The sequence below is a fragment of the Danio rerio genome, chromosome 22, assembly GCF_052040795.2.
Source record: "Danio rerio strain M-AB ecotype USA chromosome 22, GRCz13ab, whole genome shotgun sequence".
Taxonomy (NCBI): domain Eukaryota; kingdom Metazoa; phylum Chordata; class Actinopteri; order Cypriniformes; family Danionidae; genus Danio; species Danio rerio.
Genome location: NC_141042.1, coordinates 27,649,142 through 27,775,086, shown reverse-complemented (window position 1 = coordinate 27,775,086; position 125,945 = coordinate 27,649,142). Strand labels below are relative to the sequence as shown.

Here is a 125,945-nt window from a genome sequence, read left to right as displayed (position 1 = left end):
TGATATTTTTTATAGAATTGTATATAATAATGTGGTAGAGACAACAGATAGATTTAAAAAAAAGTATGCATCAGATATAAAAATAACTGCATGTAAATGGAATAAACTGTGATTTGTTAAAAATAAATGCCAGAAATTAATGCCTGCTATATTTGAGGACTACATATTACAAGTATACACCACTACCTCTATGCCAGAGATGCCCAAAGTAGGGCCCGTAGGCCAAAGTTAGCCCATTGTAACCTTGCATTTGGCCCACCATCCCATCTGAGAGGAAAGTGAAAACGATGGAGACGGCTGGGGCAAATTTCTTTAAAAGAGATCATCATTTCTAATTTGACGTTACATTTTTTTGTTTGTTTGCTTTATTGCTGAGCTACAAAAGAAAAAAAGAAAAGAAAAAAAGCAAACTGAAATGAAATGTTTTAATTAAATGTCACTTAAATGTAATTCATTCTGATTTCTAAAAATATAAATACTGTCACTTGTGTGAGAGTGTAATTTAAACTAGTGTAATTTTGTTATAAAATAAATTGTTTTGTTTTTACTGTAATAAATTCATTATAAAATTTAAAAACAATACTGCATTAGTTAATATAAAGCAATGTTTTCTAGTCATTTTTTAATTTATATTATTAAATAAATTAGGAAATCACCCATGGCACCCATGTTTTTACCTTTGACCCACTAGCCTCAATCAAGTTTGGTTTTTGGCCCTTTATAAGAAAAAGTTTGGGCACCCCTGATCCATGGAGTTCTGCTCCAACCCTAATTAAACACACGTGATCCAGCTAATCAAGGTTAAAACCTTGTTCACTAGACACTTCCAAGCTGGTGTCAGTTGGAGCTATACTGTGGGAAGCTGTGGCAGGCCTCCAGGAACTGAGTTTGAGACTGTCATGTATTATGAATGGCTCTATTATGTATTACTGTGTGACTTCATCAGCAATTGTATTCAGTAAAGGTATTAAACCTTGTGACTACACCTATGTGATTCACCGACAGTACAAAACAAACAAAGACATAACACTGATAAAAACTGACCAGAAAAACAGCAAAAACTTTATGATGTACAGTGTACTCATATTAAGCATGAAAAACACGTCTTCAGGTGTCCCGGAATTTCAAAAGTAATCTAGTGGGATTTTGGATCATGGATTGGATCAAGTCTTGGAAATGGGTTTTTCAAAAGTGACAGAGAGATATTGAATAACGATCAGACCATGTGATCCAATCTTACAGTTGATTCAGATCAGTCCTGCCTTTTGGGTCATGCAAATCTTTGAGCTCAGATTGGGATCTATTTGATCCAAAAAAACAGGATTATCCTGATCCCATCAGAAGGGTGAAATCAGTTGTGACTTTTTTAACCAAATAAAATATTTTAAATTTTTATTTTTTGGGTGAATGATCACAAATTAATGGTTACTAATGATATATATATATATATATATATATATATATATATATATATATATATATATATATATATATATATATATATATATATATATATATATATATATATATCACCAATTAATGGTTACTAATGATATATATATCAGGACAATTCTGTTTTTTTGCATCAAATAGATCCCAATCTGAGCTCAAAGATTTGTATGACCCAAAAGGCAGAACTGATATAAATCAACTGTAAGATTGGATCACATGGTCTGATCGTTTTTCAATATCTCTCTGTATATATTTATATTCTTTCATATTTGAAGCCTATATGAAGCATGTCACATACTGTATAATGAGATCTGGTAAACAACAACTACAACAACAAAACAATATCAAAGCAGTATTGTATCAGAACAAACTAAAAATGTCAAAGAGTTTCTCAGTAGTAGAAGTTGTTATAGTTGGGAAAACTTAATGCTCGAATAATTAATAATAACTAAATTGTTTTTTTTACAATCCTATTTGCTCAAATATTAAACGAAAAACTCCACATTAGTGTTATAAAGACTTTAGAAAAAGAAAAAAAATTGTGCGAGAAGGCAGCTAGAGGAGAGAATATTATCAAATTTACTGTCCTGCCCCCCATATACACTACATTAGAAACGCCTCGCACAAGCAGTAAGAAGTTGTTTTTAATTTGAAGCAAAGATGATATAATACATTCATAAATGCATTTTAATGTTCATATGTTTTGTTTTTATTAAATCTAAAAATTCTAAACTTCAAAAGATTTAAGATTCTGATGACCATTAAATGTCATAACAGGTTTGTGAAAAAGGTCCATTACCATTCAAAACAAACAATGGCTGTTTGTGGCCACTGGTATCTTGCCTACCTGTTGTTTGTTGCTAAGCCAGTAGGCTACACTGTTGGTTAATCCTGGGCCCAGTTTGAAAAAAAATAAAAATAATTTGAATTAAACTGGACCAGATTTGGAAATCACATGTTATGCTATCCAGGATTAACTGATCTATTATAGGAACATTGAGTTGGATCCCTGTGATCCAAATACTAAATTTCATGATTATCAAATCATGTTTACCAGAACCTTAAATGCAACCAACAGTGTAGTACTGGCTTAGCAAAGAACAACAGGTAGGCAAAATACCAGCGGCCAGAAACAGCCATTGCTTGTTTTAATAGTAATAACCAGAAATATGGCAATCAACAAACATTTTACATTTTTTAGTTTGTTCTAATTCAGTACTTACTTCTTCCCATCAAAGTACTACTAGAACTACTAGAACTAGAACTTCTGGAGGAGGTGACAGAGGGGACTGCATTATTCCTCTCAAAAAAAGTAAATTCAGTCAATCTGTATTTTCAGAGAGAGCTGCTAGGGAATGGAACTCCATCCCACCAATAATTAGAAGATCATGCACTTTTCGTTCTTTTCAGTCTCATGTTAAAAATTGGTTATTGACAAATCAGCATTGTCAGCATTAATACTGTATTCTTGACACATTTGTACTGTTGTCTTTTGCTTTTTGTCCTCTGCTGCCATCAGTCTGTTCTTTTTTTTCTTCTTCTTTTCTTTTCTTTACTTTTTTAACTGTATTTTTTATATAAAAGTGCTTTTAATGTTTAATGTTGTGCTTCTATTTTAGCTGTGACTTTTTTAACATTCTGTAAGGGGTCTATGGATAAAAAATAGCCATTCTTGGCTAATTCTGGCACATTTTACAGTAATGTTTATTAATGTGCATTGACCCTGTAAACAAATAAACTAAACTTAACTAAAAATCAAAGTTGATATTTAGCCGCAACAATCTTGGTGTTTCATAAAATAAATTTTTTTTACGAGGTGGGTCGTCAGCCCAACGCTCAACCCCCAACCTGGAGGACGAGGATATACACACATGCCCTACTGACAATTTAGTTTACCCAATTCAACAATAGGCATGGGACGATAACCGTTTTCAAGGTATACAGCGGTTTGAAAAAGTATTCTAATGCAATACTGATATATATATATTTTCAGGATCATATTATAAGTAACCATTAAGTTTGTGATCATTCACTTAAAAAATACAACTTTTTTATTTTGTTTGGTTCAAAAAATCACAACTGAATCCACCTTTCTGGTGGGACCACGATAATCCAGTTTTTTTTTTTTTATTAATTTATTTTTTTTATCAAATAGACACCAATCTGTTCTCAAAGTTTTGAATAACCCAAAGGGCAGGACTGATCTGAATCAAATGTAAGATTGGATTACATGGTCTGATCTTAATTCAATATCTCTCTTTCTAAGATTTGATCCAGTGATCCAAAATCCCACTGGATTACTTCTGAACAACTGGGCCCTGGATAGCAAAACATAGGATTTCCAAATCTAGACCAATTTAATCCAGATTATTTATTTATTTATTTATTTATTTATTTATTTATTTATTTATTTATTTATTTATTTATTTATTTATTTATTTATTTATTTTAAAAACTGGGCCCTGGAGACGCTAGACGGCAGCAAAGCACTGCTAAACAAACAAAGACTAATCACTCACGCACTTGCTGATAACCTTATCGAAAGAACATATTTACAGATGCAAGTCAATATATATTATATATTATTTTGTTTACCGATGTTTGTCTTCTGTCTGACAACACATCCAGACTATTGTTCAGCCAGATTAGTCTGAAACTATTCTATGTGGTTATAATATTGTTTCAATCTCTAATCTTTTCATTAACATATAAAACACAGCCCAGCTAAGCAAATAAAGTTAATTAAAAGTTTAAACCCAACTTTTAGGTAGGTTCATATTCAACAAATTGGGTTGAATTAACTCTCTTTGTTGTAAATTGATAATTATTCATCAAGGTTACAAATACAATTTGTTCTGTTTTACTCTTAAATTAAAGATTTTAGATGGCAAGAGAAGGGTGTCTCATATTACAGTCATTATGTACAGACTAGAAGTGTCCTGCTTAAAAACAATAGTAAAATAAACAGTATTCAGGTGTATGTGGGTGTGGCTGAGGGCGGAGGAGACACCTGTTGTTTTACAGATGGAGGGTCCTGTTTGTTGTCAAAAACATCGACTGGAGAACTTTCTTGGACGTTTCTTGAACGTTTGTGTTGCTGGACTTGGCTGTGGAAACGGCAGGATCGTGAAACACACTCATACAGACAACAAACACACCGCTGATCGCCAGGAGAGCTGCTGCTGTTACCCCGTGTAAGCGGATGTGTTTTTTTATCTTCTCATTTCGCGAGTTGAGTGGCGATTTTTTAAGTACAGTTTTGTATTACTTGACAATTTATGTGTGAAAAAAATAAGCCGACGGTTTGAGGTTGTCGGGTCGCCAATTAGGCTACTCGTGGGAATGGTAATTTAATAGGAAATGGCGCCTTATTTATTTATTGACAATTGTACTTAAGGTTTTTTTTTGTTGTTGTTGTTGAAGGAAATCTGCTTTAAAAAATATCCTAACATCACAAAAAAGGTAGTTCTTGTTAGTCTGTTTGATGAGGCTCATATAGCCAATTGTAAATTTGATCTCACCCTTTGTAATTTGGAAATATAATAGGCTAACACTCGTTCAAGCTATTCACTAAATTGTATGGCTTCCAGCTATTTTATTAGAACAACAAACAACTCTTTACACTGATTGATAGCGTACTGTGAATTGTGTTATAATTCGTGTTTAGGAGCATTATTTCATCCAAAGATGAAAATGTTTACTATTTACTCACAAGTGGTTTCAAACATTGAGTGAGAGTTTATGTCTTCTGTAATCACTAAAGAAGATATTCTGAGGAAAACTGAACGCATGCAATTATATGAAAAACAAATACAACTTTCAACATTGAGGAAGGAAACAATCAAGGAACAAGGTTTAGAACAGGTAAAGGGCGAGTAAATGATGACAGCTTTCATTTTTGGGTGAATCTTTTTAAGTTTCACGTTTAAAATCATTGAGGTAAAGCTGGTTTTATATTCGCCCATTCTTTCATTGACAACTTCTGACACTATCCCTGCATTGTTTACCATGGTATTTTGAATAATCTGTCTGAAATCACATGTAAATATGGCTGAAAACAACATTACCACTATTTGTGGTAATGAACAATGTTGACGTTTAATAGTTATTGGCATTTAGATTTAGCTTGCTTTGCTGAAAATATTGTTATTAAAGATAAAGTCTAAATGTGTGAATGTAAAACCAACTTTACCTTATTTTTCATTGTTAGCACTTAAAAAAGTCTAAAATTCACTCTATTGCATCTTGGTTGCTTTTAAACCAGTTTTGAACAGGTCTTAATTTTTATTTTAATGTAACACTACCTCTAAAGTTTATTCGCATTGTATCACACCACTGTTTGTGTCTTGTTTTGATTCTGTGAGAGCAACATACAGATCTTGCACAGTAAAAATGCTGGGTTCCACACAATCTATTTGTGTTGGGACAACATGAATAAATCAAGCCTGTTGCCAGGGGGGGTTTGGGTGGTTCGAAAGACCCACCCCTCAGTGACAAGGGTCCAGAATTCATCCCATACATGAGCTCATTTGTTTGACTGCTACACCATCATAAATTGTGAAAATAGTCCATTAAAAAAAGCTTGGAAGACCAATCCAAATTCTTTGTTGACCATCACATTGATGTGACTTCAGCTAATCAGTTTTGGCCAATGCAAACTTTTATTTTTCATAAGTCCAACATCCAGCTGTGCAAGGAAACATACAATCCTATGTAAGGGAAGTCGTCTTTCGCTACTGTATTGCTTTTACATAGAGAAAACATTTTACAAGCAACTTTTATTCTAAATCTTGGACCTTATTCTTCAAAACTGGTTGATTAAAATTATGTGAAGCACCAAAACTGGCTCCTATTAAAATACATTTGTATAGTAATTTGGCTATTATCCAAATAGCGAAAATCTGACTGAGGAAAGTTGAATGTGCTAGCCAGTTTGTTATTTGTCTGATAAATGAAAATATGACTCCGTTTTTAATTTAAAACTTTAACAGATTCCTATTTCTTCTAATGAAATATGGTGTAATACATTTGTATTTGAAAAAAAACAAATATATTTTTCATATTTCTTTTATTTTAAACCTTTAGACTAAAGTATTTTGTGATTCTAAATCTTTAGAAATATGTTGGTACATTAAAAAGTGTGGTTACATCGGTGCATTAGCCTAGTGGTTAGTGTGCTGACAAATGGTGTAGTAGCACTTCAGAGCATCCCAGCTCGAGGGCATTTCCCGTCCATACCCTTTCTCTCTCTCTCCCTCTTCGCTTCCTGTTTCATTACTGTCCTATTCACTTTAGCAAAAAGGCCAAAAATAAATAAAAAAAAAGGGTGGTTATGATGACCATCCAACAAGCTAATTCAGCTAAAAATAGTGTTTAAATGCAGTATTTAAATATCATAATTAAACAGAAATTGAGGCGAATAACTGCTGTTAATTTATTAGTTTTTACAAATTTAAGTATGTTGAACATAAAACAATTAAACTGTCCACCAAAAAACTCAAGATGTGTGGTTTCAGCTTGTTTTAAATAAGTAGTTTGAACAAACAGCATGCATAATTTTTAAGTGTAATTTAATTTGTAATGGTTTAAAAAAAGTAATATTTGACTGTGAAATCAGCAGAAACACTTCTATTATCATACAAGTAAATGCACAAGCTGTTTTACAAATTGCCATAATTAATTATTCATTTAGCTGGTTACCTGTAGCTCATGTGCATATTTTCGTAATTCAAAATAAAGCAGATGCTACCGCTAACATGGATGTTACTCATAACAATACATAATCAGGCCCATAACCAGCCTGGTGTAAGGAGTGGTTCTTTTTTCTCAAGTAGTTGACCTTTTAAAGCTCTTCATTTAATTTAATTAAAAAATACTGCATTTAGTGACATTTTAAACACTGTTTTCAGCTGGATTAGCTTGTCACATGGTCATCATAACCACACTTTTTGATGTATTAAAAATATTTCCTAAAGATATGATGATTAACTGCAATATGATAAGAATTAAGAAGTCCACTTTCATACAAGGTTGTTTTCCATGCAGAAATTGTGCCACATGTCAGAATTTGGTAAAGTGTAAAGATGTTTTGAATCCAGCAATAGGTAAAAATAAAAACCTCTATTACCTGCTCTACTCCAAATATGGTCTACATGTTTAAATGTCCGTGCCAAAAGATAAACATAGGGAAGTCATCATGTCAGGTAAAGTTGCGAATTAGTGAACATAAATCAAGTATACGATGACAAGATATAACTTCGGCAGTAGCAAGAAATTTTATAGATTTTGGACATGATGTTAAACAACTATGCATAGGAATTAAGGAGGTATTTGTCACATAGAGAAGGGAATTCTGAGTAAAAGATTATTATAAAGAGAAGTGATTTGTATTCATAAATAAAAATTAATTACACCAAGAGGAATGAATGAGGTGTTGGACTTTTCTGTGTTTCTTTATCTGTTTGTTGTTTTGAATTAAACTATAACCCATTGTGTCATTTATGAGCTGCACATTGAACTTTCATTCAGTTTGGTCATTTGGAAATTGAACAATTAAAACGTACAACTGCTAATACTACTACTACTACTAATAATAATAATAATGTAGAGCTTAAGGATTTTCATAGCTTGTCTTGTAAAATGTACATTTGAAAATTCATGAATGGCAACAATATTACTATTCAAATTTGGTCATTTTCTTTCAAGAATATGGTCCAAGATTTATAATAAAAGTTGCTTGTAAAAAGTTTTCTCTATTTAGCAACAATATAGTAGGTCAGTAGGGAAAGATGACTTAACTATTGTCAGATTCTGCTTGGTCTTAAAGCATTTAATGGGTTATTTTCACTATTTATAATGGCTAAGCAGTCAAAAAAGGACAAATCATCTCATGTATGAGACACATTCTGGTCTTTTGAACCACTCAAACTCCCTCTGGTTACGTACGGACATGATCATGTCAAAACCCAGAAAATAGGTCAGGACCAGGAAATAGGCAAGACTGTAAATCAGTGAAATAACACTGTATATTAAGATCTGCATTAAAATTAAAATCAGTAATCCCTCTAGTTGTGATCACATTTTATTATAATCAATCATTTGTTTTCTTAGAGTCATTCACTTTCAGCCATTATCTCAATACAGTAGTAAATTTGCTGGTTGACACCAGGCAGGTGTCAACATGTTGAGTTTCGTGGAACATGCGGTAACATGACGAGGGTCTGAGTCTCATGTTAAACGTCAGCATTTTACCAGCTAAACCAGATGTAACAGACACCCAAAAGTCGTTCTTTATAGTGGTGTCTCTTTGCACCTATTGTTGCTTTTGACACACTGCCACGTTAACCATGACGGAACACATCCTGCATCGACCGCCATCTTTTAGAGCTTGCCTAGAGAAGAGTTCAGATGAATTGTCAGTTTGAAAGTACAAAACAAATGCCTTTAAAGGGACAGTCACCTACTAAATGATGATTTACTCACAATTCAGTCACCTTTAGGGGTTCCAAAAACCTTTGAGTTTCTTCTGTTGAACACCAAAGGATACATTTCGAAGAAAGCTGAAAACCTGTAACCATTGACTTTCATATTAGGAAAAATAAATACTATGGAAGATAGGGCTACACAATACATCATTTCAGGATCGATTATGCAATGTGCACATCTGCAGAATATGCATAAGTTAGGATTATAGTTGATTATAACCAATGCAGTTTAATCATAATGGAGGAAAAGTTGATCATCTGTATGCATGTTTAAAGTGACAGTTCATTTGAATTATTGAACTTTACTTACCATTTTCATTTCACCCTTCACTTGTTTCAAACATTTATGAGTTTCTTTTTGTGTTCAACATAAAAAAAGAATATAATTTAACAACATTTGAAACAAGTGAATGGGGACTAAATAGTGAGTAAATTCTCATTTTTGGGTGAATCTACCCATTTAAGGCTAACCAAATTTTGTTTTTATTTTTTATTTATTTATTTTTTTAACAGCAAAACAGAAGGTCAGTAGTGAAAGATGACTTCACTTATGTCAGATTCTGCTTGGTCTTAAAGCATTTAATGGGTTATTTTTACTATTTATAATGGCTAAGCATTTCCCAGAGATGGGTTGCAGCCGAAAGGGCATCCGCTGCGTGAAAACGTGCTGGATAAGTTGGCGGTTCATTCCGCTGTGGCAACCATGGATTAATAAAAGGACTAATTAGTGAAATAAATAAAAACAGTCAAAATAGGACAAATGAGCTTATGTATGGGACAAATTCTTGTCTTTTAAACCACCCGAACTCCTGTCCACCTGTCCAACTGCTCATTAACCAGAATTGTGACTGTATGAACATTTCAGAGTTTGAAACATCCGGTTACAAGGAATTATAATGTTTGTAACTTCAATAAAGATTGCATTATATGTAATGAAGACTTTGCAGTGTGCATTGTTCAATATCTGGATAGGAATTGAGGAGGTATTCAAGTCACATAGAGATGGAATTCTGAGTAAAAGATTATTACAAAGAGAAGCGTTCTGGATTCATAAATTAAAATCACTTACACCAAGAGGAATGAATGAGGAGTTGGACTTTTCTGTGTTTCTACATCTGTTTGTTGTTTAGCTATAATTTTGTGAATCATGGATTTTGAACATGTAATGATACAAATAATGAAAATGACAACGTTTTTTTTATGATTTGGACTGTCGGAATTTCATTGTATTGATGTAGACATGATTAAGTGAAGGATAGTAATTGCTATGCTATTTTCCTGTGAATGTTTTTGAAGGTGACATGTCATAAAGCACGAGTCATGTCATACTGTATCCTGAACATGATTATGAGTTCACTGCACTCAAATGGCCTCCACAGTCATCAGACCCTAATCCAATAGAGCACCATTGGGGTTGTGGCTGAACGGGAAATTCATGGATGTGCAGCAAACAAATCTGAAGCAACTCCGTGAACGTATCATGTCAGACCATGTAGATTTTTATGTCTTTCCCTTTAGGGTAAATGTCTGCTAATCAAATACACATTATAGGACTTGAGTCTGTCATTAGGCGTTATAGCGGCTCTTGTTTCAGGTAGAACAGGTTGCTCTGGTGTTTCACCAAGTAATCCAGCCTTAGTTTGTTGGAGGAACTAGAGGCTTCAATATAATAGACAAAGGTATGGCTGGAATGACTGACATTTCTGTAAACAGAGTCCTTAAAGTCCACATGAATCGGAAGCTGCATACATTTATTTATTTATTTTTTGTATTGTGACGCAGTTCCTAGAGAAACGAAAATTTAAATGTGAAAACCATGGGCATGACTTGTTTTTTTTTACTGCAAGCTGATTGGATGTAGTAAAGTGTGCATTTCATTCAGAAAGATGGGGAAAGAGTTTAGTAATTACAACCTAACAGACATCTCCTCCTCCTCACCATATCGGTTTGTTGTCAAAACTGACAGCTGGAGGGGCGTGGTTAAGTATGTTAGCCATACTCAATACCTCAGACAGACGTAATCTGAGAATTTAACTGAAAACAAACAGGAAGTGCATGTTTAGATTTTAATTTTAGATTAGAAGGACAAACTTTTTCTTAATGACATACACATGAATTGTTCACCATAAAAATAGCAGTGTAACTGTGAGCTAACAAAATTATATAGTAAGTTTTGATATCATTTGTAGTTAAGGGATGGTTCCCTTAAAACTTCAACCTGTTCCAAACCTGTTTCTTTCTTCTATTAAACATAAAGGAAGATGTATGGAAATATGTTGGGGGGAAAAACAGCTTTTGACTTTCATAGTATATTTTGTTCTTAGTATGGATGTCAACTGCTGCTTTTTTCCCAACATTCTTCACAATATCTTGTTTTGTGGTCAACAGAACACTGCAAAAACAAATCATATATTTTAGTTTCTAGTCCAGACATCTGAAGATTCTTAAATCAATTTTCTAAATTATTAGAAATTCTTTTTCAAGAAAGAATTAGCTGTTTTCGGTTTGCAATAAGATGATTTTACTTGCCCAACTTTCTTTAAAAGGGAGTTTATTGCAAAATCCAAGCAATTATGTCTGGTTACAAAAATATTTGAAACATTTGTGTAATAAATGACACTTTTTCTCTCTCCTTATTTTTATGCCAAGTACAGATTTTTACAGAGATAGATTTCCAGCAGAATCCACTTCAACAAACCCTAAATACACTTATATAAATATTATAAATAATATTAATATTACACTAAATAATATAAATATTAACAGTAATAATAATAATAAAAAATAGCAAGGATACAAAAAAAATTAAATAAAAACCTGCAAAATAAGAAAGTGAATATAATAAATAGACAATAATAATGGGTGTTACAATCAAGGATAATGCTGTGCTATCTTACGACGATAGGGTAGCATAGACTAAGTATACTGTAAGAGTCTGGAAATAAGAGTCAGTGAAATTACAGTTACATACAAGATAAGTCACATTATTCCCCTGGAGATGCATTTATAGCAGAGAAATATGATAAATATGATAATTGATAAGTGTTGCCAAACAAAGGAGAATTTGCTAGAACGTCTAATTGAATATTGAATTTTTTTCCAAGTGTACATACAACATCAGATCAGCCAATGTGATGCTTTAGGAAGATTTAAAAATTTCCAATGCAATAAAATGTATCCACAAGCCAGTAAGGTAGATTGTTTTATTTGGCTGTTAGTAATAATAATAATCATGACCTGAATTTTGAGAAATTGTTTCTTTTGTTATAGTACAAGACTGAAGCGTTCAGTGTGGAATCAGACTTTATTTACTTTAGACCATTTATACATGTAAAAATTCAGTTTGTTTAACTCGGAAATGTGAATTTAAATGTTGTTTATCCAACAGAGAATTGAGACGTCATGGTCTGACCTCTGAGAATGAACACAGCGTTTCATGTGCTCAAATTTTAATGTGACTGCAGCGTTACTCCCAAGACCAGTCGCGACACGCGCACACACACGCACACAAACAAACAAAAACAAAACAAAAAAACCTTTCTTTTTATATTTACAACCTAATGTTGCATTTATTTACTTATTCTTTGTATTTAATTTTATGCTCAGTAACATTGTTTTAAACAACATATGCAAAAAAAGATATGAAATAAGACTGGGCGATATGACAAAATTCTCATTTTCATAAGTCATTTCATATTCTGATAACTATGTTTATCTCAACATAGCACCATTTCAGTAAATTCAATAAATGAATACTTATATACAATATGCACTCATCTGATCATATTCCTCACTTTTATTTAGAACTTTAGGCCAAATGTTTTAGTAAAACAGTAAATATTAATAAAATATAAAACTTTTTTAATTGCAATATTAACATAAAATAAAATGTGAAAATTAAAAAAAAAAAAAAAAGCAAAATGTCAACAGTTTCAAGATTGCAGCTTTCTCACGATGCTGTTATGCATGTGTTTGTCTGCATCCCATAATGCCGTTGATTTTGAATGCATGAAATCTGAGAAGATATTGTGTGATTGACTGCACCAAACGATTCAGTCCAAACAATTAGCCCTTGTTATACTGGCAAGCGTCTCATATTCTGTGTTATGGTGAAGTTTTGTCAGTTAGCCTTTGTAAAACAATATTTATTATTATCCATTATATGCGGGGCGGATAGTCTTAAGTTACACCTGTTTTATCACCAGAAGTGCTTCACAAAACATAGATAAAAGATTAGATTGACAAGCTGTTTAAAAACTCCACTGATAAATACACAGCATGGAGAGTAGATTGTTTAAATCCTGAAGTCTACATCACTAATAACTGTAAACGGACATATTGAAACTTTGCTGTTAAAACATTGAGTCACTAAACATTCATATGCACAAAACGGTCATGCTAAATCTAAATCTGTATTCTAGATGTGCTAAAAAATAAATTCATTAACAATTAATACTATATAAATGCAATAATCACATACGCCTGGGGCTTTGTATAAAGAAGCGTACATATATGAGCAGTATCACACTTCTAGCAGTGTAATATGGCTGTATATTGGTACTGGTGGGAGGCTTGTGTTAGCCGGGTGCCTTATTGTCCCACCAGTGCTGATATAAAGCCATATTGCACTGCTATGGGTGTGACATTTCTTTTATACAACAGTTCGACGGCATATATGAAATGTATATATGTTTATAGTGTATATAAAAAAGAAAATCAAACACGGAGAGTTTAAAAATTGTTTTTTAAGAGGAACTGCTTTTTTTCACTACTTTCTTTTTGTGGTAGAATTTCAACCGTCACTTTCCTTGGTTTGCTCAGACAGGTTAATGGCCACCGATGCACTGAATCTGATGTTCCGAAATTATAAATGTTTTAAAATATGTAAAATGTTTTAAAATAATAAAATATCTTTATTAATAATTTGCATAGTTGCAATCAAAACAACTACATTCTCGAATAAAAAAAAGCCTTAAAAGTACATTATGTTGTCCAACAGCAGCAATATTTGTCAAACTGTAGAGTGTCTTCTAATTGTCGCTGTATGTGGGCAGAGTAACATTTGCAGTAAAAACTTAAAGTATAAATTTGCAAAGAAAGTACTGTATATGTTAACATTATATTGAATCATCTTTATATTTTCCAAAATGATTAACCACAGAGTTATGGGATCAGAAGAATTATCAATCTGTAAAGATATTTTAAATGAGGAATATAAGCATGTTTTGGATGGTATTAAAAAAAGTATGAAAGTTTGCTGTGTTCAACATATTTTGTAGAAATTCTGTGAATTAAACTGCACAATAATTCTAATAAAAAGGATAAGAGTTGGCTCACTATAGAACTGTACTTGGCTTCATTATAGATGTGATATTGCCACTTGTGTGACTTTGGTAAATTAAATATAATTGTTTGAAAACATTTACAGACATTTTTGGAGTATTTTTGCAGTACTTTAAAATACAAACCTACACAAAACAAAATTTAGAAATGGTTTCACTTTCACTATTATTTATTCATTTGCATGGAAATTCTCCAACTAAATGCTGATTTATACTTCTACGTCAAGCAAATGCGTATGCTACGGCACAGCCTACACACGGCTTAGATGTACACATCGCAAGCTCTGTGATTGGTTGGCTTGGTAGCACTAAAGAGTGTGGGTGGAGGTGAGTGTTCACAAGTGTGGAGTCCCATGAAGGAGATCTGGATTGAAACTGTTGTTTTGTGTTTACCTTATGATTAAAGTTGTTGCACGTCTGCCAGTTCCTGCCTCAAAATGAACGAGTTTGACCGACTTCGTCACCTTCCAATTATTGGAGGGTTCTATCTGTGTTCTGAATGACTTTGAGATACTGAGCTTCAAAGTTTTTGCACTTCATAGCAAGCTGTATGTGTGTAACATTTATTTATTTTTTAAATAAAAAGTCTTCAAATGTAAATGCAATAAAGTTAACTTGTGTAACTTATAAAAAAACTAAATAAGTTGTCATTTAATAAGAATATGTCAATAACTTTAATTTTGGCAAAAATGTCAAATAGAACCTTATAATTCTAAGGTGACGACTTGTACATTTAGGTAGTGTTCAGAAAAAACAAAACACCAGCAAAGAAACTCGACACAGAGGAACATAAACACCTCACTGCCAGCTAGCATTTCGGAAGTGTTATTGCAGAGCAACAGAAACAGCGCGCAGAAGTATATACACGGCAATGCACAAGGCATGCGCCGTGGGTCATGCCGATAACTCAACATAGAAGAAATTTAACCCGGCTTTAGGCTTATTCTGAAAACATATCTCTATATACATTTCTGGAGAGTGCCAAATACTTCCCAGGAGGTATGTTTTTTTTTCACAGTTTTTGTTGTCATGTAAATCCACCAGAAGCTACTGTCGACTGACTGATTGACTGACCCACCCTCCTCCTTCCCTAAACTCTACCCGTAGTGTTTTCTAAAGCACCGATTGACCAGTGCCCACCTCCTTCACTAACCCAACCGACAGTGTTTTCAAAAGCAATCCAGAAAAAGAAAAGCCCCTTGATTTTTACCACGTTTTCAGATTTTACCCCATCCTCACCCTGTTATTGACTTGTTTATTTTATTTTTTGCCTTTCTGTTTTATGTCTTACCTGTTTCCTTGATCTGTTTTTCACCAGACTTGAATCCTGTCATCGGGGTCAACTTCTCTGTGCATCTCATGTCCGCCAAAGTACATGGCGAGCTACCGGACAAACTGGTAACAGCGGGAAAGCCATTCTTACAGAGGTAAGTGGACACCTGGTGAGCGCAAAAAGGAACAGCATCATACTGCCTCGTAGCATTTGTTTTAAAGATGAAATGCAGCCATACGTACTTCTGGCTGTATAATTCGCGATCTCCAGATATTTATATAGGGCTACATTTTCCAAATGAGCCTATGGGCCCTATCATACACCCAGCGCAGTGTGGCGCAAGGCGCGGCGCAATAGTCTTTTGGTAGTTTCAGCTTGGCGCAAGAGTCATTTTGAGGCGTTGCGCTATGCTGTTTAAATAGCAAATGCATTAGCGCTCATTTGTGCACCCATAGGCATTCTGGTCTAAACAGGAAGGCGTTCTGAGGCGGACTGCTGGCGAGTCGCTATTTTTAGAAACTAATAATAGATTTTTCATTAGACCAAAACTAACCCGGTCTAAACTCCGGCGCAGAGTTGCGCCTCGCTTACGCACAAGAGAGCAATAGGCAAATATCTTTAAATATGAAAAAAAATAAATATTAAGGATATATATAGGATATAATAAGAATAGATATAGGATATAAATATAAAGGATTAAAATATTACAAAACATATTATTTTCTAGCCTATAAATATGAAAAATCACTGCTTTTATCTCTTCTTCATCTCGGGAGGCTTTTTCAGTTCATTCATAACAATTTGCTTTTGTATAATATTATTATTATTAGCAGTATTATTTATATTTGTTTTATTAAAAACAAGCTTAGATTTGCCCACCTGTCAGGTTTAAGACCATATGGGGCATGGCAGGTTTATTTGGAAATAACTCAGTATTTTGACCACACTTGGTCATTATTGTTCATTTATTCGTTTGCTAGAAATTAGAACTGAATTTAGAAATAGTTTTGAAACAAATCTTTGCGCTTAACAAACGAAATTAATTTTTTATAGGCTAATTGATGTTTGTGCGTAAAGGTTTCCCTATCCAAGAGCGAAAGTGAAAGTAGAGAATTTACCTCTCATTCTCACGCAGTAGATGCTCTGTTTAACAGTTTTCTGTTAAAAAACTGTCATCTGTTAACTGTTTGCTTGTGAAATGCTCATTTTTTCCACTAAGACTTACTTTGCGTCCTGTAAATAGCGAATGCGCTCTTGGCGCGACGCAGCTGGGTCTTAAAGGGAATGGGAGATGAGACTCTCTAATTGGTTTATTCTCAAAACACACCTATAACTCCTTAAGAAAATAAACTCAACCCTTTTAGACCATGCGCCTTGGCGCAAGGCAGATTTCCCACCCGTAAATTAGCAAAAACGCGTCCTGACACGCCCTGAAAGCGTTTGCGCCCTGCGTTTTGCGCTCTGTGCATGGACCGTCAAAATAGAGCCCTATGTTGTAACCGCTCATGTTATTTACAGGTGAAAAGCAACTAAATATTAACAATTGAAAATATAGTATTTTATTCAAGCTCAGTATTAAATGCCATTACGCGGATGCAGACAGAATCGTGAATAAAAGCATCGTAAGAAAGTTGCAGAATCGAATGAATTTGATTTAGCAATTTTAAAAAAAAAATTTAACAGTTTTTAAAAGTGTTTTATTTTTATTAATGCTGATTTTGTTTATTTATTTATTTTTACATTTTAAGTCAGTGATTCACATCCAGTTGCATTTTTAATGTGACATACAAATGAATGTACAAACAACTAACAACCTTTTGTAAGTGTCATTATGGGTTACTCAGGTGTTCAAGTTTTATTTAAGCTGATAATTGGCAGTCATTTTCCGCAGTAGTTTCTATTACATCCAGCCTCTTCTTGGAATGTTTTGCCACTCTTGCTGTGCGAAAGCGATGTCAGTGCATGCCCTCTATTGTCTCCTGATTTTCTCCCTGTGGAGCTCCTCCCTGCGACTTGAGACTGGTGTCGCTCATAAACATTCTGCTTCTATAGCACATTTACCCCCAATGCTCTTTACAGGACTGAATTTGGGGGCAATTTTGGGGGTAAGCACTTTGGGTGTACTGGTATTCAAACATAACCGCAATAAAAACAAGGCAGACCACCCACTTTTTCATTCCGTGGTACTCTCATGGGGTATTGAGCCCCAGCAGGTGACATTGTTAAACAACACCTGATGATGAAAACATGTATCTCAAGGAAAGCAAGTGAGAGGCAACGAGCAAATAGGGGCTGAGCGAAATGAGGATGTACTGTAGGTCAAAGGAGATTTTTCTTGGTATCTGTGAATCAATCTGTAATCGTGTAAAAGCACATTCACACCAAGCATGTTAACTATCAAGATAATGAGAACAAAACAGCATACTTAACGTTGTTCTGAATGTAAGACAGCAGCAGAGCTTAGACCACAGCTGTATAAACCAGGGTGTCTGAGTTGTAAATGAAATTAGTCAAAATTAAGGGCATTAAAAAGTATTAAAGTAATAAACGGCATCTGACGAGGTATTACATTTTTTTAGATACATTTTTTTAAAATTGGAGTGGATTTATTTGCATGTTTAGAGTAGGACCTGGGCGATATCATGTGAGGTGGTGTGGTAGCCTCGCAACTGAGCCCGACGTCAACACACCAATGATCAAAATTGTGACTCTTTTGGTAGCATATGCACCCGAAATTGAATCTATGTGACCTCATAATATATTTGGGAGCATATGTGCGACTTTATATAATGGTTGTAGTGCGACCTGTATAAATTTTTTTTTCTAAAAACCTGCTGAATCTGTCTTTCGATTCCAGTCTGGTAATGAAGCAGCATTTCAATCCAACGAGTCAAAGCAAACAAAATCGTCACTTGCTGATTTACTGACAGCAAATGTTAACAGTAAAAAAGGAATTTGCTGCGGTTGTCACGGTTTGTTGTAGAAACGGGAGCAAAAAGGTGTTTGATCCAAGTGCAGTTTATTTAAGAGATCGTGCAGTAAACGGAAAAACAAGACATCTATGGCAGGAATCAGAATCATGAACAGGAACAACAAACTCACTCTCACAAGACTTACTTTGGCAATGAAGACAAACAACGCAGTGACAAACAATGGGTGAATGGGTGTATAAATTGTCCAGTAAATCAACAGGAAACGGAGACAGCTGTGAATGGCAAATCAGTGTAAGTGATACCGGGTGTATGCACATGGGATGTATAGACTTGTAGTTCTTTCACCACTGTAGTTCGCCAGCAACTCGCAGTGAACTACAGGGGTGAAAAAACTACAAGTCCATACATCCCACGTGGATACACCTGGTGTATGCACCACGTGCTCTACATCTGGTGGACACAGACAGTCATGACAGCGGTAGGAGAAGCTGCGTGAATCTTTTCTTTATTTAATAAGTGACTTCCATCCCAGAAGGCAATCCTGAAACACAGTGAATGTGTGGTGGCATTTAAAGACACAGACACTCTTGATTCTGGAAGTTATTAATAATATAATAACATTTAATACTGAAATTGTTACAGCATTTAGAATTTCCAAAATGTAAGATTCCACCCACCGGTCCAATGACGGAGTCCAGTGTTGTGGTCGAAGGAATTCTGCGTGTATGCCTTTTCGGACGCTTCTGGAAAGAGAGTTATTTTATTTCATCAAAATTTATTGACCAATTTTTGACTTAATGCGTGTTTTAATCTGACTCCAATTTAAATTTTATAAATTCATCATTTACGTTTTTAGCTGATCATGTTATTGGTTGTGATTTTAAATTTAGAATTTGATATTTTCTGAGGTCCGATATTCTAAATTGTACGTTCATTAGGGACTAACGTCGCTCAGAGTTCCACGCCCCAGCTTTGCGCTTCTTCTCACGGACAATATGTCGGCACTCTGAAAATAGTCAGAGGATGCAGGATTAACTAATATTTAGATAGGTTGGTTGCATAACGCTCACCTAATCCTAAATAAACAGATTTTAGCCAAGCCCGTGCAACTTCCTGCTTCCAGTGGTCAAATGACTAAAAGGTCTACATGTTATCGGAACGCTATGGCTATGAATAATCAAATGCGCCAATTAATCAATTCAATTTATGCCATACTATAAAGGTAACGAAGACTCCTTGTAATCTACTGGATACAATAAATTCGCAAAACTCCAGAATTAATCAAAAAGGATTAACATTTATTTTACCAGGCAGGTAAAACAACACTTAGAATGAATCAAAATTGAATACAAAACATAACTGATCAGCATAACATATAAACACAGGTAAATGCAAATTCAAATACAAAGTTAAAAAAATTAATTTATAAAGTCAGCATACCTGGCAAATATTGGGAGACACACAGAGGCTGTGTGGGAAGTCTGGCTACAGAAATTTCCCCAAGTGTTTTGCCAAGATTCTTTAAGTACCCATTAACATCTGTGAAACAGTCATGAATATTTAGCACCCAAATATCTGACTCTGTTTTTAGAGTTAATTAACTTCAAAGGGTCTAACATTGGTTTGAGGTGACAAAGTTTATCAACAAATCTTTATTATGGACTGTCATTCTTAGGAGAGAGAAAACATTCACCAGTTTATCTTACGATATCCATGAACATCTGTGAAGTAATCATGACTATCTACTTCTAAAAACTCTGTCTCTGTTCTCAGAGTTAATGTACTTCAAAGGGTTACCCAATGTTTTGAGGTGAAATGAAGTTTGAAGACAGTTAACCAGTCACACCTGAATGATTATAATTAAAAAAAACAACACCAGTATTGGAGGAGGATGCGGGTGAAAAGGAATGTTCTGATTATATTCTCCAGTCACCTCTTCCAGATTCCAGAGTCTTTATGGTTTTATTGCAAGGGATAGTTGTTTGAGTAAAATCCAGTCTTACAAAAACAACATATTAGATGTTTAACAGTGTGCTCAACCTGCTGGTTTGTCCATTCACACACATTTTTATTATCACATGATTTCTTATAACTAAATCACATGACCTTTTTTTAAATGCGTGTATTGGAATTGGGGCGGTAAAAGTGTTTCCATCACAGTTTATGCGCATCTTTTCTTATCGAATAAAAAGTTATTTTCTATAATCTTACTCGTTTATGCGAATATGTTTTTAATGCACATTTTCAAAATTGATGCACATCTTTGTGTTTCCATCATCTGTTTTTTTATGCGCATATCCTAAATGAAACTTAGCTGATGACTATCTTGGAAACAGTACCATGGGAAATAATGATAATGGGAGGTTTTCAAGCTAGGTTAGCAAATTGAAGTATACAAATAAAAGTACCTCAGTTATGCAGTGCTGGTTTATAGTCATTGAATTGCTTCTTTTATTATGTATTTTATTCCCCGTACACTGACTGCAATCTTTAAATTCTCTGTTTGATTTGATTAATAACACTTTACACGAGCTGGATTCATGTCATCTGTTGGTTACAACAGATCTGGGGTCATCTGTTAGTTACAAGGGATTGATGCAGAGTGAAATTAAACAGATTGTTATAGTTTTGTTGGTGTGTAAATGCAAATATATGTATATTTATTAATTAATGGTAGTTTATGGATGAAATACAATTATTAAAGTAATGATCAACATATTCGTATAATTTGACTAAATGATTAAATTGCATTATGAAAAAGGGATATTACACAGTTCATAAGGTTTTTCCTTTTCTTTTTTCTACATTTTCAGGTTGGGTTGAAATAAAAGTTATTACATTATTATTTCCTGAATTTTGTATCACCTTAGTCCCTATGTTTATGCAGGAAATCAAAAACATTTCCCCCATTTTGTTTGTATACACACACACACACACAGTAGTGGACAGAGTACACAAATAAGGCAGTTCAGTATAAGTACAGTTTCTCTAAAAAAATCTTTTTCCAGTAGAAGTATAAAGTCCTCTTTTCATTATAAATATACTAAAGTACTTGATTTTTAATATACTTGCATCATGAAAGATAAAGTATTTATAGTGATGAATGATTATTTAGCAGGAAATGTGAAGGAAACTACTCTAATAACCACACTGACAATTCGTAGTATTCACGTGAAAACATGTGAAACCACATTCACACGCAGTGGCGTAGTGGACGGGCCCGCAGGGCACGCACCGCGGGGGGGCCCCGCGTGATTACGGGGGCCCATGTCGTCGCGATTTTCAATGATTGAAAATCCAGGAACCGCAATAATCAAACTCTTGGGAACAACTGTGGTCGGAACCAAAGTTCACAGAACTGTGTTCTCTGAACTCCTCTCAAGGTGGACTACTTCATTCTGATTGCTTGCTGCCGAACCGCGTCAAAGCCAATGAAGACGTGCCGCTGTTTCTTGCCGCCTCTTCTTGTTAAAAAATGAATGACTTCTGGCTACTTTGACGCTCTCGCCGCTTTCGGTTTGTGATCGCTCCTCAGTTTTTGAAGGATTCCCCGCATTGTCACTCCACCCCACCTCATTTCCCCGCTTCTCAATTTGTGACATAGATATATACACTAGATATCGCATAGGGACCCTGAGCATGCGTCAATAGCGCCGCCACATTAGTACAGTGCTCCCAGGACAAATGTCATTCAACCGCACTAGTCAAGACGGTGTTATTACGTGAAGATGCGGGACTTTAGCACTGTCTACGGGTGTAGTAACGAGCAAACAAAGAAAACAAAGCACAAAGGCAGAACATTTCATAGGTAAGATTAAGGTGTTTATGTTTTTGTATGTTCTGTAATTTGTGCTAAACAGATAGGCTAGTTAGCGTTATTGATGATAACAGTCACTTACTGCATTCATCATAAGGCAAAGCAGCTCCAACTCGCATTAATTACTCTGCTTATGCTAGTTTTGTTGAATAAAATCAGCAAACAATGCAAAAGAAATATGACAACAAGATGCTGCGCTGCCAGAAACTTGTATTATTGTCAGCGAGTGAACGAGTCGTTCATAACGGAGATTCATTCACAAGCAAATCGCTCCCTCTGTCAGTAAGAGAAGATGAAAAACTAAAATTTTCATAATAAAAAAAAAAATTACATACTAACATCCAGGATAACTCTCCCCACCCCCACCCCCGGCCTTCATCTGGGGGCCCCGTCGGTGATCCTTGCAGGGGGGCCTCCGCATTTAGCGCTACGCCACTGTTCACACGCTGATCTGTGAATTGTTTACTGGTGACATGCATGACATGAGATTATTTAAATTGCTGAATCATTTTTAGGAGATTCACTCTAAAAGATCATTTGAATCAGTGAACCGTTTACTGGAAAGTCACTCTAAAAAGATGATTTTAATAAGTGAATAATTTTCACGGGATTCACTCTGAAAAGATCATTAGAATCAATGAATCATTTACTGGAGTTTCACTATGAACAGATCATTTAAATAGGTAAATCGTTTAGTGAAGATTCACTCTGTGCATAATTTGAATCAGTAAATCATTTACTGGAGATTCACTTTGAGAAGATCATTTAAATCAGGGAATCGTTGACTTGTCAGTCTATTTCACAAATTAATTGTTCATTTTCAGTGCAGTTTGTAAACTGATTCAACAGGTTAACTGATGAAATTCAGCTTGATCGTGAATTAAACACCATTATCCCATCTCAGAGCAGGTGAGATGCATAAAAAAATATTTATTTTAGGATTAAAAAAAAAAACTAAATAAATTTGTCTTAAGGATAAATTCTGAAAAGTCAGGTCCAAATCTAAACATCATCTGAAATTAATCATCTTATTAGAAATAAAATGATTCATTACAGATACAATTTAAGTGAATCACTTTATTGTCCTGTTGTTAAAGGAACAGCCCCATTCCTGTTGAGTTTTTAAATGTAAAGCATGTGAGATGTGCTCACTTAACATCATTAACCCTAAAATGTAAATTTACTAACAGCAAAGACTGAACTACTAGTTACGGTAGATATCTAGTTAAACAGGAATAACAAGAAATGAAAATAAAACGTTATTAGTCAAGGGCTGTTGACAACCAAAGTATTTTCTGGAACACAGACATCTAATGATCCAAATTTGTCATAGTTCAAATTAGTAAAATATTGTACGTTGAAAATTGTATAATATAAGCTATTTTTAACTTCTGTGCCAAGTTACACATTAAGAAGAAAATGCGAGTTAAGAAGAAATGTCTTCCAAGAAGATTTCATGAATTAAAAATAGGGTTGTCCGGATAGACGATGCCATAGTCCATCGCAGATGGCTAACAAACTACACAATGCTGAGCCGGCATTGCTATCCATCGCCCCGCCTCACTTTTATATTGATATATAACTTATTATTTGCATGTGATATTAATAGCAATAACTATCTTTTCATGAGCTGTGTTAAATTTTACATATAGCTGCCGCATGCACGGCTGACAGCATTGCGAGGATTAAATGAAGGATTATACAGAACCTCTCGCGCTTAAAATGTGTAGATTCAGTGGCAAACGCTGATACCTGCAAATCCCGTTCCACAGATTTTACAGTGAATGGCTTTAGTCATTTTCATAGCGAACTTGAAGCCACTGGAAGTCTTTTATCAAGTCTTTCACTCTTGGAAAAGTGTAAATGGTGGATTAACATTCAGCACATGAACACTGATAAGATGTGCCAATATTAGTAACTGTAGGTAAATCTGTCAGTGTTATTTTCATTCTCTCATTTTCAGCGCTTCACATTTTCGCAGTTGTAGCTCCTGTCATCTGAACGCAGAAGGCATTGACTGAGTGATTGATGGCTGATATTAACTAATTATTCGCGTTCAGTTCTAGAGGAGTGGGCCAATAAGAGCACAAAGGCTGGGAAAGCATTGCTGGCTTTTTTTACTTCAGCAAGTTCAAATAACAGCTTTTTTAATCTGTTCCTGAGATGCATTCTGCATAAATGTCTCCTAAATCCGCGCACGCGGAGAGGATTTTGCAGTGAAAACAATGAAAATGTGAAAATGTATGCACTACAGTGAACTCCAATCGAACTCTCGTCTCCCCCACCAGCTGTGGGAAAAGCCATTAGAACGACATCGATCGATGCCTATTCATGCCAGAGTACCGCGGAAAAAAAGTGATAGACAGGTGGTCATTTGTTTGTAATTTTATTTATTTATGGGTTGGTTATGGGTAAAGCAAAGACCATGTGGGTCAGGTTGTGAAAACGGTAGGCTACAATTAATTAATTTTGAGTTAATTGATATTTAACAACCACCCCCACCCCCCGCCTACGACGACGATGGCATCGTCCATCACAATGTTTCACATTAGACATCGTACAATGCCAAATTGGTCAACATCACCCAACCCTAATTAAAAACTGAATTGATCATTCCTTATACTGTATATGGCAAAGTAAGCAGACAAACTTAATTTCTTGGTAAATTAAATGGTAGAGGTAGTGTTCTAATTTTAGTTTACTCCGGTAATGACTGCGTTAAGGAGAAGTTTGATGCCAATATAAAACCTTGCTGGTGCTCGTTTGTAAAAAGTTCAGTGTACTTCTATTCTAATGCTGCGTTCACACCAGACACGGCACCCGCGGATAAATCAAGCTATTCGCATAAATAGACGTGTGAACATTTGCAGTTTACTCGCTTCAGTCGTGCATTAAATTCGATTTCATTCGTGCGTCAAGTTCACTTCACAACAGACACGGATTCCCGTCATGGGCAGGACTTCTGTCTGCCTAGTGACTCTAGCTTCATTGCTAAATGGCTAACATGGATTTTATTGAGAGAATAGCTGTGCTTATGTGCTCGTGCTGCTTCATTCGTGCAAATCGCATCATTTTGCACCACCTCATTCGAGCAAACAGGCCACAGGATGTCTATTCGCGTCTTTGCAGTGACTTAACATGTTAATCACTCGCGCTTGATGCTTCATCTTCATCTGGTGTGAATGCAGCATAACATTGACATTATTTGCCTTTTTTTCTCATTAATTTTGTAATGAATTTGTTATGGCCATGAAGATCATCATTTCACCATTCTTCATCACTATTCACTAAGTGCAAACACGGATACATGAACACTGGAGCAGTTCAACAGTTCAAATTTTAAAAACCTCTATTTCCCACTAACGATTGAGACTACACGGCATTTAGTACGTACTCGAATGTTTTTAAAAGTTCAGCACCAAAAGGAACCGATCTCGATTCTTTTTACAACCCAACTTCCTGCAGAAAAGTTGCGATCTAAAATAAACAAACCTAACAGAAGAATGTGCGCAGCTGCAAATAAACTAACCATATTTAACTTAAATTTTAACTTAATTAGACCAGTGATTCTTAAACAGGGAACATTATATATAATTAAACTATTAGAATGTCCTTATTTTAGCCATTACCTACTGAAGAACAAAATAGAAGTTAATTGAAACATTGTTTACATGTTAGTAATAAACGTTAAAAAACAACATGCAAATAAAAAGCAATCAGCCTTTCCATTTTTTATTTTTATTATATTGTTTTTTATTTATTTATTTTATTTTATTATTATTATCATTTTTTTTGCAACTCCTGGGGATGTTACGATATATTAAAGACACTTCAGTCAGATGCAGCACATTGATTTAATGGCACCAGGTTAAACTTTTGAACACCTTTATGGCACACAGGTACATTAAAAATAAATACAAGCCACAACTGAACATGGAGGATGGTCTCTGAGTGGCGTTCTCTCTGTAGTGTGCAAGGATTATATATCTATAAACACCTCAGAGAATATTGGGTGTCGCGAGTCACTGGCATTGTTATCTTTAGGGTTGCGGGCTCACGTTTGGGAACCTCTAAATTAGACCACTTTAAATGATTATACGTGTCATAATCATCACTCAACAAATGTATATTTATTCTACTTGCATTCATTTTTAGGACTGTTTAAACGCACAGTTTTACAAATAAGGCTTCTGCATGGTCCTCCAAATGTCAGCAGTTTTTTTTTAATCCCTCCAGGCTTGGTTTAATATTAATATTCATTAACTCATTCCTTAAACCAACCTCACTCCAACCCAAGGCCTTTTTTAATCATTAAAGATTTTTAAGATTTTTAAAAAGACCAGTAGTGCATTCATGTGTTTTAACTGTGCGTTAAAAAGAGTTCCCTCAGATGTCTTTATCATTGAATCTTACTAGTCATTGAACTAGGCTCTTTTCGTTCCCTTCCAGCTGTGTCTCGTTTGGTCAGATGTCCTGTAAGAAGTGGCTGCTGGTTTGTTTCCTGGTTCCAGGAATTGCTTTAATGATTTATCTCGGCCACAGCCCTTTGACGAAACCCTGGCATCACGCTTCAGTGCAGAGAGAAGCACAAAGACCAAATGCAGACTCTCCAAACACTGAAGAAGATCCTGGGTTGTACCATGTTGCCTACCCTCGAAATTACAAATTCATCATATACCAACCGGGGATATGTGAAGAGCGAAAACCCTACGTGGTGATTATTGTCCCGGTGCCACCTCATGATTTTAATGCACGCAATGGGATCAGGAACACATGGGCCAGAGAAAAGGTTGTTGAGGGCAAAGAGGTGCTTGTTCTGTTTATTTTGGGCTTACATAGTGGAGATGATGAAGAAACGTTGCAGGAGCAACTGCGTAACGAGAGCCAGCAATACAAAGACCTTCTGCAGAGCAACTTCCAGGACAGCTACAGGAACCTGACCATTAAAACCATGATGATGATGGAGTGGCTCAGCAGGGATTGTCAACAGGCGTCTTACGCAGTAAAAGTGGACGCTGATGTGCTCCTCAATGTGAACAACCTAATCAATATGCTTGTGAGCCTGAACACAGTGCAGAGCAACTACATGACTGGGTTAGTGTGGGATGCTAGTCCTGTCATCAGAGATTCATCCAACAAGTTTTTCCTCCCCTACGATGTTTACCCTAAATACGCATATCCTCCGTATCCTCTGGGCATGTGTTATATCATTTCTTTGGACCTGCCTCAAAAGTTTCTCCAGGAGTCGAAGAAAATTAAGCCTCTATATATTGAAGATGCGTATCTAGGAATGTGTTTGGAGCATTTAGGTATCGCCCCTGTCAAACCTCCAAACATGGATCAGTTTGTGGTAAAGCCACCGCAATACAATCGCTGTTACTTTTCCCGACTCATAGCAGTACTGACTGATAACACAAATCAGATGACCTCTTTTTGGACGGATATTCATTTGACCAGCAGGCCATGCTGAGCTGGGAATCATACTAAATAGTAGGCTATATTGCAATATGATATTATGTTTGTGTGTCTTTTATGCCTTTGTGTGTATACGAAACGGTTTGCTTTATCATGAGAAGTATTAATTGTGGTTCCCCTGCACAAGGAAATAAGTGTATTTGGAACTGAAGCTGTCATTTGTGACCGAGAAATGTGAGGAAAATATTGTAAGTTTTTCCATTTTTGTAGTGGGTAAAAAAAAAAGAAAAGGTTTACATGTTTATTTAAGTATCAATAATATATAAACCACAGCTCTGTACAGTTTAGCTCCAACCAGCTCCAACTTACACCTGCTTAATATTCTCTAGTAGTCTTGAACACCCTTGATTAGTTGGATCAGCTGTGTTTGATTAGGATTGGAGCGAAACTGTGCAGAGCTGCGGTCCTCCAGGAATCCAGTTTGAGAGCCATGTGTTAATGTAAACACATTCAAATAAAAATGTAACATTTTCATTTAAACAATGATAGATTATTTTAAAAGTGTCACTTTGTAATAAAAACAATTGTATTTTTGTGGATTTTACTCTGAAGTTGTTGTATGTGGGTCAATTGTAAAGCCCTAAAATAAATTGAAAACTGTTTGTACTGCAGTTGTACTTCCTACAAGTTTGGTGACACTTATTTCTACAATTTTTCAGCTTGTGGGACATATTCAGCATATAAGACGGGTAGCAGAGTAGATTGCTGGTGTAGATCTACACTCACTGTCCACTTTACTAGGTTCACCTGTCCAGCTGCTTGTTAACGCAAATTTCTAATCAGTCAATCACAAGGAAGCAACTCAATGCCTTTAGGCCTGTAGACATGGTCAAGATGATCTGCTGCAGTTCAAACCAAGCATCAGATTGGGGACGAAAGGTGATTTAAATGACTTTGAATGAGGCAGGGTTGTTGGTGCCAGAAGGGCTGGTCTGAGTATTTCAGAAACTGCTGATCTACTGGGACTTTCACACACAACCATCTCAAGGGTTTAGAGAGAATGGTCCGAAAAAGAGAAAACATCCAGTGGGTGGTTGCTTAGTGGGCGCAAATGCCTTGTTGAGGTCAGAGGAGGATGGCAAGACTGGTTCGAGCTGATAGAAAGGAAACAGTAACTCAGTTAACCAATCTTTACAACCGAGGTATGAAGAAGAGCATCTCTGAACACACAACATGTCCAAACTTGAGGTGGAAGACCAAACCGAGTGCCACTCCTGTCAGCTAAGAACAGGAATCTGAGGCCACAATTCACACAGGCTCACTAAAATTAGATAATAGGAGATTGGAAAACATTGCCTGGTCTGAGTCTCAATTTCTGCTGTGACATTCGAATGGTAGGGTCAGAATTTGGTGTAAATAATGTGAAGGCATGGATCCATTCTTGTATCAACAGATCAGACTGCTGCTGGTGGTGTAATGGTGTGGGGGATGTTTTCTTGGCACAATTTGGGCCCATTAGTACCAATTGAGCACCAAGTCAAAGCCACAGCCTTGCTGAGTATTGTTGCTGACCATGTCCATCCCTTTATGACCACAGTGTACCCATCTTCTGATGGTTACAGTACTTCCAGCAGGATTACGCACCATTTTATAAAGAGTGAATAATCTCAGAGTGCTTTCTTGAACATGACAATGAGTTCACTGTACTCAAATGGCCTCCAAAGTCACCAAATCTCAATTCAATAGAGCACCTTTGGAATGTGGGGGAATGGGAGATTCACATCATGGATGTGCAGCTGACAAATCTGCAGCAACTGCGTGATGCTGTCATGTCAATATGAACCAAAACCTCTGAGGAATATTTCCAGAACCTTGTTGAATCTATGTCACCAAGTATTAAGGCAGTTCTGAAGGCAAAAGACGGTCCAACCAGGTACTAATAATAACTAAAAGTGGCCAGTGAGTGTAGTTATATAGTTCAAAACTGGTTCAGTCCAGTTTAATACAAATGTCTTGGTTGAATGATGATTTACTAGGAAAAAAGCAGCTCCTTGACCCCAACCAAAGAGTCAAAGATGACTGTGGCAAGGAACCAAAGCTCGAACAATTGGCAGAAATACAAAACAAATGTTGGGAGAAACCAGGCTCGGTTGGGGGACCAGTTCTCCTCTGGCTAACTGAAAAAGAGTCTAATCTGTGGTCTTGAACAATACAAATTGTGGTAAAGCTGGGAATGTGCAGGTCCAAGTAGGTTCTAACTGTGTGTAAATGTATAGGTATACTGATAATTAATGAGAGAACATTTGATTTAAATGTATGAAATTCAATATTGAAGTAAACCTACTTGAGAATACTACCTCATTCCTATTTGGGTATTTTTGCTTTTTACCTTAAACTAATGGTCTCAAACTAGTTTTTGCATAGTTTAGCTCCTACCACCCCCAACTCACACCTGCTTAAAAGTCCATAGTAGTCTAGAACACTTTGTATTGTTGAATCAGATGTCTGTTGATTAAGGTTGGAGCAAAACTGCAGAGCTGCGGCCCTTCAGGAATCGAGATTGAGACCTATGCCTTAAACCTGGGATGTCCAAACTCTGTCCTAGAGCGCTGGTGTCCTGCATAGTTTAGCTCCAACTTCCTCCAACACACCTGCCTGGACGTCTAGTATACATGGAAAGAGCTTGATTGGCTGGTTCAGGTGTGCTTAATTGGGGTTGGAACTAAAATATGCATGACACTGGCCCTCCAGGACCGAGTTTGGACACCACTGCCTTAAACTATACTAAAAGTGTCTGAACTAAAGTCTTTCTGTTCTTCCAAAGATGATCAGGTTCAGTTTCATGTATGTTAGTTATAAAGGAATACGTAAAACCACTCTGGACACTGATAAGAGAACATGCTTTGCATTTTATTGCAAATGAGGGAATTCTGTATTTTCAAATAATGACAAATTGTTGTACATTTCTGTTTTGCACAAACTTTTGGAGCTTTCAGAAGGGGCGGGGTCAGACTTAATGTCAGCCATCCTAACTCACCATTCAGGTTCATTTGACTAAAGCGACAGTCTTAGAACATGTAAGACAGGTATGCCCAAACTCTGCCCTGGAGGGCCAGCGTCCTGCATAGTTTAAATCCAACCCCTATCAAACACACTTGGGCTAGCAAACAAAACTCTCAGTAGGCTTGCTAGAAATGTCCTGGCAGGTGTGTTGAGGCAAGTTGGAGCTAAATTCTGCAGGACACCGGCCCTCTAGGACCAATTGTCCAGGATAATCTACGGCAGGGGTGATCAACCTTATTCCTAGAGATATACCTTCCTGCAGAATTCAGGCGCAACCCATATCAAACACACCTGACTGTGATTATCAAGTGCTGTTTAGGTCCTAATTAATTGGTTCAAGAGTGTTTGATCAGGGTTGGAGCTGAACTCTGCAGGAAGGTAGATCTCCAGGAACAGGGTTGAGATCTACAGATTGCCTTGCATTAAAGGATAAATGCACTACGTTGAGGCTAAGAACTGCCCGATGTGAAATGGAATGCGTTTAAAATCCTTTAACTCAAGGCAAGCCCTTTGTTATGACTTTTTATAGCATAGTCGGTTGCCAATTTAAGACTATTTAGAACCAGTTTTGCAGCACAATATTTAAACAAATCTTGGACACTTAGATCTCTCAGTCCCTGCTTTGAATGATACACAGACAAGGAGGAAGTGCATGTGACACAGGCATATCTATTGACTCCTAGTGTCATGTGTTAGCTTACCTCTTTGCAAATATTTTTGAGCATACAGTATTTGTGATGCTTGGTTGATCTCTACAGGCTCCTTGTGAAGCACACGTCGATGTCCTCGAGATTACATTGATAAATGAAGGCTCTGTCAACTGTCACTGTTACTTTGTTTGCTTCTGCTGTTTGAGGGAAGCACATTCATGTTGCACAGTGATCAAAACTGACTGAAACTAACTGTGCATTGAAGGACTTTATCGCACACCTTCCAGCCAATCAGAATCAAGAATGTCATCCACTTATGGCTCTGATGTCAAAACACTTCAGATAAGGGTCTTGCAAAAGAGCAAACACTAAGTCCCAAACATTGACGATATTCGTGGAAAATAAGATTAATTTAACTATTAGGTCTAGACCTGGGATGCCCAAACTAGGCCCTGCAGGGGCATTGTCCTGCATAGTTTAGCTCCAACTTCCTACAAACACACCTGCTTGGAAGTTTCTAGTATACCTGGAAAGAGCTTGATTAGCTGGTTCAGGCGTGTTTAATAGGGGTTGGAACTAAAATATTCAGGACACCGGCTCTCAAAAACAGAGTTTGGCCACCTCTGGTATAGACAGATAAAACTTGAGCCTGTAAAGCGGGGACATACATGTACATGCATAAATATAGACTCACTGTTTCTGAGGTGGTCGACTTCTGAATTCCTGAAGACAGACCAGATCTACTGAGGCATCCACTGGCCAGTGATTCTATTGCCCCTGGCGAGCATATTTGCTGTGGTGCACAGAATGTCCAGCACATAGACTGCTCTCAGTAAGAGAACTTAGTGATGTGCTGACAGAAGAAGAAAGTATCGTGCTATGATGTAAATCAGCGATGCTAAAGGGCCACCAACACCAAATGTCTCCTTTGTCTGGCACACCCATTACGGGTCTTTCAGTCTCTGCTAATGAGCTGATGATTTGAATCAGGTGTGTTTGGTTTAGGAGAGATGCAAAATGTGCAGAGCTGATGGTCCTCTAGGAACAAGGTTTGCTGTAATGTATGTAGGACTGACCTTCCTGATGGTTTTAAGGGACAACCACTGTTTAGTCCACCTGGGTAAAGAAAACCCTCATTGTCTTCAGGGAATTGAAACGGAGGCACTGTTCCAGAGCTGCCCAGGAACCAGATGACTGGTTGGACCTCTAATGGAGTGAATCAACCTTGGTACAAGGGTCACCAAACCTTTGGTTAGCTATAGTTTAGCTCCAACTTGTCTAATACAAACCTGTGGAGCTTCAAGTATACCTAGCAAGGCCTCGATTATCAGTGTTGAAGCTCAAATCTGCTGGACATCGGCCAGGTCCGTTGGGGTGCAGAGCTTCTTGATAGTGATTGTATTGTTGGCCGAAATGCCTCTTCATATAGAGGAAGATTTAAGTAGACTCTTTGCTCTGTAGACTCTCAACAGAGATGAGCGCAGCTGTAAATGATGGTTCTGCTCTGGCCGAATAACAAAGTCATCTTGTCTGGGTAAACTCACTGTTGGTGTGAGGCAAGAAGGGTATGGCCAATTTCCTTGTAGATGCCTTTCATTACATGGATGAAGGGGCTAGCCAATGAAGCCCTAGGTCCTCCACAACTTTGGAGAAGATCGCTGTCTGCTTTCATAGCTTTAGAGTCCACTCAAAAGTGCCCCATCCTTCAGTGTGGGATTTCTGCCTGAGAGTTATTGATGTGGTGTAGATGAGGGCCAATGGTCCTCGCACATGAGTAATACCAGCAAATCGAAGAGTTTGGGTTTAAAGATGTGAGCAGCACCAATGAACACTAGCAGTGCAACATTTTCTCTTCACTTTAAATACAATTCAAATCATTATTTTTTAATGTACATGTTGATCAAAACATTTACAAGTATGACCACATTTTTTCTGTCAGTAACTTAAGTGTGTGATTTATACATGTATATTATCTATTTATTTATTTTAAGAAGTAGGCTTTACTATTAGCACACAAGGCAAGTGATAAAAGTCACATAAAAATTTTTATCAGTGGAACATTAAAGTTCTGTGTATCAACAGTTAGCCGAGTAGCACTAGAATACTCGTGTAATACTCGGGAGTCGGGAGCGATATTGCTAGACAGCCCGCTCCCGTCCCAAATTAAACCCGTTACCGATCGCTCCCGTGATTTATTCGGAAATTTATACCCGCGCCGTAGAAATCTGGTCGGGTCCCGCGGCGCCCGCAGGACACTTCCTCCAGCTTTTCCGGGGGGATCTTGAGGCGTTCCCAGGCCAGCCGAGAAACATAGTCCCTACAGCATGTCAGGGTTTTCCTTGAGGCCTCCTCCCTGTGGGACATGCCTGGAACACCTCCCTGGATAGGCAACCAGGAGGCATTCGAAACAGATGCTCGAACCACCTCAGCTGACTTCTCTTGATGTGGAAGAGCAGCGGCTCTACTACGGGCTCCTCTCGGTGACAGAGCTGATCTATAAGGGTGCGCCCTGCCACCATGCTAAGAAAACTCAATTCGGCCGCTTGTATCCAAGATCTTGTCCTTTCGGTCATGACCCAAAGCTTATGAGCATAGGTGAGAGTAGGAACATAGACTGACAGGTAAATAGAGAGCTTTGCCTTTTGGCTCAGCTACTTGTTCACCACAACAGACCGGTACATTGACCGCATTACTGCTGCTGCTCCATGATCCACCTGTCAATCTCACGTTCCATCCTTCCATCCCTCGTGAAAAAAATTCCAAGATACTTGAACTCCAACTGGGGTAAGGACTTTTTCTTCAACCTGGAGATGCCAAACCACCTTTTTCCAGTGGCGCACCATGGCCTCGGACTTAGAGTTGCTGATTCTCATCCCAGCCGCGTTACACTCTGCAGCAAATGTATTTATTTCCAATCTTTCCCATTAATTACTAGTATTTGTCACATACTAGTAATCCCTTTTTTTATATTAACTATTTAGTTTTGAAAATTGTGTATTCCAATTGTGGCGATTTCTATGCTAGAACATGCAATAGACGTTATTATACATCAGTGCTTAATCATTTCATACTAATACCTATGTATTACATTATTATTATTATTAAAGTAGAAATGTATTAGATTCATTACACACTGATCCTTATTCATTAGGTACTAGTACGTTTGTCCTAGTAGTGTTTATTTGAAATGTTACTAGTGTTTTTTTTTTTTTTTCCCAAAATGTACTGCTTACTTGTAGGCTAACAAATAGTAAAATAAGTACTAGTATAAAATACATACAAGTGTATTAAATAAATTCTGATATAGAGAACTAATCTGTGATTCGAACTATGTTTTAAAAAGTACAAGAATAAGTGCTAATTTTAATTATCACATTGAGTTCTATAAATTTCTCTATAGTATCTAAACAATTGAGAAAGTCTGTTGATAATGTTTCATTGACCTGTAGAGGAAAGCATTTGCTTGCACAAAAGATAATGATTTTGACAGTGTCACAGATCAAAATGTTATTATTTTTTTATTAAATTCACGAAGCCCTTTTTAAACATGACAAGTATTCAAGTATTTATTACTTATTTAAGATGGTAGCATACCCCATTTAGACATAGAGAAGGAAAACATACAGTTTCCTATACCCGTATCCACAGTTACTACTTTTTACAAACCATGAGCAAAATTAATTCTGTATTAAATTATAAATCATATTTTGCCATATATAATAGTACTCTAGTTTAGCTAGCAATTGCCCTAAAGTGTATTATTAAAAAAGTAATTTAACAAAACTACTAAACCACCCGAAGAATAACGTTTTTCATGCTAAACAGTCAACAGGTTGTTTTTAGCATATGAATTTGCAGACCTAATGTTGGAGAACAAGAATCAACACATTTTGTTTAAATGTATAAAACATTCTTCACTTTGGATCAGTGCGATGTGTAAGAAACTCCACAGAGCCGTCCAGAATCTTGTTTACTTTCCTCAGAGCATGGAAACATTCAGCCACTAGAGGGAGACAAAATATATTTTAAAATATATAACATTATTGTTTGCGGAGGTGGACAAAAAATGAACATATTACACTCACAAACTGACCACCAAATGGCGTATTTATCTCATTAAATTGACAACGCTTATATTTAGATACTAAAATACCGATTTTTTGCAAGAATGACTTCACAATTGAAAAAAAAAAACATTTACGCATAACTTGACTTGTTCATGCAACTTTTTGACGTCTTATTTCTTGTAACAAAAAGGCCTATTGGAAATTCTACCAGAAACCTACATGATCTGTCCCTGAAATAAAAACAAATACAGTGAATAAGAAATATTTCATAACCAAAATGTCTAAAAGGGACTGATGGTTGACTTGTGAGTTGTTCTGTAAAGGTATATGCGTTCATTTGGTTCTCAGATTGTTTTTCTTTATTAAGCACTTAACAAATGTACAAACCCTGTCCTTGTCCTCAGCTCAATTGAGCCAACAGCTTTAATAGTTTTGTTATGCTAAAAACTGTTATTTAGAAAAAAACAACCTTCAGAAATAGCAAGTTTAAGTTGATATCATTCACATCAATTGATTAAAACATGAATTTCTGAATAAATTCTACACATAAATACTACAAATATATAATACAAATACATTTACAATTGTCAGTCCTGTCATATTTGCATTAAATTTAACATAAAATGCTTGCAATACACCGCTAAGGCTACTCGAAAGTGAGAAGCTGACAGTGATCATTGCTGTGTTCTATCTATTGAATTGTATGATTTTATGCTTGTTTTTGTTTGATTTTTTTTTGTCAGGCCCTATTACATTTTTTATAAGTGAAAATGTACATTTCTGGTAGAATGTCCGTATACATTAGTCTCACAAAAACCACACCAATACTGACATTTAAAGACAAACTTTCTACAAATTCAATGGTATGATGTTATATTCATTTTAACTAACTGATAACTCATATTTAATTACTACATTTCATTTAATTAGCTAAAAATGAATTCAAAATTGGAAAAAAAACGTCAATGATAATATTAATGCTTAATTACTACAATACTAATGCCCTCTTAGAAATGACAAAAGAGTGGGTCAAAAAAATGAACATTCATGCAAAAACTGACCCCCAAATGCAACTTTCAGATATTATTTTTTGTTTTAACTGGTGACCCTTATATTTAATAGCTTAAACAAAAAATTATTGCTGGAACTTTGTGGAAAATTGTGACCCCTAAATGTAACTTTCAGATGCTGTTTTTTCCACGTCTACATTAGTGAAGTCCAGTTAACAATAATACTTATATCTTTAGATTTTGGCTCAAAACAGATCTCAAAAAAAGAAAATTCCCCAATATGAAAATGTTTTTCTTCAAAAAATTGGATATTAAACAGGATTGTAGATCGTTCCAGAAGCTTCACTGATTGTCACATGACTAACAATAATACAAACCTCAATCATGTTCAGCTCGACGGTGCCATTCTTGTCCTTGTCCAGCACCTTAAATGCCTCTGAAAATGAGATATATAAACTCACAATTAATGTCTGTGTGAAATCAAAACTGACAATGTTTATTTCGCTTGAGCACACGGACTATGTTTACATGGACGTCAGTAATCGAATTATTTGCCTTAATCTTAGTTAGACAATAATATGATTAAGGTGAGCTGCTTTTTGAATGTTACTTTCATGATCTCGTTTTACATGTTATTCCACATGTATTAATCCGATTTCTGTTTAGTTCCATCATGACCCTAATCAAATTAAATGAATCAAAAATGGCTGTTTACATGGTAGACTCTTAATCAGAGTAATGTATTTGTTTGTCGATACAAGTTAATCCACTGAAAAAAGTTTGTTTTGGTAATCTTCACTTAAAATCTGAGCATTTGCTTCTGCGATTAGAGTTGCGGTTCTTCTCCGATAATGTCAGTTTGATGCTTCAGCCACAATATTCTTAGCCACGTCCCTCTTATTGTTAGTTTGCTACAAAAGAATGATGCACAAAAAAGCCCCGCCCCTTATTTAATATTCCATTTCAGTTGGAAGTACATCAACACACTGAAGTTAAAGTCGCAGCAACTTACGGTTCACACAGACTTTGAATGATCAGATTTTTTTCTTCATCAAGAACTTACTGAACATGCATTCGAGGCGTATAAGACAGGCCACAAAGTTGTCAAAGTCGATGGTGAGGTTGGATTCGCTGTATCGTGCAACAAGGATCTGGTGTAGAGCATTATTCAGAGAAAACCCTGCATGAAAGACATAAGGGGATTAAATGATATCAGAATGGTCATTTTTGCCAAGTACGATGTGATCCTGGATTAACATCTATGTTGATCCTGGAATGTCAATTTATTTATAAAATGGCATCCATACCTATTCCCTACCCCTAAACCCAACCATAACTCTATTAAACTGTATTATTACCAAAATTAGAGGGGAATAATTGTTGGATAACAATCATGTAGATGAACACAACCCTAACTTTTAAATCTGAACTTAACATAAACAGTAAACGTATCCCTTAATTCTGATTGGAATGTTTTCAGGATCAACATAGATGTTAATCCAGGAACTCTAACCCATTTTTGGGGTACACTGTTCCTTTAAGACACAAAATGTCTGACCTGCTTTCTCTACGGCTTCTCTCATCTCCATAGAGCTCATTGTGCCAGACTGGTCTTTGTCATTTTTACTGTAGACGTCCTGAAGACACGGAAACAGGCGTTAAGACATTTGAGTCAAAATGTGGAAATAATATGACAGAAGCAGGTGAGCACATACCACGAACAGCTCAATTTTAGTCCACAGAATCTTAAATTCAAGCAGGCCTAGTTTTCCAGTGCCGTCTTTCTGAACCATTAGTAAAGGAAAGAATAAACTAGACAAAAAAGAAAAAAAAACACACATTCTCATAGCAATTCCTATTTGTTTGATGTTTGGGTGAATTAGTGACTAATTCGTATGATTTCCTACGATTCGTCCTTTATTTTCTTGTACAAATTGTACATTCAATCATTTATTCATTTTCCTTCAGCTTAGGACTATATTTATATACTGTAATGAACCACCAACTATTCCAGCATATGTTTTATGCAGCAGATACCCTTCCAGCCACAACCCAGTACTGGGAAACACCTATACATGTGTTTGGACTGCGGGGGAAATCTTGCACCCAGATAAAATCCATGCCAACATGAAGAGAACATGCAAACTTCACACAGAAAGGTCAACTGGCACAGCCGGGACTCGAACCATCGACCTTGCTATGAGGCGACAGTGCTAACCACTGAGCCACTGTGCATCCCCCATCACTGGGAAACATCCACACACACTCACTCACACCCACATACACTATGGACAATTTTAGCATATCCAATTCACCAATACCACATGTATTTGGACTTTTGGGGGAAACCGGAGCACCCGGAGGAAACCCACGCAAACACAGGGAGAACATGCAAACCCAGCCGAGGTTCGAACCAGTGACCTTTTTGCTGTGAGGTGAACGTGCTACCCACTGCGTCGCCTGTTATAATTATTAGTTTATGATTGTTATTATATTTTATTATGCATATTAATATTTGCTTTAATAAAACAAGTTTAGATTTGTCCACCTATCGGGATTTGGTGATGTCTGCATCAGCATATGGGGTTAAGAATAGGGCGTGTTTGGATAACTCAGTTTTTTGATTATTGTTCATGTATTAATTTGCTAGAAATTAGAACTGAATTTAGAAATAGTTTTTAAACAAATATTTGTGCTTGACAAAAAAAAATTAATATGTAAAAAATCTGTAATTTTACGTTTTTTTTTTTCTGTAAGGGGTTAAGTCATTGTTTGGGAAACGCACCCCTGTTTAACCGTTTTCTCACTAGAGTTCAGTTTTTCTACTTACAAGTAAATGTATATAGCCATGTCCATGTAAATAGCAAATGCACCATGGTGTGGCAACTGGCTCTTAAGGACAATGGTAGATGAGAGACTGTGGTGCGTTTCCCAAACAACGACGTAACTCGTGGCAGATCTATCACAGTACGATGCAAAATCTGTAGTTTCTCAGACGCAGATCCATCGTTTAAACCACGTTAGTTATACGCCCACACGAAATCTGAGCGCACAGAATTCCACAGATGTTTAGCTCATCATTGATTTTGTTTATTTACTTGTGTAAATGTGTGTAAATTATTATTTATTAAGTTTTTAAATTAATTACAGTAATATTATTGACTAATATGAAAAATGTTCATATGATTTATTTACAATAGTTTGTACAGTAATATTTTCTGTCTTTTAGTAGAGATATTATATGAGAGACTTGCTTTGTTTACCAAAAAAAGGGAATCTAATTGGATTTGCATTGTAAACATTAAATACAAGTTACTTTTTAGTTTATATATTATGGTTTTAGTTATGATACTTCTAAAATCATTCGGCATAAATCCGCAGAAACATCTCCAAAACCCGACTGGTGGACAAATCTAAACTTGTTTTTATTAAAACAAATATAAATATGCATTTACTAAACGATGCTAGTAATGATAATAACACTATACAAATGTAAATTGTTATGAATAAACTGAAAAAAAGCTCCCCGGACATGAAAGCGGCATGGAGGTGTTTTTTTATATTAAATAATAATTTTTGTAACATTTTAATCCTTTTTTATATGTAAAGATATTTGTGTATTGCTTTACATCCTACGCGTTTGAGGTGCATAACTAACGTGCTCTGCGCTGGACTTTAGACCAGCTTTTTACTTGAAATCCAGAGGTGCGTTTCCCAAACAATAACATAACTAGTGGCTTAACTATCATAGTACAATGCATCGTTTGGGAAATGAACAATGTAGTAACCAGTGTTTTCCCAAAAGTGTAGTTTCTCCGTCACAGATCCCTTGAACCACGTTAGTTATACCTCCTTAATGACGCTCTAATTGGGGTGAAGTAACAACTTCTTGCATGTACTAGTTTTCTATATTATTTTAAATGTATGTACTTTAAATGGCACATATAGTGGCAATGTTTCCTTTACAAATATTATTGAGAACATTGCATATTCTATTCTAAAACATAAAACTACTGAGCTAACACTCTAATCTCATATAAATATCATATCATTGTTAAATGTGCAAACAGCAGTCTGACATTGCATCACATATTTTTACCTACACCACCTCTGAGAGGAACAATTATTAATTCATATAAATTTTTAAATAAAAGACTAACAAATAGCCTGTTTCACTTATTTTAACTTCAAAATGATGTATGCATGAAGATTATTGTTAGGATCTTCGTTGTCAAGCTTTTGATTAGGCTACTATTTAATATTAAGATATTTCCTTTGAAATCTGTAAAATCACTTTGTTATTCATTTAATCCAATAATGCCTCTTTTCTTGTCTCCAAATAATTTTGATGAAAATTCTGGAAAGAGAGGCTGCATTAGGTCAGATGGTTTCTTGAATGCGTTCATTTACGTAACTTGCGGCTGAACTATCATTGTATGCATCGTTTGGTTAAAGGTCAATGTAGTGGCGAGTGTCTCTAAAAATCGTAGTTGCTTTGTCGCAGATCCTTCATTTGAACCATGTTAACTTAAAGCGTCCATAATGACGCTCTAAATGAGTAACTTCTTTCAAGAGTTCACACTTAACTCATGATTTACAACAAGAGCTTGTTTGGCATGCTGTCCTGGGAGAGAGCCCTGAGCTCAAGGGTTCCTCGAGTCTGGGGCTCCCTCCCTTTGTAGGGCGAGGGGAGATTGAGCTCAGGACGATCTCAAAACTCCCCCGCAGCTAAGGCTAAGGTGAACTTCCTGAGAGCGAGACGTCTTGTAAAAGAGACTTAGGTTTATTTGGTGTATAGTGTAGAGCGTATTTGGGCCTTGAGAGGAAACCGGGGAACCCAGGGGAAACCCACGCAGACATGGTAAGAAAGTGCCTGCTCCGCGCAGAAACGCCAGATGTCCCAGCAAGGAGCCAGGCCCATTGGAATTCCTGCTAGTTGCTGGGCCACCGTGCTGCCCGTCCTAGTTAAAGGTGGAAGAAGGGGAGGAGGAGGGATTTATTCAAGACGAAGATAGTTGTAGAGAGAAAAAGAGGATATAAATAGGAACTATATAGGATCCTTTGATTGGAGGATCGTGATTAGCTAATATGAGCCAGTTGGGTCAATCATGAGCGCATACTCCTCCTGAAATTAGTTTAACATATTAAACCTCACTTTGCAGAAAAACTGCATATTTTTCTGTGCAAATTAGCTTATGCTGTTTTACATGCACACGCATTTAAAAAATCCTTTATTTGTTTTGGACATAAAACCAAAACATAAAACCACTTAGCTAACATGTAATTTCATATATAAGTTCTATAAATAATTTATAGTTGCAATTTACTTTATTAAGAAATGAAAAAAATGAAGAAATGAAAAAAAAAATCCTAACAACAATAATAATACTACTACTAATAATAAAATTATTATTAATATTGTTATTATTATTAAGTAAGATATAATGTCAATGCCAAATCAACGAATTATGTTTGAAAGACTGAATTTGCGACCATAGTTAATGATGGTTTTCGTAAAAGTACCCCTGGTCTAACTAATTCTGCAGTAGGCACTAGTCCTTATATTAAGAAGAATGAACCAAGTGACAATAATGAGCTAATAAATGAAGCAATGTTGTTCTGTTGTGCTGCAATCTACAGATATAAAATTAAACACCTAAAATATTTACAACAACAACAAATTATTATTATTATTATTATACAACTGCAACTTAATAATCATAATTGTGAGCAAAGTGCTGTACCATCTGGCAGTTTTTCCATATTTTAGTCTTTAGTCTTTGTGTTTTATTCTTTTTTGCACAGACACTTAAAAAACAAACATTTATCTGCCATGGATACAGTCTTGCCTAATGTTTAAATGCGTTCAAGCCAACCTTTAGTTATTAAACGTCTTGTTTTAATTGGAAAATAACAACAAATTTAATGTAGCACTTTGGTGACATAATGTCACTTGGCCCACCCTTAAAAGTTGCAATCGGAGATGATGGAATGTTGGAAAGACAGAATCAATTTTGAAGGTGAAGAGATGTAGAAACAGGATGTTCTGGCTCAACACCAACAAAAAATACTAACATATAAACCAAATGTGATATGCAATATAGGCAGTTAAAACGGTATAAAACTATGTTGTGCTAAATAAATTAATTATAGTACATCATGTCTTGCAAAAAGGCTATTAAACGCCTACAGTGTTTCACAACCTTTTACAGCTATTTATGGGTTACATTTAATGTCAAAAGGTTATTCTGGAACAACAAGTCAACACATCATAATATGCCTGGTAATATAAAAGAATATGCCTGGTAAATTCCCATATTAAAGATCTATAATTTAGCGCAATAGCGTGGTTAGCGCACTGACATATGGTGCAGTAGCACCTCAGGGTGTCCCGAGTTCGAATCCCGGCTCAAGGACATTTCCCAACCCTACCCCCCCTCTCTCTCTCCCACTTTGTTTCCTGTCTAAAATACTGTCCTATCCTCTCAGTAAAGGCAAAAAGGCCAAAAAAAAAAAAAGATCTATAATTTGGGAACCTTAAAGATTTTACTCAAAGCATGCACATTGACCTGTCTAATTCTGCCATCTTGTGGCTCATATAGAAATTAACACGATGTGGAAATAACAACTTAATTATGTCATTATAAAGTTATGTCGTTTTTATGAGAAAAGATGTAGCTTTAATGAGATAATTATGTAGTTTTAACGAGAAAAGATCTCGTTATAATGACATAGCTGAGTGTGAAAAAAAAAAAGTGTGGCAGCAGTGCGTCACCGTATTTTATATATATATATCAAAGAGCACCGACACATTATTTGAGCTACCCCATAGCAGTTTTTGTTTGTTTTTTGGAGTTATTAAAATCATCTGGTGAAATCATGTTATGTATATCTATATCACAATGTCAAATTTTTCCAATATTGTGCAGCCCTAATTGGTAACAAAATTAATGACAGCTGTTTATGGACAGGCTTTCACGCTTATTTTGTATGTTTATGCCCCAGAGAGAGTTGTTAGGGGTGGGTATATGGGCTATTTATTTATTTATTTTTATTTTATTTTTAACCATTTTCTACTACATTTACGCACAGATGAGATTGTATACTGTTGTTGTAATTTTTTCACCCTCTCCAATGCCAATTGTTTAGGGACAGGCCTTCATATATATATATATATATATATATATATATATATATATATATATATATACTGTATATATATATATATATATATATACATACATATATATATATATATATATATACTGTATATATATATATACTGTGTATATATATATATATATATATATATATATATATACTGTATGTATATATATATATATATATATATATATATATATATATATATATATATATATATATATATATTTATTTTTATAATTGTACATTTTCTTACTATTGTGATGGTAGAAATTCAGCCACCATTTAGCCAAATGTTCACCAATTTTCCCATGATCTAAATTTATTTGGGTTATTATTATCATTATAGTTAAATAAAACTAAAAACATAACATCATTGTTGTGACTTGACATAAAATAATTATTAATTAAAACGAGTGTCATTAAATATGAAATAATTTCTTAAATATCTGTTAATCCCTCAAAAATGTCAATGCGTAAAAAATACGTAGACATTTAAAAAGCTAATTACAAATGACACAAATAAAACATGCAAAATGCTACATGAGTAATAATAATATTGTAATAATAATATTATTATCATTAGTATTAGTAATAATTAATATTACAATAGTATCTTAGTGTACTACAGTAACTCCAGTAATTTCAACATATTATTAAAAATATGTGGGGGGTGGGGGGTCGGGGGGGATGCGACACGGTGGCTCGGTGGTAAGTACTGTCGCCCTACAGCAAGAAGGCCACTGGTTCTAGTCGGAAAACACAAATTACTTCCAAACACTTAAAATATAGTCTGTGTTAGTAAATGCAAGGCTATTTATAAAATGCAGGCATAACACTGTATGACGCTACAGATAACTGTTCTAGAGCCTACAGCTAATCAATCTGTCAATTTCTGGAGAGCATTCAAGAAAGTTATAAATGATAAATTATCTTATATAAAACAAATACATTTATAAAGATGGTATATATGTGTATAATTTCGCTCACCTGGGAAACAGAGGCCACATGAATGGTTTATGAGCACAATTAAGTGCACACATCATGCTATATCATCTGATAATTGGAAGAAATAATTCCAAAAGGCAACTGACTGTGTAAAGCCACATTAAACAAAATGAAAATAAGATGTATATGCCTAGTTCAGCAGCTAATCAGCTGGAATCAGCTGGTGAAGTGACAACAACCAGTGAGACCTAGCTGTCACTCAAGTGGCCACGCCCTTAATTATGCAGACTTAATATAACCTGATATAAAGGAAACGGACGAGTTTCACCCTCTCACAGTTGTCATGAAGGGTAATATTAGCTATATGAACCAAAATCGTTCTTTGTACCAGGCTGTATACACCTTTTTTTCTGCTGTAAAGCTGGACATTTTAACAGTGGGGGTCAATAGATATGTGCTCCATATGGAGCCAGGACCAGAAGAATTTTGATGAATTGCAGTTTCAGAAAACATATGCTGGATAAGTTGGTGGTTCATTCCACTGCGGTGACCCCTAATGAATAAAGGGACTAAGCCAAAGGAAAATGAATGAATGAATGTTATTGTCATGACTATCAGTTATCATGACTTTTAGTAACCACCTAAGGGCGCTGTAGTTCGACGAATTCTGAGAGTGAACTGCAGCGCCCAAGAACTACAAATCCATACATACCACGCGCACACACCGCAACTCACTTACACTGATTTGTATTCACAGCTGTCTCTGTTTTACCGTTGATTTCCTGGACTATATATACAGCCATTTCTCCATTGTTTGTTAGTTCGTCGTTCGTCCTTGTTGGTTGTTGTTCTTGATTCCGGTCTTGTATCCTGTCGTAGTTGCCGAGTCTAAGTTCAAGTTTAATCACTTTTAGTTCCTTGTTTGTTTGTTTGATACTTTGTTACTTTAGATTTTTGGATTTTTGGTTCTCTGTCACTGCACAATGTTCATCATTAAACTACACTTGGATCCTACACCTTTTTTGTTCCTGTTTCAATCCGCCAAACGTGACAGTTATTAAAATGATCAAGTTCACTACATGCTGCAGACTTATTAAAAGGATACATCCAGTAGGTTCACCATGTTGCGGCAAGTCTCCAAACTAAATCCATCAGTTTTAATCTCTTTGCCTTGAAAAAGTAATTATAAACAATTAAGAATTGTATTTGTACTGTAAAAGTGTTCAATATGGCTTATGAAAGTGATCAGAACGCTTACGTTTAGCTATCACATTGTTCAGGATTTTTTGCAGCTCAAATGCAGAGATCTCACAGTCCTTGTGGATAAAAAAGATCATAGATATGGATTATAAAAGTATTTTGAACAAAAATGGCTTGATTGCATCAATATCCTGTAATACTCACAGCTCCAGCAAGCTGTCCAAACAGTTTCTTGAAGCGGCTATCAATATCACCCTCTGTTATTTCAATCTACAAAATTGAGATCTATATAAAGCATTTTTGTGTAATAAAACAGTACCATACTCGTGTTTGACAGGGTGGAAACATTTACCTCCGCAACCTTGGACTCGACAGGATCATCAAGCTCTCTAGAAAACAGATCAGTTTCAGTGAGATCTTTCTTAAGAGCTGATGGCTACTCAATTAATGTATCTGAAACTCACTGGAACTCTGCTTGTTTTTCTGAGAAAACGCGGACACAGAAGTCACCATCTTTGTTGGGCTCAAAAGTAGAGGGCACGATGAGGTACTCGCCGGGGGGCAGACAGAAGCGAGAGCAAACCTCCCGCAGGTTGATGAAGGTCTCGGACCGAGCAGCTGATGCATGTCGCACGAAAAAGTTACGATCCAGATGGACGTTCCGCTGTCCCACAAACTGCAACACAATGACTGCTGTCAGTAAACATGTTCACATCACAGTGTTTGTATCCATATTTCTGTCTGATAGGCGCCAAAACTTGTGAGTGAACGATACACAGGTTAGTGTATGCTCCGTCAGCTCCATTCATCAACTTTTACCATATTTGCAGAATCAATAAGCTGTTACGGCTCAGAATAATTGTTTGTTTTAAATATTTATGTTTTGTGGCGAGTAGCCATGTAATAAGCAAAATAAAATACGTCCAGGTGTTTGTTTTTATTGAATAGACCCTTAAACAACAGCCGTCCGCTTTCATATGCAAGTTTGGGCAGGTGTCAATGTAACAATCGTATTCGAGTGTGCACCAAAAGTGGACCAAAAAGAGGTGAAGAGGCTTTGGGTACGGTTTCAAACTAACCCTGGAGCGTTTTGATTGCAGTGAGAACATGATCCGAACTAAAACTAAAAAAATCTGGGATCGGTTTATCATACTTAGCGTGCCCGTCAATCAGTGCTTAAACCTGCATTCGCTGATTCAGAGGTTGCACATGAAGGGCGATGATTGACGCACAGCTTTAATGGAAAGAAAGTGAATGCAGACATTTTTAAAAATATAGACTCTTTCAATGTGGTCATGTCATTGGCCCATGAAGATTTCCTGCGTGTTTTCAAACTATTTTATAACTGTAACAAAATGTAATTCGATCATAACTTAATGTTAAAACAGTTATCATAACATTATTATCAATATGTGGCTCTTTTTGGATTCTCAGAAGCTATAGAAATTAAAAATGTAAAATAGAAATTATGTTTTTGACCATTGTTTTTGTTTACATCCCTCAAAATGGTCTATATAAGAAATATGGGAAAATACTAGATAGCGGAATAGAAGAGTAAAACACGAGAGAATCCTAGCAAAAACTTAGAACCTTTTCTATCACTCTATTTTTTTTCTCCCACCTATTTTCTTCCCTGCCATCACGTCCCTTCAGGGTCTCCGTACACCCCTTGTTTGGTGGTTGTAACTTAAACGCTATTGTAGGAGATTAATAATTAAGTGTCAGAAAAAAAAAAAATTCAGTATGAAAATTGAATCGAATCCGTTTGTTGGCTTTGTGAAACAAGCCAAATGGGCGTTGTACTGCGTGTCTAGAGATTTTGTGCTTCAGTATCCTCAGATCATACCTGGTCAGGAACCTGTGGACGACAACAAAGAACATATTACTAACTATGTTTCTATCACTTCTGACAGTTCTTGAATAGAATAGGCTGGAAGTTGATTCAGACTATAAAGTCACTGCGAGAGTTGTTTTAGGCTGCTCACCTCATAGATTGCAAAGCCGATGGTGTTCATGTCCTCTCCGACCTTCCTCATTTTGCGGCGGTTCTTCTGGATCAGTCCCACAACAAAGCTGCATCCTGCTTCATTATCAGTCGGGTCGTCATCCTGCTCCTCCAGTTTAATCAGAAACTGAGGATTCATCCAGAACGAGTCTGTCAGGAACATAACGGCAGTCATGATGCATGGTTTTACGAAACAAAACAGTGTTTAAGTTGCAGCTAAACAACTTTTCGTTGTCTACTATGTTTTTGTATTTTTATCGATTTTGTTTATAGTTTGTTCACTGTTTTTTTTTGCTTAATTATACCCTTAGTTTTGCTTTTTGTTATTTAGTATACTTTTGTTTTTTTTGTTTGATGTATTTAATTGATGTGTTTCTTGTATCCATCGTTTTTTTGTTGTTTTAACTACAAATGTATTGTATTTTTGTTTAAGTATACTTAATTTTTTTTGTTCATTAAACTTGTATGTAAAAAAAAAAAAAAGATCTATTGTTATTTAAGACAGGATCGCACACTTTGATATTTCATTATGCTTCAAGAATTAACACTTAGATATGCTTGGCGTTAATAGCAGGTTTGGCATGCTGTCCCGGGAGAGAACCCTGAGCTCAGAGATAATTGGGGGGTTTGTGGCGGGGCATTGGATGGTGGAGGGGAGTTGCGGACGAAAGTTAAGAGGGTTGAGGAGTCGCGGTAGAAAGTGAACAGCGGATAGGGGAGGAGGGTGGTTGAGGAGGGGAATCAGAAAATAAGGTGTCGGATCAGATTTCAGAGGAGCCGGATCCGAATCTGGCGTGTTCTGGCACTAATTAAGCCCTGTGCATCATCAATCTAAACTAAATGAAAGTCAATAGAAGTAGTACAAAACATATCAGACTTTTAAACGAATTCCAGGCATAGTCTACTAGTTCAATGTTTGAGAACAAGAGTACTAGATTTGAAATGTGTTTCTTTTGAAATGTATGTTTTTGATCAATGTTTTCCACATTTTCTGGACCTGATTGCAATTAATCAGTTGTCATTCAAAACAAGTCAAGTCAAAACAACAATCAAAGACTGCAGGTTCTAGCCTAAGATTATTGGAATCGTAGTCAAAATTGCATAGTGTGTCATTATTGCATTAGTTTAGTGGTACAGTACTGAATTATTAATACTTTTTTGGTGTTACTGTTCATTATTTTTTATTTAATTTCCCTAGAAAATATTTACCGTATTCAACACAGGCTCATTGTGGATAGGATACCTCTGTCTACATACCTGGAGACCACGAAATACGTACCCAGAGGTACATCTGGCTCCATTGCATATTTAAAACCACCGCTATGGGGTGGTGTGACGCTGCCGATGGCTTTTGTTCCTTTTTGCGCTAGCACTCAACATTTACCTCTATGCAGACTGCTTTTCTCGCAGCGTATGCTGATGAACTTAAGGTGTGAAGCAGAGTTGACTGTGATGATGGAGTTTGAATCTGGTGAAAAATAGTTCTAGAGATAAATAAACAACGTGAAAACATGGTGAAATCACGCAGCCATAAAATCTTTTCTTTTTCTAGATTACTTTTAAAAAAACTATTGGTTGGGTTTAGAGAAGGGGGCGGGTAGGTCAGTCGGCCAGTCGACAGCATGTTGGTTTGGACAGCTGAAGTGTATATTGCGCCCTCTGGTGGATTTGAGCGAGAAGAATTTTGCGGATTTGAGATCATCAAATGGTTATCTTGGAGGATTTGCAAAAACAAAACCCTCAAGCAGACGTACCTTCAATTACCTATTTTGCTGTCGCCAGAATTATAGACCTGGGTACATACCTACAATGAGCCTGGGTTGAAAGTATTGTACAAAATATATTTCTTGAGTCATAGTATAACACATTTCAGTAGAGTCAGTAGATTGAGTTCATTACTGGGGTAATTCCTGCAGCCTCCAGCAGTTGATCCATTCCTCCAGTTGCCATCAAACTTGGACAGAGCCCATTTATTAACACTTTCATCTGTGAGCGCATCGGGCGTCAGATTGCAGATCTCCACCCGTGAGTAATGACGCATGAAGTCAGAGAAAGACATCCTGCACTCCAGAAAAACAAACTCTCGTCAGTGACCCTAGAATGATCCACAAAACATATACTCGGTTGTAAATTTACAGTAGATTACCAGAATTCTCCATCTTCAGCTTTGGAGCTCAGTCTTTCTCTGTCGTTGTCACTGATCTGACGCCATTCTGATGACCTGAAGACAGAATACATGACTGTTGATCTGGACTGAAAAAATACATACAGAATACACACACATACTATTATCATTAATAAGTTTGAAGTTAGAAAGACTTTAACAAATTTGTTTAATCAAAAATACATAAACATATAAAACACGTTAAGTAACGATTATTTTTATTTTTAATATGAGTTCAAAATAACTTATTTCCAAAATATAAAATTTAAATAAATTATATTCAAAAATAGGCGATGCAGTGGCGCAGGTAGTGCTGATGCCTCACAGCAAGAAGGTCACTGGTTTGAGCTCTGACTGGGTCAGTTAGCATTTCTGTGTGGAGTTTGCTTGTTCTCCCCATGTACGCATGGGTTTATTCCAGGTGCTCTGGTTTCCCCCACAGTCCAAAGACATGCGGTATAGGGGAATTGGGTATGCTAAATTAACCGTAGTGTATGTGTGTGAAGGAGTGTGTAAAGGTGTTTCCCTGTACTGTGCTGCATAAAACATATGCTTAAAAAGTTAGTGGTTAATTTTGCTGTGGCGACCCCAGATTATTAAAGAAACTAAGCCGAAAAGAAAATTAATGAATCAATAAATAATTTAATAAATTAATTAATTTAGTATCATAACTAAAAACATTCCAATTAGTGCTATTAATTAGCTCACTGCTAAAACAAATGTTTACAATTTATGTTGGATCTTTATACAAGAAATATATAAAGTTGCTGATGCTGTTTACTTTTTACACACAAAACAGAAGGATCTTTATTGAGTCTGTTACGTAGTTCACAGCATGACGAAGAGGGCAGATAAACTGAGCACCTTCCTACACCTGAGGGCATTCAAACACCTGAGGGGATTAAACCGTTTCCATAACAGTTCAGCTCATTCTCCAAGACAACATATGAGCTATGCGTGGTTGAGGTGCATCTCCACAACACAACCCGACAACCATTCATTGTGCTTTAAGCTACTATGAAATTGAAATTGATCATTCTTATTCAATACTTTACCACATTCATCAAATATGTAAACATAATTGTATTTTACAGATTCAACTGTATTGCAGATAACGCCTCTGCCTTCAGAAGCTAACGCTAACATGTGTCTCTTATAGCTCGGTTTTTTTGTCTTAGGGATGAAAGCCGCAGCATGAACAAGAAAGCTCAAAATAAAAATGAAACAAAAAATTCGTACCCACTTCATGTTTAAAATACAAGCACAGATGTTTAGAGGTAATTTATGGTAAATGGTGTCAGACTTACCGCTATTTTGGTGCTTTTTCAGGAAAATTAAGTAACATCATAACCAGTGTGAACAGCAAATTATTATTTTTTTATTTACCAGTAAAGTCATTCTGGTTATTTTACAGATTTATTAACAAACCATTAACTAAGACTTTTATCTCAATAAACTGCAACTTAGCAACTTACACAGTGACTTTTATTGACATCCCTTAACTAACCAGCAGAGGTCACACTCGCCAGAAATTCTGAACCTTACAAACTCTATTTCTCCCAACTCCACTTGGAACTCTGCACATAAGCCAACTTTTCATTCACTCCTTTCCAAGTCTTGATTGTTTGCACACTGCCTGTCAAAACTCTTGTCATCGATCCTAGTTGTAAAGCAACAAATAATAACTTGACTTCTAGTTGATCGTTTGGTATGAGAAGTAGCTAATGTGAAAAGCAAAGGCCTCTAGATTACGCTTATTTTAGCTAAATAAAATATGATCATGCCTTGATTTTTAATTATTTAATTAGGACAGTAAGGTCTGACTTTGCTTAGACAAAAGTCTTGACACTTAACAGAAATAATGTACAGTATAGAATATAAAGTCATGCTGCAGTGGAAAAATAATTAATATTGTGTATGACTCCCATGAGCCTGAAGGACTGCATCCATACATCTCTGCAATGACTCAAATCAATTATTAAAGAAGTCATCTGGAATGGCAAAGAAAGCGTTCTTGCAGAACTCCCAGAGTTCATCAAGCTTCTTTGTATTCATCTTCAATGCCTCCTGTTTCATTTTACGCCAAACATGCTTAATAGTGTTCTATCTGGTGACTCAGCTGGCCAATCCTGGAGCAACTTGACCTTCTTTGCCTTCAGGAACTTTGTTGAGGAGGCTGAAGTATGAAACCAAGCGCTATCCAGCTGAAGAATTTGCCCTCTCCTGTGTTTTGTAATGTAATTGACAGCACAAATGTCTTGATGCAGGCTGCCTCCCCTGACTCTCGGTTGTGATTATATGCCGCCCGCCCTGACCATCACCTGTATCATTGTTTATTCATTGTTGCTTCCTGCCTACTATCCTGCTTTTCATCTGACTTTGAATAAGTGTTGTCATTGGTAACTCTTTGCTGTTAATCAACACTCTGTTTTTGTCTATCTCTTGCCACTTTGCTAAAGACGCTACAAATGGATCCCTCTTAATCTGTCCCTTCATTACAGACATAGTATAATGTTTAAGAAATAATATAGAGAGAAATAAGTCTGTAAAATGACAGACAATGTACAATATTTTGAAGCAAAATATATAATAACTCAGACAATATATCAATTTAAACTATTAAAAATGTTCATAAAAGTCACTTTTTCACACTTTCCAAGGTTAAAAGTTGTTGGAAGAAAGATCAAAGTCTGATGAATTCAAAACCATAAATAAATGGAGAAAAATAAAAACACAAATCACAAAACACATAAAAATTACCTTGATTTTTAATAGTGTAGTAAGATAGTAGTTGGGTTTAGGTATTGGGTAGGATCAGGGTCTTAAATTAAGATCATACTGTGCTGATATACAATTAATAACTTAATAATATGCAGCTAATAAGCCAGTAGAAAATAGTGCGAATGTTTCTCAAACTAAAGAGTTACCAATATTTTTAAATAAAGAGCCTAAAGAGTAAAACATGCTTAACTTTGACACAGTGTGTTCACGAACCATTACACCCTTAATAGTCAGACATACACTGTTAGACATTTCTGTAAATTTCACAGTTATTTACTGTATTTCACCCAGTGTAATACTGCAAATTCCTTTTACGGTAAATAACTGTATTTACCGTTGCATTATGGGAATTTAGTGTGACGTCGAACAACATATACAGCGATGTACTGTATTTGTAAAAATTCGTGTATTATACTGTATTTTCCACAACTGCTTCAACGCCACCTTGCGGCGATTCGACTACTCTGCACCACATTTTGCCTGAGGACCCCTGGAGCAATTCTGGAGGACAATTTATTAGTGTGCCTGAAGAACATACTGGATTTAACAAACTTTACTCTGGTAAGCTGAGGCAGTGTTTCATTTTACAGAATGTTTTGTGGACGAGAATAAAACAAAGTAAAGTATAAAGTTGGCTATTATTATTTTCTCTGGCTTGGCGTTATTTCGCCTATTTGAGAAATATATAATCTATTAAGATGTTACCTTTATTTAATTTATTACATTAACACTACTAATACTTTAAATAAGACTGTTTATGACTATTAGCCATTGTTCTCGTCATATCTTTTTATTTATTTACATAGGAACCGGTGTTGCAGCGGGTTTTGGTTTAGGAGGGAACCAGAGGTATGCAGACAGTTTTGGAGGACACTTAGCACGAGACAACGGTCCGGCAGAGAGTGTTTTCCCCCAGAAGAATATGAATGAAAGACCAACAAATAATCCAGGTAAAAGCGCGTCTGTCTGTGCTGACAACACTCGACATTGATTTGAGCACCTCTATTAGCATTTGTTTGCTCGGCAACATTGGCTGAAGCAATCTTAAAATGGTAATGTTAACTGTTAGCTAAACTGAGCTTATACTTAAAGTTTATACTGAATTGGACTCAAACTCATTTTAACGTGCAACGTTTAACTTATATTGATTTATACTATTAGATGTTGTGAACTTATTTTTCTCTGGTTTAGAGTAACTTATAACGTTAGCTTGAGAAAATAACATCGCGACGTAACCTATAAGAACGTTAACGTAAATCTATAACGTTACAATATGCATAGAGGTAAAGTTGGTTTTATATTCGCACATTCGTTCATTTAGAAGACTATACTGTTTACCATGTTACTTTGAATATTCGATCAGAATTAGCATGCCAGTATGACTTGAAATCAACATTAACACTGTTTATTTGACCGTGAGCATGTTGTACTTTGATAGTCATTAGCTGCTAAAATGATTTCGCTATTTAGAGTTTGCAAATAATACTTTTATGAAATTAAATTATTAAGGGGGAAGTCTGAATCTGCTAATATAAAACCAATTTTACCTCTAACGTTATGCATTATGCTAATAACCACCTTTTTGCTATTTATTGTTTGCTAATTATTTTTTTATCACAACTCTTGACATTTGGTTTAACATAATTGTTACCATTATATATTTTTTTCTGTTTAGATATGGCACTGGCACAGCAGCAGGTTTTGTCTGAAGAAACAAACAGCATTTCAGAGGAACATCTTGATCAGCACAGCCTTATGCTTAAAAAATAAGCAAGACCAGTAAGCAACCAAGGTAAACAAATAAAAAAAAGTTGTGTGGAGGTTGTGGATTGTAGCATGGTATTCTTATCTGTAGTTTTGGCTTTTTTATGGTCTTAATATAGAATACTGGGAGCCTGCCTGTGCAAACTGGACCTCATACAACAGTAAGTACTGTACATCTATTTGTTTCTCAATATATTAACGTTACTTTTAATACAAAATGTGTCACATGTTTAGTTGCTAGCTAAATAAAAAAATCGTTTTCCCTTTTTTATATTAAACCATTTAGTAGGTTTTTTTTTCATCTTTGTTTATAATATTTTTGAGCAGATTGAGGTCTGTCATGGGTCAGACATTTCAAAATACAATAATTAGTATTGGGATACATGCATTTGTCTATGTATTAAATGTCTTTTTCCCCATTTCATGTTGCCTAAATATTTTGTAATAAATAAAATAATACAATTTTTTGTATAAATAATTCCAGAGGATGAAACAAAATGCACAGCAACAACCAGAGTGAGCCAGAAGATAGCAGGAGAAGTAGTGAAGAGAATGACAACCATGAACAACAGTGAGTTATCCTTCTTTCACCAGCTAACTGAGAACTTGGATTAGGTGAGACACTCTCAATAGTTTTATCAGTATTCAGTCAGTTTTAGTTTATTAGGAATACATAAAACAAATAGTCTAATCTGTCCTGCAGTGAATCAACCCATCACAAATGCTACAATGTTTTTGTAAAACCTTGTTAGGGAAAAAAATAAACAGGACATTCTGGTTAGTTATCTTTTAAACATGGTAGTGAGCAGGTTATGAGCAGGAGCCAGTTGCTCAGTACCAGCTGAAAACTACCCCAACCTAGCTGCCATGCTTCAAAATAATTAACCAGTATATGATTTTTTTTTTTTTAAACAAGCTTCTTCTATGCTTATGTTAGTCTGTTTGTCCTTATCCAGAGTTCTTCATAATCCTGGACTGGGCCAAATCCTGACCAGATGCTGTGGTGGTCATGGAGGAGTGAATCCTAAAAGACACACGTGATCAATGAGTTTCCGCATTGATCCAATGGGCCAGCCTGACCACCCGCTGGTGAACTTTCAAGCCTCTGGTGCCTATACTGCGGCCTTGCACAAGTTTGGCTAGAGGAGAACTGGTCGTGCCCAACTGAGCCTGGTATCTCTCAAGGGATTTTATTCTACACTTTCGTCAGTTGGTGAAGTTTGTTCCATGCCACTGGATCACTTGGCTACAATTGGTGGATCGGTGGATTTGCTCTTCAGTGTTTGGACTTTCAGCAGTGACATTTACTGCTTCAATTATGAAAACTGGACTGAAGCAGCTTCAATTTATAAGAACTTCTATGTTAAGCTGCTTTGACATCATTGATCTACATTGTAAAAGTGCAATAGAAATAAAGATGAATTGCATTTGAACATGTGAATTCAGACCTTGTTGAGCATTTGACACCAGAACTAGTAATATTTTAAAGTTGGGTTGTTTCTGAGTCGGCTAATAGTTACAAATATTTATTTTTCCAACAATATGCAATTCAAAATTTTTATTGTACATGTATGTTCTAGTGCTTTGTGTGATTTATTTATTTTTAATGTGTTGATTTTATTGCTTAATGTAATTTTCACACATTTTCCTTAAATGCTTTAAGCATTATTAATGTTTTAAAGAATGGAATATTTTGTAATTGTGTCTGGTTTAATGTCAGTAGTACTTAGTACAATTGTTTTTTTTTTCTCAACAATATGCAGGTCAGACACTTAAATTAGTTTTGTACATGTATGTTAATGTGCTTTGTCATTTTCAATGTTTTTTTTTCTTAAAATAAAATATTTTGAATGATTGAAATGTAATGTTTTTACACATTTTTAAGCTTGTTTTAAGCATCTCCAATGTTTTAAATAAAGAGTGTTTATTTTGTTAATATTTTGTAATTGTGTCTCTTTTAGGTCTATAGTATTAAAATAATATTAATAAAATTATATTATAAAATATTTAGGACAAAATTAAAAGGTTTACAGTAGCTAACTGTTAACTTAGGTTTTTACAGTAGTTAACCATTTTTAGACACTACGATAACATGCTGTAAACGGATTTACAGTTGTATACTGTAAATCTAAAATACAGTAACTTACTGGCAACAGTGTTGCCAGTAAGTTACTGTAAAAACCCTTTGAAATGTCTAACAGTGTATAATACGTAGTTATATCCTAAAAACAGGTTACCCACCCATCACTCCAGGGTCCCGTCCACTCGACCTGCCCCCAGGGGTTCCTGATTCGAATCAGTTTAGTTAAGTCACCCCTGTACTCCACCTGTGCAGACACCAGGGAACTTTCAATCATATGTAATACTGTGCTCAACATGCAAATCTGTAGCAAGCACTGACCTCTTCAGCTCCTGTAACCGAGTAGGCGTGTCCTTTCACCAGTTTCTGACTAGTAATGGCCTCTGAGTCAGAAGAGCTTGTGATCTAAAGCAAAGCGAAAATAAAACAGACATTACATCCACACGTCAAACCGGTTTTGCTTGGCTAAACGGTAAATCAGTTACACAACAGATGCCAGTTACACAATCCTGCTAATAACAAGTTTGCGCAACTGAACCATTCCCAGATTCCAAATTTTTGTGTTATTTACTATGCTGTTTTGACATGTGACAGTGGTTTCCTGTTCTGTGGTTCACAACCATTACAGTTTCACGAGTGAATTTAGCATTTTATTTACTATTCTTCCAATGTCTTTGCAGCATTTTCCACTGGTCTCTTTAAATCTAGTATAATCTCTATGTAATCATGATTTCATGTATATCACAGTACTGAACACACGATACAAGATTATTACCACTTTTTAAGTAAGGAATAAAGTACATACAGCAGCTGTTATTGCAGATTAAAACTTGACAGAAATGAAAAATTAATGAATGGATCATACACTAACCCAGTGTTTCCCAACCCTGTTTCTGGAGGCATACCGACAGCATATATTTTGGATGTTTCCCTTATCTGCCCCATTAACTTCAGGATTTGAAGTCTCTTCTAATGTTCTGATAAGTTAATTCAGGTGTGTTTGATTAGGGAGAGGTTGAAAATGTGTACTGTTGGTGTGCCATTAGACACAGGGTTGGGAAACACGGCACTAACCTACATATTAACCTACATTCCAAAAACAGCAGCATGACAGACAAGCATTTTATTGTTTTAGTCATAGTCACTGATCTTTTCTGTGTCAGAAACAAAACACCCATTTTAAAATGTCATGGACAGGCAGGATTTTTTAAATGTGTTACTTTGAACATGTTGACATACACTGGTTGAAGGTAATAAATGCAAAAATATAACAACGTAATAAGGCAATTCAGAGTCAACTCTTTCTTTTTAGAAAAATTGGGCCCTATCATACACCCAGCTCAATAAGGTGCAAGATGTGTTTGGCGTGATTTGTTGCTATTTTCAGACCAGCACAACCCTAATATTCCTGTTTTACATCACGTTGATTAAATGGCAAATCCATTTGCGCCACTTTGTAGAATCATAATGGAGGTGTGTTAAGGCTCATTGTTGGAGCATTGCTGTTTTGAGAAACTGAAATAGACTGTGCCATTGACCAACTAAAAGCTGGCCTAAAGTCCAGTGCGGAGCGCGTTAGTTATGCGCTTATGCAGGTTCAAACGTTTATTACACACAGAATGTACAGCAATACACAAATATATTTAAATATGAAAAAATAAAGGATTAAAATGTTACAAATTTGTTTTGTAGAACATAAATATAAAAAACACTACCTCCATCTTTATATCGAAGAGCTTTTTTCAATTTATTCATGACAATTAACATTTTTATTATGTTATTATTAGTATTTATTTATTATTAGTATTTATTTATTAGTACTTATTTTATTATTAGTATTTACTATTTATTATATGCCTGTTTACAGTTGAAGTCAGAATTGTTAAACCCCCTGAATTATAAGCCCCCAGTTTATTTTTATCCCCAGTTACTGTTTAACGGAGAGCAGATTTTTTTCAACATATTTCTAAACATAATAGTTTCAATAACTCATTTCTAATAACTGATTTACTTTATCTTTGCCATAATGACGGGAAGTTATATTTTACCAGATGTTTTCAACCCAAGCTCATTCTGGAAACGTAGCCCCGCAGACGTTTCTGGAGACCGCGATTTACGTGGCCGGAGGTACGTGAAGGCCGTGTTTAGTTTTTTTCGAGCGAACGCCGCAGGGCGGTGTGGCGCCGCTCCGCCCCTCCTCTTCGCGCACGCCGGCCGACGGCTCGCCTCCGAGTGGAGGGCTTTCCCGACGCAATTAGTTTGTCCGGCTAGCTCACAGCGTTGCGTCGGCGGAGCGGAGGCCCCGGACGAGGAGGAGGAGCCGGCCGCGGTGGACGACGACCAGGATCGAGTCCGGGGAACAGCAGGTTCCGGAAATCAGGTGAGACGAAAAACGGAATCCGAAAAATGAGGGCGAGAACGTGGCGGGATCCAAAAACGCGGTCGAAATGGAAGACGAGGGCTTTAGCTTTTATTTATTTATTTTTTTCCCCGATCCGGCGGCTTTTCGCGCGAGAACGGCGCGGGCGCGAATGCTGCGCGCTCCCGAGAGGCGCCCGCCCGAGACGCGAAAAAGCGTGCACAGCGACCTCTCACGGATCCGCGAAAACAAAAAAACGCTCGAATACGTACCTCCTGGGACATAAATCGCGGTCCGCAGAAACGTCCGCGGGGCTACGTTTCCACAATGAGCCCGGGCTGGATATTTTTCAAGCCACTACTATATACCTTAAAGTAACATTTAAAGGCTTAACTCTTCTAGAGTGTTCACATTGAAGGGCAGCTGTTATAAACTGCAAATAAGATATTTTACAAACACCTCTGATTGGCCATCGAGTTCAAAGAAACCCAACAGAAATGCCCGTGATTGGCTACATGCTCTAAACAAAAACCTATGAAAGTGCAAACAAAAACAAGCATCCACCAGCACCTCCACATAACTAAATATTGATGTAAATATGATTTGTCTCACATCTATGGAGCAGCCCAGCAACGAGCCCCAGCTAAGAGCCTTCTGGATGGTTTTGAAGAGGTTTGGACCTGCTTTGGCCAGTTCGTGGACCTCGGCAATGCCTCCAGTGAAATCCTCAAAACCTTCAGTGGTGGTGCCTCCAGAAAGAGCTTCATAGCAGCCGTTCAACCTGAGAACGAGGCATTGTATTTGTCATTATTCACTTGTTAAGTATGTAATTCCATGTCCCAACAACAAGTGACAAGATTCTAGAGAAAAGCAATTTGACTGTCTGCACCAGACACAACAGAATCATTTAAACACCAGATACTGACTACGTTTACAGGGACATCAGTAATCAAATTATTTGTGTTAATCTGAATAAGACAAGGCTGCACGGTGGCACAGTGGGTAGCATGTTCGCTTCACAGCAAGAATGCTGCTGGTTCTAGCCTCGGCTGGGTCAGCAAGCGTTTCTGGAAATGGCGAATTGATAAGGGTAAATTGTCCATAGTGTATGTGTGTGAATGGGTTTGTATGGATGTTTCCCAGAGATGGGTTGCAGCTGGAAGGGCATCCGCTGTGTAAAACATATGCTTGATAAGTTGGTGTCATTCCGCTGTGGCGACCCCAAATTAATAAAGGGATTGAACCGAAAAGAAAACGAATGAATGAATGAATGAGACAATAATATGATTATATTATGTTTCGTTTTGAATGTTCCATTCATGATCCCGTTTCACATGTTATACCACATAATCCGATTAACGTCATTGTGTCAACACGCCATCCACGTTTCATGTTATTTCTTTTTATAAAAGAAAAACTCCGTATTTCGCGATGCAGGTTTCTGTGGTCCTTTACTGACTCGGTAGGTGCAGAGAATAGTGTCAAACAGCCGTGTGTGTATAGACTATCCTGTCGCAAAATGCGCATAAAATCCTACACAAAGGTAATAGTTTGATTTAAGGTGTTTACATCTCTGTGCTGCACATCAATAATGCGACTTAAATTGGCATACTCCACATCTTAATACGATTTCTGTTTAGTTTTATTATGACCTTAATCATATTATTTATACATTCATTCATTTTCTTTTCGGCTTAGTCCTTTTATTAAATTATTTAAAAAATCGATGTTTACTTGGTAGACTCTTAATCGTATTAAAATCGGATTATGTACTCATTCAGAGAAGCAGAATAGTGCACTGCACTAACAGACCAATAGCAAGTTTCTAATCTAATTAATACATAATAAAACTCTTTTACATAATTAAAAGTACATGCTAAGTGACTGATATAGTTATAATGTTATAATGCAGTTATAATCATTTTCAAGGTGTGTTGGTTCTGCTTTTGCTTTCAGTGTCAATATGTCACGTAAAATGAGTCACATTATTAAGCATTTAGCACTTAATAAAGTATATAATACAACCCAGGCTCATTATAGATACGTACCCCTATATACATTTCTGGGGAACACGAAATACATCCCAAGAGGAACGTTTTTTGCAGTATTTGTTTCCGTGAATCTACCAGAGGCCGCTGTGTATGCACTTTTTCACATCTCAAATTTCTCTCCCAAGTGCCATTCACACCTGCTGTTCTTGTGAAAATCCACCAGAGGCCTCTGTCGACTGATTGACTGAGGGCGTACTCACACTATGTACAGTTGCCTTAAACCGGGCCAAAGCAAGCTTGTCCCCCCTCCTGTCTCCTCCGACGGCCCACACTCACATTACATTCGAGCCTGGGCACGCTTACATCATTGATGATGCGCTGTTCAGTAAGCACTTTCGCTCAGCTCAGTGGAGATTTCTTCGTTTTCTATCATTTTAGTCGTTTGATATGCAGTGACAGGCAGTCAATTTTTTTGCCGAACAGATCAGCCACTTCTGACGCTCATAAACAATCATAAAGTTCTCATGCTGCAGGAGGTTTGCTCAAAGTGCAGCTGTTGAGCAGTGAGGAGTTTGCGTCTTTAATAATCTACGACAGTTTGCGTTTATTAAACAGTAGGAATGATTAATAAACATATGAAACACTCCCGTAAACAGTCACGTCTCACTTTCAGTTTTGTTTTGCACTCACACTGTAAGCATATCGCTCCAAAGCCCAAGTGATCCGGGCTCTGGCACACGTCTTCCAACTGGGCTAGGGTCGGCCAAGTGAGTGAGTGAGAGCACTCACACTTCTCAAACGATCCGAGAAATGGGCCTGGGCAGGGTTCAGATAGCATAGTGTGAGTAGGCCTTGACTGACTGACTGTTTTTCCATATTATTTTTACATTTTCTATAAATTTGAGTATATTTTGACTTTGTTTCATTAATAGTACTTGTTTAGTTAATGTAGTTTTAATATATTTCCATATTAGTTTCAGTAGTTCTAGTTTATTAATTCTAGCCTCATTGAAAGTTAATGCGCAAACTCCTTATTAATAAAAAAAAATGTTTAGGATAGCATACAATATGCAGTTAAACATTCATTCATTTATTTTCTTTTCGGTTTAGTCCCTTTATTAGTCCGGGGTCGCCACAGCGGAATGAACCGCCAACTTATCCAGCATGCAAAATAGTTTTAATGCTTTTTCCACAGACATCAGCGTGTATTTTACAAGCCATAAACATTATGCTTTGCTAGTACTTATTTTTATGCAGCGGATGCCCTTCCAGCTGCAACCCATCACTGGGAAACATCCATACACACTATTCACACTCATACACTAGGGACAATTTAGCTTACCCAATTCATCTGTACCGCATGTCTTTGGACTGTGGGGGAAACCAGAGCACCAGGAAAAAACCCACGTGACTGCAGGGAGAACATGCAAACTCCACACAGAAACGCTAACTGACCCAGCCAAGGCTCGAACCAGCAACCTTCTTGCTTTGAGCTGACAGCATTACCTACTGTGGCAATGCGTCGCCCTTCAGTTAAACATAACTAGTTTACATGTTTTGACAGATGAAAAGCTGATAAACAAATACTCACTTTGCATAGGCTTTCTCCAAAAGAGCACTCCAGAACTCAGAGCCCTCGGCCGAGTGGACAAACAGCAGCTCTCCGTTTCTAGCCGGCAGCCGGTCATCGATGACTACATCCACCCATTCACCAAACTGCCAAAACTGAGGAGATGATAGACATGTGAACATTCACAGAACGTTTCATAAACGCATTGATGGACTAATGTCAAGCAGATAATAAAAAACAACAACACTTCCAGGCTCTTTTTAAAAATAGAAAAAGACAGCTGAATAATAAGGCAAAGCCTTAAAGAAACACTCATTTAACAACCAAAACAGTAGAATTTTACTTTTTTTTTTTATCACTACAGGTCTGTCAGGAGCATTTTTAGCTTAGCTTGCATAGATCATTGAATCGGATTAGACTATTAGCATCTCACTCAAAATAACCAATAAAAAATATATATTAGTAATAGTAATAAAAATAATAATAGATTATTACTGTGTTATTAAAATAATCAAAGTTACAGGAGGATAAAAAGTAAACAAAACAACATTTAAAAGCTAGTTAAGGACTATGTATTGGTAGTGGCTATTATACTAATATATATATATATAACTTGCTATATTTTATCATATGTGTTTAGTTTTTATGTGAAATTGAGGCTATTAACCTGAAAATGAAATATTCCAGCATAGTCGCCATCAAAACTCTGACCAGCTGGCACAACACGAGCAAACACGTCCTGGTTCAGGGTAAGAGAAGCGATGGCTGCTAATAGCCAACAGTCACCTGAAAAAAAGTTTATCCTTTAAACACAGATAACTTCAACAATGACAGCGTACAATAAAATTTACTGGTCAAAACTGAATGGTTCATGTCAACAACAGAACCCCATAGAATTCAATTCAGTTCATCTTTTATGTCTTTAGAGCTTTTACAATGTAGATTGTGTCAAAGCAGCTTAACATAGAAGTTCTAGTTAATTGAAACTGTGTTAGTCCAGTTTTCAGAGTTCAGCTTAGTCCAGTTCAGTGTAGTTTAATTTTCACTGATGGGGCCCTATTTGTTTAAAAACACTGATAAAGTGGGATCAATGACAAATACCGTACGTGTCTTTTGCGGGAAAGCAGATTTGAATTTATCAGCTAATCACGAGAAGTACTGAATCATCTAATCACACCGGTGTGATTATACCACTCAAAGTATTAATAAGTTCTAATTTATAATAAAAATGTACTAGTATCCTAACTAATCCTATCTGACTAAGTATTTAGTTATCCTTATCTAATAAAGAGTGCTAGTATGTAATGGATTAGCATTAAATGATTAGCAGATAAAGATAATGAAGCACTAATGCTTGATAGAAAAAACACTGGTATGTTATATAAATTCAAATCTTAAAACTGCTTGCATTACAGTGGTGTCAACACTAAGAAAATAGTGGCGTACAATAGACAATATAGTCAGACACCATTGTTTGGAGTGAATGGAGTAAAGCAGGTGTAGCAGGATGTGTTTGTTTGGAATTAGAGTTGCAACCTAGACAAAAAAGGTCAGGTTTTTCACAGATCTTCTAAAACAGGAATTCTGGCTCATATTGTTGATGCTGATATACCAGGTTGTCAAGGGACAGTTCTACTCAGGTTCTTTTGTAAGCATAATTTCTAAAGTTTCAGCAGCTATTGTGACTAAGCAAACAGACTCACCCAAAGCGCCCTGGCAGATGTCTGTTCTGGTCGCTCCTCCACTAATGAATGTTGGGTTGGACGTCAGTTGCTGTATGACAAAACATACAATCAAAAAACACGAACCACAGGTTTACCTCAAACAAATGGCTCTTTACATGCACTAGGACACACAACAAGCTTGCAAATTTAAACTCAATACAATCCAAATCAGTTTTAAGTTACTGATTTATTACAGTAACCAGAGTAACAGGGATGAATGATTGAGCTGTCAAAATGGAAAGCTGAAATATAATCATTTTGTCTTTTTACCATGGGAAGATTCTTTCTGGATGTTACAATTGTAAGTTGTATTTTTCTTAATTGAGGAAACTGTGAAGTGACAGGGTTACACAAATAATAAGCAATAACTCATTTTTCTGTTGTTATATTTTATTGGTTTGTGCTCACTTATTAATGGTTTCACCCTAAATTGACAAAAAAAATAATGCTTTTTATTACAAAACCCCAAATAACACGACAGTTTTATATATATTGCAAAATTGGAAAAATGCTACAATTAAAATATGTAACCTGGTTACCAGTAAGTTTAAAGGCGTGGTGCACTACGATATCATATTTTAGTTGATGTGTAATGCAACTGTCTGAACATAAACAACATCTCTGAATGTAAGATGCTCAAACTTCAATGCAAAGGGAGACATTGGCTTTTACAGAGTTAGCTTACCAAAGCCTACAGCGAATGAATTTGGGGACTACAAAAAAATACATCCGGGCTAGTAAGATCACAAACATTCTAGGTTATACGCATTCACTGCGCACACACCTCGCACAGCAAAGGGGCATGGTCACAGATGCGTTAGTAGAGAAAGGAAAATGCCATCCAAACACTGCTATTTCCATGGATCTTGTTCTGTTTCACTATTTGGCCTTCCAAGGGTCGTGACACAAAGAGAGAAGTGGTTAAAATTGATTTTTAATTATTTTAAAGATCAAGCTCTTTGTGTAAAGCATTTTACAAAGGACAGCCTCCATAATTGGTTGCAGTTAAGTGCTGGATTCAGCCTACGATAAAAGAAGAAGCTGTGGTTGTGAGCCACAACCTGTAAGCTCTTTTTTAATATTGATATCTTACATGCATAGTTTCCAGCGTTTACAAGACGGGAGGGTGGCAGGGGATGGGTGTGAAATACGAAGAGACTCTCAGGAAAACGACAGTTTGGCAGAGATGATTTAGCAACAAAAATATATGTCCGTTTTACCCTCTGTAAACATCCACAATTGTCACCAGCGACTGCAATGTATCTGTATGCGTCAGCATTCCGTTTAACATTTGAAATAATGGAGTATATTATGTACAGACATCCCAAGTCTCCCTGAGGCGCCCTCACCGCCCACTCCCCTACCTGTTACCCTACTACCCTACCCTACTACTCAAGCACTTCAGAAAAACAGTTAAGACGGCAGCAATACATTGAGCACGTGTATTACTATTACGGTAATTTCGTAATTAAGTTTTTACTCAGAATAAAGAATAAAGAAAATACCACATCATATTATTTATTCCTTTTTCTGCAACATATGTTTCATTATCTATTAATTTACAAAAGTGTGTTGTTTTCAGAATAGGTTTGTCCATGCTTCAGTATATTTTAATTTCTTTATTCAGCATAATCATACTCTTTATAAATACCTGAAACCCACACGAATACGAAGAGAACAAGCAAACTTCACACAGAAATACCAACTGACTCAGTCGGAACTCGAACCAGCGACCTTTTTGCTGTGATGCGACAGTGATAACCACTGAGCAATTGTCGTCTTGTATATAAAAAATAAAAACTGCTTTTCCCCCCCAGCCAAGCTAAAGAAATGAGACTTCCCCAGAATAAAAAACATTTCAGAAAATACTGTGCAAATTTCCTTGACCTGTTAAACATCATTTGGATAATATTTGAAATAGAATACAAATTTTACAGGATGAATAATAATTTTGAATTCAACTGTATGTAATCTAAAGTTATAATACAGCTAACAATATGAGTCCAGCTATAACACTCCTGAAAGGATCAATAAATAACCATCAGTCACAGCATGCAGCAAGGATCATATTCACTCTAATTGACTCTAAAAAGTCGTCTGTTGAGAGCGAATGCATTACCAGGCTCTCAAAGCATAATCACGCTACTATTTAAATAATAAAGGGAGTCCTTTTTCCATAACTTCCTGCTCTGAAGCGGTTTGTCAAGTTTCGACCAACGTGTCATGGCCTAGCATGGTTATTATGGATGTTTATTGTCTGCTTGGATGGTATTTTAAATGCTGAGTTGTATCTGTTTTTTTTAATTACATTACATCCAAGACTGTTGGATAGAGTTGTCCATATTATGCGTGTGTATCTTCCTGATCACAGTGCAGCACAACAACAAAAAAACCACACCGAACACACCCAGACACAAGAAACTAATGGTAGGTTATGGTTATCCAACACACTAACCTAACAAGTTGAGAAAGGTGTAATGCCCTACAGCAAGAAATGTTAAAAAAAGGAGTAAAAAAAGCAGGTTTGAAGAATGTGTTCATCTTAGTCAATTAAAAATGTGTGTTAAAGCTACTTAAGGACATTAAGGAAATGTCCTCGTAAAAAATGCTAAATCAAAACAATGAACAAACCCATGTAATGCATGATGAAAATAATACATTATTTATCTGTATTCCACATTCTTTAACTCTTTACTGCATAGTTTAATATTCTTACTAAATTCATCACCACACAAAGAAATATGATTTGGATTTTTATCATAGTGGAAAGAAATTAATTTTCATTTCTTTCAATTTTTTTTTTAATCAGCGCAAGTCAAATGCTTCAACCCTGTTTTCCTAATAATTGTAATATAAATGATAAACCTTTCTTTCATTTGTGGTAAACACAGGTTAATGTTTATGTCCATAATGTTTTGGTCAATAAAATATGATAAAAAATGACAGACTTCAAGAACAATTTATTATAATTATTAAATTAACTTAATCATTGAATAAGGTTTTTGAAGTTATTTACTCTAGTTAAGTAGGCTATTTTATATTTGAACAATATTTGTTCAATATTTCGTAATTAAATACTAAAAATAGCATGCATGTATTGTATTATTGTATTTTGCATTATTGCATTTTTCATTACATATATAACATTTTTATAATATTTATATCATATTTCAACTGTTATATCTATGAAATATATCTCTATACATCTATATTAAATGTAACTGTTCATGAAATATGATTAAATATTGTTTATTATTAAGGGAAAGAATTGTGTCATGCTTACTTTGGGTCTCAGCCACTCAACCCCGCGCACTTTAGACGAGTTTGGTCCTAGTTCCTTAAACCCGAGGGCAGACACATTAGCTTCAAACATGTCATCGTGAAACAGACGTCCGGACTCCAGACACTCTCGTTTGAGGGCTTCATAGTCCTGGTTAAGGAATTTGACCGCTTGAGCGTTGGTACCGATGCCCGCCGCTTGTGCCCGCTTGTGTTGGAGTTTAATCGCGATTCCTGACATCTCTGCGGTTGTCCGTCAAACAGTGAATGCGCGCCTCACCTCACGACGCACGGTGTTAAATGGAGAGGGCGCGACCAGGGAGCTGACGTCAGTGCATTTTTTTTTTGTCTTTGGTTAAAGTCTAACGTGGAAATGAACTTACTATTATAATAAAAACTCTTAAAGCTGTGAAAAATGTAAAAGCTTTATCAATTGTAGATTATTATGAATCTGTATTTGGCTTCTTGTGAATGTCTTCCTTTTTAAACCTTAATTATACACACACACAAACACACACACACACACACACACACACACACACACACACACACACACACACACACACGTACATATATATATATGTATATATATATTTATATATATATATATATATATACTCATTTTCTTGTCGGCTTAGTCACTTTATTAATCCGGGGTCGCCACAGCGGATGAACCACCAACTTATCCAGCAGGTTTTTACTATATATATATATATATATATATATATATATATATATATATATATATATATATATATATATATATATATATATATATATATATATATATATATATATATGTGTGTGTGTGTGTGTGTGTGTGTGTGTGTGTGTGTGTGTGTGTGCGTGTGTGTGTGTGTGTATATATATATATATTTTTTTATAAATAAAAACTTGAATAGGTTACACTCACTGGCCACTTTATTAGGGATACGTTACTACTACTGGGTTGAACCCATTTCGCCTTTAGAACTGTCTTAATTCTTAATGGCATAGGTACTGGAAATATTCCTCAGAGATTTTGGTCCATATTGACATGATAGCATCACACAGTTGCTGCAGATTTGTCGGCTGCACATCCATGATAGAAATCTTCCGTTCCACCACATCCTAAAGGTGTTCTATTGTACTGAGATCTGGTGACTGTGGAGGCCATTTGAGTACAGTGAACTCTTTGTCAAGTTCTGCTGGAAGTATCAGAAGATGGGTACACTGTGGTCATAAATGGATGGACATGGTTAGCAACAATGCTCAGGCAGGCTGTGGTGTTGACACGATGCTTAATTGGTACTAATGAGCCCAAAGTGTTCCAAGAAAATGTCACTACACCATTACACCACCAGCAGTCTGAACCGTCGATACAAGGCAGTATGGATCCATGTTTTCCACCATCCGAATTGCAGCAGAACTCGAGACTCACCGTAAAAAAATTTTCCAATCTTCTATTGTCCAATTTTGGTGAGCCTGTGCAAATTGTAGCCTCAGTTTCTTGTTCTTAGCTGGCAGGAGTGGCCCCTGGTGTGGTCTTCTGCTGCTGTATGTCTGGCACCAACAACCATGCCATGTTCGAAGTCACTTAAATCACCTCTCTACCTGATTCTGATGCATAGTTTCTTCCAGTCCCTTTCCATTACAAGATATTATTTATTACTATTAAACTAATAAACTAGAGAACTACATTATTCATTTCTTTACTTTGTTTGGTGAAACATTTTATTCACAATCAAAAACGCTCAAATTTGCGACTTTTTTCACATTTTGAATTGAAATTAGACTGCATAAAAACAAGAAAAGTGATAGCTTTTTAAAAATAATATGATAATTAATGCCTCACAGCAAAAAGGTCGCTGGTTCGAGTCCTGGCTGGACAAGTTGGAATTTCTGTTTGAAGCATACAGGTGCTCCGGTTTCCCTCAGTCCAAAGACATGCGCTAAAGGGAATTATATAAACTAAATTTCTTTCTTTCTTTCTTTCTTTCTTTCTTTCTTTCTTTCTTTCTTTCTTTCTTTCTTTCTTTCTATCACTGTCATTTTCTGGTGTAGGCTGCATTTTTGTGTGTGTCTGTTATCAAAGCATTGATAAAAATAAAAAAAATAATAAAAAGATTTTAGCATGACTTTTTTGCTGTGGCAGTTTTAGCATATTATCTGTAAGAGATTTAACTATGCTTCATCTCTTTGATCCTGTATACATTTGACAACAACAAAATAGACTGATTATATATGATTAACTAGATGAATTAACAGTAAATTAATAAATTGACTAACATATATCACATTCATAACTTTAGCTTTTTAATTAATGAACAAACAGACATAAACTGAGGAAAATAAGGAAGCAATGCAGAACATGTAACAAAAAGAAAGAATCATCTTGCAAAAGTTCATTTGTGGGGTTGCCTTATTTTTGTGAATTTCAAAGTATCTTTAATGTAACTATAGTGATAAATGAAACAATTCCCTTTTTACATAGGCTCAGGGTTTCTGCAGACTTCACAGTCAAATTTAGAACATTTTATATGCTCCACCCCCTAAAATTTGTTATTTCTCAGCCACATATTTTAAATAATGAGTCAAAACCAGCTAACTCTAATTGTATACACTTTTTTCAATGTAACTTTTCTTAAAAGATATATCAAATATTTTAAATAATATTAACCCCTGTAAGCTGTTGGGGATGTTTTCTTCCACTCTGGGGTGATTTTGAGTCTTAATTTGGCCACAAATTTCTCTGTTTCAGCAAATGATACGATTTTTGGTAACAAATTTTATTTTGACACATATTTTGGGAAAATGCTTTGAAAATGTTTTTAAGAATTAACAATACTCTCTGGGCAAGAGTTTTGTTATGTCCGTGGCTGTTTTTGCCCCATTTACACATACACTATGGCTAATTTAGTTTATTCAATTCATTTATACCACATGTCTTTGGACTGTGAAAGAAGATGCAAAATCCACACAGATTTTGTTGCTGTGAGGCAATTGTGCTACCCACTGCGCCACCGTGATGCCCCACACAATATTTCAGTAAGACTTTTTAAGGCCTAAATTTTATTTATTTATTTATTTATTTTTTAATTAAATTGAAGACCTCACAGACACCCTGAGGCTACTCAAGATTATTTTGAAAGCATCTGGAAACAAATATCCCAAAGTCATGATAAAATGTGAACAGAAAAGAGATTATAAGCCTGCATAACAAAGTAAAACAGCAAATACATGCTTTCTGTGTGTCATTGTTCTAAATTGTTCAACATGATTCTGTGTTTGAATTATAATATCTCAGCCAATCGTTTTTGGTTTACAGAATGCTCTAGAAATTCCCAAAATAATTTCTTAAATTCTCTTTCAAATTAAAGCCCAATGCATGGTTATGTGAAAGTTAGTTTGGTTAACCAAAAAAGGAATGCCCAGAAAACATTAAACAACCAAAGCTTATTTAATTCATTCATTCATTCATTTTTCATTGGCGTAGTCCCTTTATTCATCAGGGGTCGCCATAGCAGAATGATTATCCAGCATATGGTTTACAGAGTGGATGCCCTTCCAGCTGCAACCGACTACTGGAAAACACCCATACACTCTCATTCACACACATATACAATGCCCAATTTAGTTCAATTCACCTATAACGCATGGGAAACCGGAGCATCCGGAGAAAACCCACGCAAACACAGGGAGAACATGCAAATTCCACACAAATGCCAACTGACCCAATTGGGGCTCGAACCAGCGAACTTCTTGTTAAGGTGACAGTGCCAATCACTGAGCAACCAAGTCACCCCCCAAAACTTAGTTGGTTCCTTAGAAATAAAAAATTTGGAAATAAATAGTTAAACAAATAAAATATTGCTGCTGGGGTTGTTTTTTGTAAGGCCACACCCTGTAACCCTGTAAGGCGCTGAAATGATAGTTCCTCATGCAGGTTTATTTTGAGAGAATGGTCAGCAGGCAGGGGTCAAAACAAAAAAAAAAAAAACATTAATAACAAAGGCAATCCAAAAGAGTAATCCAAGAAACAGGCAAAGGTCAGGGCAGACAGAAAACTATCAAAATCCAAAAAAACAGTCCAAGAATCAAAGCCCAGACAGAGTAAAACATGGAAACGAGGACATGGAACAAGAAAAAATACTGAGCAAAGGATGAGTGTGTCTGTAGAGCTTTAAGGTGTTGTAAGTTTTTTGACTCTTTAAAAGCATAAAAATACTGTAATATGCTTGCAGATTTTTAAGAAACATGCTAAGTGAAAATTCTTGTTTATCTGAAAAACAACGCTGAAGTCAGAAATTCTGCTTTTTAAAATGTATGTTACGTGCCGGAACGCTGTCTTTGTTTTGGTTCTTTTAACTCACCAGTTTAGCAAATTATATTTCAGCCCCCCGGTACCTTGGTGGAAAACCATGTATTTATTTATTTATTTATTTATTTATTTATTTATTTATTTATTTATTTATTTAATTCATTCATTCATTCATTCATTCATTCATTCATTCATTCATTCATTTGTAAAGGCTCTCGAAGCATGCGCCCGTGACCAAAACATACCTGTCAACCTAGAGCTGCACAATTAATCAAAAAAAGATCGCGATCTTGATTCGATCCCCTAGACCAGGGGTGTCAAACTCATTTCCTTGAGGGCCAAAGCACTGCACAGTTTAGTTCCAACCCTGCTCCAACACACTTACCTGTAGGTTTCAAACAAGCCTGAAGGACTCAATTACTGTAGTTTGATCAGGTGTGTTTAATTAGGGTTGAAACTAAACTGTGCAGAGCTGCGGCCCTTTTGGAACTGTGTTTGACACCTGTGCCCTAAACGATCTTAATCTAGCATTTCTACGATTCAGCCAATCATATTTTCAAGTTCACTGAAAAAAATTATTCAAAGATGATTCCTTGGATTTACTCTTTTTTTTTTTACGGTAAGTGGTTGTAAACAATTTATTTGTGTTGAATTTAAACAAACAAATTAAGTTGAACATTATTAAACTTAATTTGTTTCTTTAAATTCAACACAAATAAATTGTTTGCAACAGTTCTGCATGCAACACTTTTTTCAGTGTTCAGGAGAGAAGCTAAGGCGGCTGCACGAGTCTTTTCATTGTTTCACATACGTTGCTCAGCGACATGGACACCTTCAAATGATGTTAAAAGCGTCACATACTGTATTTATAAGGTATAATTCACCCAAAAATGTCATTTTTGTCTTCTTATAATGCGAAATCACACATGACGTGAGCTGCTGACTGTGCGGGCACGCACCCTACTTAATGATAGACGCACGCGCTTCAACTTTAGTGCACAGAACCTGCTTATGCTGTGAGTAACAGGTACTAAAGTTGTAAATAATATTCAGTTTATGGCAAAGAGTGATCGTTTGAGAGCCGCGCACGAAGTATGAACAGCACTTAGCAGTGAAAATGAAACCGAAAGCATGCACATCATTTAAATTATCATATCGCATTTTAGAGTTATTGCGACAAGTTTTTTCTTTCATATCGAACACAGAGTTGTGCATGAAAATAAATGTTTACAGTGTCAGTATACCTACTCCAGCCTATATAATGTTGATTTTACCAGTGAATTAAATGGTCTAATAATGTTCTCAATGACAGATTGCAAGCATAGGCCTATATCTCAAACATAATTCAACATCAGAATTATTAGAAGTAGAATATTATTATTTATAGAAACCAGTAGACCTACACATAATATTAATATTGTTGTTTTACCATATGTTTGAGAAAAAACAATCTCATATTAAGCTTTATTTTACATCTACAGAATCGTGAGAGAATCGTGTTCTTTGTTTTAAGCAAAAAAATTGCGATCCTCATTTTAGCCAGAATTGTGCAGCTCTGTCAACCCTCCTGTTTTTCCCAGGATTCTCCCGTATTTTACAATTCTATCCCGCTATCATCCCATATTTCCAGTGTTTCTACCTTATTTTTAATCTTTCTATAAACGGTGGCAATAAACATTAAAGGGCCTATCCTCCCTACACGCAATCTATACTGCTGCACCACCAGGGGACGCTCTTTGCTTTTAAATATAAATCTTTTCTGTGCTTTAATTTTATTTAGCCATTAAACACTTTGAAATCTAAATATTATAAACAATGGGATTTCCTTTCTTTCCATTACAGACGCCATTGCCTCTCCAAAGCAATGCTCAAAACAGTCAGTTTCTGTAGCGGTGCGTGCGCCTCATAGTGCTAATAGATGCTGTTTCCCAAATGAATTCTGTACACGTGATTTGAAGCTGAGCAGGTTTTGTGTGCGTGTTTAAACAGACATATACTACTAATACTACTACTACTACTACTACAGTACTACTACTACTACTAATAATAATAATATTTAAACGTGTTGATCTTGGTGGATTTTCTTTTAAACCAACTAATTTTGTCTTAAATAAGCATAAAAGGTTAGGAAAGCGATCTAATGCTTTTATAAAAGATCTGTGCCTTTTTAAAGTGACACCTTATTAAAAGTGATCAAACAAAAACTCTAAATGAGAGATTAATTTGCTGCTCTTTTTGGGATGATTCATTCATTCATTTATTTTCTTTTCGGCTTAGTCCCTTTATTAATCCGGGGTTGCCACAGTGGAATGAACCGCCAACTTATCCAGCTTATGTTTTTACGCAGCAGATGCCCTTCCAGTCGCAACTCATCTCTGGGAAACATCCATACACACTCATTCATACTCATACACTACAGACAATTTAGCTTACCTAATTCACCTGTACCACATGTCTTTGGACTGTAGGGAAAACCGGAGCACCCGGAGGAAACCCACACGAATGCAGGGAGAACATGCAAACTCCACACAGAAACGCCAACTGACCCAGCCGAGGCTCGAACCGGCGACCTTCTTTCTGTGAGGCGACAGCACTACCAACTGCACCACTGTGTCGCCTGTTGGATTTTTTTTTTTTTTTTTTTGGAGGGGATTGGTTTCCCTTATTTTCACATCTCAATGTTGACAAGTATGAACCGAAATGTGACCTCCGGTGGACAGTAACAGACTCTGAAATGAGACAGATTCAGTTTCACGTGAGGTAATTAATTAGCAAATAATATAAATATTACAAACGTAAACATTAGGGGAGCTGAAAGATTTGTAATCTTTTGTTCTAACAACATGCTACGTGACGAGATTTGCAGTCATAAGCAATTTGGCTGTTTGCACAAGACGAAACACAACAGAAATTTAAACACAGCCATTCAGAAGCACAGAATAGTGCACTCACTCATGAAATTGTAAGGTTTATAATCTAATTAATACATATTAAAACTCTTTAACATTATTAAATGTAAATGCTGAATTCTTCATATGTGTTGGTTTGCCTTATTTCACAGCTCTTCAATTTCAAATGGTTTATTTTATTTTCAAGACCTGAGGTCAACTACCTGCTGCTGCTTTCAGTAGTATGGCAATAGATGTCATGTAAAATGGCATTCAAACTCACATTATTAGCATTTAACACTGAATAAAGAGGTTTACCTGAGGTGATCATTGTCAGTTTATCCTGTTGTTCAGCTGCAAGAAATTGAATCTGTCTCTAATATATCAATTCGATGTGTTGGTTAGAACAAAAAACCCTTTTAATATGAAAAATATTGCTTCTATCTTGTGCCATTGCTTTTATATAGAACACAAAGCTTTTAGGCTTGATAGTTGGTAGTCAATCTGGCAATCTGCGCTTGCGTTTGTTTTGATCTAGGAATGCAATACCTAGTTTAACAACTGGGTGTCAAACCAACATACTGCACCTTTAAATAGTCCACGTAATCAGTGAGGATGATCTGCAGCTGTGAAATCAAGGAGTGATCTAGAACTGGTGTGTGACTGCTGGGCATGATGGGATTTGTAGTTAGTAAAGTGCTGATGCTGATGTGTCATTCTCCTGCAATCTGCAAACGCCATATTGCTGGTGATCAAAACAGGCACATCAAATCATCGAAACAAAGAACTTTTTTGCATGAAAGAAAAACAATTTAGTCGCCTTATTTCTTGTGATAGGAGGTTTTATTTTCAGCAGATGAACACCATAAATAAACTGCATTTTGAATGCAATTCAAGATTTAGATAGTATTCGTCTTTGGTGTTTTTTGGTATTCCAGGTCTGCTTTGTCCTCATCAGTTTAATTACAGGAAATGAAAGGACGTCTAGAGCCATTACAGTGGCTGGATTATCAACTGAGGGTCAAGCAGAGCCACTGCAACACACAAAACAACACATCTGTGAATAATCCCAATTCATAAGCAAGATACACTGAAATGTACATCCAAGCATGTGCATCACCTGCAGGATATCCAGCTCGATTTTCCCTGCGTTCTTCTTATCAAACAGTTGAAACATTTCTGCAAAGAGCACAGATACAACATTACAATTGATGGCAATGGCAATGTTGATGGGTTTGGTCTTCGCTACATAGACCTGCTACGCTGCTGCTGCTGCTGCTGCTGCTGCAGAGCAAGTACAAAGACTTCTTCTGCCAGTATGTTTATAAATATGCTGTCTGAGAATGTAAAACCCTGATGCAGCAGACACGTAACCCCCATAACAGATCTATACACAGGTGGAGCTGGGGTTGAGGAGGGATCCAAAAACATGCTAACAAAAAACAACACTGAGCTATTTAAATGTTCAGGAGCAAGCTTATTGACTACTGAGGCAACAGCAACCAATCAACTGTGCCATGTAATAATAATAATAATCTTTATTTTTATATAGCACCTTTAAAAAAGTAGCATCTCAGGGCACTTTACAGACGTCTAAAATGTGCAGCAGTAAAAGATACATACATGTAGTTGTAAGCAGTTTGAATAGAACTTATCAGCCTTCACCCAGAGTTTCATGACAAAGTTGGGTATTTAACTGGATTTACTTACTGAAGAGCAACTCCAGGCGGATCAGGCAGCTGACGAAGCTATCAAAGTCAATTGCGTATTCCTGGTTGGCATATCGTGCGATCAGCACCTCAAGCACGTCATTGTTCAGCTGGAACCCTGTGCAGAATATCCCATACATGTGTAAATGTTACGTTATTATTTTTACTAAAAATGAATCCGTAAAATCCATGTAAAATCAAAATTGACAATGCTTATTTTGCTAGATCACATTGTTAATCTTTATGTGAACAAATAATCTGTGAAAGTTAATCCACTGCAAAAAAAAAAATTTGTTTTGGTAATCTCCCATAAAATCTGCCCATTTGTGTCAGTGTTTGGAATGGCGATCCTTCTCTGATGACGTCAGTTTGACAGCTTCTGCCACAATATTTATAACCACAGCCCTCTTACCGTTAGTTTGCAATGAAGGAATGAAAGGAAAACACCGCACTCTACTCAATATTCAGTTTCAGATTGAAGTATACATTAACATATTGCATTTAAAGGGCCCTATCATACACCCGGCGCAAGGCGCGACACAATTGTGGTTTGCTAGTTTCAGCTTGGCGCAAGGGTCGTTTTGACGTTTTGCGCCACACTGTTTAAATAGCAAATGCATGTGTGCTTATATGTGTGCCCATAGGCATTCTAGTCTAAAAAAGGAGGCGTGTTGAGGCGCATTGCTATATTGAAAAACTATAAAAGTCTGTTTAATAGACCAGAACAAAAGCTGGTCTAAAGTCCAGCGTAGAGCGCGTTAGTTGTGCGCCTCGCTACACACTGTTTAATACACACAAGATGTAGAGCAATACGCAAATATATTTACATATGAAAAATAGTTAAAATATTTAGGATATATATAGGATATAATAAGGACATAAATATAAATTATTAAAATATTAAAAAACATTATTTTCTAGCCTACATATATATATAAATCATACTTTCATGCCTTCTTCATCTCGGGAGGCTTTTTCAGTTTATTCATAACAATTTGCTTGTGTATAATGTTATCATTATTAGCAGTATTATTTATTATATCCATATTTATATTTGTTTTATTAAAAACAAGCTTAGATTTGCCCACCTGTCAGGTTTTAGACCATATGGGGCACAGCATGTGTATTTGGATATAACTCAGTTGTTTGAACACACTTCATTATTATTGTTCATTTATTCGTTTGCTGGAAATTAGAACTGAATTTAGAAATAGTGTTGAAACAAATCTTTGCGCTTAACAAACGAAATTAATTATTTATTGGCTAATTGATGTCTGTGCGTACAAGGTTTCCATATCAACGAGAGCGAAAGTGAAAGGTGATAATGAGAAGGCCTTAACTCACATTCTCGTGCTGCAGATGCTCTTTTTAACAGTTTTTTCGCTAGTGAAGTGTTCAGTTTTTCCACTTACAAAGTTGCCATGTAATTAGCAAATGCACCATGTCTTGACGCAACTGACTCTTAAAGGGAATGGGAGATGAGACTCTGATTGGTTTATTCTCAAAACACACCTATAACTCATTAAGGAAATAAGCTTGACCCTTTTAGACCATGTGCCACGGCGCAAAGCTAATTTTTCTGTCCTTATATTAGCTAAAGTGGATTCTGACACGCCCTGAATGCGTTTGCACCCTGCGCTTTGCGCATGGATCGACAAAATAGAGCCCAAAGTCTCTGCAACTTCCGTTTCACACAGACTTTAATTTATCTTCCTCAAAAGTCTCATTACCTGCTTCTTTTACAGCGTCTCGCATCTCAAGAGAACTCATAGTGCCTGAGTTGTCTGTATCGCGGTGCTTAAAGATTTCCTGGTGAGGTATGACAGAAATGAAAACATTTGGTAACAAAAGGAATAGTTCACCAAGAAAATGATCTGACAACTCTATCAACATTTACTTTTCCTCTATTTGTTTCAAAGCTTTTTGAAATTTCTTTCTTCTGTTGAATAAAAAGGAAGATATTTTGAAGAATGCTGAAAACCACCAACTTCCATAGGGTTTGTCTTTCCTACTATGGATGTCAATGGTTTTCAGTTTCCAACATTCTTCAGATTATCTTCATTGACATTGAGGTGGCTTTAGCATCACTGAATGATTATTATTCTAATTTAAATTTGATCCTTCATTATACTAAAATATCAATTTTACCAAATACTTTTGGATCTTCATCCACAGTGTATGAAACTCCAGAAGGCCGAGTTTGCCACTGCCATCTTTCTGCACTGGGGTCAAGGGTCATAATGCTTAATGGTGCAAAGTACGCTAGAAAATAAAAATACAGACAGGTAGCCATAATTTTAAATTAGTTTCTTCAGTAATATCTGTAGTTTCCAGTCAATGATTCAGTGAGCTAAGGATACATCTAGCAGGCTGATGCTGTGACGACATGTTTCCAAACTGAATCCGTCTGTCTTCAGGTTGGAATGACCTGAGGTTGAAATGATTAGCAGGATGGTAAAACTATTTCAAGGCAGTTTCCAATGCAGTAAATAAAAGTGAGTAAGTGTGCTTTCCTACGTTTAGACACAACTGTGTTCAGGATCTGCTGGAGCTCCAATACAGAGACCTCAGAGTCCTGCAGAGTGAAGACAAGATTGTGCTTATTAAGAAATACCGATAATTGATAATGGCTCAAAATTTATATTTACCAGTTGTGACTTACGCTTCCAGCAACTTGACTGAAGAGGCGTTTGAAATGTGGGTCTATATCTTTCTCAGATATGAAATGCTAGGAAGGGAAAAAATGCACCTTAAATATGTTTTTAAATAGAAAACAGGAACACAATGTTATTTGTAATGTATAATATAATATATATATATATATATATATATATATATATATATATATATATATATATATATATATATATATATATATATATAAATGTGTGTGTACTCCTTTATGTGGACCGGACTCCAAAAAAGGCACACTTTACAAATGTAAAGGAATGTAATAATTTACAAATCTTATAAACTTATTTGATAACATATCTAATGCTGACAGTGAAAATTGTAGGCTAAATGTTGGCTCATTTTGGATTTCAAGACAGCTACACATTCCAAAAATGTTGGGACAGGTAGCAATAACCTGCTAGAAAAGTCAAATGTACATTATAGGAAGAGTTGTAGGACCAATTTTCCACTTATTATGTCAATTGGCAAGATAATTGGGTATAAAAAGAGTCTCTCAGAGTGGCATTGTCTCTTAGAGGTCAAGATGGGCAGAGGATCACCAATTTCCCCAATGCTGCATCAAAAAATATTGGAGCAATATCAGAAAGGAGTTTCTCTGCAAAAAAATTAAAAGAGTTTAAAGTTATGACCTTCTACAGGGCATAATATCCTCCAAAGATTCAGAGAATCTGGAACAATCTCTGTGCGTAAGGGTCAAGGCCGGAAAACCAAAGAGAATGCTTGTGATCTTTGGGCCCTTAGATAGCACTGCATCACAAACAGGAATGCTATAACGGAAATCACAATATGGGCGACTACTTCCAGAAAACATTGTTGTTGAACACAATCCACCATGCCATTTACCGTTGCTAGCAAAAAAGTCTATAGGTCAAAAAAGAAGGCATATTTAAACATGATACAGAAGCACATGCATTTTCTCTGGGTCAAGATTGAATTTAAATGGACTCTGGCAAAGCAGAAAACAGTTCTGTTGTCATTCATTCAGTCATTCATTTTCTTGTCGGCTTAGTCCCTTTAGTAATCCGGGGTCGCCACAGCAGAATAAACCACCAACTTGTCCAGCAAGTTTTTACGTAGATGCCCTTTCAGCCGCAACCCATCTCCGGGAAACATCCACACACACACATTCATACACACACTCATACACTATGGACAATTTAACCTACCCAATTCACCTGGGGCCTCATGTACGAAGACTTGCGTGGAAATCATACTAAAACATGTCGTACGCACAAAGCTGTAAATGTGCGTATGCAGAAAAAAATTCAGATGTATGAAACACTGCGTACGCCGAATCTCACGCATATTCTTTTGTACATCAGAATGAACGTGAAACTTCGTGCAACATGCATGAGCGCAAAACCCCTCCCTGCCTCCTCCCCCGTATGAATATGCTAATGACTCTACTTTGGCAAAACCCAACGAAAAAGCAAAGGCAAAAGCAAGCAAAAAGAGAAACTTTGAACAGAATGTGAATTGAGGTGCTGCTTTCGGAGGTAGACTGGAGAAAAGCGGTGTTATTTGTTAGTTTGTTCTTCGGAATTAACAACAAAAGAAAAAAAATAGAGTGGGAGAGTTTAGCTGATGCGGTTAACACAGTTGCACTGAGTGAATTAAAAAAGAAATAGTGTGGTTTATAGGTGTAAAATGTTGCAATAAACATAATAGTCTCAGTGGCGCAGCTCGTAAGACGCATGACAACATATTTTGACATGTTAAAGCATGAACTCGGTTCGAATCCAGCGTCTGATGAACTCTTTCTTCTTTTTTCCCCCGCTACATATCAGATTTTGCCAACTATTTATCACAAGAAAGACAAGTAGGAATCATTAATAAGTTTGTGCATCATATTTTATTTGCACATTTATTGAATGGAAATGTTTCTGATTCACGCATGCAAATTCATCTTCAGATAGTCTCTTTATAGCAATGTGCGTGCAGTAGATAGCTCAGATTACATTAGGAAAACAGGCGACCGCTACAAATTGTGCCTTAATGTTTAGCTGGTCAACTGTATGGTATGGAAACCTTCTATACCTGCTAGATGAACCCGTCTCATACAGCTGCCATTGCAAGGCTCAGACATTTTGTAGAAAGGAATTTAACAAAACTGCCTCTAGGAGTCGCCAATGGAAATAAAATAGATACGCACAAAAAATGTGCGTACGCCAGCCATAAAGCTGGCGTGGAGCTGCGCACATTCCCACGTTCAGTTCATCGTTAGTAAATCCAAAAGTGAGCGATTCTGAGCGTGAAACGTACCCAGCGTTGATACATGAGGCCCCTGTACCGCATGTCTTTGGACTATGGGGGAAACCGGAGCACCCGGAGGAAACCCACGCGAAGGCAAGGAGAACATGCAAACTCCACACAGAAACACCAACTGAGCCGGGGTTTGAACTGGCGACCCAGCGACCTTCTTGCTGTGAGGCAACAGCACTACATACTGCACCACTGCCTCACCCGTTCTGTTGTCAGGCAAATCAAAATTTGAAGTTCTTTTTGGAAAACTGGGATGCCATGTCATGCGAACTGAAGAGGACAGAGACAACGCCAGTTGTTATCAGTGCTCAGTTAAGAAGCCTGCATCTCTGATGGTATGGGGTTGCATGAGTGTGTGTGGCATGGGCAGCTGACGCATCTGGCACTATAAATGCTGAAAAGTTCTAGAACAACATATGCTCCCATCCAGATGTAATCTCTTTTAGGGAAGACCTTGTATTTTTCAACATGACAATGCCAGACCACATACTGCATCAATTACCACATCATGGATGCGTAGAAGAAGGACGAGAGGGGAGTTTGAGATTGGCTGTGATATGGAACTTAGGGTATTTATAGTTGAAATTAGCTTGTAAATAAAATTCATTGGTGCATCATGAAAAGGATTATGCGACAAAGAAGACCTAAGACAGTCGAGCACCTAGAAGCCTGTATTAGACAAGAATAAGAGAACATTCCTATTCCTAAACTTGAGCAACTTGTCTCATCAGTCCCCAGACGTTTGCAGGCTGTTGTAAAAAGAAGAGAGGATGCCTCACAGTGGTAAGCATGGTCTTGTGCCAACTTTTTTGAAAAATAAAATCCACAGATTTTTCCCATAAAATTATACATTTTAGCAGTTCAAACTGTTGACACGTCATCTATATACTGAATAAAATATTGAAATTTGGAACTTCCACATCATTGCATCCAGATTTTATTCACAATTTGTAAAGTGTCTTTTTTGGAATCGGGTTTGTATTATCATGTAAAATGGTACATGATGGTTTCAAGATTGCATAATGACATTAGTATGATCTAGTTGTATTCTGTTAAGCTGGTTTATGAGGACATACCTTGTGTCCTCGTAATTCAAAATGCTTATAAATCATACTTAACAACTTATGGCATTCAGATTTTGCATTTTCTTGGTTTCCAGATTGAGTTTGGGGCTAGGGTAAGAGTAAGGCCTTATAATAAGCAGTTTTTACAGAATAATTACAATGTGGCTATGGAGTCCTTTGTACACTATATATATATATATATATATATATATATATATATATATATATATATATATATATATATATATATATATATATATATATATATATATATATATATATATATATATATATACACACACACACACACACACAAATATTTATGTGATATTATGTGTCTGTGATTTGTACTCTAAAACACTAAATAAAAGGTAAACTCACCTTTTTCACATCTGCACTGATCTCTGTACCCATCTGGCTGTAAGCCGGGATGAAAATCAGAAACACTAGTCATTCATTTGGATGCAAAAACAAAAAAATTTGTAGAGCACAATTCTGATTTTTTGGTCAGACAAACTAGGTGTCAATCCTGCGCAACACTGACACAGTGTGGTCTAAATTCAAACAACATAACCCCGTGTTTTTAAACTAAGGCCCAGCTCACGCTGTGTTTAAAAAAATCCTTTACATATGTAGCTTTTCAGAATTCACAAACATGAACCCCATGTCACAATGTAAGATCTCAATTGTCATAATTTCAGATTGGTGGTGCGTTCCAAACAAGATATGCTGCCTTCCAAAGGGCACATCGACATGAAAAAATCATGGCCATCATATTGAACCAAACTGAAGTGATCTAAGCTGATCACTTCAAAGGGCCCTATAGAATGAAAGACACTTCTGGAAATTATCCTTTGAGCAGGGAAGCTGTTTGGTGTCACACACTGCACTCAGTTCGGAAGGGCTCATTCCTATCCTCTAATCCCTTCAGAGGGACCCTTCGAACATATTAGGGCATAGGGATGAGCCCTTCAAATTAAAGTCCACCTGAATAACCATCAGCTCGTCAATCACAGACACATACAAGACTTCTCTGGAGTTTGACGTCATCAATTCAACACTTCCAGTAACTTGTGCTCCGAAATGAAACCTCACAGCAAACATAAAACAATCTGCCGTGTTAACTTTACTCAAAGCATGCCTTGATAACAAAACTAAAAAAAAAAAAAGTTTTAACATTTCCTCATGGTAGTTTGAAGTTGTCACGCTGATTGTGGAAAGCACCTAACCACTAATTGCTCCTCGGGCATGGGAAGCCGACTGCTCCGGGTGTTTGTTCACAGTGTGTGATTGTGTTTGTGTCTCACTCCTCAATCAAAATGTGTGTGTGTGTGAACTTTTGGACGTTTCCACTGAGTGGTTACGGTACGGTTCGGTTTGCTACGCTTTTTTGATAGGTTTAAAGCAGAGAGCCAATCTTGAGTATGGGTAAAACTTGACAAGGTTTACTTCACTCACTCACTTTCATATTATGACAACAGAGATCTTACAGTGTGAAATGGGAATCATGTTCATACAGTCTGACAAGCTTTGCAAATAGCTATTATAATTTGTGAGCATGGCTTTAAAAAAAGAAGACAAACCTAGTAACCTAGAAGACAAACTTAGTACAAACCTAGCATCAGCTTCTTTTTCTGCGAACACCCGCAGAATGAAACTTCCTTTCCGGTGCGGTTCAAAGGTGGAGGGGACGATGATGTATTCGCCAGGAGGCAATTTAAAGCGCTCGCTCACCTCTCGCAGGTTGATGAAGGTGTTGCTCCCAGCAACCGAACGTTGACGCAGCAGGACATCAGGGCCCAGATGAATATTGCTGCGACCCTTTAACTGCAAACACAATCATAGATTAAAATGTATCTGAACATTTACAAAGGCTCTTTTTAAATTGTTCATATGTATGGTATGCAGCACCTAACATGACATAGTGATGCAAAATGTGAAGAGGTGGGAATAATATTTCAATGCATCAAGGTTTTCACACAACACATTTGTAATGTCTTGCAAAAGTATAGATTGTTTACACTAACGTGAAGATTTGATCAGTTACCCATATATCTGATACTCAGATGTAAAACAACTGCATTAATTACATAATTACTAAATATATTTTTTGCCTAATTTTTGCTGTCTAAACCACTGACAAGCCACTACTAAATCATATTAAAAAAAACTTAGTACGCATAAAATAGTGCAATATTATGACAAACTGAACTTAATAGGTGGTAAAATATACTTATAGGTAGCTCCACACAGAATCTGCGCATGCAGTATTCCGCAGATTTTCCGCAGAATTCCACAGAATTCCGCAGATTTTTAGCCCATCATTAACTCTGTTTATTAACTTGAGTAAATGTGTGTAAATCTGTATTTATTCAGTTTTTTTTATTAATTAAAGTAATACTATAGACTATTATGAAAATGTTCATCAGATTTATGTACAATGCAGTTTGTACAGTCATATTTTCTGTCTTTTAGAGATATTATATGAGAGACTTGCTTTGTTCACCAAATAAATTGAATCTAATTGGATTTGCATGTTAAACATTGAATAAAATGTAACAGAATTAAATGTCTGTCACTTGTTTTTTGTTTATCTATTGAATAATGAAAGGAAAATACTTTTCAAATGTAAACTACAGGGCACTAGAGGGCGCTGGTGAGATACATAGAGGGTATAAAAAGATAAGAAGAAGAAGAGGAAAGAGGTCAGTTTTGGTTCTTTGAGGCTACTTCAAACTAATAGTAATTTTGTGAAGTATTAGTTGAGAAACCTAGAGTTTTAAGCTCAACCTAAGCACTTCCATAATGTTGTAAGGGTATGAGGTCTGATTAATCTTGGACGATTATTCTTGAAGGCCATCATGCAGTTTCATTGAAACATCACCTATGAGTTTGAAGAAGTGGATCAGTGACTTTCAACCTTTCAACGCACTCAATGTTTCTCTTTGTTCAGAAGAAAGGACCATCATCAAACAGCTAAGACATTATATGTTTTTTTTTCTTCTTGTGTTTGGGAGAAGTTTAAAAGAGTTTGGGTATTATTAGATTTCTTTTTGAGTGAATTGTTCAGTGAACCAGTATGTTTCCATTTGGGAAATAAAAAATATATATATAATAGTTGTAACCACTAATATCCTAGTGGTAACCTTTTTTTAATCTGACTGCAATTGGATAAAACAATTGAAAAGTTACAAAAAGGTATTATTTTTTATTTCATATATTAAGGTTTTAGTTATGACACTCATTGATGAAAATCATTCCGCAGAAATCCGCAGATTTTTGCTAAAATTCTCCGCAGAAATAACAAAGAAGAAAACGTCCGCAGATTCCATCTGGCCCTGCTTATAAGTCAGTATGAATTATGATGTTAGCCTAATATTTCACTTATTTAACGGGAAATGCTAACAACAAACATGAATGGCCTTGTGGCCAAACACAAACAACTTTTGTTCTTCAGACAGGTTTTTTCTTCTTTCTGCTTGATTTGTCATGACAGTAAAAACGTTTTTTTACGCTCTACCCAAGTTGTACATCTCAAAACATTTCAATAATTGATCATTTTCAGCAGCAATAATTGGCTAAATTTGCAAAAATTCCTCTAGTTTAGTGCTATTGTCTACATTCTTTACTTCCAAAATGGCTGACTGATGATGCTTAATGAATAAACTTTATCCCTATTCCATACTTAAATTTGCTTTTCTCTCACAAATGCTTTGCGTTCTGCCAAGAAACTTTAGGATCGATCACAAAATGGTTATATTTTACTTTTCACAAGTTCTGCGACCAAAGGGAAACATTTATTGGAGAATTCAATGCAATATTTTGCAAGAAAAGCTAAATCACTGAACTAAGTCTCACTAAATTCTCCATTTCTTTTTGTACCATGACCATGTTCTTTTAGGGGCTCTCTGAAAAAGGACACTAGTTAAATATCGCCACTGGCTTGCTTGGTTTTGGGACTTATTTAACGCTCTTCAGTGTTTGGACTTTAAGCAGTGAAAATTAAACCACACAGAACTGAACTAAACTGAACTTCAACTCTGAAAACTGATCTGACAGTTTCAATTTACCAGAACTTCTATGTTAAGCTGCTTTGACTCAATCTACATGGTTAAATCTCTATAGAAATAAAGATGAGTTCAAATTAAATTGAATTGAAATATGTGGTGTTCAGTTACTCTTATGTCCAAGAAGAACTGAGTTGATAAATACCTCATCCGGAACCTGAAAAACACAAAAACATTTGACATTATTCAGCATTCAGTAGTCGTTACATGCAATATCACTTGTTTCAGACGTATTAGTGATAGTACTGAGGAAATGACCTTATAGATGGCAAATCCGATGGTATTTAGGTCTCGTCCAAAGCGCTTGTCTTTACGACCATCTTTCTGCATCAAACCCACCAGGAATGTGCACCCATTCACTCCATCATGAGGATCATCGTCTATTTCCTCCAGCTTGATCATAAACTGAGGGTTTGAGCAGAACGTCGCTGGAGAGAAGAAACCAAACAGTTGGACAGTGCACACAAAGCTTGTCTTCAAGCACATTGTGGATGATTTGGTTTACCAGGGTTGTTCCTGCAGCCTCCTGCAGTGGAGCCCACCCTCCAGTTGCCTTCAAACTGACTGTAGCTCCAGCGATTCACTTCTTCACTCGAAAGAGTGTCAGGAGTCAGATTACAAATCTCCAACTTGGAGAACTGCTGTATAAAGTCAGAATAGGCCATCCTGAGAGGAGGAGGAAGATTTATTAGTCAAGTTACATGTTGAGTTGGAGTAAAAGAATAAATGTGAAAATCTCTTACCAGAACTCTCCATCTTCAGCTGAATAATCCAGTTTAGCTTTCTCTTCCGGTGGGACACTGTCCCACTCTTTGGAACTGAAAAGGACATTTTTTACTGTACTTTCAAAATTCTATCCATCTTTTTCAATATGTGTGTTATGATTACCAATTGATTAAGCAGTTACAGATCGCTGGAGAACTACAAGTCTGTCACAGAACCAAACTAAAACTCTCAATAGACCCTTTTCACATGAAGTCACATGTCGTCTGGTTTCACTTCACGGAGAACTCCCCATAGAGAATTCACCCAGTCAGCTGAATATTTACTTCAGAAATGGTAAGATGGTCACTACAGCTGTTTTCTAACAATAAGACTGCATTTTAATTATAAGATTAAAATGCAGTTTTATTAAGTTATGAAATTATTTCATTCATGCTGTAAGAATCAGCTCTTTGGTTTAAATCATGTTTAAACTTTGGGGATTCGAATCAAAGATTCGAACATGATTCACATAGAATTATTTAAAGCTTACACTTAACTTAAGTATTTGACCAGCAAATAGAACGTTTAGTGTAAAGCAATTCTGTATTATATTATTACGTGGCCAACAATAACAATATAAAAACAGTATCTAATTATTTATTAAGCAAGGTAGCAGTATCTGAAGCTGAGGCATTAACTTATAAAGCACACAACACACCAACACGGATCTTAAAACGAAACAAAAGTTTATTGCTACTCTATAACACAAAGTACTAATCTACGTAAAACAAACAAATGAACATACATACACACACGCACAAGCAGTTTGAGGAGAGTTTTGACTGAGTGGATTCAACTTCTAGCCTTTGCTAAGTTCTTAGCATTGCAACCTGAGAGAAACCATAAAAGCAGAGAAATTTGCTATTCTTTACTACTTAAACATAATTCACACCAGATTCAGTAATGGGTAGAAACCTTGTTTGTGCTACTTGCGTTCTGATGTAATTTTTGGTTTCCTCGACTGGTCCAAAGGGAAATCCCGGCGAAGCTGATTGGTCAGCGTAGCAACTTCAGTGACGTGATGGAATTCCCTTGTCGGTGAAGAGGGGTTTCCTTAGTCGGTTGCTAGGGATACGGATGTTGGACAAAGCGGCGTTCGAAGTCCTTCCTGGGTTCCTGTAGTTATGATGAGTTTCAGAATTTGGATGTGTTGACCCGATGGCTTGTTGTTGAAGCGGTTGCACAAGCAGATCGGGGGTCGAGCCGGCAGCAAGTGAAGGTCGCGGTCTGCTCCGTGATGTAACGAGGCTTCCGGCGAGGCGATGTAACGGCCACAGCACGAGAAGAGCGACGTCCGGGCAGCGACGGCGGTGACGACTGGCAAGGATGACCGGCAAAAGACGACAATGAAATTCCTTTGTTCAAAGTTTTATAGGCTTTGGTAGAGGCTGGGTCTACACAATACTTGTCCAATCAGAGAAGGTGCGGGGTGGAGTCACACCCCAATTCTGCCCTCTAGAAGGCCGGGTTGACAAATTGTGTTGGTGCTGCTTTGATAGCATAGTTGTTAAAATAAAGTCTCATAACATGGACACCTTTCATAATATGGTTTCTTCATATAAACCAATGCATTTGAAACTTTCCTAGCTTTCAATCAATACCAAACATGAAGTATGTCATAAACATTCTGTAGATTTCATTTGTCACTGAGGGCTATTACTCAAGAACTATCTATAACAGTTTTGTTAAACACATGGAACATGTACACACAAAAACCTACAGAAACATAAAGCAAACATACATTACTCAAATAAACACAGTTTTACTGTATGTCCATTAAACTTTGGAAGCGTTTCTGATCGCTTCTGTGTCTGCCTGAGAATGTGTATTCCTTGCAGACGCCAAAGGACACGCGAACCAAAAGGTACTTCTCAAAAACCGGTTTGGTGGGTTTTTGATTGTAGAGCCTCTTATTGTTTTAGGGTGTAAAGTTAATTAACACGCAACTGTGATGTTGACTGGCTAGGTATCCTGTGGATTTGCCTTTTGCTGGGTGCCTGTGGATTGCTTTGAAAATGAAATCAATCTCAGACTCGTAGGCACCAACCAATCTTTTAAGGATAACATGGTCTGTGGCTTGTTCGGTTCTGGAACGATCCGTTGACTCACTACAATGCATTCATTATCTTTTCGGCTTAGTCCCTTTATTAATCAGGGATCGCCACAGTGGAATGTACCGCCAACTTATCCAGCACATATTTTACGCAGCGGATGCCCTTCCAGCCACAACCCATCACTGGAAACCATCCACACACACACACACAAGTTAGCCTGCCCAATTCACTTATAGCGCATGTCTTTGGACTGTGGGGAAAACCGGAACCCACTCGAACACAGGGAGAACATGCAAACTCCACACAGAAACGCCAACTGACCCAGCCAAGGCTCGAACCAGCGACCTTCTTACTGTGAGGTGAACATGCTACCCACTGCGCCACCTGAAATTGTTTGTTATATATTATTAATAAGGGTAAAAGGTATACAGATTTTAAATTAAAACCACCCAGTAAGTGGTGGCAGGACACTGTCTAAAGGTCTTAACTCATTCAAATGGAGAAACTGCAAAAATAAATAAATAAATAAATAAATACATAAATAAAAAATAAACATTGATGGATCAGTAAAATGAGAAAGTTTAATAAAGAATTTTACTCATGCTGGAACATTCACATAACAAATAATATTCATTTATATTCATAGCAGCATCAAAGTAAAAATAATTCCATTATTGAGGATATAAACTGAATTTATAAGTGAAAAGGCTGCAAACATATCATTAGGTGCGTTCGACATGAAGCACGGCTGCCGTCGGTGATCAATGAGATTAGCCGAGCACAGGCGGGGGCGGAGTTGAAAGCCGTCAAGGAGCCATCAAGCCAGACAGCCGGACAATTCGGGGTTCAAAGTTGCGCTGTCATGTTGACCGATCACATGGCATCATCATCATTTTTTTTTTTTTTACATTTTTTATTTATAACAACAAATGATTTACAAATAAAACAGAATACGGTCTCTACAAACTATAGTTCATTTTTAAATAATAAGGAAATTATGAATGAAATATATTACAAATGCATGAGAGAAATAAGGAGAAATGAGATGGTAAAAACGAACAGGTCTATTAAATACAAAGCAATAAGCACAAATTCTAGAAGTTCAAACATCACTCTAGGCTAATACTTCTTGTTTGAATATGCTACAAAGGCGGCTAGACAGGAAATAAAATACATATGTTTATAATCCTAAAAATCATTTTATAATAATTTAGTAATATAGTTTTTTTTTTTACTTAATTTGTTAAGAACCCTTTAGGGGTGTCAGGATCAATGATGATAATTATTTTATTTCAAGTCTGTAAGACTTATTTAAGTTAATATTTAGGCTGTTTAATAAAATATATCATTTAAATAATTTATGGAGCTGAATGCAGTGCATAGTCAAAAAAAGGTCAAAAAATAAACCTGTGCAAACAAGCCAGCCTTTATAACCAGATTATTTATTGGTAATATTGGTGTCGTCATCGCTGCTCCAGCAGTTGCTCTTCAGATGCTGCACGGTCTGAATTAGTTGTCTGATCTCGGGGCACTGTCGCGGTACTTTGATGCCACATATGACCAATCTGGACAAAATTTCTAACCAGCCGCTTTAAGACAGATTTCGATTGATCTGCGTAGGGCTGCATGAAGTCGAACGCACCTAAAGTCTTGATAAACACTAACATATTTCAATTTTTAATAACTTAAATATTTCAAACTCAGAAAGCAGTTTAGTATTAAAAGAACAATTTGGACACATTTAACAGGTTTAAATCACAATGTGCAATGTTAATATTTTCATTTGTTCATTTTCCAGAGAAGTATCCCATACATTCAAAGGTAAACTGGAACAAAAAATACTGCGTTAAGGGGAAGTGAAGTGACGTCATTGTGAAAAGGGTCTAGTCATTGCTCTAATCCAAGGGTGGCCAACCCTGTTCATGGAGAGCCACCTTCCTGCAGATTTCAGTTGCTACCCATATCAAACACACCTGAACCAATTAATTAGGGCCTGAACACCACGTGATAATTACAGGCAGGTGTGTTTGATATAGGAAGGTGGCTCTCCAGGAACAGGGTTGCCACCCCTGCTCTAATTACTCTTGCCACAGCTGACAGTCATCCAGACACACACACACACACACAGCTGAAACTCATCTTCATTGATTACCTGGACTATATCTATACACCACACTTTCCCACAAACATTGCTGAGTCTTGTAAACTTTGAGATCACAATGAAGCATTTGCCTTGTCATGTTTTTGACCTTTGTTTTGTTTTACAGTTTACACTGTTTTCTGCCTGTCCCAACCATTCGCCTGTACTCTTACTACGTTTTTGTATTATCTGCATGCTGCTGTCTGTCCCTGTTTTGACCTTTGCCTGCCTGACAATTCTCTTAATCAACTGCATTTGGATCCTCACCTCTTTTGTAACCAGACTCATTACAATGCGAAAGGGAATCTTTGCAAGTTAGCAAAAAAAGAAGAAATTAAAAATGAGGCTACATCCAAAAGCTTAGGCAGCTGATTTGATCAGGGGATGAGCGGCTCGTCTGTGTTTCTCACAAATACAGTTTATTAACAAGGTGAGATAATACAGTGTTTTCGGCCATTTTCCGGGATAAGTGTAAATGAGTATTGTTTGGAAAAGTGCAAGGGAAAGACTCTTAAGTGCTACTCTTCGGCGAGATGGCAGCTTATATTACTCTATTATTCTTCATTTATTTTTTCGGCTTGTTTTAAACAAAAAATGTTTCAAGAGTTCATACTTGGCTGATGATTGATAATAAAATATGTTTGGAATGTGGTCCCGGGGAGAGGCCTGAGCTTATAAGATCCTCGAGCCCGGGGATCCCTCCCGTTTGAGGGGCAAGAGGGGAGTTTGAGCTTAGGGAGGTCTCGAGAACATATTAAGAATATCTAAGGGATATAGCTGGCTAAGAGTTTTTCATATGATCCCACTTTGGATTAGTCAATTTGCTTATGATATATGTGTATGAGCACAGGGAAAACATGCAAAATTCGCACAGAAACGCCAATTGGCCCGATAAGCGCTCTAACTAGTGGCATTCTTGCTGTGAGGAAACAGTGCTAACCACTGGGCTGCTGTGCTGCCCTATCAGGAGAAGGGGAAGGAGTAGGGGTGGAAGGGGTGATTTTTTTTTTTAAGACGAAGAGAACTGAAGTGAAAACTCTGGTTATTTCTAGTGAGTTAGTATTCATCTGATTGGCACGATAGGGGAAGGTGATCCAGGACCAGCCATGATCAATCATGAGCATGTGATCCTCTCGAAATTAGTTTAATTAGTTTAGGAAATAAACTGCAAAAAAACTATTTCAGCAAATGCAGTTTGAACTACTATGACTACTTTTTTGTGAAAGTCAAAATGAGCATAAAATTATTTGTACAATCTAATCTGATGTGATAGTTTGAAATGCGCATTAAAACAGGGTGATGAAAGCAGCTTATGTTTATTTGTTTGGGAAACTCACTTGTCGCTCCATGCCCCTGTCCACTCCACCTCACCCCACGGGTTCCTGATTCGCACCAGCTGAACCAGACTGCCTCTGAAGTGAACCTGCAGGTATGTTTACAGTCAATAAATGTCCTTTGAGTTATTTCTGTTGAGTCTGTATTGTTGTATTGGTGGTGTTTTCTGACCTCCTCTGCAGCCGTGACTGAGTACGCGTGTCCCTTCACCAGCTTCAGACTCGTCACTGCCTCAGTCTCATATGAACTGGTAATCTGTGCAACAATTACACATGATTATTTAAGCTTCTGGACATTTTGATTTATTATTATTAATTATTGTTAATAAGCATTAATTTATAATTAGGGGTACAAATCCAAGTAATAAATGTGATTTTTGTTTTTCAAATAGTATCAAATAAATGCATTAAATTTGCTGATATAAAATTCTAGGGAATTTTATTTTCATTGTAAAAATATGGATGTAGAATTTACATTAGATACCATACAAATGCATTTCATTAATTATTTAAAAAAAAAAAATCCCAGCAAGGACACAATAATTTAATTAAAAGTTACATCAAATACATTTATAAATTTCACACACACACACACACACACACACACACACACACACACACACACACACACACACACACACACACACACACACACATATATATATATATATAGGAACAGTAATGTATGATAAAGCTAAAATATGGTAAAATACAACAGAAAGTATGAAAAAGAAATAAAAAAGAATGTTTATTTTCTTTTGTATACCTCATTCATTTTATTTACGCAAATGAAATCACACTTCTATCTCCTGGTATTTAGTGTGTCAGACATAAAATCCACATTTAAAGTGATACTTCAGTTAAAAGTTAATATTCATTTACTCTCCCTCCACTTTTTGCCAACCTGAGTTGCTTTCATCTGTTGAACACAATTTATGATATACTGAGGAATGTTGGGGAAAAACAGCTATAGACTTCTATAGTATTTTTGTTCTTACAATGTATGTGTCAAGAGATGCTGGTAGAGGTGGCATGGACATCTATTTTAGATGCCTCCAGGATGCCTATCTGGGGAGGTGTTTCGGGCTTGTCCCATTGGGAAGAAACCCACCCAGGTAACAAAGAATTCTGGCCCAGATTTGGCATAAAGCTGGCACAATAGGTATTTATTCAGCACTTGCATACAGCATGTGGGCCAAACATGGCCTAGGTTTGGCAGAGGTGGCACCGTCTTTGAGGTGGTACACAAGACTTGGGCCAGATATAAAATGTAGTATTTGGACCAGATGTTAAAAATTTACATGTGGGTCATGCAAATTTGGCGTATCATGACCCATTTTTTAAAATACATTTAAATTATTTTTGAGTATAAAAATAATTCTACCAATCAGGTCACTTCGAGAAAAAGCACACTCATAGCACTCCTAAGGAAAAATGCTTCATGCGTTTATCTAATTCATTGCAGTCGTGACACACCAACATATCTGACCCAGCTCTGGGTTATTGACTAGCCTCAGATGTGGTCCATGTTTGGCCTTGTATGGAAGCTAGACATGGTCCAGTCATGTACAGCGGCATGTGGGCCAAACAAAAACTAACTGTGTGGGCCAGATCTGGCCCAGAGAAATTTTGCTATATGGGCAGAAACTATGTCTTTTGGATTGCCTGGGAAAGCCTTGGGATCCCCTTGGGGGAGCTGGAGGAGGTGGAGGAGGTGTCTGGGGTTTTCTGCTTAGTCCGGCCCCGGTTAAACGGCAGACAATGACATAATATTGATGTCAATGGCTGCTTTGTTTCAACATTCTTCAGAGTATAATTTGTCATGCTCAAGAGAAGAAAGAAATTCATTAAGTTCACAAAGTTTAGAACCACTTGAGTACTAGTGAATGATGAGGAAGTTTTCATTTTGGGTGGACAATCAAAACAAAAAGCACATGCAAATTGTTGGATTTCACAAGCAAATTAGTATCCTCTAATCTAGATCTTCATAAATAAAGCCGAACATTTGTGTTTGTTGACCTGCTCCGGTAAAAGATTTAACTGAAAATGTCTGCAGTATTATGTATTTAAATGGCATTTATCTTGCTAGGTTCAGAAGAGTCATAAGCTTAAATTGATGATGAATGGGACTCACGTCAATAGAGCAGCCCAGTAATGATCCCAGCGCCAGTGCTTTCTGTACGAGCTTGAACAGATTGGGAGGAGCTTTGCTCAGCTCATAGTTCTCAGTGATTCCTCCAGTGAAATCCTCAAATCCTTCAGTGGTTGAACCTCCTGTCAGCGCTTCATATGAGCCATTTACCCTTGGAAATACAGGAATTAGCACCACCGTCATGGATGTTTGACATGTTGTGTGTTTTGTAGGATGTGGTTGCAGGTACAGTGTTTACCAAGCGATTCAGATGACTCAGAATCATGTTGTTCGTTATTACATTTCAGGAAGTAGCAGCAGTTTATCCACACTTACTTTGCATAGGCTTTTTCCAACAGAGCGCTCCAGAACTCAGAGCCTTCGGCTGAGTGCACAAACAGCAGCTTCCCATCTCTGGTCGGCAGCCGGTCATCAATGACCACATCCACCCATTCGCCATACTGCCAAAACTGAGATACGAAAACAACCACATGTTTACATTTTGTAATTGGTATATTATTGACTAAAACAGTTAGGCTACAGTTCGTTAAAGTTTCTATGTTACACTCTTTTAAGCGTCAGATTGAGTCTTCAAGGTCTCCCACAATAGATCTACATCCAACCCTGATTAAATAAACAATGCAACATCATAGCAGTTCAACAATTAAATTTCAATGGCTAATTTGTACAATCTCAACTGTATGTTTTAATGACATTAAAGTATCGGGGCAGAGTTAAAGTAATGTCTTCTTTTGAAAATTCATTGATTTTATTATGACTGACAATCAAAGAAACCACTTTTTCACCAATGTGTAAGTTATGTTAGATGTTTTCCAATGCTATCAATGCTTTCAATGCGATTCGAATGTTATCACTCAATTGAATGGACGTTATCAGTGGTTATCAGCTGATAGATATGAGCCAGTGGAGGCAATTTCCTCCATCCACATGGTTATTCATAAATAATGGAAAAACATGGAATTCATTCTTTTTATTTTCGGTTTAGTGCCTTTATAATCTGGGTTCACCACTGTGTAATGAACCGCCAACTTATCCAGCATATGTTTAATGCAGCGGATGTCTTTCCAGCCGTAATCCATCACTGGGAAATACGCACACTCATTCACACACTCATACACTACGGTCAATTTTGGCATACCCAATTCACCTATACCACATGTCTTTGAACTTGTGGGGGAAACCGGTGCAGCCGGAGAAAACCCACTCAAACACGGGGAGAACATGCAAACTCCCCACAGAAATGCCAACTGACCCAGCTGAGGCTCGACCCAGCGACCTTCTTGCTGTGAGGCAAACGTGCTACCCACTGCGTCACCACATCGCCTTTAACGAGAATTATTCATGTTATTTATTAAATTTCCTAATAATTAGTTTTTTTCTATTAATGTCTACCCCTACTCCAACCCTAAACCTAACCATCACATTAATGTAAAATGTATAAGCACTGATAACGCCCATTAAATCAAGTGATAACATTCGAAGAGGGTGGAAATAATTATTGAAGTAATTTTACAATAATGTATCAGATAACTTCTCACAGTATCTGAACTCCAACTATCTGAGAGTCTGCTCAGCTCTTATTGGTTGATCGCTTGCCGTGATATCAAAAACCAAATTTTCATTATCATATCTGAGTTTCAGCTCTGGAAGCTTTATCAACACTTGTAAACACAGAGATACAAACAGTTATTATATCAATTCAAGCTTGAGGTCTCATTCTTCGGAATATCATGCAAGTTATGCTATTTTGTTGTATAATATAGGCCCAGGCAACAATGTGGCACAGGTAGTGCTGTCGCCTCACAGCAAGAAGGTCGCTGGTTTGAGCCTTGGCTGGGTCAATTGGTGTTTCTATGTGGAGTTTGCATGTTCTCCATGCGTTTGGTTGGTTTTCTTCCAGGTGCTCCGGTTTCCCCCACAGTCCAAAGACATGCGGTACAGGTGAATTGAGTAGGCTAAATTTTCTGCAGTGTATGAGTGTGAATGAGTGTGTTTGGATATTTCCCAGAGATGGGTTGTAGGTGCAAGGGCATCCACTGCGTAAAACATATCTTGATAAGTTGGCGGTCTATTCCACTGTGGGGACCCCAGATTAATAAAGAATCTAAGCCAAAAAGAAAATAAATGAATGAATGAATATAGGCCCAATCCCTATCCTACCTCTTAACCCTTCACCTTCACGTGAATGCATAAAATGAGGTAGAGGGGTGTCCCAATTCTTTTTATCTTGAAGGCGTAAGGATAGGGGAAAGGGCTAGATAGCCCTCGAAAAGGAGATTTTTCAGGACCACACTCAAAACCAACATTCAGAACGCCGTTCATGTTTGACCATCATGCTTTAAAAAAAAACGCTAAAATAAAAAAACGCTAAATTTTGCTATCTACAATACATAATAATATCTCCTGTATATGTGTCTGGTATAATGTTAATGTTGTTTTGTGTGTTTATATGGCTGAATAATGCCACGGTGTAAATGCATACTACAGTTACAATCTAATTGCCACATTATCGTTATGATAAAATAGTAATGCCTTCAGTGATTTTCTAAAAATAAATACCAAAAACATAACAACTGGAATAACTACAGCAGTCACCATCATCGATCCCATATGACGTAAGAGATAGCGAAGACATATTATGATGTGTGCAGGTGCTGTAGTGCTGTCCCATTTCATAGGGGTAAATTTTGAAGCCTTTCCTCTTCACACTCTGGCCCCGTTTACACTAATGCGTTTTCGTTTTAAAATACATAAGTTTTGCTACGGTTTCGCCATCCGTCCACACTACGCCTGAGTTTTCGAGCACAGAAAACGGAGCGTTTCGAAAACGCTGGAGAGGCCATTTTCATTCTAAAATGCTGCTGCTCCGTCTCAGTGTGAATGGGGGAAAACGGAGACATCTGAAAACGGAAAATCTGATTGGGGCTTTTCCTCAATATTAAGTAGCCTACACACACAGTTCAGTCTCGCATCCTTTCCCTGTAAGTTCAGACTTCGCAAGTTTGATATGGAAAACAGACCCTCGAGGACATGTCCGCTAAATCTTCAAAGGGAACAGTGTACTTTATAACTTCATTCACATCATCCTGGCTACGTTGTTTCACTTTCTCAACAATAAAATGAAAACATGATTTAAGGAACTGCTATTTTCATTTTAGATAATAACAACTTAACAGACAGCAGAAATGCTGAGGCGTTGTGCTGCATCTTCACTGTATTTATAATAAAACAGAGCCTATATAACATCACTTTCATTTTCATTGAAACTATTAAACGTATCCTCTGCTTTGCTGAATGTCAGTTTTAATAATCAATAATATCCCACATAGCAAAATTTCTCTGGCCCACGTTTTGCTTGGCCCACATGCCGCAGTGAATTACGGTACATTACTGGACCAAATCTGGCTTCCAGACAAGGGCCAAACACGGACCATATCTGGGCCAAGTCTCCGCCAAGTTAATAACTCATAACTGGGCCTGAACTGGGCCAGATAGGTTGGTGTGTCACGATTGCAATGAAATTGAGAAACCCACGGAGTGATGCGCTTTAGGCACACTGTGGGCACACTTTTTCTCAAAGTGACCAGATTGGTAGAATTTTTTTTCTTTACTCAAAAATGATTTTAGTGTATTTTAAATGTGGGTCAAGACTGGCCAAACTCACATGGCCCACTTATCAAATTTTTGAATCTGGGCCAAATACTACGTTTTTCATCTGGCCCAAATCTTGTGTGCCGCCTTAAAGACGGTGCCGCCTCTGCCAAACCCGGGCCATGTTTGGCCACATGCTGTATGCCAGTGCCGGATGAATGCCTGCTGTGCCAGCTTTATGCCAAATCTGGGCCAGAATTCTTTGCTACTAGGGATAGCCATTATGAAAGTATAACGCACAATAAGTTTATACATTATATGAAATAAAGGAAAGCGATCAGTCAATATACAGAATGTACGTGGTTACATTAATCATTAACTTATCTTTGCGCAAAACTTATCTTTTGCGCTCAGCCAAAACACGTTATCTGTGAATCGATTCAAAAGACCAAAGTCGTGGAATATGTCGTTAGATATAGACAACAAGATTAATTAAATATCACGTTTAGCAAATATAGTGAGATTAGATCCAGCGGGAGATGCTTGATGAGCAGTGTGACCAGCACAGCTCTCATCTGGGTAGAAATGCTGCAGCGCTTGCCCGAGAGTGTGTGTGTGTGTGTGGTCACGTGATGTGTGTTTTCAGTGTTTTGGTGTGGACGGAGAGCAGTTCAGAAAAGCTGGGTAAAACGCTAGTGTGGACGCAGATCGTTTTCATTCTATTCTATATTGAACGCCGTTTTATAATTAAAACACACTAGTGTAAACAGGGCCTCTGTTTTAAGGGCCAAGAGGAAGGGGTAAAAAAAAATAGAGATGGGATTGGGCCATAGTGTCATCCCAGCAAGTCAACAATACAATCTCTTCCAGGCGTATGCTATAACTACAGTATTTGATGGTCAATGTAGATACTGATGTGGGAGCAAATAAAGACCATAGACTAGCATTATGCAAATCTGTCTCAAACCTACCAACGCAATCTCACTAGAATTTAGTAACATTTTTATTTAGTGGGTTATTTGTATGACTGTGTATGACCTCATTTTAGCACAATTTGCTAATCATTCAATGACAGTTGAGTTTAGGGATGGGGCTGGAAGGGTATCTGCTGCATAAAATATATGTCAGAATGGTTGACAGTTCATTCTGCTGTGGCGATCCCTAATAAATAAGGGACTTCAGTAGCAGCATGGTATCATTTTTTTTTTATTTTAGTCCCAGATTTTTCCTGGTGGTCTCAGATTTTTAAAAACATGTTCTGACCTGAAAGTGAAAGATGCCAGCGTAATCCTCTGTAAAACTCTGTCCTGATGGAACTACACGTTCCAGGATTTCCTTATCCAGAGTCAGAGACGCAATGGCCGCCAAAAGCCAACAGTCTCCTGCAAATGAAACATGAACTTCATTAGTTACTTATTGGGTTATTCTGCATTAAGCTGATGATTTTACTGTTTTCTGTTGCACTCATTACAGAGACAGCCTGTAGGATTAGCCTGGGCTTCTTTGTTTTTGTGTGGCTCAAGACTGACGGTTCATGGATCAACCACTGTGTGCTTTGAAACTGCAATTTTCAAGCTTAGTTATTTAACCACTCCCATGTTTCATTATATATTTTTCACAACAGTGTCTTAAGTCAAAAGGATTTTGCTGAAACTGTGGCTGAAACTATGATCTTGTAAATAAGGTGTGTTTTTGCAGTGATGCCACTGAAGAACCAACTTTTGCTAGCATGTTTGGTCTTTAGTCTGCTGTTTGGTCTGTTTTTAGTTTCAATTACACTCATGTCTGACACCATTTTATAAGAGATGATTTTTCCAATAATAATAATCATGATAAATGAATTTAGATGAACGTTTGATCACTTTATTTAACTCATTAGTATCTTAAAGCGCTCTGTTTTTATGTTAATAACTGTGCTTTGCATACTAGGCATAACCTTAAGAAAATTTAGTTTTAAAGCCAGAACTCATTGGTTTAAATGGCACCTAAAAGTATAAAAGGTGCATACCTATCTTTTGAGAGCTATAGTATGGAGTTTATAAGCTTAAAATTGACCTAGCTACAGAATCGCCCTAAAGAGTCTCTTTTTTTTAAACAGACTGAATATCCCCCAGGTGCTTGTATAACAATGGGAATTTGCATTGTGGAATGCTTTAGATCTGAAGAGTTTGTGACTTCAGGGGAATGAGGTAATTTGAGTTGAAGACAACAGATAAGGGGATACCTTTTGCAGTGGGTTAAATATTACAAATTTTTGTTGGGATTATACAAATATAAGTACAAATATCTTGGAATTTTAATTGATGATACTCTTTCATTTGGTTCTCACATTCAGCAATTGGTAAAAAATCAAAGTGATTTCAAGGTTCTATTTTAGAATTAAAACCTGCCTTTCCTTTGATGTTAAAAAGAAGCTGGTTGATGCAACATTTATGTCGATATTGGACTATGGTTATGTTATCTATATACATGCTGCGTCTCAGAGTCTGCATGTATTAGATACTGTTTACCATGGTGCACTAATATTTATAACTAGTTTTAAATCCCTTACTCATCATGGTATACTAGGGTAGGTTGGTCTGCTTTGTACATCTGTAGGCTCAAGCATTGACATATCTTTGTTTACAAATCTATATTGCGTTTACTCCTATAATAACTCCAGAATTACGTTTGTTAAAAAAACTGTCCTCAGCTATGGCCATCGATCACAGGATAATTATTTACTGTCTGTTTCTAAAGTGCAGACTGAGATGGGAAAAAAGGCTTTTAAATACGCAGCATCTTTTCCATGGATAAATCTACAAACAAAGTTGCAGTTTAAAGAAATGATTTCTCTAAATTTGTTTAAAAATAGTATAACTGATTTAGAAATCGAAACACAGACTTGTAGATGTTTTAAATAACCAATGTGTGATTTTTGTTTTTTGTTTGTTGTCTGTTAGACCAGGGGTCCTCAAACTTTTTTCATCAAGTATCACCTCAGAAAAAAATTGTCTTTCCAAGTACCACCATAATGAGCAGTATTGAAATACAGTAGCATAGTAAGCTCAGTAAAGCAGCTACAGCTCTGTACAGTTCAAAAATGTGGCAGATTAATTCCTGTTATTAAGAATATTTATTATTGTCAGCCACTTTAAACATAATTAGTCTGAAAGTTAACACTGTACTGTGCTTAAATGTAAAAAAACAAACTAAAAACGCCAACATTTAAATTAAAATGTGCTTAGGGTAAAAAGAAAAGTGCTGTACTTAAATGTAAAGTATTAGCATAGTAGCCAATTCATCAACACCTGAAAATGTTGCCTGGACCCCAGAAATACAGGCTATATGTCATATAATAAATATCATTATATGTCATATTCATATATAAATCATTTTTGATAAATTTTGAAACATATGTAGCATATTTGACATATTTGATTCCTCCACATACCACTAGAAGGAAGCCCGCGTACCACTAGTGGTACACATACCACAGTTTGAGAACCACTGTGTTAGACCCATGTGACACGTATACTATTTATTTGTTTATTTTTTATATGTTTATTTCTGTGAATGTACAAGTCGCACATTGATGTTTAAAATGGTATAAAACATGATAGGTAAAGTCACTTGTGCTGACACAGAACATTTTAAGAGTTCACACTTAACTCATGATTTACAAAAGCTTGTTTGGTATGCTGTCCTGGGAGAGAGCCCTGAGCTCCAGGGATCCTCGAGTCCAGGGCTCCCTCCCTTCGCGGGGCGAGGGGAGATTGAGCACATTATGATTTTAAAACTTCCCCCGCAGCTAAGGCCAATGTGAACTTCCTGAGAGCGAGACATCTTGTAAAAGAGACTTAGGTTTATTTGGTCTATAATGTAGAGCGTATTCGGGCCTTGAGAGGAAACCGGGGACTCCCGGGGGAAACCCACGCGGACATGGGGAGAACGTGCCAGCTCCGCGCAGATATGCCAGATGTTCCAGCAAGAAGCCAGAGCCATTGGAATTCTTGCTGGTCACTGGGCCACCGTGCCACCCATTCTGGATAAAGGTGGAAGAAGGGAAGGACCCTCCTCTTCAAGAGTTTCTTCAAGACTTTCTTCAGGTTTCTTCAAGACAAAGATAGTTGTAGAGAGAAAACGAGGATAGGAACTTAGGATCCTTTGATTGGAGGATCGTGATTAGTTAATATGAGCCAGCTGGGTCAATCATGAGCGCATACTCCTCTCGAAATTAGTTTAATATATTAAACTTCACTTAAAGAGTTCTCTCTTAAGTGCCATATGAAATATTAATCTAAAATAAGCCTTTTTTCAGGTTCCTCTGAGTAGGTTCATTAATTTCACCTTTCTATGGCAATAAATCTTTGCCTTTAAAGTAAAATAGATAAACATAAACATATGAGGTTGTAAAACTAAATTTCAAACATCAGGGGCCTCATGTATCAACGCTGCGTACGCACAAAAACTTTGCGTACGCCAGGTTTCACGCTCAGAATCGCTCACGTTTGGATTTACTAACAATGAACTGAACGTGGGAATGTGCGCAGCTTCAAGGCAGGTTTCTGCCAGGCGTACGCACATTTTTTGTGCGTGTCTGTTTTATTTCCATTGGCGACTCCTAGAGGCAGTTGTGTTAAATTCTTCTCTACAAAGTGTCTGATCCTTGCAATGGCGTCTGTATGAGACGGGTTCATATAGTAGGTATGTAAGATTTCCATACCATACAGTTGACCAGTTAAACATTAAAGCACAATTTGCAGCGGTCGCCTGTTTTCCCAATGTAATCTGAGCTATCTACTGCACGCACATTGCTATAAAGACTCTATCTGAAGATAAATTTGCATGCGTGAATCAGAAACATTTCCATTCAATAAATGTGCAAATAAAATATGATGCACAAACTTATTAATGATTCCTACTTGTCTTTCTCGTGATAAATAGTGGGCAAAATCTGATATGTAGCGGGGAAAAAAAGAAGAAAGAGTTCATCAGACGCCGGATTCGAGCCGAGTTTATGCTCGAACGTGTCAGTACATGATCATATGCTTCTTATGAGGTGCGCCACTGAGACTGCTACGGTTACTGCAACATTTTACAGATATAAACCACACTATTTCTTTTTTAAATGCACTCAGTACGATGTTCAGACCCAACTGTGTTAACCGTATCAGCTAAACTCTCCCACTCTATTTTTTTTCTTTTGTTGTTAATTCCGCCGAACAAACTTGCAAATAACACCGCTTTTCTCCGGTCTACCTCCGAAAGCAGCACCTCCATTTCACATTCTGTTCAAAGTTTCTCTTTTTGCTTGCTTTTGCCATTGCTTTTTCGTTGGGTTTTGATATTAGCATAGTCATTAGCATATTCATACGGGGGAGGAGGCAGGGAGGGGTTTTGTGCTCGTGCATGTTGCGCTCAGTTTCACGTTCATTCAGATGTACAAAAGAATATGCGTGAGATTCGGCGTACGCAGTGTTTCATACATCTGAATTTTTTTCTGCGTACGCACATTTACAGCTTCGTGCGTACGCAATGTTTTAGTAAGATTTCCACGCAAGTCTTCGTACATGAGGCCCCAGGCCTTTGCATCTGAACTCTTTATTTGTACTATTGATATGATCATTCTGACCGGCTTGAATGGAGTGGAGAATAGCTAAAGGAAAATAAAATGGGCAGAGTTGTTCATATGTGGAGAAATTACAGTATCGGAGGTATCCTTGAAACAATGCTATTTTAATAAGACAATAACAAAGCAAATGAAAAAGGCCATTCAACTTAAACTGATAGAGGAACTTTAGCTAAACACCAGAATATTATAGAGACTCCCCCAAGAAATTTGGAATTGCCACCACATTTGTTATATAGCAAACGTATTGCAATCCCCAGTCAAATTTTATATTCTCCCACACAACTTCTGACTTCTTTTTTACATATGTATTGCATTCCCCAGAGAATATTTGCTTACAAGCATACACATTCTAAGCTTGTCCACCAAACCATTTTGTGTTTATTACTATAATAGGCTAAAACAATGCTAAATCTGGGCTGTCAGTGAAAATCTAATAGACATCTAACAATAGTAAACAAATAGATAAGAAGGAATCACTACACCTGTGAGTTACGTCTAATCTGCACACTGCACACAAGGACTTTTGCTGTTGGTTCGGTCACACTTTATTTTGATGGTCCATTTGTTGAATTAAGTTACATTTCATCTACATGTTAACTAATTCTCATTATATTATAAGTAGACTGTTAGGTTGGGGCTAGGGTTAGGGTAAGTTGACATGTACTTGCAAAGTTTCTTATAGTCAGTTAAATGTCTGTTGAAGGAGCAAAATCAGCAGATATCAAGCAGACAGTAATAATCAAATGGACCATCAAAATAAAGTGTTATACCAAATTTTGTTCAAACAACTAATTTAAAATGTGTTGAAACAACACAACTGTTGAGTATTCTTAACGACAGCTTTTTTTAAATGTTCAATCAACTTAAATTGAACATAAAATAATGATGCTGTCCCCGCAAAAACGGAAGAATTGTGTTAATTTGGCTAATTTTACATAAGTAGCAAGTAGCAAAAATAATGTTTTGAGTGTATTTGATGACCTGATTTATGAACTAGAAGTCTATTAGATTTTCACTGACAGCCCAAATTTTGCCTTGTTTAAGCCAAGACGTCTATGTTTAGGCACCTATCAAATATATTTTAAACACCAATGCAAGAAGGATGAAAAATGTCCTCCCATCTCATATTACTTTGCATCAGGTTTCTGTCTGCTTGGAGACATTGGCTCATTTTACACATCTCTTTTTGTTCAAGTGAGTCATTTTTATCGCATTATCAAAAGCTGCGTGCATCATTGTCTTTTCTAATGTAACGATTTTAATTTAGCAGTCATGGTCTTTAGTGCTACACAATAGGAGCCTGTGTGAGTTTGGGGTGGAGGAAAGTGTACTCATGTCAACACAAAGCAAACATGTCATACAGGTAAATAAACACCTTGTAAGGTTTTTTTAGACAGTGGTTCAGGTTGAGGGAAACGCTTGGAATTTTTCAAAAGCCCTTTTGTGTTTACATATTTAATTTGTCATATTTAGGATGTAAGTGGTATTTATTTTTTAATAAATTAAATTTGACCTGAAGGGGAATTTGTTGTCAAAAAAAGAATAATCTAAATTCATATTTTAGTAAGTATGTTTATCTAGTTTCCCAGTACTGGGTTGTCGCTGGAAGGGTATTTGCTGCGTAAAACATTTGCCTGAATAGTTGGCGGTTTATTCCGCTTTGGTGACCCCTGATAAATAAGAGACTAAGTCAAAGGAAAAGGAATGAATCCATGCTTATCTAGATCTGAGTACAAGGAATTTCTGAAGTTTTAATTTCTGAAGTATTTAAGTTTGTTAAAAAAAATCTCAATAACTATGGTACCTGTTTAAATATGTATATCGTGAAATAAATGGTAATTGCTAATGTTCATCCCGTTTACCCCTATAGGTTTTTAGTTGACTCAAATGAACCTTTCTAGTCATCTCAACTTCAGTCAGACTGCATATTATGTTAATTTCTATAGCTAAACAAAGGTAGTTGAAAGCTGATTAACTTAGGAAATTAAGTTAAAGTAGCATAAAACATTTGTTGTCATAATTTTTTAGTGTAAAAATTACTAATTGAATGGCTACACTTGTGAATTCCCCTTTTTTACAAATGACAAAAACAGATTCACAATATATAAAACCCCAAATCCAAAATTCTAGCATAAATATAACACGTGTATAAAAAGCAGTTCTCCTTTTAAAAACACAGTGCACTTTTGTTAAACTTTTTCAATTAAAAATAGACAAGATCGGCTCTTGACTTCAAAAGAGAAGAAAACAAAACAACATTTTTCCAAGACATCTCTTAAATCTTGTTCTTTATGCTCATGTACACCGCTAATTTGGCTTGGACCAAAATAAAATTCAGTAATTGACCTTTAAGACATCCCTTCTTTACATATTGAGCCCCAATACAAAAGTTTCCATCCTTGAAACTAGCAAATAAGTCTCCATAAAACAACCCATAAATAAGATAAATAAAAAGTAAATAAGAGAGAAAAAAGAGACAATTATAATCTTGTTTTATCTTGTTTCTTGACCATGTGACTCAAATACAGAGCCATGATGTACACACATCTAAGCCAGCCTGATCTCTATCAGCTCTTCTTTGCCTTTAGCCATTCTAAATGACTACTTACAATATGGTGAGAAAGACATGATTGCTCGCTTTTAATCATTTACAACGTTTTTTTTTTATTTTTTATTTTTTGCATTACAAATATTCTGAAATGTTATATTATGTTATGTAAATGAGGCATTTTCTAATACAATATAAACTAAGTTGCATACTGTACATTTCTAACACCTGAACTTTGGATAATTTCAGGTTCAAAAATCTTGTTTTATTTATCAAGTCAAAGCAGGGAATTGTGGATAAGTCTGATTTTTTTGCTGGAAGCCAAATGACAGATTTTGGAGACATGATCACTTTTAACTTTGGGAAATTTCCACTTGAAAAGGGCTAAATAAACAATAATATATTTTCTAAGGGGAATTGCTTATTTATCACTCCATATCTCAAGAAATACTGTGAACATTTTGTAGAATAAAATCTTGTATCTATCTTGTGTCGTTTTTCTAGCCCCAAAAATCGTATTGATTTTGTTTAAGAAATCAGATTGTGTAAGATTATTTTACACAGTTGTTTTAAGATTATTTCTCTTCCTTTTTTCTTACTTAGTAAAACTTATGTGCCTGCAAATTTAGCTTTCTTACAACCAGAGACAAAATTTAAGACCAGCTTTGTTCTTTAGAAGTTGATTTTTATCGGTAATAATAACTTGATTTAAGTTTGACCATTAAAAAAATTCATATGTCAAAAGCAGATAGAACCAGACGCCCTTATTGCTGTTCTAGGCATTACTGATTTTTAGATAGCTAAACACAGCACAGAACAAAATATAGTTTCATTTGTCAGTGTACTACAGAGGTTAATAATATTAAACTGGAAACAAAAAAGCTGCTTCTATATACGTCTAATAAGGGGATGTATTAAAACATTTGGAACTGGAGAAAATCAGATTCTCCCTAAGAAAGGAAGAAGTTTGTGGAGTGGTAAGCTTGATCTAACACGCAATAAGGGGGGAGAGCATGCTCGGAGCCCGGCGGCTAATCAGCAGGTCAATCAGAAATGATAAATAACAACTGTCTTTCTGGTGATTAGGCCGCCGAAGAGACTCCCTTCTTGAGTAGCAGTCGGGAGAGAAGAGAGAGCACACACACACGCACGCACGCACGCACACACACACACACACACAGCCTCACGTGTGTTGCAATCTAAAATATAATAATAGATTTTGCTCACCTGACCCTCTCTTCTTCCCACAACAACGAACTTTACTACAAAGTTCAATCAACAAATTCTATCAAATCTGGAAACCTTTCATAGATTATTTTAAAGACATAAATTCTGCAGGAAATAGTATTTTCCTTTAATTTCTATTATTATTATCTCATTGTATTTATCTATTATTATTTTACTTTCTTATGTATTGTTTGTATATTGTATCCTTTATAGTCAATTGTTGTGTTGTTGGTTGGTCATCATTTGTAAGTCATTGTGCTTTGAATGTTTAAAAAACAAAAAATAATAATTTTTAGTTTTTTTTTCAAGACATCTAACCAAGTATAACAACCCCGGCTCATTCTGAAATCATACCTTAATGTACATTTTTGTAGACCATCAAATACATCCCAGGAGCTATGTTTTTTGTGGTTTTTGTTTTTCGCAAATCCATGAAAGGCCGCTGTACGATTTTTCAGATTTAAAATTTCTCTCGAGAGTGCCATTCGTGCCTGCTGTTCTCACATAAATTCACCAGAGGCCGCTGTCGACTGACTGAATGACTGACTGATCGATAGACTGACCCACACTCATTCTTCCCTAAACCCAACCAATAGTATTTTCGAAAACAAAGATTGAAGTTACTGCACTGGCAGATAATTTGCCTTGTTTCTAGTCTGTACCTTCTTAAGTCATTCATCGATTTCTTGTATTCAGATAGTTGTTTGCAATGTACAGACACACATTGATAGAATGCACTAAAACTAACACTTAAAGTTTTTTGCATGTTTTGTTTACATTAGGATGAAAAAAAGGACTTCTCATTACTGACAGGTGCATGAAGAGTAATGTTTTGTCCACAGTGTCTGACCTTTAATCATTGATGCTCTATTGTATTACAGCCACACCCGGTCACTATTGTGCCGAACGGATCTTTTCTCACCTAAAGCTCCCTGGCAGATGTCTGTCCGATTGGCCCCGTCCATGATGAACTCAGGGTTTGAGCACAGCTCCTTTAAAAATATGAAAACAATTAGAGTTGATAATATTACGCTGTATAGTGGTACACCTGCATAACAAAACACTCTTTATTTGCTCTAAGCAAACAGCGCATACTGTAAGGTGAATATGCTTCAGGTGAACTAACATTTACGTATAAAATGAGAAGAAAGAAAAGCCCTATTTATATAACAAAGCAGACTGCTGAGACTGGTTGTTATTAGTATCAACACATGATAACAGAAACCCTAATACGCCTGAAGAGGAAACTGAGTAACCATCATTTTCCATGTGATTATATCAGTACACGCACTTATTCAAATATTTATGTGCATACAAACATTCATATGCTCATGCTTTATTTTTATGCACAATTCACACCATTGACAAACCATTAACTGACACTAATAGCTCAATTTACAACAAATTTTCTGTTTATTAATAATTATTAAGGTAATAGTTATTGTGATAGTATTTTGTATTTAGAATGTAGAATAAGATCATACTTTATAAGTACTAATAAACAGTAAATATTTTAATAATAGGCAGGGAATAAGTCAGTAGTTAATGATGTGAATTGTTACTTAAGTGTTATTGAATTTTGTTTAATCGTTTTGGAAACGTTAAATACAAGCTAAAAGAGAAATTATTTTAAATAGAGCAAAATAAATACATAAAAATCAGCATTTTTTATACATTTAATTTACTGACATCAAAATGAACTTGATTAAGTGTGAAAATATATATATAAAAATATTTAATATATATATAATAAATATAAAAAATATATAATATAGTTTTTGTATTATTATATTGTCAAAAGTTGTTTTTTTTTAAATACACTTAATATAGATTGAATCTTAACATGTTTTTTAAATTTTTTTTTACTTAAGTAGTTGGATAAAAGGAAATGGTTAATTTATGCTGGAAAAAACACTTTAAATGCCACAAAGACAACAACAACAATATAAAAAATGTTTTTTCCCTTCATATAATTTCACATTGAGTTACTCTTTTACATTGAATCAACCCTCATTTCTCTACATTTATTAGATAAATATGATAAAACTTAAGTATTTTATAAAAGGAATCACATAGAAATGAATTCTAAAAACACACATACAAGGGAGAAAAAAAACATTTCAGTCTAAGCTTACTTAATGTCATATTAATATTTATTACTGATATTTACACTGAATAAAGTTTGAATGAGCCTTTTATTCTGGACTCTGAGCAAACAAATGGATTTTAATGGCATTTTAATGATTTTATCAAGTACAAACAGATTCTATTAAACACTCACAAGCATCAAAAACACACCTTTTATTTGCTTAAACTCCACCTGTGCAAAGAAAGCAAACACACACACACACGCACATTACCTTGGGTCTCTTCCACTGCACTCCTTTGGTTTTAAAGGAGTATCGTCCCAGTTCATTGTACCCCAGAGAGTCAGATTCAGCGGGGAAAGTTGGGTCACAAAACAAGGCTCTTTTAGCCAGACATTCCTGCTTCAGGCTTTGGTAGTCCTGCTTGTTGTAGGGAATGGCCTTCTCATTTGTCCCCAGCCCTTCTCCTCTGTCCTGCCTCCTGGAAAGCACTTTTGCAATATTAGACATTGTGGTCGGTCTCAGTCCAGTGTCTCTGTGTGAATGTGACAATGAGACTCCGGATGCTGGTTTTATATGAGAGCTGTTGTATGTAAATGTGGGCGGAGCCCTGTAAGCGAATAGGAGCAGGGGTTTGGCATCCTGTTACCAGGTGATACAAGCCAACACAGGGTGTGGCTCTTCAAATTGAATTTGCTATGAAAACTTTAAACAAAATTAGTTATGATTTTATTTTTTTTGCTTTATGAGATGCTTTTACAAAATTCAGCGCAGAAATACTAAAGGTCCAGAGATTTTGTCTGGCCCTAATGGTGATTTATAAGTCACTTCTTTCTGAGCTATAATCAGGATAGAGTATATAAAAAAAGTTTTTTATCTTTTAAACTTGTTCTGACATATCTGAGATTACTTAGATTTCTTGACCAGCGTTAGTCCTATTTTTGGAAAAGTAACTAGATACTGTAATTGAATTACTTTTTACACACACACACACACACACACACACACACACACACACACACACACACACACATACACGCGCACACAAACGCAAACACACACACACACACAAGCGCACACACACACACACCCATACAGACACACACACATAAAGGATTACTGTTCATTTTATGTCATTTAATTTCCGTTTCTTATACTTTACAAAAATGCAAATATCGAGGCTCATTCTGAAAATGTAACGCTATATACATTTGTGGAGAGCGACAAATATGTCCCAGAAGCAGTATTTGTTTTTGTGAACCCACCAGAGGCCGCTGTGTATGCTTGAGCAGATCTTACATTTCTCTCACAAGTTCCATTTGCACCTGCTGTTCTCGCTTAAATCCACCAGAGGCCACTGTCGACTCACTGACTGATCGACTGACCCACCGTCCTCCTTCCCTAAACCCTACTTTTTAAAAGCACAGATTGACCCGCTGATTTACTTGTTTATTTTATTTTTTGGCTGTTATTTTTGTCTTAAATGTGTGCTGGAATCGTTCTTGGCTGGACTTAAATCCTGTCGTCACAGTCAACTCCGCTCCACGTCACAAGTCCACCAACGTACACGGTGAGCCACTGGGCAAACTAGTAACAGTGAAAAAGCTGTCCACACAGAGGTAAGCTGTCAGCTGGTAAACACGAAAAGGAATGACATTATACCGCCGCGTAGCGATCGCTTTAAAGATGAAATGTAGCCACATACCGCTGAGGCATAGCCGTACGTTGTGGCCGTCTGCGTCACTGGTTCGAGCCTCGGCTGGGTCAGTTGGCATTTCTGTGTGGAGTTTACATGTTCTACCACTGTTTGTGTGGGTTTTCTCTTGGTGCTCCAGTTTCCCCACAGTCCAAAGACATGTGTTATGGGTGGATTAGGTCAACTAAAATTGTCCGTAGTGTGTGTGTGAATGAGAGTGTGTATGGGTGTTTCCCAGTGATGGGTTGCAGGTGGAAGGACATCCGCTGCATAAAACATATGCTGGATAAGTTAGTAGTTCATTCTGCTGTAGCGACCCCTGATTAATAAAAGGAATAGGCCGAAAAAAAATGAATGAATGAATAAATGATTACTATGATTATATGGACTTGGATAAGTCAATAATCATAAAAAGGTTTATCATTATTTTTGTGCAACGTCACATGAAAACAAAACTACTACTGATATAATTAGGATTTTTTAGGTACTATACCAACAACCCCACATAATATTGTTAAAAGTGCTCTGCAAATAAAAAAGTATACATTTTGAAGCATTCCCCACAAAATGAGAACCTGCATGAATGTTTTCTTCATCATTTTAATGGGTTTCAGTAGGCATTGTGTCTAACCAAGAGGTATCTAATAAGTGGTCGTTGTTATGTAATTACACCTAATTACACTGTAACATGAGCACTGCTGTAAGATGTGTGCTAATACACCCTTACAAAACTCTAAAAGCAAACCTCTGTTGTTTCTATTGTTCTTTTACTTCTTTCCAACAATCCAGCAAAACTTTCTGAGAGTGGGTTCATTTTTAAAATGATTGTGAGGCCGCTGTGTACACTTTTTCAGATCTCCAATTTCTCTCACGAGTGTCATTCACACCTGCTGTTCTCTCATAAATCCACTAGAGGCCGCTGTCGACTGATTAACTGGCCAATTGACTGACCCACCCTCCTCCTTCCCTAAACCCAACCAATAGTGTTTTCAAAAGGACTGATTTGCCCGCCCACTTCCCTAAACCCAACAACAACAAAAAAGCTATTCAGAAAAAGAAAAGCAATTAAATTCAATTATGAATTTTAGTTACATTTTAAGAACTAATCGTTGATGGATTCGCTTATGGGATGGTGATCATAACAAGGTTATTATTTGCTTGTTAAGCGTGACGTCATGCAAAGCAGCTTCCGGGTCAAAGCTCTCTATCAAACTGATTGGGGAGGTTCATCAAATGGTAATAATAAACATTTATAAAGCGATGTAATACTTTCGAAAATCACGATCACAATATATATGCATGCCTAATACCCGATGGACAAAAAGTAATTAATTTTTTACAAATTTGTGATTTGTGATGCAGCAAATCCAGAGACTGTTGTGTACACTATGACTGTAAATAAAATTTACTTTAATCTGTGATAGGACTAAAAAGTGATCATAAACAAATATTTTCTCAGTTCTTATGAGTAGCGGCTTAAACCCGGAAACAATATTACATCCCTGATACATCACGACTTAACAAGCGCATAGTTCACGAATAAAAAGTGAATAAAAAACTAAAACTAAAATTTAAAATAATTGTCTTCAACTGAAATAAAAATAAAAACAAGTTTTTTTTAACTAGAACTGAAACTGTATTGTGTACATACAAAACTAACTAAAACTAACAAAAAATATAGCAAAAACCTCCTTCGTTTACGTCTTTGTAAATGTATGTAATACATAATCTTACAGTTAGCCTAAGCGCTTCAGGTTTTTGACCCGTATCTCAAAGTAGTCCTGCTGACATTGGCCAGATCGAACTGGTTCTCTTCCAATAATCCTTGCTGTTGCTTACGCGGTAATGTTTCCTCTGAATACAGGTTTCAAAAAATGTATGGCGGAGTTTTTAATCTGATGATTTTGAATCTCGCACCAAAACTATCCTTATTTAGAAAAAAAAACTAAAACTAATACGGAAGCTTTTAAAAACTAAACGAAAACTGAACAAATATAGAAATACAGAAACTAATAAAAACTAGTAAATCTGCCTCTAAAAACCTATTAAAACTAACTTAATTTGAAAACAAAAGTGAAAACAAAATAGAAACTAAAACTAATAAAAAATCTAAAACTATTATAACCTTGGATAATAATCACACTTTTTAGATGCACCAAAAATATTTCCAGTCTATTTACAATTTAAATTGTTATGAGATTAGCATTAAAAAAGAAAAAAAAATACTTATGCCAATTGTAAATACAAATTTAGTATCATCCATAATGATAGAACCTATTTTAAAATAAAAAACTGTAGCCTATAATAACAAATTAGCTAGCTTATTCAACTTTCCACAGTCAATTTTTATATTTTGTAATCACTAAATAAGCTCATATAGGGGATATCCCCCCCCAACAACCTCTCGGCTACAGGCCTGCATGGTGAGCTAAATGGTAACAGCTGAAAAGCCGTCCATATGGAGGATAAATGGTCAGCTAGTAAGTAAAAAGCAATGTCGTTATACCACCCGTAGCGTTCGTTTTAAAGATAAAATGCAACCATACGTAATTCTGGCTACATAATTTGTGATCTCCAGAAACATATATAGGGCTACATTTTCAGAATGAGCCTATTGTTACATCCCTTGGATGTATTTATTTATTTATTATTTATTTGTGTGTTTACTGTCCATTGGGAGTGGTTATGTTGTGTGTTTCTTTTACTTTCACGGTGTCTCTCTGCCTGCTCACTAGGTAGAGCTGATTGGGCCCAGGTGGTGCTCATCAATGGAGCGTGCTGCAGTAATGCGCTGCTACAAAAGAGCAGTGCGTCTCAAACCACGGAGAGGTTCACTTCTCCCCTGCTCCAGACTCGTGATTGTTGTGGGTGTTGATCTGGTTGTTTGTAAAAAGGAGTTAATGGGCTAGTGAGTTCAATTTTAGTTTCTGTGCTTTGAGAAACTTGCTTATTTTTGCATTGTGTAATTTTACAGGCAGTGTGTCTGTTTTCTGAGTTGTGATTTAAATACATATATTCTTTTGTGTGGTACGTAAAAGGTAATTGTATTGTTTCTTTGTTTGACTTTTTGATTTAAAAATTGAAGCTGTAGGGAGAGGTTGCCATTTTTAATTTTGTAATTGTTTGACTGTGTTTATTGATAGTAAGGGAGTTGAGGAAAGCCTGTGTTGTTTCATTTCTTTTCTTTTACCTGCAATTAGGTTATTTAGTACTCCTCCTGAACTAGACCTGTTTTGTTTGTTGTTTTGGTTAATCCTTCTCCTGAGATTTATGCTTCATTTATTGTTTATTGATTTAAGAACCAAATAATAAAATAATTTAAGTTTACTCTTGTGGTTGTTTCACATTTCTGAGGCAGGATTGAAGTGTTCCCTCAAAATTTGATTATTTATACACAATTCATTAATTTGGTCTTCTTTTTTTTTTCTCAAATTCTAAATTTTAATTTTCTTTGTTATTTTCCTTCCCCAACCCTAGACCAAAAAGGGGAAGGGATGTAACAAGTGGGGGGCTCGTCCGATTGGTAATCAAGTGGGGGCTCGTCCGATCGGTAACAAGTGAGGGCTCGTCCGTCTGACTGGTTAACAAGTGGGGGCTCATTCATCCGACCGGTAAACAAGTGGGGTCTCGTCCATCCGGTAAAAATTAGGGGCTCGTCCAACCGGTATCAAATTGAAAGCTCGTCAAACTGGTAACAAATTGGAGGTTAATTTGACCAGCAACAATTTGGGGACTCTGCTATCTCTCAAGTGGTTGGTAAGTACTCTCTTTTCTCAAACATTTTGACTGTTTTCGACTGTAGGTGGGGAGGACAGTGCAGAGAAAGCATTGAAAAATGGAGTTTGACTTAACCACTTTTTCTCTAGCACCTACTATTGAGGCTTTTAATAAGTGTAGGAAAAAGGATCTGTTTTTGATTGCAGACTTCTTTAACATTTCTGTACAGAGAGATGTTACCAAGCAAACTCTAAAAGAGGAGTTGTTTGGAAAATTAGTGGAGGAAGGTATTTTGCCTAAAGACTCTGATGATAGTGTTGAAGGGGGAGATGAAGTGGTAGAACAGATGTCTGAAATGGATGTTAACCATGACCCTGTGATTGCGCAAGAAGCTGAAATGGCAGAACAGATAACTGATTTGGGCGTTAACTATGACCATGTGATGACTCAAGATCCAGTAATTGCTTTGAAATTAAAGGAATTGGATCTTTTAATTAAGAAGCAAGAGTGTGAGGCAGAAATGATAAAGCTTCGGGTAGTTGAGAAACAAGCAGACCGTGATATCCAACTAGGTAAACTGGAGTTGGAAGCAAAACGTTTAGCATTGACACCAGTTCCCATGCCACGTTCTAGGCCTGTGTCAGTCTCCACGCCTGTAACATCTGCTAACAGTACTGTAACAGAAGACTTTTCACGAGTACCATCTAGAGAATCTTTTGATATCAGTAAATACATAAGACTTGTACCTCCATTCAGGGAAGCTGAAGTTGACTCCTACTTTGTTGCATTTGAGCGCATTGCAAGTAAGTTAAGTTGGCCAAAAGATATGTGGGCCTTATTACTGCAGTGTAGCCTCACTGGAAAGGCTCAGGAAGTTTGTTCGTCTCTGTCAATTGAAAACTCTCTTGACTATGATGTAGTTAAGGCTGCTGTGTTGCGGGCTTATGAGTTAGTCCCTGAGGCCTACAGACAGAAGTTTCGTAGTCATTCGAAAACAGTCAAACAGACTTATGTTGAGTTTGTTAGAGAGAAGAGAGTCCTTTTTGAAAAATGGTGTTTCTCTAGCAAAATTTCAACCCTGGCAGATTTACAGGAGCTAATTTTGCTAGAGGAGTTCAAAAATTGTATTCCCTCTAATATTGCTGTTCATTTGAATGAACAAAAAGTTTCATCGCTATCAGATGCTGCCGTGTTAGCTGATGAGTTTGTGTTGACTCACAGGAATATTTTTCCAAACACGACAGTCAAAAATTCGCCTGTAAATGTTGAAAGTTCAGTAGTTAATCGCTTTACACGTGCTGCTAAAAGTGAAATGTCACCCCAAATGACTCCTAAACCAGCGGGTGCTGATAAAAGAGTGTGTTTCTTTTGTTTAGATCCAAATCATCTAATTGCAGATTGTAGAGCCTGGAAACAGAAGAACACAACCATAAAACCCAAAAATGTAGCTCTAGTGGAAAAGCCACATGAGGGTAATTCTCCTGTTGAGGAGAGCTATCGACCTTTCTTGTTTGAAGGTTCAGTTTCTCTGTCTCCAGACTCTAAATTTAAGACTGTAACAATCTTGCGTGACACTGGTTCGGTTCAGTCTTTTATAGCAGCAGATGTATTGCCCTTTTCTGCTGAATCTTTTACTGGTAACGATGTGTTAATTCGTGGAATTGAAATGCGCTGTGTGAACGTTCCCCTTCACTCGGTTTATCTAAAGTCAGAAGTTGTGAGTGGTCCAGTCAATTTAGCTGTACGTGAACAGTTACCTGTTGATGGGGTGGGTTTAATTCTAGGAAATGACCTTGCGGGTGGCATTGTTTTCCCTAGACCAGTGGTGTCTCACACCCCAAATTTTATGCAAAAACCAGACTTGGCTGAGACGTTTCCTTCTGCTTTTCCTGCATGTGCCATAACCCGTGCCCAGTCAAAGAGATTTGAGGATGTGGTGGATGTATCAGACTCCTTTATGGTTAAAGAACCTGACTCTCTTGAATGTGTACTCTCTGTAACTTCAGACCCTGATCCTGATGAAATCTGCCTTGATGACACCCCTACTGTCCCATTGGAAGTAAGCAGAGAACACCTTGCTGCTGCCCAAAAAGCAGACCCTTCCCTTACTAAGTGTGTACTGGCTGCTGATGGTATCAAACATGCACCTGATGTAGGTGTAGTGTACTTCTGGGAAAATGGATTGTTGATGCGCAAGTGGAAACCGCATGAGGAAGATTTGTCCTGGCAAGAAGTACAACAAATTGTTTTGCCCTCTGGTTACCGACAGCAGGTTTTAAAACTTGCCCATGAAAATGTGTTTTCAGGACATGTTGGTGTCACAAAAACGTACAACCGCATTGTGAAGTATTTCTTTTGGCCTGGTCTTAAATCAGAAGTTGCAAAATTTTGTAAGTCATGTCACACATGCCAGGTGGATGGTAAACCCAACCAGAAGATCCCACCTGCACCTTTATGCCCTATTCCTGTTATAACTGATCCATTTGAGCGGTTGATAATTGACTGTGTGGGGCCATTGCCCAAAGCCAAATCTGGGCATCAGTACATTTTGACTATTATGTGTGCTGCCACCCGTTTTCCAGAGGCTGTTCCATTGCGGACCCTGAAAGCAAAAGCTGTGGTAAGAGAGCTAATTAAATTCTGCACGACATTTGGCCTACCAAGAATAGTCCAAAGTGACCAAGGTACAAATTTCACTTCCAAGATCTTTAAACAGACTTTAAAGGAACTAGGTATAAGCCATCAGACATCCTCTGCCTACCATCCTGAGAGTCAAGGTGCCTTGGAGAGATTTCACCAGACCCTGAAAACCATGCTACGCCGTTACTGTACAGAAACTGGTAAAGACTGGGTTGAAGGTTTACCTTTTCTAATGTTTGCAGTAAGGGAGTCTGTGCAGGAGTCCCTCAGCTTTAGCCCAGCTGAGCTTGTGTTTGGCCATACTCTGAGAGGTCCACTAAAACTGTTGAGTGAACAGATATTGAATCCACGTTCCAATTCTGTACCTGTTGATGACTATGTGTCCTCTATCCGCGAAAAGCTGCAGAATGCCCAAGCCATTGCAAAATGCCATCTCTCTGTTGCCCAATCAAAAATTAAGTGTCATTATGACAAGAAGGCTGTAAAAAGAGACTTTCAACCTGGAGATTCGGTCCTAGTCTTACTTCCAACTCCTGGTTCCATCTTGCATTCCAAGTTTGCAGGGCCCTATTTAATTGAGAGAAAGCTAAATGAGACCAACTTTCTTGTTGCCACCCCAGACCGAAAATGCAAGAGCCGTGTTTGTCATATAAACCGACTTAAAGCCTATGTAGATCGACATCACCTTGGAAAAGCTCAAGATGAGTCTGCTGTCCTTCCAGTTTCCACCACTGCCACTGCTGTTATAAGCTCAAACTCCTTTTTGGAGGAGGATGATCTTGTGAGTAAAGATGTCTCTGCTTCTTGTACAAGACTGAACAATTCTGTTATAATGCAAGATCTTCAGCACTTTCTTTCTCACCTGACTGCTGAGCAGTTTAAAGATATTACTGGTTTGCTGCATGCTTTTCCTGACTTATTCAATGATGTGCCTGGCCGAACTGCAGTATGTGTGCATGACATTGATGTTGGAGACGCTGTACCAGTGAAGCAGCACCCTTACAGAGTGAATCCCAGAAAACGGGAAATCATGCAAGCTGAAGTGAAGTATATGTTGGATCATGGCCTGGCCGAACCTAGTCAAAGTCCTTGGAGTTCCCCCTGCCTCCTTGTCCCAAAACCAGATAACACTTTTAGATTTTGCACCGATTATAGAAAAGTTAACAATCTTACTAAACCTGACTCTTTCCCCCTTCCCAGAATGGAAGACTGTGTCGATCGAGTTGGTTTGGCCAAGTATGTCACAAAGTTGGATCTACTAAAAGGTTACTGGCAAGTGCCACTCAGTCAACGTGCATCTGAGATTTCTGCATTTGTCACCCCTGACAGTTTTCTACATTACAAGGTCCTGGCCTTCGGGATGCGAAATGCACCTGCTACCTTTCAGCGTATGATGCTGCAGGTTCTGTCAGATGTAACCAACTGTGAAGTGTATCTGGATGACGTTGTAGTATATTCAGACAATTGGTCTGATCATGTGAAAACCCTTGAAAAGGTGTTTAAGTGTTTGACATCGGCATCATTGACCCTAAACCTTGCTAAATGTGAATTTGCAAAAGGTGTAATCACATACTTGGGCAAGCAAGTTGGTCAAGGATTAGTGAAACCTGTTGATGCCAAAATTACAGCCATAATTGAATTCCCTGTGCCCTGTAATAAGCGGGAGCTGAGACGGTTCCTTGGAATGAGTGGATACTACAGAAGTTTTTGTCCCAATTTTTCTTCTCTAGTCTCTCCCCTCACAGACCTGCTCAGCACATGCAAAAAGTTTGAATGGACCAACGATTGTGAACTTGCTTTTAATGGTGCGAAAGACCTCCTTTTTCAAGCCCCTGTTCTCTCAGCTCCAAACTTTACCAAACCTTTCAGTCTGCAAGTGGATGCAAGTGCTACCGGAGCTGGGGCAGTTCTGCTGCAAGAGGATGAGGCCGGCATTGACCATCCAGTGTCCTACTTTTCTAAAAAGTTCTCTAAGACCCAGCAGAACTACAGCGTAATTGAAAAGGAAGCTCTAGCCCTGTTACTGGCACTTCAACATTTTGAAGTTTATTTGGGAAACAGTCCTCAGTCCATTATTGTGTACACAGACCATAACCCTTTGGTGTTCCTTTCTCGCATGTCCGGTTCTAACCAACGCTTATTACGGTGGGCCCTTACCATCCAAGAGTACAACCTGGACATTCAGCACAAGAGGGGAAGTGAAAATGTTATGGCTGATGCTCTTTCTAGAGTGTAAATGTGGGGTTCATTTCTGACCCAGGTACCTTAAGCAATGTGATAAGGTAAAACCATCTTTATTTACAAACCTTGATTTGTATTCTTAGTGGTGGGGGTGTTACATCCCTTGGATGTATTTATTTATTTATTATTTATTTGTGTGTTTACTGTCCATTGGGAGTGGTTATGTTGTGTGTTTCTTTTACTTTCACGGTGTCTCTCTGCCTGCTCACTAGGTAGAGCTGATTGGGCCCAGGTGGTGCTCATCAATGGAGCGTGCTGCAGTAATGCGCTGCTACAAAAGAGCAGTGCGTCTCAAACCACGGAGAGGTTCACTTCTCCCCTACTCCAGACTCGTGATTGTTGTGGGTGTTGATCTGGTTGTTTGTAAAAAGGAGTTAATGGGCTAGTGAGTTCAATTTTAGTTTCTGTGCTTTGAGAAACTTGCTTATTTTTGCATTGTGTAATTTTACAGGCAGTGTGTCTGTTTTCTGAGTTGTGATTTAAATACATATATTCTTTTGTGTGGTACGTAAAAGGTAATTGTATTGTTTCTTTGTTTGACTTTTTGATTTAAAAATTGAAGCTGTAGGGAGAGGTTGCCATTTTTAATTTTGTAATTGTTTGACTGTGTTTATTGATAGTAAGGGAGTTGAGGAAAGCCTGTGTTGTTTCATTTCTTTTCTTTTACCTGCAATTAGGTTATTTAGTACTCCTCCTGAACTAGACCTGTTTTGTTTGTTGTTTTGGTTAATCCTTCTCCTGAGATTTATGCTTCATTTATTGTTTATTGATTTAAGAACCAAATAATAAAATAATTTAAGTTTACTCTTGTGGTTGTTTCACATTTCTTAGGCAGGATTGAAGTGTTCCCTCAAAATTTGATTATTTATACACAATTCATTAATTTGGTCTTCTTTTTTTTTTTCTCAAATTCTAAATTTTAATTTTCTTTGTTATTTTCCTTCCCCAACCCTAGACCAAAAAGGGGAAGGGACGTAACACTATGTTGTGTACATTTGTGTGAATGTGTGTGTATTTTACATTTTAAGACACACATACGCTCACGCACATACACACGTGGCACACACTTTGTATTGGATTTGTTACTTGTAAATTGTGTAATTATAACAAATTATATTTACAACATAATGTTGATTATTGTAGAAAAAACTACTAAAAATGCGGGTAACATTTGTTAATAGTAGCAAATGTATAAACTAGAACCAACAATGAGCAATACATTTAACAATATTTTATTTATTTGTGTTCGCTATTAAAAATTAACCTTATTTTAAAGTCGTTTTCAATGACACTTTCAAAAATATTACTGCTTCATAAGGCACATCATTTTTCAAATTGTAATTTAAACATAAACATAATTTATAATAATATTATAATCATAATTATTCCAGCACAAACTCTATTCTCTCAATTCTCTAGCACACAATAAGCTACTGTTTAATCTACAAAAAAATATATATTTAAATTGTTTTCTAGATGATGGAAGCAATATATTAATTCATTTATTTTCTTTTCAGCTTAGTCCCTTTATTAATCCGGGGTCGCCACAGAGGAATGAACCACCAACTTATCCAGCCCATGTTTTACGCAGCGTATGCCCTTCCATCTGCAACCTATCTCTGGGAAACATCCATACACACTCATTCACACTCATACACTATGGACAATTTAGCCTACCCAATTCACCTTCTTGGTGAATTCTTGTGTGGGAAACCGGAGCACTCGGAGGAAACCCACACCAACAGGGGGAGAACATGCAAACTCCACACAGAAACGCCAACTGACCAAGCCGAGGCTTGAACCAGCGACCTTCTTGCTGTGAGGCGATTGTGCTACCCAGGGCCCTGCACAGGGGGGTGGCCCGGTGGCTAAAGCAGGGGCGTTGCTATGTCAAAGGGATAAGGGGCTTAGCCCCAAAAAAGTCAAGTTTTTTTTTCAGTTTTTCCCAAAATAGGTTGATGTGGGCATTGTAGCACTTTAAATGCATTTAAGTGCGACACACATACAGTGCAGGACAGAGCTCTTATCAACACATGTCATGAACTGACACAGAAGAAAAGTAAGGTCTTAAGCCTGGTTTATACTTCTGCGTCAAGTGACCGGCGTAACTCACGGCGCAGCTGTGCATTTATACTTTTGCACGCTGTCTCTGTTGGTCTGCATTAACACTTCCGAAACGCTAAATGGCAGTGATGTGTAAATGTTCCTCTGTGTCGAGTTTCTTCGCTTCTGTTTTGCGTTTCCTGAACACTTCCTGGTTGTACAAGTGACTTAAACTCGCTCATTTTGAGGCAGAAACCGGCGGACGTGCAACAGCTTTAACTATAAGGTAAACACAAAACAAAACTTTCCATCCGGAGCTCCTTCACGGGACTCCACACTTGTAAACAATCGCTACATCGGGCTCGCGCCATTCGCGCGGCTCTCGGTCCCGCCCCGACTCGTCAGCGCTACCAAGCCGACCAATCACAGAGCTTGCGCTACGCGTTGTTGCGACGTGTAGTTACATTTTTTGAGAGGTATACGTCAGTGACGGCGACGGCCACTGCGAAGGGCTATGAGTCAGCGCCGTAGCATACGCCGGTGTTTGACGCAGAAGTATAAATCAGCCTTTAGAGGTTTGGATTAACGTGAGGCAGTAATTAATAACTTTAACAGGCTTGTGAAATTTCTGGAAATGCTGCTCCTCCTCTTTCTCGCTTCTTTAGTGTTTTCTAAAATGAAGAGAAAAAAAACAATCAGAAACAACACAGTTATTTAAGCAGTGATATGAAGGGCTGTCAAATAAGACTTGTGACTCTAAACAGAGCAGAAGAGAAAACAACAGGAAAAGCATGAAGCAAAGAAAGAATGAAGATGTACTTTTGTGCTAGGTGTGTTCCTCTACATCCTGGCGTCTAACAGCTCCATAAGATTTGGGGTCGTTAGATTGAACCACTGTTGCTTTTCTAACTGATGTAACTGCAGCCGCTAAAGTGGACAGCAGATGAAACACTGGGAAATCAGGTCCTGGCATGCTGAAAAGGGACACAGAGAGTGTGAAATATGTCTGCATACTCAAGATTCATGAACGTGTTTAAATCTTACAACATCAAATTACAAAACATCCACAATAAAATAACTTTAATATCTACAGTTACTATTATATTTAATCCTTTTCTACTCGTGACTGACATATTTTATTCTGTCACTGAGGCTGAGATTGTTCAGAGGTGTCTGATTACCTGTAGATAACCTGGGGTGTATCTCAGCGGATTCAAACATTACTGAATCTTCGTCACGAAAGGGCAATTCTGCATGCAAGATTTCATACAGCACGATGCCAATTGTCCAGACGTTTAGCGGGTCAGCATAGAATGTGGGATCCCTGAAAACCTCAGGTGGCGTGCAGAAAATAACTCCTATAAGAGAGACATTTTCAGAATTCAGTCATTTCATATGGCAAAACTGTGAGCAAAGAATCTAACACAAAATGCCAACTCACCTAGATATTGATCGCTATTGTGGGCTGAGCACAACCAAAGTCGATCAATTTGAGCTGTAATCGGGGTTGAGTCACCAGGATGTTCTCCGTGTGGATATCTCCATGGAAAACTCCACGCTCAGTGCAGAACTTAACAGCTTGTATCAACTGACGCATTAACTGGCGTGCTCGGTTTTCACTAATGTCCAATGTATCTTTGATGTACTGTTCCAAGGTCTGGCATGAATCTGCGTACTCCAGACTGAGAATGAAGTTGTTCTCATTCTTGACCCAGTCGTGTAATCCGATGATGTTTGAACATTGTGGAGCATTCATCAACTTAAGCATCATTGCCACTTCCACAAGCACAGGTGTGGAATGACCATCCTAGAAAGAAAACAGATTTCAAAAATATTACCAGAGCAGAATGGCACAAATTACAGAAAAAAAAACTGAGAGAGAGAGAAATCCTTGAACAGCTTCAGAATTCTCGGGATCCGCACAGAAATATTCTTCAAAGTCGCCTCGTCTCTCATCCAACAGATTGCGATGGGTTTGATTGGGTTTATATGCACGTATTCAGTCGTCTCTCAACGGGCCTTACATTTACGCGAGAAGTGACGTCAGGGACATCAGTCATATGACCTTTCGTAATGCCCTGCTTTAGCCTGAATCGTCAATAATGTCATATTTAGCATAAATAATTATAAAAATGATCCTCAGAAAATAATCCAATAATTGTTCTGAACGCACTTTATGATGCCTGGTGATTTCACGAATGGAGAATAATATCATCATCGTCCACCTCTTCATTATGGTACATTTATAAATGAGCTCGTTTGTTTGGTGTTGTTTTTAAAACTTTATTCACTCGAATTTCCACGAGACTTGTAAGACTTGTAAATGTAAGTAAATGTAAAGATTTCTCTCCTACTAATAAAGGTGATGACGCAAGGAAATTTTACTGAAAGCTGATTGGCCTCTTGAAAATAATTGGTTATACTGTATATCGTTATTTAATTTTATAACAACAGCCTTTTAATTAGAACAAGTTTATTGTATCCTGATTTGTCTTTTTGATGCATTTTAAACAGAAATAACAATTATAGGTGCCCTATATGCAGGCAGGGGCTGTTATTTGTCCAACATTTGTATATTCATAACCACCTCTGAGAATGTCGGGGTTACAATGGTTTAAAAAAAAAAAAGACTTAAAAAGTCATACATTTGAAATAGTGACTGACACCTGCAAAAACCATGGTTGTGACGTTCCATTCCACTATAGATTTTTATAAATATCTGTTTTACAATACATTACTCTCTTCTTTTTTTGTAATATCATGGTTACATCAAAACGAGTATTAAATATTAAGCCAAAAATATAAAACCGAATTATGTATACGCTACTATTTTTATAAAGTGATATGTGCAAATAAAAATACACACTTTTGTCTTTGCAGACTTTTCATCTTTGCATTAACTTGTGTTGTATTACAGTTTTTTTTTCAGTCGCTTTGGTAAACTTCTCAGATTTGAAATTTGCTAAGCAGTAAGTGCATTTCTCAAAACAGCACATACAAATAGCCAAACAGCATGGATTACCTGCAAAGGCCAGTCTCTTGCTTAAAGTCCTTGGTTCATCTCTCAATGAACATGTCAGTGCCGTCAGAATGACAAGTCCTTGTGTCATTGTGTACGGATAAGACAGTCAAATTACTTACTCATGTTGTCAATGTAACAGCGTACTCTGGATGGACGTCCTCATGTAAGCTACGGCTAATTTATTTCATTTTTTTGCGGCTTGTAGTACTGTGATTTGTTGCCAGATCATGTCATTGTGATACAGAAAGGAAAAGACAGCACTCCATAGGACAAAGAAAACAAAAAACAAACCCAAAACAAAAGTAGAAATGTGAACATAGGACAATCTCCTTTCAGATACACCTCACCTTCATTAGACAAAGTCCAGATTGACCTGGGAGCAATTTACCAATTATAGATTTAGAAAAAAAAAACGTCTAATAGAAATGTACAGAAAAATGCATTATGACTAAATATTATGACAACTTGTTCAACTTCTTTTATATATAATATATATGTCGACATTAACTTTTTTCTCACACCCCACTGGTCATTTTTACGAGACAAAATTTTGTTGTT

At 36.8% G+C, this 125,945-nt stretch overlaps 3 protein-coding genes and 2 long non-coding RNA genes across 14 annotated transcripts; 2 read left to right on the top strand and 3 right to left on the bottom strand.

The window, feature by feature from the left end:
* The first annotated feature begins 4,425 nt into the window (after positions 1 to 4,425).
* Positions 4,426 to 28,403, top strand: b3galt11 (beta-1,3-galactosyltransferase 11). Of its 4 annotated transcripts, XR_015521356.1 has the most exons (5): positions 4,426 to 4,646; positions 15,597 to 15,705; positions 24,590 to 24,667; positions 26,751 to 27,989; positions 28,173 to 28,403. XR_015521356.1 is itself a non-coding variant. In XM_087303273.1 (4 exons), the coding sequence occupies exons 3-4, from the start codon at positions 24,633 to 24,635 to the stop codon at positions 27,769 to 27,771; spliced, it is 1,056 nt and encodes a 351-aa protein (XP_087159399.1). In that variant the 5' UTR covers positions 4,426 to 4,646; positions 15,597 to 15,705; positions 24,590 to 24,632; the 3' UTR covers positions 27,772 to 28,403.
* A 5,247-nt stretch (positions 28,404 to 33,650) lies between these two features.
* LOC147838537 (uncharacterized) lies at positions 33,651 to 35,220 on the top strand. The gene is made up of 2 exons (XR_015522194.1): positions 33,651 to 33,761; positions 33,825 to 35,220. It is a non-coding gene; the product is annotated as an uncharacterized LOC147838537 (long non-coding RNA).
* On the bottom strand, positions 34,911 to 67,806 carry capn2l (calpain 2, (m/II) large subunit, like). Of its 4 annotated transcripts, NM_001003485.3 has the most exon segments (21): positions 34,911 to 35,432; positions 36,884 to 36,942; positions 37,570 to 37,686; positions 38,065 to 38,143; positions 38,222 to 38,290; positions 45,721 to 45,785; positions 45,874 to 45,931; positions 46,020 to 46,085; positions 46,168 to 46,204; positions 46,280 to 46,491; positions 47,662 to 47,673; positions 47,801 to 47,970; positions 49,720 to 49,880; positions 49,967 to 50,041; positions 56,771 to 56,856; positions 56,931 to 57,014; positions 59,581 to 59,749; positions 62,551 to 62,684; positions 63,197 to 63,315; positions 64,233 to 64,302; positions 67,537 to 67,806. In NM_001003485.3, coding segments are annotated over 21 exon segments (2,103 nt in total). In that variant the 5' UTR covers positions 67,774 to 67,806; the 3' UTR covers positions 34,911 to 35,408.
* Positions 67,807 to 75,544: 7,738 nt separating this feature from the next.
* On the bottom strand, positions 75,545 to 110,575 carry capn8 (calpain 8). 4 transcript variants are annotated; one of them, XM_087302416.1, is made up of 21 exons: positions 110,302 to 110,575; positions 108,864 to 108,933; positions 99,816 to 99,934; positions 95,277 to 95,410; positions 94,944 to 95,112; positions 92,982 to 93,065; positions 92,813 to 92,898; positions 87,260 to 87,334; positions 87,022 to 87,182; positions 86,775 to 86,944; positions 86,662 to 86,673; positions 84,065 to 84,276; positions 82,831 to 82,867; positions 79,092 to 79,157; positions 78,947 to 79,004; positions 78,790 to 78,857; positions 78,578 to 78,646; positions 78,160 to 78,238; positions 76,431 to 76,547; positions 75,841 to 75,899; positions 75,545 to 75,754 (listed from the first exon to the last, which is right to left on the bottom strand). In XM_087302416.1, the coding sequence occupies exons 1-21, from the start codon at positions 110,536 to 110,538 to the stop codon at positions 75,731 to 75,733; spliced, it is 2,106 nt and encodes a 701-aa protein (XP_087158542.1). In that variant the 5' UTR covers positions 110,539 to 110,575; the 3' UTR covers positions 75,545 to 75,730.
* A 10,853-nt stretch (positions 110,576 to 121,428) lies between these two features.
* On the bottom strand, positions 121,429 to 125,511 carry LOC147838536 (uncharacterized). The gene is made up of 5 exons (XR_015522182.1): positions 123,807 to 125,511; positions 123,547 to 123,723; positions 123,185 to 123,339; positions 122,587 to 123,036; positions 121,429 to 122,022 (listed from the first exon to the last, which is right to left on the bottom strand). It is a non-coding gene; the product is annotated as an uncharacterized LOC147838536 (long non-coding RNA).
* Between the last annotated feature and the right edge of the window lie 434 nt (positions 125,512 to 125,945).

Bases quoted from the DNA above. Each gene is read 5' to 3' on its own strand.
- b3galt11 (XM_087303273.1), top strand. From the start codon at position 24,633: ATGCCAGAGTACCGCGGAAAAAAAGTGATAGACAG. The intron at 24,668-26,750 runs GTGGTCATTTGT...GTTCCCTTCCAG, and splicing joins GGAAAAAAAGTGATAGACAG to CTGTGTCTCGTTTGGTCAGA.
- capn8 (XM_087302415.1), bottom strand. From the start codon at position 110,538: ATGTCTAATATTGCAAAAGTGCTTTCCAGGAGGCAGGACAGAGGAGAA. The intron at 86,945-87,021 runs GTAAACCAAATC...TCTTCTCTCCAG, and splicing joins AGGCTGCAGGAACAACCCTG to CGACGTTCTGCTCAAACCCT. The intron at 84,277-86,762 runs GTACTATCACTA...TTGTGTTTGCAG, and splicing joins TCTATAAGGTCATTTCCTCA to TTAAAGGGTCGCAGCAATAT.